The following is a 108,612-nucleotide window of genomic DNA, read 5'->3' on the forward strand; positions in this document are numbered from 1 at the left end:
CGTAACATCAACATTAGTTAGCGTCAACAAGCACGTATCGTTGTACTTTCTGCCTTCAAAATAAAAGCACTTCCTGTTTACATTCTCTTCACAGTAAGAGTAAATCATGTAATAAAACAAGTTACAACACTGTGGAAAGGCTTTCAGCCTGGGCAGTATTGTTCTGACCCCAAGGAGGAACAGGCTGTCGGATAAAGTGCACTTTCTGTTTATTTAGGCAATGATGAAGTGGATTTTCTGTTTATTTAATTGCATTTTTTGTTTCTATTTTTTTGGGTTAAGTGCATTTCTGTTTCTATTTTATGGGAAGAAGTGCCATTCATTTTTCTATTTTTCTTAAACCACTACAATGATTCCTATAACAAGCTGGTTTTGTTCTTAGGAGTCGGCCCCATTTGGTTTAGTGGGGTCTCATGTTTCCAAAAGCCTGTTTTCAATGTGTTATGCTGTTTGACCTGAATGTCCCCACCATACAGCCTCTTGTATCCTGTTGTTTGTGGATTTTAAAGTGAGGCATATTTCTTTGGTCAGACAGTGTGAACAGGGTTAATGTTCATTCAAGTTAGTGGCTGAGTTTTATATGCCATTTTGTTTTACATGTTTACAATACACTATGTGGAAAGGCTAAGAGATGCCCTTTATTGAAAATAAAGTGATGAAAGGGCCATGATGTTTGTCCAGGTATCTTTGCGGTTAATTTGTACATTTGCTTAAAAAAATGGAAAGTAAAGTAACTAGTAGTGAAGTTACTTTTCAAATGCAGTAACTAGTAAAGTAATCTAGTTACAATTTTCAGAAGTAACTAGTAACGTGTAACTAGTTATTTTTTCTGAGTAACTACCCCAACACTGGTTTAGATGAATGTTGTATCTCGGTTCCAAAGTGGCCAACGCAGCGCTAAAAGCTCCGATTCTCAATGACTGAGTGTCAATCTACTGTTACTCTATCAGCACTGTTGCCGTTGCTTGGACATTTTGTGCGTTTGGCACTGTTAGCTGCTAACCGCCGGCTCAGACATTGCCATGTTGAGAGCCGTGTGGAGACAATCCCTCAATCACAGCTATGAATTCCTAAGAGCTCCTCTGATTGACTTTTACGGTTTGGGAAAATGTAAATGTTTATCATCTTATCACCCAATTCTAAGAGATATGCTACAATATAAAGAATAGCATGCGTTTTGCAGTAGTCTTCCATTCAAACTCATTTTCAGTTACCTACTGTAACTACAAACCTCTAAAAAATGCATCATCGCAAATAAAGTTGCCTCAAACCACACTCCTCAACTTGTAAATTCATGCTGTATCAAATGGAAATGAATGATGATAAACACATAAAACCTTTTACATAATATATAGTCAATGGACGGCCTCTTCCTCATGCAAAAGCAGGTCCAGGAAAAAGAATTCTTCACACAGAGCTTCCCTGGATATAAAAAGAGCATCTTGTGTACTGTAAATGTGAAGGCTTGCCAGCCAGCATTATGCCAGCTGGCGTCCTCCTGAAGCATAGCTTAGCCATATGTCAATCCGCAGTAATGACTCCCATCAGGTGAGCAGAAGGGAGAAAGGTTACGCGCTCAGCCGCAGGCCTCAACTGCTACAGATCCCGCATTAGAATTCAGATTTGAGAGGCTGCTGAAACTGATACGAGGCACCTGGATGATTAAGTTTTTTCCACTATTTCATCTTTACGATCAAGCCCCGGAACACTAAAATGATGTCAAACTAAACCATTTCTATGAAGACTGACATTAAATATAGAAGTACATGATTAATATTAATGTGCGGGTTGTCAGATGAGGTGATGAATGACATTCAGTGGATGAGAAATGACGGCGTGCTTCCAATCTAATTGATTGTTTAAGTGTCTCACTCGTCATTTCTAGCGTCATCCCTCCTTCGTCCTATCTCCGTCTTTGCCGTCCGGTCCTCCAACAATTCTGCCGACACCCGTTTGGATTTGAAATGTCAGATGTGTACAGCGAGCGTGTGTTTGCATGGGAGGACGACTGAAAGGACTTCCATTCAGTAGCTCAGCGGAGAGATGAAAAGGCAGCACTTTCTATGGCTGAAGCTCTGCTGAAAGCTCCAAGGACGCATCTTTGTGCTGTGAGAGAAAATCTCGGCACCTTCATCTGAAGGTCTAACAACTCAAATTCAATATGTCACGGTCTCCATGGATGCAAAGATAAAGACTTTTTCTTCTTCTTCTATTAAAAAGGTGTACAGTAGCTTCACTTTGACTACAGCAACTTTCCATCCTGGCAGATTGTCAGCTTGAGTAGAAAAAAGGACTCAGAAACCTTGTATTTGTTGTTTTACTTCTGTACCGTGAATAACAATTTGATTTTTTATCTCTTTCAGTAAAAAACAATCATTTCGAGAGTGCGAGATAAAGTTTCAAGTAGAAAAAGTATGAAAGAATATAATCAAGAAACTGTAGATTTATAATCCAGAGCAGCGGTCCCCAACCTCTTTCGCGTCACGGACCGTTTTTGTGTTAAACAATAATTTCGTAATAAACAAAATTTCACAGACCGGCCTTCAAGGTGTGGAGGATGTGACGAAATAAAATGATACGATCGGCACACAATCAAATTATTATTACGCTGAACAATCGTCACATATTATGCAGAGAGGGTAAACGTGTATTTTAAGTCGGACTTCTAATATTGTCTTTTAAATGCAGCTTTATTTCTCTTAGAAGTCGTAGGCTCTTCTTCTTTTTCTTCTTCTTCTTCTTCTTCTTCTTCTTCTTCTTCTTCTTCTTCTTCTTCTTCTTCTTCTTCTTCTTCTGTCTCTTCATTGGGTGTTTTCCCCTTTCCAAAGAAGCTCGCCAAAGATGTGGGCTTAATTTTTGGGGTAACGTGACTGAGACGAGCGTGTGCCAAGAGGCACAGACGGATGTATTCAGTCATTTTTCAAAATATAACATCTTTCAGACCTTGATAATCAATCAAATATTGTTTTCATTCATTGTTTTCCCGTGGTTGGGCACCGGTGCTATAGTATAAAAGTAAGTAGTATAGTAGAGTAGGCTGTACTAAGTAGTCCCGCCCTAAGGCATACCCTGCTTTATGGTCTATTTCACCATAAGTAGACCATAATTTACTAAATGAACATCATGCTGTATAGGAGAAGACTTGAAACTAGAGATTGAGACATAAACTCATATTTACAATGTTTACTGAGGGAATAAATCAAGAGAGAAGTAGTGTAATTTTCCCATATCGTGTCCATGAGATATCGTGTTCACGAGAATGGGACAGGCGTGAGGTAACAGTGACTTTGACCTTTGACCTTCGAAGTCTAATCAGTTCATCAATACTTCCAAATGCAGACGGTTAGTCCCTTCATGTATGTTGCATTTTATTTATTATCACGAAATATGTTTTTTTTTTTAGTCAGCAATGACAGTATTCAAGTAGTTTTTCTTTTTATATTACAACATCAATAATGAATTACATTATTACTCTTTGGTTGAAATATTTAAGAAGACGGTACATTTGGTGAACACGAGTACATCATGACTTGTGTCGGATTTCAGGACTTTGACTTAACTCGGGACTTGACTGCCTACACCTGAGTTTTACCTGGGACCAGCGAAGCAACAGCTTCACTTCACCTCTTCATGAATGAATCATGTCTCAAAAACTTTGGCTCGGTTAATATATTCAAAACTCCCGAGCTGCTCTCATAAATACATGCAGGGCAGATGTGAAACAGCCTCCACCGAGAAGCGTCAGCCCAAATGCTTGTTCTCAGAGTCTGATTTAAAAACTAAAAGCTGAATCTCCTTCATTTATTCTTCATTTTGAGGCAATCTTTGCAGCAGCTTCTGTGTGTTCGTCTTTTTTTTCTTCTCTAAAATCCTTCTGAGAGAGTCATCATCGCGGACGGAGAGGTAGCTTTCTCTGCTTTTGAGATGCCACCATTTTAGCACTGCGATTCACCTCTGAGCCTGTTGCCAAGCAACTCCTGACACTTTGGGGATGCGGAGCGAAGGCAGGAGCCGCCGTGGTATTGCCATATTGTTTTTGCACCGTGCACCTTAGGTTTCCACGTGGTCCAGGACGCCATCCGGGTGTATTTTACAGAGAACAGACGACATGAATGGACGTGGAGACGACAAATTAACAGACTTTAAGTTGTTTTGGGTGCAACTACCAAACTTAGTAATGCAAACAAAGTCCATTCAATTCATTTTAAGAGTTGCATTCCTAACTTTGAAAAACAAAATGTAGCAAATAAATGTATCAATATAAAACTACTGAGTTGTTATCTAGTAAAATAATGGCATCTAATACCAGATCAGCTTATGGTCACCGATACCAGATCCAGCTATTTGGGTCAGTATCAGTATGTGAAACCTGACCTTATATATTAGTTTTCATCAGAGACTTTACGTTTTGTTTTCAAGGAATTGAGACGAAACAAGATATTCATATAATCGGTCAATCGTTTTGATAAATAAAGTTCTGTAGAAAGTGATGCTTGATGAAGTTGTATGATGTAGGAGAGAAACAATGCATTGTCAAGTGCCAATCCATTAACATTTTATAAAAAAAAAAAAATGAAATATATATTTCCAGGATGGCAGGAATCTCATTCCCCCCGTCTGGAATCTGGAATCTCTTCAGGTCTCTGTGTCTCTCCACCCCTCCACGGCGTTCCTTCCTCCGCTGTGGCCTCACTTGTAGACGCGCCACAGCTCCGCTCTGTAAAACCAGAGCTGCGTGCGTCGCTGCTGCATTCAGCCTCTCTGGCGGCTCGATGGATCCTCTGCCGCTTTAAATACTTCAACTGCGTCTGCTCGAGAATTCTGCCGGAAAGGATGGACATGCTCCCCGTGCAGCGGGCCTGAGGTGGATGCAAGGCTCTCAACACAAACACTTCTGTCTTTTCCTTCATTCTCTATCCCCTGATCAAATCCCCCAGTGCTGAACTGTGAACTCTACCTGAACCAAAAGGTCGTCTGCACGACAGATGAAAGGACAACATAAAAACGTGTAGAGCAAAACTCGGAACGGCTTTATTAGTTAGTTCAATTAGATTTTATTTTGCACTGACATATTGAGGAGTCTCTTCAGTGAACGTATTTGTATTTAACGTCCATCTTCGAATCTTCATTTTGATCTGAACTACCGTAAAAGTCGGGTAACAAGCCGCTCCTACCTCCGGTGGGTGTCCCCGCTGTCGCAAGCTAGCAGCAGTGCAAGCTAGCAGCAGTGCAAGCTAGCAACAGCGCAAGCTAGCAACAGCGCTAGCTTGCACTGCTGCTAGCTCGTGCTGCTGCTAGCTCGCGCTGCTGCTAGCTCCCTGCTGCTGCTAGCTCCCTGCTGCTGCTAGCTCCCTGCTGCTGCTAGCTCCCTGCTGCTGCTAGCTCCCTGCTGCTGCTGCCACTGCCCACGTCCTCTCTGCCTGAGTCGGGTGTCGAGCCGATTCGGTATGTCGGCTCGACAACCCTTCGGTGGTTGTCGGGGAGCTAGCGGAGCGCTAGCAGGAGCGCTAGCTGGCTACAGCGGGAGCTAACGGGAACACTGACCGAAGGTACACGCCTGTGAAGTCACTTCGACACTATCACTGTGACAACATCTGTCCACAGACAGAAATATTAACACCTGGCAACTCACACGCAGACTCAGTGGCACACCACTGTGCCGTGAGAGATTGTCAGGTGTGCCGTGGGAAAATATCCAATTTCACATCGGTCCAAAAAAATATTATTTAGTTGCCACAAATAATTTTCCATTGTCGAGCGTCTGAGCCTGCATTATAGTGGCTGGCCTAGTAATGAAATACTCGTCCATGCCAGTAGGTAGCGCAATACTTACCTACCATATGTGCATATTATGCTACAATGTGACATTTTGTAACTTTTTGGGTTGTTGGTGTGCCGCAGGATTTTTTTTATTGTAGAAAATCACTGCTCTAGCAGACAGAAATGGGTCTTGGCCCTGAGGAATGTCTTTGCGAGGAAGGTGGAGGACAATCCGACGGACTGAATTTAGGATTTCTCCGTACAAACAAGGTCAGTTTGACCCTGAAGGTAATTTGTCTGTGTCAGCGTGGCAGGCAAGCAAGCAGAGCAGAAATGATCAGCTCTATTACTAGATGATTTTGTTGAGAACATTCTTAATGAGGTCAAAGGGTCAAGGTCAACTAGGGATCCGTTCTGTCAGAGATGCTTTCTGTCAATAAACTCCAGCTCCTGACGCCTTAGACTGCCCAGTGGTTTGCGATGCCGTTTCCCTCACCCTTCTCTTCCACATGCTCTCATATGGGAAAAAAATGAATATTTACTGAGTTTATAGTGGCAGTTACATCAGAAATCTCCTAGCAACTACATGTAGTATAAGGCACGTCCATTAGACTGTGTGAAAGATAAGAAAACACTTTTTTAGGGTGGGGTCTCTGGCTGTTTTCCACTTCTGTCTCGCAAAGGGTGTGGATTTAGATTAGGTTTAGGTCTGGCTTAGCATGAGATGTGTAGTGGTGAGGGAAAGGTTTAAGGTTAGATGTAGGAAAAATCTCATCCAGAAATCATCAAATCCCTGCACTGTTGCAGTGCCAGCAAGCTCACTGGCTGTAGAGACTGAGAGAAGCCCTGCCGGAGGAAACAAAGGGCTGCGTTGGCGTTGCTTCAACTGTGAGAGATGAACGAGTTTGACGGCTTATCAGACACCAGACTGAAAATGGCAGCCTCGCCGTTGTGTGCCTCCATCAACCAGTCAAGTCGGTCGAGAAATTGAGGAAATTCAATTCCGTGTTAAGAAATTCCCTCCAGGCGTTTCTGAGATATTGCATTCACGAGAATGGCCTCCCCTGGCCTGGAGGCATAACGAATAAATACAAATGCACAGTGGTTTTGGTTTGTAATAACATGAGACAGCTCCGAAAATGTGTCAACTTTTATGTGTCAAGTTATGACTGGATGTCTTGAGCTGATCCTTTTTTATGTGTATCTGGACCATAACTTAATGAAATTAGAGTTAAAGGAGCTGTAACATTCGAAACATTAAGCAAACAACTACTATCAATGTCAAAAGATAGTAATGTCCACCTGAGCAGAGAAGGAAGTCACTCTCCCTCTGTGTGTCGTTATCTGAGCTTCTATGGAGCTTTTTTACGATGTTAATTGAAAAGCGTTGTCTTTGAATTTGAGAGCAAGACTTATTGATTTCAGATTTTGTAATGTTTTCCCTAAAACATCCTGTCCTTCGCATTTTCTCTGCCTGAATGCCTGCACGCAGATGTATTGTTGCTTGCACAGATTTCCTTCGCCCTTCTCTTCTTCTGGGTGCTCATAATAAATGTCTGCTTTCCTCAGATTTTGTGTGCAACAAACCTGTCAAAATTCCTGCTTTACAAGAGCGTCCCTGACAGGTTCATCCACTTCCGTCCTCCAAGGCTTTATTTTATTGCTGCACAAACCAAACTTTCTTCTTTTACTACAATAGCTACACCGTTGTCCTCACAGTGTGCTAGCAGAGATCAAACAGTGCTGCCGGTGTGTGGAGCAGGTTTCATTTAGTAGCATAGATAGCTGCTGCATATACCAGTGACAATCAGATTATGCCGTTGGGGAGTGGTGCCAGTTGTACGATACGAGCCGTTGTATTTCGTTTCTGACTGCAGATAATGATATCTACCATGGCACCTAGACCTTCACTCAATAACAGAGCGGTGCATGAAGCTAACACCAGCTGAGACTGAAAACAGAGCACATTCAACCTTATGTATGTTCAGTTTAATTGTGGAAGGAACTACGAGACTACATTATAGCTAGAGCGATGTAGATGTCTTAAAGTGGACTGACACTAGATGTATGAAAAGAAGGAGCAGACTGCAGACTCAGTTTTAGCTAGCTTAAGAAAGCTAATTGCTCGTTCTCCCGTGAACGAGCATTTTCTGAAGTTGAGTCACGGCATCCTTGCCAGTGTACGCAAAAAATAAAAAAGTTGGGTCCAGTAATAGTAGCTGCTTCTAGAAGAATAAGAACAGGCCCTGATATGCTGTCATTTTATTCCAAAAGTAATAAATAAAGTCCGGAAGGAGCGTAATAAAGGACCATGTAAGGACCAGGTTAAAGAGTACAGCGAACGCAGCCGTAACGAGGCAGCAATCATTTCATTAGTCAACACGACACCTGGCATTCTAATGACTGGGACATTTTTACAGGGTTGCTACACAGACAAAAGCTGATGAGAAATCTGAGAGCAGATGTAGCACGAGCCCACAGAAGCAGCCTGAATGTGAGGAGAAGCACTGAACTGGAGCGCAGGAAATCTGTGCAAGCAATAATAATATATCTGAGTGCAAAGATACCGTTTGAGCAGAAATTAAAGCGCAAGCAAGGGCTATTTGAATTCCAGGACAGGGGTTTGAGGGAGAGCATTAGAACATTTGAGGTGAAATCAACAAGATTGAAGTAACACGCTCTTGGATAAAGACAGGATAGCTCCATGACCTTCTAATGCTTTGTTGACCTAGCTGTTAGCCGACCACGCATGCTTTTACTGCATGTGATTGTCCCCATTGGTTACCTCACGGTCACCGCTCTCCACCGCTCTCACATGGCAGTTAGAGTGCAAAGCATTCAGGTAGCAGCTTTTCATTTTAGTCGGCGCTGATCGTCCCTTTCTTCAGGGAAAATGGCAAAACGTCTCAGGAGATGCTCACCTCATCTTGAGTGAGGCCAGACACCCTGAGAAGGGTGCCAGGAGCTTTTGGCTGCTGGTATCTGCAATCTCATCCTTTCCATCGGTACCTTTGGCTCCGGGCCATGGGTGGGGGTTGGAGCGTAGATCGACTGGTACATTGAGAGCTACGCCTTTGGGCTCAGCTACCTCTTCACCACGTCAGTCCAGTACAACAGCTCTGTTAATCCTGACACCACACCAGTTCGCCTGTTGATCTCGTGCTCCATTTTACCGAGACTCCAAGATACACGCTCTCGGGACAGCGACTCACACCCCACTTGGAGTGAGCAATCCAACATTTTCCAAAATACCATTAGACACAGCGGTGCTTGCTCTCTTTCAGAAACTCGTGACTCACAAATGATTGTGTATTTTTTGGTTTGTTGCTGCAGCACATTCACGCAGGCGTCGGATTTTAATATTCTCTACCACTTAATTATGTTACTGATGAGTCACATCCCTCTCGCTCCAATTTGGGTGATTGCCGTGTGTTCATTTAAAACTGAACCGCTCTCGCAGAGAATGACCCTCTCAACCCGCTCTGGATGAACTAGAAAACACACGTCGGTGTTTCCATTCGCGCGGCAGGCAGGACGTGATGCATGCTTGACATATTTCAGAGTTAGCATTGTCATCTCACCCAGATGGAGTGTAAGAGTGATGCCAGAGATACTCAGCACTCAGACGATAATCAAATGATGCGAATGAAAAAAATGTATTTGAATCTGCTTTTAACCTGTGATGCCAGTTCAGTTATGTTTTTGTTTTGTTTATTACTGTTATAACGTCATCTCTTTTGTTTATATTGCTTTTATCACTTCTGTTTTTACCATGTAAAGTGCCTTTGAGGACCTTTTAAAGAGCTATACAAAAACATTTATTATTATTAAATCATTTACTGGAGCACAGTGAAAGAAATAATCTGTCAGAAGTAAAAGTCCTTCCCATTCAAAATGTTAAGTAAAGCACTGGCATCAAATATGATCATTTGGGTACGCTTATATCATTGGTTTATAATTATTGATGCCGTAATGTGTTCATCACGTTCATTTTACAGCTGGCAAAGGTAATTTGAACTACTAAATATATTTAATAACTAGTCTATATTTTCTTTTGATAAGACATCATAGTTCTCGTCGATTCATATTTTCTATCAAATCTGAATCTGAAAAGTAGCCTAATTAGTAACGAATATTGTGAAATAAAAGCAGTGAAGTTAAAAGTACAATATTTCCCTCTAAGATGTAGAGGACTAGAAGTGTAAAGTTACATAAAAGGAAACACTGAAGTAAAGTAGATTGCAATACCTCACAACTCTACTCAAGTACAGTACTTCAGTAAATGTACTTATTTACATCCAAATACTGTTAAAACAAGAGCGCAACATTGTTTACAAAGTTCTTCATACCCTCTTAGTTTTGCCCTCAAAGTTTAACATATTGATGCATTTTACTTAAAAAAAGTAGTTAGCTAGTTAGTTCAATGTGCAGGAGCCACATCAGTCTCACATCAGCTTCTACTGTCGCAAAGAGTCGACCAATCCCAAAATATGTCCAACAACGAGGGATTTGACCACCATTCTCTTAAAGGAGGAGTTACACACTTTGGGACACATGTTTTTTGTTGAGAAGGTTGAACCCAGATGAAACAAACTAGACAGAAGGTGTTTATTAGTGATGGTCGCCGCTGGCAGCAGATTGTGTTTGCAGAGAGCCAGACTGTCTGCTTCTATGTTTACCTTCATGCTCTGCTGAGCTCAGCAAAGGACCTGCTGGCTGGAGCTGTGAGGGTAAAGATCTTATATAGTCAGAATGTTCGGTCTTATAGACGGCTACATCAGTACACAACTTTTTAAAGCCATTTTTAAGCCACTTTTGAAGGGGGCTCCAAAATGTATAAGCCTCTCCAGTCATAATGTTTTCTTAAACTTCTTAACTTTATCTTTAACACAGATTATTTTTGCACAAATGGAAATACACACACGCAGTACACTTTATACTTATAAAGTATGTAACTTTATTAAGTAAAAAATGTAAGTTGACTTAACCTAAAACATTATAAAATGAAGAATAAAGTAAAGAAACTAAATATAATTGTATCTCATTTCTGAGCGCTCGTTTGATTTCAGCTCACTGTGAGGAGTCTTCAGTGTCACGCTAGTTTCTCTCCCAGCTAAAATGCAATTTAACAACAGCAAAAGAAGATAACGGTCACAAAGTATGTTATGGTATTTACATAGAGTGCATTGTAGCTGCACTCTGACATTATTATTGTGATGCTATAATGGCTCTTGAGGCCAGAGAGCAGCCAACTAATGAAAAACCAGATATAAATAAAAAGGTAAAAGACAGTGTGAGTCACCCTGCCTGTTGATAGGTACGGACCAGAGGGTGCTGTCTGAGGCTCTCCTCCGATTACCATCGACCGAGCTGTGAGACGTGTACGACTGCAGGTGTTGGAACTGGCATCCGCTTTAGCCACACATGTGTTCACGTTCTGGTGAGGCTGAACACAGCGAGGTACTGATGCTTTGGAGGGTCTGGTGTTACAGTAACAAAGCCATTATGAACTCCTCTTCAAGAGCGGTAGAGCAGGAGTGGATAATGTACCATGGAGTGGGTGTAGGACAAACATGATTGCATACTTAGAAAAGCAGTTGCCCTTATGAGGACAAATCAGTCGACCAATCAGGACACAGTGAGATTAAGGTTGGCAGTTATGTTTAATTGGAGGCCGAAGAGGGGCGGGACCTGTCCCGGCCGACCAATCAGAGCAACGAGAGGTGGTGAAGGAGGAACGAGAGAAAAGATGAATGTCACTTGTAAACATTAAAAGGCACTGAAGCAGTATTCAGCTTTTAACCTTTAACTAAACAGACACCTCACTGACTGCATGTGCTTAAAAAGTCACACACACACACACACACACACACACACACACACAGACACACACAGACACACACACACGCACACACACACACTTTGAGCCTGAGGTCCTGAGGATCCCGAAAATTAACCGATTTTGTGCTTTGAAGACGCTTTGGGAAGTCACGCCCATGATTTAGTTCCCATTTAAATGGTCAAACTGGACGACTTGATGCTGTTACCTTTGCACAAGTTCTGCCTTCTAACGCAGAGCAGCATGGACAAAAGGGGAGTGACTGAATCACACCGCCTAACCAAGGGTTTCCCCGCAGGAACTAATGAGACGCTGGTGAGTGAATGTGTGCAAGTTATTTAACGTTCAATGCATCTAAGTATCAAATTTAAAGGTCTGCAAACCAACAAAAAAACTAGAAAGCCGGTATTGGTCAAAAAGGCAGAGGGCATGGACTGGTTCTCTTTGTGGTGGATGGCAGGCTGATGAATATCATTTTTTCTTTCTCTCATCCACTCATCAGCATGTTTCAATGGAGAGAAAAGAGTCACGCTAGTTGTATTTTCTCCTGCCTTTGTGGTTCTTATATCAAGCCGAACATAAAAACTAAAGTAAAACAGCAGGCTTGTACTTTTTTTCTTTTCTTTCTTAATTGCAAACTTTGGAGGTGCATCTTAATTAACTTTGGTTATGCTAAAGGACTTTTGTCCACCGTGAGGCTAATTCGGGTGTTTGACCTCGTCTGGCTGTTCTTTGAAGGAACAGAACATATCGGGTCACCGGCTGATAACGGGCCAAGTGATATTCCTCTTGTTTCAGCGGGACCCTGGAGGCCCTCGGTCCTCGTCTACAGGCGGATTAATAAACTGATAAGCTTAATGAATGCTGACTATCGGAGCAGGTGAAATAAAAGGGGCTAATGGAAGTAATTACCTCGGCTGATCTGTCCGGCGGAGGGCAAGCCGGTCCTAATACAGATGATTAACACGAGTGGGAATGGAAATGAAATGTGCCGTTTGTAAAAACATTATCCGCATGGACGCGTTGCCTCAACGTCTACGAGAGAGGGTTGAATTGGGGACGGCCAATTTGACTTTGACACACACACACACACACACACACACACACACACACACACACACACACACACACACACACACATGTATTTGACCTGTTTGCGTTCGTCTCAGATCAATGCCGAGCCTCTAAAGGGGATGCTTAATTGGACGGCATGGCTAATTAACTCAATGTGTCACTCACAATAAAAGACCGACCATGGGTGTGTGTGTGTGTGTGTGTGTGTGTGTGTGTGTGTGAGTGTGTGTGTGTGGGGGGGGGGACGCAGCTCAGCTCCGGGGTTCCAGGGATCGTGCGTTTACTTTTCACCGGTCGGCCCGCGGTTTGGAAGATGTGAGCCGGCAGACAGCTTCACAACTTTGACACGAACAGTGGCCGGTTGAAGTAAACGGCTGGAGAGGCGTTTCAGTCCCTGAACAGGACTGAAATCGGGAGAGTCTCCTGCATGAAGTCCTGCAATGATTCATCATGCATGAAAGAGAAACGCCTCCAGCCAGACGCTGTGAGGCCAACAGACATCATCATCTGTCTCATCCGACGTTTCAAGATAATCAACATCAGAGCTGCAAAAATCGGTATTTTCATAACTGCATCAATATATATATAATAATAATATTTGTATTTATAAAGCACATTTCCCAGACAAAAGAGTCTGTACAGTTTTAACAACACAGTAAAAACACAGTAAAAACCACATTGAAAGAAAATGATATATATATATATATATATATATATATATATATATATATATATATATATATATATATATATATATATATATATATATATATATAGAAGTTACCAGCCACTGGTTCACATTAAGAATACATGATGTGAATTATTCTGATAGGATGAAGGTCAAACAGATACAAATAAGACCAAAAATCTTTTTTTATTTATACTCAGATAAATGTAAAAGAAACAGCAAAGTTTTCTTTAAAGAAAGACCAATATTCAGCCAAACTAAATACTGTAGAATCCATCGTACATAATGAAGGTGTGGTGCCGTCTCATATTCACTGAGTGTTGTCAGCAGAGGACCAGATGAAGCCCACGTTATGGATGGAGGGGACAGATGTTGCCGCTGAGGGAAATGAGGCTGGGCGTGGAGGCTGATGAACCCACAGACGGATCCCTCCCTGAAAGCACTTGATTCTCATCCGTGTTAACGGTCCACGACGCCAGGGCGGAGCGGGAATTAAACTCAGATGGGTATTACAAGTGTGCAACTCGTAGTCACCAAGCGGGAAATCTCAGTGTAGGACATTACAGGGGTCATTAACATATAGCTGCCAGGGAGCATTAAGAAAGCTACATTTTAGTTAGGGCGGGAACAACATTCAGATTAGAGCTGGGAACGGCCTGCTGGTGTGTCTGGTTTGCGCAGCAAGGAGATGGATGAATACAGTTTTCTGGAGGCTGGAGGACAAATACTAGTGGCATGCTGGACCTTTTATTCACAATGTAGCTCTGCTTATCAGAGTGTGAACAAAAGACAAATGTCTCCACAATAGCCAGTGAGCTGCTCACTTATGCTGAAACCTGTAAATGTTTAGTCAGCAAAATGAAAAGTTTGACAATGAAGTTGACTAACTATTGGCCGCGATATACAGTATTTATATAATTACTGGAAAAGCGTCTTTATTTATTATTGATTATCAATAAAATAAGTACATTTCAATATGCGTTACTCTGGCTCGCATGCATCTCCAAAGTCTCGCTCAATGTTCTGCTCACAGCACTGTCTGACATCCTGTCCTGAAGACAAGAATGGCAGTTACTGGATGTAACTCCACTTCTATGAGGAGGACGAGAATCGTGAGACGCCGTCTGGACACGATATTGCGCAAAGGCCTGACCCTACTCTGTCTCTGATTGGCTCACCCAGATATTCGTACCCCAATAGATGTCACTCCACAAGCCTGAAGCTAACCTGAAAATATTCTCAAAATATTTGTTTTATCCCATTTTAATTCCACCATGAATTACACCCACACTGTTTGTCATTTTGCGAGTGAAGGAAGTTGCAGTTTGTCATAGGTTAGTTGTAGCATTATTTCATTTCGTGTCACCAATGCTACACTAACACGGCTGTCACCAACATGGCCGTCACTAACGCGACTGTCACCAATGCTACACCAACACGGCCGTCACCAACACGGCTGTCAACAACATGGCCGTCACCAACGCGACTGTCACCAATGCTACACCAACACGGCTGTCACCAACACAGCCGTTACCAACATGGCTGCCACCAACACGGCCGTTACCAACACGACTGTTACCAACACGACTGTTACCAACACGGCTGCCACCAACACAGCCGTTACCAACATGGCTGTCACCAACACGACTGTTACCAACACAGCCGTTAGCAAGATTAGATTTCCCAGACTTTTAAGGGCGCTGACACAACAAAAAATTACGACAGACAAGCCTCATTCAAAATCAATAATGGAAGCTTGGTTTGAATGTCAAATAATGACATTACATTGATGGTACACACTTCACATTAAGCAAAATAATACAATAAACCGCAACCACAATTTGATCCTTTGTTACCCGGGGAGGAAATCTCTGGACTCACAAGAGAATAATTTGTGCATGGTAAATTCAGCAATTGTACATCAAGTTATTTCTTTCTTTGTGTAAAAACATGAATCAGCTGTTCATATGAGTGCACACGCCTCTACTTCTCACTGCATATCAGCCATTTCCCTCCCGTATTGTTTCATTTACATTGAGGCTACTTCTGTCGAATAACGCATGTCTTGGAGCTAAAGGTACTGGTGTTGGTACTGGTATTGGTACTGGTGTTGGTACTGGTATTGGTATTGGTGTTGGTACTGGTATTGGTACTGGCAACAACACCCAGCCCAGTGTCCCTGTCTGTTACACCTCCACCGATAAACAGAGAGTTGTACAGTCACAACCAGCGTCATGAAAACTTGTATCACATCAAAGCTTTCTTCCCCCTTTACTTCCAGGCCGGCTACTCGGCCTCGGCTAACCCGTCTGCTTCCGGCTGGCGCCCTGAGCTGCGTGCACACTGAACTCATGGCGGGAAAACGGGATGCTGCAGAGAAACTTGGTCTTCCACAGGCGAACTTGTGTTGTCTACTGGGGGGAAAGGAAACAGCTGGACTGGATATTGAAACAGTCAATACAATTCAGTAAATAGTTAATTAAACAGTCGGTTAGATGGGAATCTGTATGAGAAATAAAGAAAAAGAGGAAATGCAGTAATCTATTTGACCTTGACAGATGTTTCCACTGGAGAATATTACTTATTCTCGTATTTACTGCCCCTTTAAACACACACACACACACACACACACACACACACACACACACACACACACACACACACACACACACACACACACACACACACTTCTAAAAGCACAATCACCGTCTTCATCTTCTCCATTTTTACTTCACAACAACCTCATCTCCCTTCTTTCTCTCGTTAGCCGTCTAAACACTAATTAGATGTAGCGCGCAAGCTGTTGTTGAAGTTTGCGTTGCGTAGCAACAACAGTGATGTACGGCTCCTCGCAGCCTTTGAGCTCAGCGCTCCTCACGTTAGGGCTTTGTACTCCAAGCAGAAAACAAACAAAAGCGGGGATCCAATCAGAACACGGGTTCATCCGTAAATGAGACCCTGCCTCCTAAGTGATGTCCATGAATTCATTTCCCATCACGGGAAAGAGACAGACTGACTCCCTCTGCTCTAATAGAGACTAACAAGCAGTGAAAGCAGTGGAATAGTTGCCGTGTGTATATTTATCACATCAGATAAGAAGCTCTCGCTGTGCTCCGCTCCCAAAGCAGCAACAATAGACGGCTAAAAGACTAAAAGACGGCTAAATTGCCCCGTGATTGCTTTCTCGCTCCCCGGTCCTTTTCCCACAAATGGGGTGAAAGTGTTCAGTGACACACGGCTCTCTCTACCTGACAGCTGTGGAGCTCCGGCTGCAGCTGACTGCTCTCTCTCTCTCTCTCTCTCTCTCTCTCTCTCTCTCTCTCTCTCTCTCTCTCTCTCTCCTTCCTGTTTTCCTGTTTGCTCAGACACAAGCTGACAGAGAGAGTAAATGAGTTGGGTTAATACGTCCTCTCTCTCTTTCTCTCTCTCTCTTAAACTTGTATGTCTTTGTTTGCTCGTGTTTTTCCTCCTCCGTCTTTGTTTTGGGGTTTCAATGCAACATGGCTGGGGCGGAAACTAGGGGAGTACAACATTACAAACTGGGGCTGAGAATTAAACCTCAAATGTATTTTTACATCGAGCATTTAAAACTGTGAAGTACAGAAAGTACTGCTCAGATTCATACTCTCCTTCATTTCTTCAGATGCTTCTGCATTTTAACTGTAATTTTGCCAATTTCTCGTATAGCTGCTTGTTATTAGACAACATACAACAATTAAGAGCTTTGACTTCTTAAAAAAAGAAGGAGACATCTTTCTAAATAATTTGTGTGGTCAACAAGATGAAGAAGAAAAAAAAATCACTATTTCCCAAGTCAGAGTTGATATATCTTAACGCTTGTTTGGTCCGAAAAACCCCAAACAGTCCCGTTTGAGCAGCTGGACTTTGTTCAAAGAAACAATGAATTGAATTGCATGGTTAGTTTCTGTCGATTGACTAATTGTTTTTAGTGTCAGTCCACCGTGACATCACTGCTGGGTGTGGTTACACAACAACAATTCACCCAGGTGTTCAGCTGCTCGTCAAAGATCTTCACCGCTGAATCCGTTGTGTTTTGCCAGGTGTGAAATCGACAAATCTTGACAATCTTACAAAGCACATGCCACATAGAGTCTTCCTCCCTCCAAATACACATTTATTACTGTACTCGCTTCCTCTGCACTGTATTTATCTCTTTGTTCCCCTTCTCCATCTCACACACACACACACACACACACACACACACACACACACACACACACACACACACACACACACACACACACACACACACAGCCTGACTCAGTGCCAACTGGAAAAGGCCCAGATCATCTGAAGGCTTTCTGTGAGGCGAAGTTGCCATTCTAAAAGTGATTATGTTTCATTACAGTGGAAATGGGAGAGCAGGGTTTCCTGGCGCCTAAAGATCAATAACTCCTCCCCCTCCCTCCCTCACACACACACACACACACACACACACACACACACACAGCTGGCTACTTGATAGTTTGTTGAGGAGAGGACGATGATCATTGTTTATTTTTGCTGTTTATTTATTTGTCGTCTTCTTTGTGTCTTCATCGTCTCCTTTCCTTTGCGTTACTCATGCGCTGACTTCATTTGTGCCTCCCGTGTATTCGTGAATGCGCTCGGCGTGTGGCAGAAGACGAGCTGTCGGGCCGAGGGCCACGGTGACTCAGGATCCCTCGATCTGTTTGCACTGATTGCAGGATGTGAGCCGCATGCGACACCAGCGTCAATTTACAATGTCAATCACACATGATGACAAACATGACAGCTGGTTTTGTCCCTTCGGCACAATAGGCACAAGTACGGCATGAGTCATCGGATCGTGAAACGATGTTCTGTGCTCATGCATCGTGTTTTTTCCACTCGTGTGATCTATGGAAACGATTTCTCATCAGGGTCCGATTTGTGGTTCCCCATAAGGTGGAGAAAGACAGCCGGGTTCATCTCTTTGAGGTCTTAAAAATTGCATTTCATGATAAAAGCGTATTATGTAAATAAGTACACCTTTATTACCCACAATGCAATTTGGCCACAGACAGTTTGGTAAGACATTCTGGTGCGTTTGGCTAGCAGCGGCTAATGTAGCCTCGAGCCGCTAGCCTCAAGCAGAGACAAGGAGCGGGCTATTGTCTAATGCTACCTGCGCTGACTCAAGTTACATCACTTGAGGACATTTCACACAGATCCCTCTGGAGACACAACAGGCTGAACACAACTATTTTTTTTTTTTACAGGAGCAGTAGTACTCCGGACTCAATAAAAAAACATACAGGGTAACACAAAATAATTGTTAATAAGCTGCATAAGATTAGGAGTCGGGGAATACTATACTTTTGGAACGCAGCAGCTGTGACGACAAACAACCAATCACAGCTGCAGATATCCTTTCTTTCTTTTAAATACCAAAATGTATATTTTAATAAATTATTTTACACAGACTTTTTTACTTGCTTACTGCTAAATTAAACCGCAAAAGTAAAGCGGAGTGTAATTTATGCAACTTAGCTTCACCCAACATGCACAGGAAGGACTTACGATGTAAGACGAGTCTGATTGAGTTAGTTGCTCAAAATGTTTCGAACATGTTCCTCCCGGGCTAATTTTGGACACACAGTGAGATGTATGTCTTCTTCACTCTTCACACTGAAGAACCTCCACACTGATAACTTTCTCAGTTTCGGTCGGCAGCTGATCGATGCGGTAGGTCTCTAAAAATAAGAGAACCCCAATGTGTGCGTGCGGTGGAGCAAAAGGAAAATCTATGAAGTGGCTCGAGGAGCTGGACACCGTCAGGAGAAGCCAGCCGGCCCGAGCAGCGTCATGCATCCTCCCTTTGGGTTTCAACCTGGATCCGATGGATCTGCAACCGCCCAATCAGTCACTGTGGGTCTCTTGCGTCTTCACTGTTGTTGGCAGCCATCTCAGATCCAGTCATGCAGAGAAAATACCTTGTTTTTAAAATGTTTTCTGAAAGAATGTCTGTCACGAACTACGGATTTCACCACAATTTCGCCACAATTACAGTTCTCTCTGTTCCGAGTTGGACTAGCACACGTGTGGGGTCCATTAGAGGCGTGACAGCTGAAACTGCAAGAAAGACCAAATACTCCAAATATGATTGAATTTATTCAGTATTATTAATACAAAAATTGCCTCAATTCTACTTATTTGCTAATTTTTAATGGAGCCAGCCGTCCGTAGCTGTGTGTCTGCCACTCTGCATACAGATGAAGACTGCAGCCGCCATTTGGCTCCTCGTTTACTTTGAGTGCGGTGGATTATAAATGTTTTCCTTTAATTACATGTCAGCTGAGAGTCAGTGAATGCAAGGAGATAAGCCGGGAAGAGACGCTATCGGGCCCATCCAGTGGTCTCCAAGTAATTTGGCGCCTGAACGCACCGCGGCACAAATAAACAACAAGAACCAGAGGCTCTCTTGGTGTTTAATGTTTTAGTCCAAATCCATTAAAGGGATGTCTGGCTACATTAGGACTTTACTTAAGCTGCAGCACAGCAGCATTGAAACACACAGAGGCTGTCATGTTTCACAACAACAACCTTTTACATTGTTTTAGTGAAAGTGCATCTTTTGCAGTTTGATAATACAAATAAAGATATGAATGTAAGTCTATACAACATCACAGGGCGTTATATTGCAAAAGAGGGTAAAATCCAATAATAGAACAGCTTGAACAGTCTGGTGGGTTCAGACAATTACTTCACTTTGCTGTAAAGCAGCATTTTTAAACAGGGAAAAGATAACACCTGACACAGAATAGTACTTTACCTTATAATAATACTATATCTTCCAGCCCTCAGTTGACCTGTCGGTCAGTTGTCATTTTAACTGCTGTGTGTAATTGTGAATGATTTAACGTTAAATACAAACACAAAGCTATCAACAAAGTCCTGCTATAAACCTTTTGTTCACAGCAGACATTTAAGCTTGTCACAGCAGGAAAAGAACAAGTGTAATCAATAAAATGCTCAACGCCATGACCGCTGAGTGGAACACAGCCACCATTGATGTTAATAAATACACCTGGGCACTTCCTGTTATGATGAGTCAGATGTTTGCCTTAAGGTAACTAATATGCACATCAAAAGGCAGGCCCTACACACGTTACACTTAATCGCCTGATTCGATTTTCTACGCGTTTACAAACTGTGTTTAATTTACATTTACGTCACTTTCCTGTCAGTTACTCGAAAGACTACCAACCATAGACTGTGTGCAAGTGGACGTCGTCATCGTGACGTCACCCAGTGGTTTTGACTCCTCGAGTTCGACAAGTTTGCCGTCGCTGTCTTAGACTACGTCCGTCCATGTTGTTTTTTTGGCAGGCATTTTCTCAGAGACTTCTATACCCTCATGGCCAGTAGAGATAATTCAAGTTTTGAGACACAAAAATCTGCCTTAAACAAGGATTTCCCCTTTTTAGTTGGCTCTCATGTAGGTCTATAGGCACATTTTTCCTCTTTGCGAGGAAGTTTTAAAATCCAGAGTCTAGAGAGAGCGATCTGTGATGTCATCTCCATGTAAAGTAAAAAAAAATGACTCCTAATCTTTTTACCTTCTCATCCATTAAAACAAAGCCTCGTACTTGCGGCCCCTTGTCACATGGTACAAACATCCACTCGAAGAGAAACAAACATACTGTTTTTCACACAGAACTAAGATTAGGGAAAAGTCATTATTAAGATGTATGTTTAAATCTTCTTACCCATGTATTAGTATCTTACAAGCCCGATTGTTTATCTTGTAAAACCCCTGGTCCATGGGAGGAGCACAAAGACGGGGGGAACAGACGCATTGGAACCAGTGGGCGCCGTGCTGAACCCGGTTCTTCTAGCAATAATACTGAAGACTCACGATGACCTGAAAGCGCTCTACAGGTCGACTGGCTCAACTTGCCCCGTACATTTGTTTTCTCCCACGTTCAAAATGAAAACGCAGGCAGCTATTCCAAACAATATGAAGACTAAAAAATAGACACAAAGCGTCAGAGAGTTCACAGGTCTTGCTGCTGTGCGGAGTGGGGGTGGAGGGGAGGACCCAGCAACCTCCACCAGGTCACGAATCCGCCGTTCTAAATTTAGTTTGTTGCTCGCAACTCCTGATGCAACGGTGTGCACGGGCTTACCTTTTGAGCAACTGGCTCATTAACACGCCGCTGGGTAAGATCTCTCACCGTGTAACGACACGGAGGCAGCTGAGCCGGATGAGAGGCGTCTGCTGATCAATGGGAATGTCTGACGTGAAATATTTAATCCTCCCCCTGCTTATGGCGGCTTCATGGCTCAGGTACTTGGGTACCTGGAGACGTTCGATAAGCTGTCAATCGTTTCCTGTTCGGTGATTTGAAAAGTGATCTTGACTGTGGTACAGTATGCAAACAGAAAGGGAGAGGAAAGACAGGGCATCATCTGACTGCAGACACAACCATCTTCACTGGTGCAAAAGCAAACCTTTTAACAAACCCACAAGTATAGAATACAGAGAACGAATATCTTAAAATCACTTTCATAGTGTTTGAAACTGATTGCAGTTGCTTTGGCTTCTGGGTGTTCACTATCGATTAATCTGCCGATTGATTTCGAGGTCAACAGATTAATTGTGTTGTCTATGAATAATGTGAAAAACGTCAATCCCAGTCCCTCAGAGTCCAAGGTCCAAAGCCCAGAGATATTCAGTTTAATATTTATACTCCCTTTTTTGTTTTTTATAAATGAGACGATATGGTCAGTGGAGCCAAGAACAAATCTCAGTTATACTGCAAGGAACTGTGTCGTCCAACCTACAGCGAAAAAAAGGAAAGGAAAGAAAAGTCCGATTTATGCTAATACTGTGGTATAAAGCAGAAAATCACAGAGCAACCACAGGCTGAGCCGAGGAATTCATTCACAGATTTTTGATGTTCACATCAAAAACTACGGCATCAATGCATCAAACACATGACTTACACGCCGCTCATCTATCTGATGTATTTATCATTCTGGGCCGATAGTATTTAAGTCACCAAAGCTTATTACTGACTAAAAACCTTCCACAGCAGCTACCAAACATACACACTGAACACGGTTTAACAACCACGAACATGGGGGTTATTATAAAGTCCTGGTGAGGCTTTATGTAGACAGCAGCAATAACAGAATACCTTGAGTGAACTGTATCCTCCATAACAACATTAACTGCGCAGTGAGGAGTTCCAGTAAATACACACAGCCATGATGCGACGTAAGAAAACAAATTAATAAACACACCAGCAAGCAAAGAGACAGACAGAAAAACAGAGAATTATTCTGACTCACGTTATTCGATGCCGAGGCCGCCCCTTTCACAATTACAAGTAAGAATGACTTGAATTAAATGGCAAAGGAAATGGTTAAATGATTATGTCTCACCGTACTTTAAATAGTTGCTAATTCGTTGGGTGTGTTTGTTGTAATCACAGGTCAAGGTAGTAAAGCTCCATCAGTGCTCCTCTGTGGTTGACCTCTGACCCCTCTGTGGGCTGATTAAAAGAGTCTTTTGGAGATCAATACTGCAAAAAAATATTATTTTTATAAATTTGGAGCTGCACCTCTTCTGTCTTTTTTAATCGTCATGGATCATTGGAGTCTTACAAGCCTTCATAAACTGGCCAAAACAGTATTATGACATATCTTTGATGTAGCTGAAGAGAACATTTGCATAGCAGTGCCTCCATCCATCCCTCTTCCTGCAGCTAAATAAAGGATGAAAACTCAAAGCTATGGAGGAGTGCGCATCAGTATCCCACATACTTACGGCAGTGAAGTGGTGGACGGGCGGCTGAAGGGCCGGTTTCCTGCGCAGCCGATGTGTGGACTCACTTCCTGCTGCAGCTGAAGTCCCTTCACAGCTCAATCCTGGTGTCATCTCTGCTGTTTTCGTTTTTTTTTATCAGAATTTTTCCCCGTTGTCTCCCTCCGCTGACGCTGGTATTTACGGCTCTCGTGTGTCCCGGCACTTACCGCCACGCGACCCTCCTGGTGGTCAATAAGGGGCTCGGTGTCGGCGTGAGTCATTGCAGGAGCTTTGGAGGACGCATGCAGAGCAAAGCCTGGACACGGAGCCTTCACTCTGCCGCTGACTCTCTGCCCTCGCCAACCACGCCAGGCTCATCACAAGGCCCGAATCAGGATTTAAATGTGCTTTTGGTACTGATGGTAAGGTATTTCTTAAAGGTTTTCAATACGATATTCAGAGCATTCATATAGCAGCAAAAAAAGCGCTGTTGCCGTTGTTTGCGCTGTTAGCACCTGACGTGAGAGGTTCATGGAGCCTCGTAGTTTGGGCCGCTGACAAAGCTGCTGTCTTTGATGGGTTGGGAGTGTGAACGGGTTGACTGACATTCATGGCCACCAGTGAGGGAATCTTACCCAGTGTACCAATTTCATACCAAATAATAATTGTATGTTGGTATTTTGTATTTTGGGCAGCTGGTACGGAACGCCCTGCCCTCCTCCCCAGGCAGGGAGGCGGAGGGGGAGTGAGAAGTGGGAGACAGAGTTGGGAGGGCGTCCTGTTCTGAACAACACACTCCCAGGTCTAGCTGTTTACATCTCTTCGGCACGTCCGTGGCTGTTTCCATGGCGACGGGAGTAAAGATAGTCGGGGATGTGTCAGGGATGCAGCGCGCCAAGTGGTGCCGATTGCCGGGCGCGAGTGGAAGAGTGAGCAGGGCACACGGGAAGTGGGAGGGGTCTCACCGTTATCTCAGCCGGCCGCCAGACGAATGGAGCGCGTTGTGAGACGCCGACCGCTTTGTTTGTGTCTCTTTTACTCTCTCTGGGAAACGACATCGACAGCTGCACGAGGCATGACGCCTCACCTGGGGAAGTGCAGCTGCTGCAAAGACAGTCGTCATCGCGTATAGTTGTGCACTCAGATACATTTAGTATTTACCCGTTAATGTATAACAGATCCAGCACCTGAATTGGCAAAAAGTGTTAGAAAAAACCCACTTATTTCTATGAATTGTTGGTTTTTACCTTTTTACTCATGTGGTTAATGTTTAGGTAATAAAGCCATTGAGATTAGGTTCAGGGAAATGTTTTTGGTTCTTACATTTGGTACGCAAGTTACGTTTTGTGTGTTAAGTAACACGTGGGACACGAACAGAAAACTCCAGGGTGAAAGTCCTGTTTTTGTTTGACCCAGACGGCCTTGAAGCTGCATTCTCTCTCCTGACCACCAGGGGGCGACTCCTCTGGTTGTATAGAAGTCTATATAAATGACTCTACTTCTCTCTTGATGTATTCCCTCAGTAAACATTGTAAACATGAGTTTATGTCTCAATCTCTAGTTTCAAGTCTTCTTCAATACAGCATGATGTTCATTTAGTAAATTATGGTCATTTAGAGTCAAACAGACCATAAAGCAGGGGACGCTTTGGGGAGGGCCTACAAGGTGATTGACAGGTAGCTACCACATGATCTGGGAGTTTTCATTTTAGAACTTTTACTCTTTCACAGTGTTTTCACTTCATGAAAGTTAATCGTAACATTTTGGTCGCCTTTGGTTTGCACTTGACTCCTCCCTCTTTGCCACTTCTGGTTGCAAGAAAACAAGATGGCCAAAACTCAAGGCTTCTAAACCGTAGTCCACAAACCAATGCATGACGTCATGTGACTCATAATACTGATAAAGTTTCCAAGAATGTGTGATTTGAAATATGTCTGTATGTAGCTCTGTATGCTAAAACACCAAACAGGTGGTTACATATGACCTAAACTAAAATAACTGTCTCAGAAGTTTGTTCCCATGTTTCCTAAAAGTTGCACCAATAATAGATATTTCCATGAAACCTTTTCGGAAATTGGACAAAAAAATTGACCATGGGACCAAAGTGTGTGCAGGCTAGAAATGTCTGAGTCATGGATTCCTATGAATCTCTGCAGAATTATCATTCCATCAAAAACAGGAGTGCGACAAAAACAAATCTTCGTCTGGACATGGCCTTCGTCGGAGAATGGAGCTGCTCAGTTGTCATGGAGATGGCCGGGTCGTCATCGAGCGTCCTAAATATGGAACTGCAGTCACATGATGACTCCTGAAGACTGAGACGGTGGAAGTGAACCTCGAGTGCAGATACTCGCCGTGAAGCTTTGACACGATGCGCTGCAATCTGGTATTTGTGTTTGTAAAACAGAAGTGTGACAGACAGCTTGTCAATAACAGGAAGACACGTTTGAATAAACATGAACCCAAACGAGGAAGAACAAAGTGTAGACCAAGCAAAGACAGAACACATGGGGTAAAAGATAAATAGTTTATGTGACTCTCACATGGCATTTACTTTCACTCTATACACATTGTTTTGAACGTGATGTACAGTATGTCATCTTTTTCTTTTTTTACAATTTGGCATAATGTTTTTTTTTTTTTTCGTTTTTTTTCAGCATGCACTTTAGAATGCCAACAAAAGGCTCCACAAATACAGACTTCAAACTAGAATCTTCCTCACAGTTAAAACATACAAAACAGGAACTCGGATCAAAAAAGCCTGACAGTTTTTGAGGACACGATGGAGAAGCACAGCATCAGACTACCGGGACTTTTACAGGTAAAAGCAATGCACCCGACAGTAAAGACACAAAAATACAGCTTCTGGAGTCCAAAAAATAAACACCTTTTTTTTTCTTCTTCTTTTTTTGCAAGTTACAACGTCAGCCTAAAAAGACACAAAGAACGGTTACCCATCTGTGGAGTCAAAGAGTAAAGCAGCGTGTACGACACAAGGAGGATTGTGGGTACTGGGTGACACTCGGCAGGTCGTCGCGCCGCCTGCCGTTCCTTCTCAACGTCAGTCGTCCAGGGCTGCATCTTCCTGGTCGCCATCTTTGTTTTTTTTAACGGGCTGCTGAAATCACAGTGTGGATCGGCGCTTTTTTTTCTTTCTTTTTTTTTCGGGTGCTTATTGCAAATCCGGTCTGATTGTTTGGGGTGTGAGAGATTGCTACCTATGCAGACGGAGCCTTTCTAGAAGTCCCGCTCGAGAACTCGGTGAAACTTCTGCTACACTTTCGCTCCGAAACCTTTGGAAGAATCAATTTTCTTGTCTTTTTCGTTTTGCCACCAGGAGTTACGAGGAATATTTCGGGTGAGGATAATTTTGGTGTGAGAGGAAACAAACGCATGGGTGGTTGCATGTTTAAATGCACAGCGACGGGTGGGGTGTGGGGGAACTTCTACAACGGCATCACAGGGGAACTCTGTCTCATTCATGTTTGTGCTAAAACTAACTGGAAGAGTGACGGCTTCAAGTCCACTCATTTGGTCTCTGGCCTTTCAAACTGCAGTTCTGGTGTGTTAGGACACACACACACACACACGCACACACACACGTACGCACACACACACACACACACACACACTGAAAATCACACCAAGGGAAACAAAAGCAGAGATGACCGTACTGTCACATTTATTCCACCGAGCACATGTGTCTCTCTATACTGTATATACCGAATGTAGAATCTCATATATGAACACACTCCATTTTTAGAACACAAAGTGCCTCGACTGATACATCTTGATACACTTATTGCGAGGGCGGGGTACAGGTAAACTGATGCGACGTCGAGTTACCTGACTCGCCACCGGCGGACAGATGTGTGGACGGAGCCGCTTGGCCCAGATGTGCTGTGTCTTATGTACAGGAGCATTTATCTATACAGTAGATAGTCTCTTTTAAGGACGTGTCCAGTTTGCTTTGCTCTCCTTTTTTATTTTTTTCTTCCCTCCACCGTTCCAAAACAGGAAAGCAAAAAGAGAAATCAGGTGAAATGTCCTTAAAGTCCTCCCAGCGTGTCCGTTTTGAGTTCCTCTCCTGAGCCGCTGCTGGGCGGCCGCCAGTTAATCCTTTTTTAGCGTGCCTCCCCCCGTCCGTATTGTCCTACAGGAGTGGCTCCAAATGGCGGGGGAGAGGGCGGGTCCTCCCACGGCAATAGGTCCTCACACAGGTGACTTATCCTCCCGTCATTCAAAGAGGAAATGAATGGTCTAAATCAAATGAATCATAAACACATCCCTAAATATCAGAAATGCATAATCTGTCTTTGTTGAGCATCATTTCAGAAGAACATGCCATGCACAGACTGGCTATGTATGCAATATAGACACACACACACACACACACACACACACACACACACGCACGTGCACGCACGCACATGCACACACACACACGGTATTGAATATTGTTGTGATGTAAATGGGGGTGATTCAATCATCCGGTGCTCGGGCAAAGAGGAGTGTTTGCTCTTCTTTTTTAATTGTTTGACTTTTTGCCGAGCCACGTGCGAGATGCATCTTGCTGCGTGAGCCAGTTGCTAGGCAACCGCCTGCTGCTGGTATGGACGCGCTGCGGGGACGGGCGAGGGGCGTCGCCGCCGCCGCGCTCATGTCTGCCGTCCCACACCTGTTGGTGCACGGAGGCAGACGTACAGCGGGCGGATACATGACCGAGCAGAGGCCGCTTCGGTTTAGTGAGAGGCTGAGAAATGCTCTGAGGGAAATCAGGTCAGTCCGTCTGGCTCGGGGGTTTGAGAGCAGCTAATAGCTCTTAGTGATGGCTGATAGAGAAGTGAGGCGGTGCACTTAAAGAGCAGAAATCTGAAAAGGTTATGTATCAAGTTTTTCTTCTCATTTTGGAACAAACATAATCTGCTTTTAGGGTGTAAATTTACAAACAAATCTCGTGGCACGTGACTCAAAATGCAGTTTGCTAATGATACCTATATCTTGGTAATTATCAGCTGATTGAAATGCTACAAGCAGCCCTTCTAACGGTGCCATCAAGAGTGCATGTTTCACAAACTACATACAGGGGTCTCTATGTAGGATAATCGATTAGACCCCTGTTAAGTAGGGCCACAATCATGAGTCATGGCCACAAAGGGTGGGAGGGTTCCACACTAACCGTTACCCCCGATCACCTGCCTCCCCCCCGATCACTAGCTTTACCTGCCTCACCCCCGATCACTAGGTCTACCTGCCTCACCCCCGATCACCAGGTCTACCTGCCTCACCCCCGATCACCAGGTCTACCTGCCTCACCCCCGATCACCAGGTCTACCTGCCTCACCCCCGATCACCAGGTCTACCTGCCTCACCCCCGATCACCAGGTCTACCTGCCTCACCCCCAAGCCACTCAGACAGAACGCTGCTCTCTGCTGGTGTGAAACCAGTAAAGACCTCTTTGCAGTTTTCTGTGAGCAAACAACCAGAGACACAAGAGGGTTTTGGTGGCGCTCCATCAAAGAAAAAACAAAACATTAAGGCGGTGGGGAGAAAGTTAATCGGAAATAGGAGCAGACGAGCAAGAAAAAAACCAAGCACAACAACAACCCACATGCGGAGAGCAACCAATGCCCAGGTGGGGTTTCTGTGTTTTCAGTCTCCTCGGTGGATTGGTGGTGAAGCCGATGGCAAAATGAGACACAATGCAAGTCCTAAACCCCAACATAATAACATTAAATAAAACAAACACTCCTTCAAATATCTGTGTATATGGATATACATAGATATATTTCCATAAGCTCTTCCCGCGGTCGGCCTCGTCCCTTCTCCCTCATTGCTTGCAGACGATGGTTACAGGATGGTCCATGCAAGAACATGAGCGGCCCCCGGCAGCAGGTGAGGAGCGAGCCGTCCTCCATCTCGACGCCCATCCCTCCCAGAAAATATCAGTAGACAAACCAAAAGGAAAAAGTCACAGTTGTGTGAGGATAAAACAAAAATGACATCTCTCTTTCTTATTTTGGAAGCACGTCTTTTTTTCTTCTTTTCTTCAAAAGGTATCTAAATATAGCAACATCTAATATCCCTGATTATTTCACGTGTCCTTTATTAAATGTTACGGCTGCTACTTCTGGAGCCACCAGTCGGAGTTCTTTTATTGCGAGTCTCAAAAGTAGGACGACGTCGAACTAAAGGGGACTCCGAGTGACACGGGAGGACCGACCAGCTCGCTAAGCACATCTATCTTCAAGCAGGGGTTCAGGCTTGCTCGAGCCACTAACATCAGTCTTAGCTACAAAGTTAAGTACTTATCCACTAGTCACGATACCTAGAAGTTCAGATGTAATACCGAATGGTTTGTTTGTGGGGTCGTTTCAGGCCAAGGCGGGCCTTGTGGTGGTGGTGGGGTGGGGGGGCTGGACTTCTCACAGGATGGAGGGGATGGGCGAGCGGGAGCGCCGCAGCGGGCACGGCGATCCGTAGGGTGAGGTCACAGGAGACAACCTCAGGGTGTTACCGGCCATGCCCGCTATGTTGTTTAAGCTCCGGGATTTCTCATAGCCTTCAGATGAAGGGGGTTAGGGAGCGGCGACAGAGAGGTGGTGGTGGTGGAGGTGGTGCAGGAACAGGATATGAACACAGGCAGAACACAGGCAGGCAGGCAGGCAACGATCCGAGTCCGAGCCAGCCGAGTGAACCGGGACAAGACAGGAGACAGGAGTGAGACAGAGCAGCGGTAACACACTGTATGGTGAGTGCATGCACAGCACATTTCCTGACAGTCAGGCAGATCGCAGTCTTAGATCGGCAAAATGTTTTAGAGCTGCTCTCGAGGGACAAATAACCTCATTGGTTGAGTTGATCCTCAGTGGCTAAAGAGCCAAAGAACCACAGGCTTCTGGCACAAGGCTCACCCCATCTACAGCTAAAAACCTTTCTGAATGGAAAGCATACATCGCACCCTCCCCTAGGTACTTGGGGATGAGTTAGACGTGATCTCGGACACAGCTAATACAGAGGAGAATGGTTTCATTTAAAGATAGATAAGCTGTGTCACTCTTCGCTGTCAAAGTAGGCGGCTTAATTTGACTGGAAATAACAAGCAGACGAGTAGGGGGGAAAAAGCAGTCTGCGTCAGCCTTCTAGTTGTAAGTCTGAGACAAGCTATGACTCACTTATGATTCAGAAAAAAATGTCAACAAACCAGTGGGAAAATGGCTGCAAAGCAAAACGTCGCTGGCAGTTACATTTCAATCCAGTCCAATGTTAGAACGTCAAAAGGATCTAGTGTCAGAAATGAAACTAAGAATCGTTGTGTTTTCGTTTAGTTTAGAATCAGTAGTTACTAGATGTCGCTAAATCCTACACACGGCTCCTTCAATTCAAGTCAATTCAATTAATCTACAAAAAGCAGCCAGGTAACATTTCCTTGGAACGGATCCGGCATTAATGTGATTCGTTACATCTGTGCTTCTCCTGCCGTGACAGCCCGTTATTGAGGTATTATTTTCGAATCCCTGCTGCAGTGACTGTGCACAGAGATTTCGCGACATTAGACCACAAACACAGCACGGCTACTGGCTTAACGCCGCGTTCACGCCATGCTGGCAGAAGAAGATTGAAAATTCTCCTGTTATTTCATCTTTGTTATCCAAAGACACCCCGTTGCTAGCATTGCAGTCACAGCAGATAAAAGGGGAATTAAGCTAATTAGCATAAATCTTATTGTGATACATGTAGCTGGAACTAGATACAAACAAAACCAGTGGAGCTACGTTTAGCTGATTTGATTGTGTTAATATTGGATTTGATTTCGGGGAAACTGTCAGTGACGGTGGTTTTGCGGCCATTTTACCTTCAGGCACTTCTGGAGGTATTTTTACCACGTGTGTTGGGGAAATCCCCGATATCGTAAAAAAGAACAGAATTACAACTGAGAGGCTTGCAATTAAAATTTGATTTGATTAGACATTAGCCTCACTAAAATATCTACGTGTGCCATATTGTTTAGCTGGATTAACTGACCTATAGCTAGCGAGGTAAGCTAGCTAGCTAACATGCTAGTGTTCCAACACACCGAATGTCATGATAATAAATTCTGCCTTTCAGAAAAGCCTGTGTGATTCTGCCAGACTTCAGTGTGGAAACCTGTTCGTCAAATAAGAGACGTTGTTACCCTTTAACTGTTGGGGTTGAATAAGAGAATCACATAAGCAGTCATTCATCTCATGGCTTCCTCATTAGTATTTTCTCTCAGGAAATCGTTTAAAGACTGTAAATAATGTGCTAAATGGTGGTCACTTTAAGAATAGAGTGCTGCAGAGATGACATCTTTTTGTAGATAACAGGAAGTAAGCATCGCACTAGATCCCTCCACAAAAAGACAATGGTATTTCTCCATTTTTAAGATATGAAAAAGCTTCAAAATGCAGGGGTATTTACTTACGTATTCTATGTTGTAAAACAAACCATTACAATGTCTTTATTCAAGGCATGAGGGAACGGGAAGTGCACAAATGCATTTCTAGGTTTTAGGATTCTTCTTCTTTTCTGCAGCACTTTATGCTTTTTCAATTCAATGCAGTTTATTTTATATAGCCCAACATCACAAATACAAGTTTGCCTCCACCAACTTACCATCAGGTATTTCTCACACTGTGTATAACAGTCATATATACCGGTAATAAGACTACCACCAGGCACATTATGTATCAAATATACTGTTTATGTGTGTTCTGATGAGGATAAGATTCATGTTTTATACTTGAATCATCTCTACCGAGTCACACAACAGCTCAAACTTCGCAAAGTAAATGGCAGCATAAACAAGCAAGCCCAAGCAGCCAGATCATTAATGGAGCATGCCGGTCGGCTGGCGTGAACACTGATGAGAAGCAGCTAATGGAAACGTGGCCTCATTACCATCCTGCACGCGGCACCGTTTGTTTCGCCGAGGCTGTCTCAAAGCCAGCATGAGCAGGCGGAACAAAGGGCGGCCTGGGTCTATGCCAACGGGTAGCGGGGGACTAGAAAGGGACCCCATGTTTTATGCATTAGCCGTCGGTGTGTGTCGCGGCAAAAGCGGCCGCCGACTGAAGCGGCGAACACGAAGGCACAGCTGCTCGGCCGCCGACGTCGAGCAAACGAGACTCGAGAGAGGCTCTGCTGCGAGAGAGACCACCATGACGTGGTCCCCTAGAGGATCTGGACCACATGCAATGGTCTAGTCTGCTGGTCTATCTAAGTACCCAGCGAGGAAACCATCAATACGTTGTTTTAATATCGTCCGTACACTTCGGGATAGAAAGTAAACCGAAATGACGTATTATCTTGTTTGAATTCTTACGAAATAGGAGGTGAAATTCAATTGAACGTAATCTTCGATCCGCAGAGTCTCACTCTAATGGTATGATAGCATTGATCTGCCCGCTGTGGATTGAGTGCAGTAGCACTGTGAGGCTACAAGCAATACCACTGAGAGCAGGAGGTTGAGATAACTTCTGATAGGAGGCAATTAGCCAAGGCTTACTTTTCCACATTACAGTCCAGATTAACACTCAAATGCCTTAAAATGCTTGAGATAAAATGGAGTCCTAACAAACATTGCTTTAGGCCTCACGTGGCATCTACATATTACTTTAGTTTGGTCGAATGGAGGCTGCAACCAAAAGTATTTCATGGAAGTACTGTCTTTTGTGATTTTCCACTGAATGAACTGCTCAGTTTATGCATTTTAGTTTATGACCTTTTCTGCCTTTTGAAACCGCACTGAACAGAGACGGGACTTTGTGGTAATTCGGCCGATGTGGACTTCACGATGACCTTTAGCTTGGGTCAAGCCCTTTGTGTGACATTTTCACTGATGCACCTCTACTTGATTGACACGCAAATCATCTGGGCCACTCTGACATCGTCCAGTGACATCTCAATTTGTAAATGACGTGTACGGTTTCAATCGAATCAAGCTTTAGGGTGAGCGTACTTTGCCTGCTGAGTTTCAACAATCAGAAACAAGAATCAGGGCTGGCAACTCATTATGTTTGACTTGGGCAAATCGACTTCTTCATTGATATATAAAATGTCAATCCTCAGTGACAGCATTAAATAAAGGACTTGGGATTGCATGACAAAGTCTTTATTGAGCGTTTAGGGTTCATACCATAAAAGAATATAAACAAGCCAGTCACCAAATGTTGGCTTAGTTTGAATGTCGACGTTTCTGAACCCAAAATACATATCATAAATACATTTTTTGGTGGACATTATTGTTTCTTATACTCATCATGACACCACCACTCTAAATAACGTCTGCTGGATCTATGACCTGGAAACTGAGCTGATATATTTAATAGATCTGATATGTCAGATGCACACTTACAAGGTCAGCAAGTATAGAAGAACATTATTTGATCTGAATGGAAATAATTCCACTGTATTAGCTGGTGATTAGCTCACACTGTTTTTTAGAAGCAGCTAAATGACCATTCCAGTGATACAAATGAAGAAGTCAATTCATCAGTCATTCACGAGTTGATAGGATTCAAATCTATTTTTGACCATTTTAATGCTTTCGATTGTGAGATACCGGAAACATCTTCTGGTGTACCATCACCTTAGGGGCGGATGATACATTTCTTTGGGAGCTGCAGACGGGCAATGAAACCTGGCAACAGCCAAATCAGTGAGACGCGGGGTCAGAAATTAATTCAAGTGTTTCCAGGCAACAGGAAAACATGAAGAAATTGTGATGAAAGCAACAGTTCTGAGTCAGCCGCATGGACGCTGTGGTGCGTGTCACTGCGGAGGGCAGCAGATCCACAGGTTACGTTACCTGAGCCGACCTCAACAAACAGCCTCCCCCCACTCCAGGGATGTCGGTGTCCCAGTCACTAAGGATACGGATCAGCTGATGAGGATGTTCACTGATTGTCTTAAAACACGTCGGGCTCTGACATTCCACACATACTGAAAATAGTGGTGACAGGAAAACCTAACCCAGACTACTACGTGATGACTAATGAGTGAAAGATGATTAAGTGTCAATGCACAATACCAGGCATGAATTTCATTGAAACTGACACAATAAATGCGTGACATATTCATTCAAGTTAAATGCAGGCTAGTAGAGTTCCACATGCAGTTACCTGTTTTGCGCATCCCTCCGTCTGCAGGGCAGGTGTAGTCACTCGCAGCGAGCAGGAAGCATGTCCCCCCGCTCCGCCGGTCCTGTTCCTGGGTGCTGGACCTCCGCATGGGGACCCTCTCCTCTGCAGACATGGTCAGGTCGCTGCCCCCGCTGCAGTCCGCCGACATGACTGCGAGAAGAGAAACGAGTTAGAGATCGGAAATGTTAGCTGGCTGGGCTTCATTTTTTAAGTTTTTTCTATTTTTGTACTTCCTTTCAGAAATACTTGCTTTCCTCAATTCATACAATTTACAATTCTACCGTTCTGACACAACAAGGGTTTAAGGCTTTATTTGAATCTTTAATAATAATAATAATAATAATTTGAACTTATAACAGTAGCTTCAGTAATAACAAAAGGATCAATAAAACAAAAGTACTTAAAGAAAAGGATTAGGGTTCGGGTCTCAGTCTGATATAACTTTTGCTTCTGCTCAAAAACTGTGAACATGAAAGGAGCCACACTCCCTCATTACAATGATGGGGACCAGTGTCACATTTTCTTCTCAGCTCCCGAAAGTGGATCTGCATCAATAGCATATTTCCGGACATGGAATCAGGCTCCACAGATGCAGTGGCACTTTAACATCTGGCTACAAGCATTGTAACGATGGAATATGTCATGAATTACATCAGTGAGGCTCTTCTATGTGTTTTTAATCGCTTCTGGATGAGAGGCGAGGAATAACGGCTCCACTGGCAATACTGATTAGTATCATTCATTTATTTTGTCATAGAATTGGAATCTTGAATCTCGTATAGAGTTTTATAGAGGCACCTGATGGTTACTAACTAAATGCTGTGTGAAACGTCTGATGCTAAAGCTAACGGGTCCAAAGCAAAACGTTGATGATCAATTTAGAAGACTATGGTTATAGCAACATATTTTAACAAAAGAGACAGCACTCACAAATCTTCGAGTATAAAGTACCATTCTAACTACAACCCCCCATGTACACCGCTTCAACATGGAGGAATCAAAGCTCCGCGGGCCTGTTGAGCCTAGTTACACTTGGTGAGCTCTGATTGGACGATCCCTCTCCGGCGAGCAATTTAGCGAATGGTCAATTACACTTAAGATATATTAAGGTAATACTGCTGAGTATAAAAATGACCAGCATAATACAGCAATAATCAACCTATATATGACATATAATAAACTTCCTATTATTGGCCAAAAAGTTAAGTTGGGTTACTGTAGATGTTTTTAAACCAAAGGTTTAACACGTTGAGAGGAGCGTAACCTCGCAGGCTGTGTATTTGAAATGACCTCAAAGGACCGGATTGATTCCGTCTGTGCATTCGGTTGAGCCATGAATTATTCTACGCTATAAGGTTCTGAGACTTAATAAACAAATAGACCTCAGAAGAGCCCGTGGGGTGCGTCCTCCCTCAGGAGTGTCTGCACTAGAATTCAAAGACAGCTGATGTACGGAGGTCGACACTAATTTCCATCAATATCAGATGTGTGAGAGTAAATTACTGATGTGGGCCTGGAGGGGAGAAACAGCCGATGAACAATCCCTGCTGCAAGAAAGACTTGGACACAAGGACTCTGACTTCTTCTCGGCATAAGCCGTTTCACACAGACGTTTCCTACTCGCACTACCTTATGCATCGCCTTCCTCGTCACTGTGGCAACCAGAGACGAAGGCTGCGAGGCAAGAGAGCTCAGCCGTCTCTGGTGAGAGCGAGTCTCAAGGGGGAGACTGTCAAATGGACACAGCTTTCTACCTGCGGTCCCTACATATATATACACATATATAACCCCACTGTGTGACCTGTACTTGGACACCGAGGTGTAGCTGCTCACCATTCTTTCCGATCTCTTACCTGAGCGGTTGCGTTCTAGCACCCGGCTGCCTTTGACGTGGCACGGGTCACCTTGAGTGCTGTTGCAGGTGGTGTTGAGTTCGGCTTTGCAGTAAATGGGGGACCCTCCCTGCACCGCCTGAGGGATGTGTTTCTTCCTCTTCTTGGGCAGCTTCTGCTTGGCCATGGCCAGGGAGTAGTACATCCCAAAGTTATTGACGATGACGGGCACGGGCATGGCTATCGTCAGCACACCGGACAGGGCGCACAGCGCGCCCACGACCATGCCCGACCAGGTCTCCGGATACATGTCGCCGTAGCCCAGTGTCGTCATGGTTACCACGGCCCACCAGAAGCCGATGGGGATGTTCTTGAACTTGGTGTGGACGCTACCGGTGGGGTCGTTGGGCGCGGCGCCGATTCGTTCGGCGTAGTAGATCATGGTGGCGAAGATTAGCACTCCCAACGCCAGGAAGATGATGAGCAGCAGGAATTCATTGGTGCTGGCCCGTAACGTGTGGCCCAGCACCCTCAAGCCCACGAAGTGGCGCGTGAGCTTGAAGATGCGCAGGATACGAACAAAGCGCACCACCCTGAGGAAACCCAACACGTCCTTGGCGGCCTTCGAGGAAAGGCCGCTCAGCCCCACCTCCAAGTAGAAAGGGAGGATAGCCACGAAGTCGATGATGTTGAGAACGCTCTTAACGAACTCCAACTTGACCGGGCAGAAGGTCACGCGCACCAGGAACTCGATGGTGAACCAGAAGACGCAAACGCCCTCCACGTAGGTGAGCGCGGGGTCGGTTTCTATCTCGTACTGCGGGCCTAAGTCCGGCATGCTGCTGTTCCGCATCGGGTCCGTCTTGTTGATGATGGTGTTGAAAGCCTCGTGAGTCTCCAAGCAGAAGGTGGTGATGGAGACCAGGATGAAGAACAAAGATGCAAAGGCTATAAACTATACAGGAGAGGAGAAGAGAAGAAAAAAAACATGTTAGCATTGATCCAGCCTTTACATTGAAAATGCTTTGAACCTTGGCGTTCTATACACCGGCTGAGGATTCATTTCCCGTGATGAATCAATTAATTTACTCTTGAGAAAGAGAGTCAACTCAGACAAGTCTAATTAACTTGCATCAATTTGAATGGACTCCAGAGAGAGGAGCAATCTATTAGCAAGAGCAACACATAAACACACACACTTCCCCCTTGCTCCTGGTGGGAATGTAACACAGGAATGCAGATGCAGTCAGATTTAATTTACTGCTGCTGGGATGTTGGGCTGTTGGCAGTAAAGCGAGGAGGAAAAGGTTAGATAACCAAGCAGACCTAAGACTTCAGAATCAGTGGGGAATTGGGAGAAGGAGCTCGTGTTTGCCTCCTATAGCCTTTTCAGTGATGCCACGTCTCCTTGCAGTTGCATTGCTTGTGATGTCGTTGTGTTGTGCTATACTTGGTTTGTTAATGTTTGTAAATCCTGCATTGAAGTTGCAGCGAGAGCATTGACAACACAAAGGGTTGTGCACTGTATTCACAACCTTTTAGGCATGTCACCCCGAAGTGATTTCTGCTTGAAACATCACAGGCTGCACATGAGTACTACAATGTTCTTATTCTTGTTTCAGAGTCTTGAATAATTAAAATCTAACTAACAGCGGAGGTAAAAGTAATCAAAGAGAAATTTGCTCAAGGCGCTCCGGAGATATCACAAGAATTGGACGGACGTGAGGTCACAGTGAACTTGACCTTTGACCTCCAAAATCTAATCAGTCCATCCCTGAGTCCAGGTGGATGCTTGTGTCTTTTGATCCGTGACAACGGAGCCATCTCCATCCATTGACGAAGGCCCTGAATAAAAATAAGTGGACTCTGAGTCCACGCTCCATAAATCAACTTCTTAGGTATTCAATCATTTGCAGGATTGCGTTTGACCAAAATTCTGAGCAGTGACAGTTTGTGATTGTTTTGCATTCGACAGCTTTCAAATATTCTGACTGGCACGGTGCCACCTTCAAGATGGCAGCCTTTGTGAGTGGTAGGAAAGTTGAGACAAAACCGTGAAACCTTTTTAACAAGTGTGCTGCTGCTCTTCTGCTCTCGCCATTAAGAGCAACATTCTGTCTCCTCCAAAGCTTTGATCTTTGTTGTGTCTCAATACAGAAGACGGCAAAGTCCGGTAGGGATGAGGACACTGAATAGTCCTCTTGGGTGCTATTTGATAACTCCGTCATTCCTATGTACTAACCTTAACCCCGCCAACATGAAGGAAGGCATCAGAACAATATAGTCGTCAGCTTTAGGTAGCAGGGAATATTGGATTTGTTCAAATGTTATGGGCAACAAGGGAAAGCTAAATGTGGCACTAAGAAAAACATGCCATAGCTATGACAATAATACTTATAATACAGCTTTCAATCCAGAATGCATCCTTATGAAGCACTGCCTGCTATTGATAGAAAGTTCCATAATAAACATACTTTACTTTTAGCAATGTCTAATTGTAGCTATAGGGACTTAAAATATTAACAATGCTTTATAACAATAATCACAATATGAAACATTTATAAATACTTCTTAATTGCTGGTCAATACAAATAAATTAACAAATCTATACAAGAAAATCACAAAATGTAAACTACATTTACACTTTACTTCAAACAAACAATGACCACTTAGTCACTTATAATCCCATCATGCCATTAGAACAAGGATTCAAATCATTGGAAATGCTTTATAATGTGATTATTGTTGTAAAGCATTATGAATATTTATGTTTGCTTAAAACTAAATTACACAGGGCTAAAAGCAGACAAAACACATGTTGAGTATGTTCATAGTCACGTTACCAAGACATACACAACAATAATAATGTAAGTCGTTGAAATAGACTTTCCATTCGGCAAAATGAGAGCGTGTTGATGCGCTTGCAGCTGAATCTGTACGGTAACAGTACGAGACGATGAGTCACATGCAGACTTTTTTTTCTTCTTCTCTTGTTTCGGTCTTCCTCTGCAAAGTGTTAATGGAACCACCTGTCAGATGCAGCGCTCGCATCCAGCTTTCCCAACGCCGCCCTGGGAGGAGCGTGCGAACATCCACATCTTTTCTCCGAGGAGCTAGACACACACACACACATGCACACACACACGCACACACACACACACACACACACACACACGCACACGCAGCCTGCTACGCTCCTTCTCCACCTCTTTCCTCCCACATCCACGGGTGCGCTCTGCCCACTGAGCCCTGAAGAAGCCGTTTCACACCCGGCCTTGCTTTGTTTGTTTTTTTCGGATCGCATGACTCACAACACTCTCAAAATACCGTTGCCACTATTTGGGTCACCGTGCTCCTGAACTGCTCGCGTGCGTTCACTCTGCTGCCCTCTTCACATATCTCACGTACGTCTTTTATTGTCTTCTTAAAGGCGTGTGTTCGCTGCAACATGACATCATCGTTCAGTTACTTAGCAGTGGTCACTTGGCATCATCCACTTCAGCCATGCAACACGGCATGCAGTGTATGATTACGCTGAACATGCTTTCAATCTCCATGCATCGCTAGAAGCATGTTCCTATTCACAAAATACAGACGTTTTCCCTCCTCTGTAGACTCAGACGGGTCGGAGACGGAAGTCAACGAGAATCCATTTCTGCTGCTGATCTGCTGGTCACACAATGTGAAATGATTTCCACTCTCAGAAACCATATTTTTTTGGTATTTCCTGACTCTTGAGATTCAAAAGAAATCTCGGATTGCAGATTCATAATCATAAGCGAGCAGCAACTTGAAAAGCAGGATCAGGGTTCATTTGATCACTTTCTAACACGTTCACACGTGTTTTTTTTATTCACTCTCCAGTGTCCCCGTCAACATCCAAGTCCACTTTACAACTGCAAGGCATGGATTTCTCTCCAAGTCAGGGCCTGAAACCACCTTTAATGGATATAGTGCTGTAATGTCAACGCATGTTTCAAACCTTCACACAATCAACGCTCACAAGTTGACATCTCTAGCGTCCGGCGCGCCTTCGGATTGAGACCAAACTTTGTCCAGCTGCTGACTGGAAGTAGAAAAAGACATCACGACTAAATAAGCTGGCGCCCTGCTGCCAGCTTTGATTAAAGTATTCGTGGTGTTTCAGGGCGGATTTCTCCTTTAAACATGCAAACTGTGTTAACAGCAATTCTCTCCCCTGCTGCTCTACTTTCTCCCTATCTCGCCCCTCTCTGCGTCTTTATCTCCGTCTGCTTCTTATCGGGGACGTTGGATGAAACAAGCAGCGGGAAAACCTGAGCCGCTGCTCGGGTGCTGCGCGTCTTTTTTTTTGCGTCTGCGGAGCGAGGATCTATCATCTAACCCCCCCCTCCAAGGGCCGGTGACAGCTGAGAACATGCACCACATCCAACTAACATGCAGGTACACACACCGACACCCCCTGTTAATACACACACCGACACCCCCTGTTAATACACACACCGACACCCCCTGTTAATACACACACCGACACCCCCTGTTAATACACACACCGACACCCCCTGTTAATACACACACCGACACCCCCTGTTAATACACACACCGGGGGGATTTATGACAGACATTACAAATGCAGAAGCACTGCTCTACCATGTGATTGCAACAGGCACATGCTTCTCGGCATCCTGTGTGCACACGTGCACACACACACACACACACACACACACACACACACACACACACACACACACACACACACACACACACAGCTTGCTAAACAAGTCCTGTACTCTTATATATGGCTCTTTGTAGGCGGCGCAGGGCGGATGGAACAATGCAATATATTTGATTTGGCCAAAAGAATCTCTTTATTTTCCATGCAGCGCTTCCAGGTTTTGAGTTCCTCGCTCATCGGCACGGCCCTCGCAGAGGTCAAGCCTGTGACCTTCACGTCTGACTGAACAGGATTCCATCGTGAGCGATCATCATAGAGGCGTGTTTCACTGATTATTCGTCCTGTAATTAAAACTTCAGCTACAGCAGTGGGGTTTTTGGGTGCATACTCCAATCACACTCCTTTGTTCGGCACACTGTGAGGAACATTCCAGTCTCCATGGGAAACTGGAAAGGCGTTATGCTTTGCTTTACGTGTGACTGACGTACCAAGAATCTTCGTTCTCCTCTCACGAGGCGCTCCTGCTCGTTTCTTATTCACTAAGAGCTGGCGAGATGATTCAGTCAGCATTAAAACCTTCCATTTGTTTTCTTTGTTTTAAGCATTATGTCACCGTGCCTGAGTTGAATGCGTTCATATCAGTGCTGCATCACATTAAACTCAGACTCCTATCCGTCACTCAACATCCGCAGGAAGAGCCGGACGGACGTCTCCTCCGGCAAAGAATCGATCTCCTTACACATGCTGTAATCACATTCTAGACCTCGTTAGTGAGGGGAAACGGGGAGGCATGATAGATGGCAGCCGTCTTTTTTAAAAGCTCGGCTCCGTGCATCTCTTCACATGCACTGTACAAACAGAGATGTATTAGGACTCAACAGATTCAGCCAGCAGCCCTTTCACCACCCAAAACCCTGATGGGATGCGATCGCCGGCCTCTCCTCATAATCACATCATTTTTCACCACTCCCTAGAAACTCTGCCTGTTGGCAGCCAATAAAAGAGACGTGAGGAAAATGCCAGATCAAACAGGCCTCGCCCCGTTAGCCGGCGGGCCGGGGCGCCGACACTGGAGCCCCGCAGCTTCGGGTGGTAAACAGTGAGTGATACATCGGCATGGACGTCGCGTTAGCACACTAATGGAAAGGGAAAACGTGGTGGTCTGCCGGTCAGACCTGTCAAGCATCAGGGATGAATCAAATGGGATTAAACGGCCGCCTCTGGCCTGTTCATGTGTGCCTACAGCACATTATACAATGTCTTCCATAAATTAAGAAGGAACAAACTAATAATCAAACTCATTTCATCCTATTGTCTGACCGGCAGTGGACCCGACTGTGACTGACGAAGTGCTTTGTGTCTACTTTCCCTTCCGCTTTTCTCATCACAGACATTACAATGTGCTGCTCTAAAGGATCACTGCAAAGCATCTGTACAATACGATCCAGTCATCAGTTTAGTTACAGGACCAAACAGTCCAACGAGGTAAAGTCTCTGAAGCTGTTAGGAACCGGTTTAAATAACACAAACATGGTTGACTCCAGCCCGGTCTCATCCACAGGTTGTTAAGTACCAACGCTTTGTCACAGCCCTCGGCATCTGGTACACAATGTAAGCCCAACCGCTGCAATGCTACGCTGAAAAGTGAATCGGAAGCGTCTTTAATGTGCATTCTCTCTACACACCAGCAGGGGGCGACTCCTCTGGTTGCAAAAAGAAGTTGATGATAAAATGACTCTACTTCTCTCAGTAAACATTGTAAACATGAGTTTATGTTTCAATCTAGTTTCAAGTCTTCTTCAATACAGCATGATGTTAATTTAGTAAATGATGGTAATTTAGAGTCAAACAGACCATAAAGCAGGGGATGCTTTAGGGGCGGGGCTACACGGTGATTGACAGGTCTCTACAGTGTCTCTACGTCACTCCTTCTCAGTCCAAATATGGTCACTTCCATTCACTGATTGCAAAAAGACAAGATGGCGCCGACCCAAATGCCAAGGTTATTTCGAAACCTAGCAAAGATTGAATTCACAATGTTAACCACGTGTATAAAACTGTGATCAAATTTGCCAGAAATAAGTGTAAGTTCACCCAGAACACAATTCTCCCTTAACCCCTAAAGGTATCCTAAGTAACCCCCCATGCAGTTTAGGGTAATGGCATTTTGATTGTAAGACATTTTGAACCAAGCCTTGATACAGTTAAACAGTATTTGGGATGAGAGATATTGAGTAACTCATATTAAAGGAAATGATCCGTCTTCCAGAAAGTGATTTGTCATCTGGTGACTGAGATCTGCCAAAACGAATCCTAAATTCAGCTCCAGCCATCAGAAAGCTAAAAACAGAAGCACCCTCACGGGGTCACACGTTTCTCCGTAGCCTGCTGCAGACAGCAACGCGTTGGAAGGGTAAGCCGTGGCGTCCCACCGCTCTGCTCAGGCTTCGTTTCAGAAACCGCCCTGCTGGCTCGGCCAATCCGAGCGCTTGCTGCTCCCGCTTCATCGGGGCTGCCGCCATCTGTTGGACCCCATGAGGGGAGGCTGTGCGCTCCGGTCCTGGACCTGGACCTGGTCCTGTACCTGGACCTGGACCTGGACCTGGTCCTGGACCTGGTCCTGGTCCTGGTCCTGCACCGAGACCTACGTCCAGCGCCTTGCTGCTTCGGTCCTCTGTAAACCGCCGTGGCATCATCAAACTGAGGAGACCCCGGAGGTGCTAACACAAGCGAGGAGGATCACACACACACACACACACACACACACACACACACACACACACACACACACACACACACACTCACGCACAGACATAATTAAACCTGTGGGGCTTGTGGGTTTGAGCTATATGTGGTTTGCCTTCTGTTTCTGCATGATTACCCGCTTATAATTTCAATCTGGATTTGGGGCTTTTCCTCACACACCGTCCTGCAGACGTGTTCAACATGAGCGCTGCCTCGCTGTTCAGTATGCAAAGACACGTGAGACTGTGTGTAAACCACCTTGAGCAACAAGAGCATGCTCAGACTTACAAACCGGTATCTCTGCTGAGATCTGAGACCAACCGGCCATTTGGAGTCCCTCAGGTCAAAGGTCACCTTCATTCTTTCCCATTAAACCAAAATCAGTGCTGCATACCCGGATCCAGACGATGTAATGGGATACGTTTAATCGTCATGACTGTTTGACTGTGTTTTCTAAATATTTTCAACCTGCGTACATTTCTTGAAAGGTTCTGCTTCAGGATGCAAAATGTATTTCATAACACACAGTGAAGTTGTCCGGTTCACAGTTCAGTCCTTTTCTCTCAATGTAGTGACTTTTAAAGCCAGTGATGCCAGCTACTTTTATTGGAAAAGAGTGAGCAATACCTGGCTTTATAGGTTGTATCATCTTGCTGGTTCCTCCAAGCTTTAATGCAGGTTTAAGCCATTAATTCCAACTTATAAACCTTTTATATTGGCAGGTGGAACCAATCTTATCCTAATAATGCATCACATATTCCTCATTTGCATCCGCAGACATGCAAATAACATTATCTTTTAAGGGGAATAAAACAACAACAAAATCATGAGTCATGTCAAGATGATTTGCTAATGTTGCGGTTAACCTCATTTTACAGTTAATGACCACAACATTAGTGTGTGTGTGTATATGTGTGTGTGTGTGTGCAGAGATAAGGACGCACACAGCAGGGCCGTCCACTCGCTCTCACACAGAAACAAGGCTCGGCTCCAGCTGGAAGCAGAGACCCCCGGCGAGAGAAATCCCTCCGTCTGCTGCTCGCTGTCTGTCACTCAGTGTGTTGAGTCTCTTCAAAGACCCCTCCCCTCCTCCCCCCCCTTTCCACACCGCCGCCAGCCCACGGAGCTGCCAACACACCAGGGAGCGACACTGATCACCTCCTTCGTGACGGGGGCATCTCTCTCTCTTCATGCTGTCTAGCAACCGGTGAACCGGGGCTCGTAAACAAAAGTCAAATAGACTCCACAGCTGATTGTTGATGAGTTTTGGCAACCTGTGATCCCGAGAGGTTCCCGGGTTTTTTGGCGGCTGGAAGGAGTCTGATTCTAAGCAGCGTTGCTAACTTTAGCCGGGCATTTTACCTGGACTGAGCACAGTCATGCTCAGCTCTCTGAGCATGAAGAACATGTGGTCCAAACCCGTCTCCATATCAGTGGAACCTCTATGCATCTAATCTCACACAGATCTGGTTAACTCTGTATGAGAAGTGTCACAGACTTTGATTAAACACTTTCAAACACGGCTTAGTGTCGAACGTACGCAAAAAAAAACACTCTGGTCACATGCTTGTCATGTTAGACTCTATGGAGAGGTGATGAAAGCCTCTCTCACACACACACACACACACACACACACACACACACACACACACACACACACACACACACACACACACACACACACACACACTAAGAACACTTGTTTTCAACCCCCGAGGCAGCGACCACATACAGTACAGTATCTGCTCACCACTGTGTAAATGTCAGGCTTTGATCCCACAGAAAAGTAACAATGTCTCCACCAACAGTGACATCAATATCCCACAATGCAATGCAGCATTCCAGACATGCTGGGCTGAAACTCTGAATCTAGAAATGAGGTTCTTTTGCTCTCTTTTTATCCTCTCACTAACTCACCCACTGAAATGTAGGAGACATCATTTTGAAGAATAAAAGTCAGTGTGAGCCAAGAAACTCTGATTCACTTGAAGCTTTTAAGTGTGAGTGAAGGTGAAAGTGTCTGACACTGTTATAGAAAGTTATTGTCTTATGCCGCGTTCACACCAAAAGAGCTGCAAAATATTCGCGCAAGTAGATTACATGTAAAGTCAATGCACAGAAAGTGAAAAGCATTGCAAAAATTTGCTTTTTCACTTTTACGCTTTTTTGCTTATTTGCTTTTTCTTTTGAAAATTCGCCCGACGATGAGTAGTATATATGTATATGTATATGTATATATATATATATATATATATATATATATATATATATATATATATATATATATATGTATATATATATATAGACTAGAAGCCCGTGTGCAGAGAGCTCGTGTGTGAAAAGATGGACCTCCTGACAGAACCTTTGGATGGCGGTCTTCTGCAGAAGCCTTTTGCCACATACACAATCCAGCCCATGTGCTTGGACATGCCGTGTGGAGAGCGGTGCATGCTGGGAGGAGAACAGAGTCTCACATCGAGCTCCCCATTCTAAAATGAAGAGGCGGTTAAATCAACATTATGCAGTGCAGTTAGCTGAATGGCTCATTTAAAAGACACATCGTAGCGCATACATAATTAAACCGAGTAATTGATTTCCATCTCAGCCTTATTCTATAGAGACAAGGCTGGATGATATTTCTTTTATTAAATAAAGCGGGATAAAAATAAAGCGGCTGCCTGGGAGGACAGCGATGAGATGGGGAATATCAGAGGCAGAACAGGAGGCTGTGCCCTAGATTACAGTCGAGGCCCCAAACTAAAGCATGTTGTCGTACACAGAGCTGCTCTTTTCCCTTGATCAGCCACCACCGCCATGGAAACGCCACCTTTCCCTTTTCTCTTTTTGACAACTGAAGATGGCATTGCATAGGGGAGAAACGGGGGAGAAAGAGGGGAGAAAGAGGGGAGAAACGGGGGGGAAACAGGGGAAGAAGAGGGGAGAAACGGGAGAAACGGGAGAGAAAAAGGGGAGAAACAGGGGAGCAATGGGAGAGGGGGGAGAAACGGGAGAGAAAGAGGGGAGAAACGGGGGATGAAGAGGGGAGAAAGTAAACGGGTGTGCTCTTTGGCAGGAAGCGGGTTCCCTCTCCATCTCCCTCGCTCCTTATCTCCCTTTCCCTGAACATGATAAAACATTGAGGGGTGTGTTAAGCTTTTGTAGTTTTTAGTACAGGCGGATGACAAAACAAGGGGTTTGCTGTCACTCACTCATCGAAAAAGACGGGTTTCAATAAATTGTTTTTTCCGCCACTAATTCAGAATCAACAAAAACAGAACCTCCGACTCCCAGCCAAAGAAAGAACCAAAACACAGCAGCGTTTCCACACGACAGGGGGATGAGCTGTTCTTCTTGTTCCCCACACACACACACACACACACACACACACACACACACACACGTACTTCCTCCCCGTCCTCATTATACGGCTCGCTGTGACATGACAGCCAGCTCACTCGGGGAACCCTTCTAAACCCATAGCTTTTGGCAACCAAGCCCCGATGCCGCGGCTAAAAATAGCCTATCGGAAATTTCCAGGCGTTCTAATTTGAATAATTTATTGTTGCTTTTAGTCGGTGGAGTCGGCGTTTGAGAGGAGGCAGACGGATTAATCCTCGCCAGACAGCGTGGCCTTCTTTGACACAGAGACTCAAACGGTGGAGAGAGGCAGATGTAGACACGAACAAGAGCCAATCAATACCGACTCATGCACACACATGTTTATGTCATATCCTTTGAAGAGAGAGAGTCCTTTCTTCCATAAAAGGCCATTAAGATATTTATGCTCAAGGGTCTTTTATTACAATTAGCAAGAGCGTTACTCATGGCTTTTTATTCAGTCATTAGCTGGTTGGAACTGAACTGTAGATATGGGCAACGTGTTGGTCCTCATATTGCTTTCTTTAAGAGTGGCATGTTTTTAAACAATTATAAATGTATGGCCTTCAATAGAACTAGATAGATTGAGGTGTCAGCTGCCTCCGCACAGTAGGTCATGGGTTCTGTTGCGTTGGTTTGTAGGTTTCATTGTGAGCTGGATTACGGATATTCTTTTTTTGAACTTTTATTAGAACAAGTTCCTTGACATTGAGTCTCACACAGCATGTCATACAATATTATATATGATTATAATAACCCTATAAAAATAACAATATGTAATACAAGTGTATACCAAATACAAATAGAACACAAAGGATTACGGATATTCTGATGAGATTTGATGGAAGAACAACCCATGACATTTTTGATCGAAATGGAATCCCAAAGCGGATACACAAATTATTTTCGTTGCCGTTGCGAGACAGGGCATGACCTTGGCCGAGGTCTCCGAGCCAATGTAACTTAGACATTGCTCCTTGATGGAAGAACATTGCTTATTGAGACTAAAACTGCTCCTAAAAGCTTTGACAGTTTCTGATCTGGTCCCCTTATGTGAGCAATGTTTAATGCGTAGCGGTCCCGTTAGGAGGTGGGTCTGAAATATCTGTTTGGTGACACCATCGCCGTCCCGCATCATTACATTCAAGTCAGTCGCCTGTCAAGACCAAAAAAAACATGCCAGCAAACAAAGAATTAAAGCCGGAGATCAAAGCGAGCCGCGGGGACGTGGACGGCATGTGAACGCCGATCGTAACGGCGCTCGAAATAAAACTAAGGCTGTGTTCAACCTCTCCAGTCAGACGGAAATACTCCAGCTTGAAGATCCCGGGGAGACTGTGATACTAAATATAACCAACGCCTCTGTCTCGCTGCCTCTCCCTTTCATCTCTTCATCTGCCCATCAGCGCGCTGCCTTCAGCGCAGACGTGCCGTTGACTCATGAAAGCTGATGTTTATCTGAGCACGTGCCAACATTGGGAACTTTGACATCAACAGACACACATCCGTCCCTTCTCCTTGTAAGAGTCGCCTCTATGCAAATCACGGCTAATCCTAATAGCCGAAAAGATGCCATTACATGCACCCGTTTCCCGCTGAGGACGCTGACACTGCCCATATCCCAGAGAAAAGACACAACCCTTTGATTCCGCGTTCACGTCCTTCTCCCAAATCCTCGGAGACTAAATGTGACATTAATCACATTTCAAGGCTGGGACACATCAGAGAGTCCGACATGATAATCTGAAACAGAGAGTAGCCTGATGTGACTCAACAGCCTTGATATTTCAGTGGCCTTTGATTCAGCGCGACACAAAGCGCTCCGGGCCCCCGGCTGGGTCTCGGGTTCAGGGTCAGGGGTCGAGGTGGAGGAAGGCGGACATGAAGGTGTTTGTGTGGCAAGCTGAATGTTTTTGGCATTTCATATCGGACCAATGAATTTTACTCTGGGTTGTTTCAACACCGGCTGCTTCCGTCCTCTGTCACCGGCTGACAGGTTTAACATCCAGGTGGCTCAGACACTCGCCGTGAAAATCTGACTGTTTTGGGCATTAAATCCCAACGTCTCACTACGGTGTCTCATGAAAGCAAAAACAAAACAGAAATAGCACAGACATATCATAGCAGGTGTCTCGAAAAGTAATGAAATATGTAATATGTCTTAAAGTGCAGACAAAAAGTTTCACTAAATGATGTATTTGAAGCCGACCTGTGCCACTTCACAGGCAACTGATCACGTGATTAATACATAGATTAATAACTGGTTCAGGCCCTTTTGTATTGAGCGCTCACGTTAGCTGAACACAAACTATACGCTACCTCTAATAGTTCATAATATAGTATAATAATAGGCTTCCGTCACAAGAAGATGCGGATGGTTTCATCAATCCCAGACATCCCGGGAAACTAAACGCCATTGTTTCTGGGTTCATGACATCATCGCTCAGTTAATTGGCTGCTTTACGACAGCCGTATGAACCCAAGATAAACTGTTTTTGCTTTCCACTGTGAGCTGCACAGAAGGCTCGGCTTCCTGGTGACTGAAACCAGATGCTGAAGATGATAAAGCTCCACACCTTCCGCTCCGTTAACCTCCGTTAATAACTCATTACAAGCAATAGTTTCGGATCACTGCCTTTCTCCGGAACACAGTACACAGATCTCTATTGTTGTAGACACTGTATTCTGATATTTGTATTTAGTCGGATGCTGTTTCAGTGCACTAGTTGTGTTTATGTTTGAAGGTATTGTATCTGTTGCTGCCCATTGGCTCCATAGATGTGGATTTGGTCAGTAACATCGGACAGCAGTCGCAGACTAAAACGTGCAGAAACACTGGTCAGGTCAATTCTGTGCCAATATTTGCACAAATAAGAAAGTGTATTGTTTTCTAGAGAGAATAACACACTGCATAGTACAGTATTCAGCTGGTAAAACACAGATCAGAGCGCTCCTTCCTCCTGTCATCCATTTGTAGATAAGTGGAGAGGAACATATGATTTGTGTTTGTGTGTGTGTGTGTGTGTGTGTGTGTGTGTGTGTGTGTGTGTGTGTGTGTGTGTGTGTGTGTGTGTGTGTGTGTGTGTGTGTGTATTGGCCTCCGTGTAAAAATTGATGTCAGTATCTGGGCGATTTTTCCATTGTGATTAAAAGGCTAGTTGGCAGGCGTTTGCTCAGCGCTCCCAAGATTCCCAGAATACATGAATACATTATTGTCGTTTAAAAGAAACTAGCATGCAATTATATGGAATGGAGGAATAAAAGAGACGAACAAGCCTAGTCAATTCCCTTTGTGTGAAGCCGAGTCCGAACGTGGACTCACCATCTCCTGACAACTATATAAATATGTATATTTATATTTTAATATCACACTATGAGCCCGTTATCGGTCACTTTGCGTTGCTATTATTTCTGTTCTGACGAGCTTCCTGCTCCAGATTTTGTGAGCTCGATTTAGCCATAAACTGCTGCGAAGTGGGTCGTGCACAAATAGCTGGGGTTGACACGGTCTGAAGCAGTGCAGTCTGGGTATTAAGTCCTCCTCCGTCATCGTGGTACAGGTAGTACCAGGCTTGTGAGATTCCATGTGATTCAAGGTCAATGATGGAACCCAGAATGAGGATTGGAGGTCAGGTGGAGGTCAGGTGGAGGTCAGGTGGTCACCAACGACTCTGACGATCTGAACCATGATTCATGGAGGGACTTTTTTCCATCAATGCCTTCATGGTATCGGCTTGTGTTCCGGTCACCTTCTCAGACTGAATTGCCATCTCATTATTCAGTCTGACATCATGTCTGCTGTTGGGGAGGAGTTGTTATTTTTGCCCTGACCAATCAGCAGCAGGTGGCGCATCCATCCCGACGTGGTAACAGTTGCTAGGAGCAGTTCACTTTAAAGTTGTTCAAGATAAGCGGAGAGGATTTATGCATGAACCTTTCTTCCTGTGCAGCATAGTCAGGTGCTTGTGAACTGAAGCGTAAATCAAATGTGTTCAAATGTTCACAACAAATCTCTTGCTATTGATCATAAAATTAATGGACTTGACGGTGGATCTCTTCACGACTCCCACGGCAGATCAGCTTTATTCAACATCCAAACGGCCGAGAGACGAGGTAGGGAAAAAAAGCCACTGTTGCTATGGCGATGAGGAACGTTGTAAGCGGCGACCGTGAGGAGAGCTGTGACAAAAGACGAGGCCGGACCCGACAACGCCCCGCGCGGGTCGGCCCTGAGCTGAATGCTGATGAGCTCTGACATCACGCCGTTGGACCTCGGACTCGCACACAGCAAGCGCCAGAATAAAAGTAACTTGTGCCTTCAAGCATGGAGAGTAAGGAACACTGACATAACACCTTGTGAAAATAGTGTTTGAATTGACTCGATATGCCTTTTTTGAATGGCTGTGTAGAAACGTTCAACAAGTGCTTAAAACCCAAAGTAGTGTCATTTGCCAAGTCTTCTCTATTGTGAAGCTTTGGTTAAAAAGGTGCAATGTGAATAATCTGACCAAATGAATCGGGGTCACCTCTACTACTGGGGTTCAGATATTTATAAGGCAATCCCTGGTCTGCTCCCAAACTACCGTAAAAGTCGGGTTACAAGCCGCTCCTACCTCCGGTCAGTGTCCTGCTGTAGCAAGCTAGAAACAGCGCTAGCTAGCGCTGCTGCTAGCTCCCCGCTGCTGCTGCTAGCTAGCGCTGCTGCTGGCTCCCCGCTGCTGTTGCTACTGCCCGCGTCCCCTCTGCCCAAGTCGGGTGTCGAGCCGGGGCTGGTCCCGCTACCTTCGGTGGTTGTCGGGGAGCTACCGGAGCACTAGCGGAAGTTAGCGGGGGAACTAGCATGAGCGCCAGCTGGCTACAGCGGGGAGCAAACGGGGACACTGACCGAAGTTAGTAGCGGCGTGTAACCCGACTTTTACGGTACCTGTGTGTCTTCATCATGCAGAGACAGACAATACTCTTTGCGTTCTCAGGACTTCTTTATTCTTTTGTGTACTCGGCCCCCTCATCTTGGAATATGTTGCAGAATGTTTTAAAGCTCAGAGATCTGATACCACTAACTGCTTTTAAATCTAGAACGAAAGAAATAGAGGCAGGTTCTCAAAAATGTAAATGTTTCTTAAAATAACTCTACGTCACTGTCTCTTAGCTTTTAGTTTCTTTTAACTTGTCTTGTTTCTGTCTGTAACTATGTGTTTTTTCTGTCTTGGCCAGGTCTCCTTCCAAAAAGAGATGTTTAATCTCAATGGGACTCTCCTGGTTAAATAAAGGTTTAAATAAAAATGTACAGTCATTAGTTAAAAAGAAAAAAAGCCAACTGACTAGAATACGCTCCTTACATTCCTTCTAAATAGTTCCCGTGGTCTCTATGAAGGCTGATCAGAAGAGTTAATGGAGCAGAATGGATTCTCACTAGCCTGCTCTATACATTTGCCCAGAGAGCGACGCAGCTGGACACACATGCACTCACACACTCTGCGGGTAACGCGTCAAAACCAATTGTTGGAATAACCTCATCATAACCTCATCGTGATGCTAAGAGTAACGGCGGCGTTGCGAGCGCGAACAACACAAAGCGGATTAGTCCTCACTGGCTATGAGACTGAGTAGCAATCTGTAGTTTTCACATATGGTCAAGTGAAATAAGCTAAATGGAAAATGCCCAAATAGTGTCCTTCACCAATCAGACTCCTGCCACTCACAGCAGGTCTTCTATTACCGCCTTGCTCCTCTGGTATCTGGGCCCAGCTGGACATCAGGGAGGCTGTGCTGAAGTCCCATTGCAGGGCAGAGCCGCCCTGTGTAATCCTCCCTCACTCCCTCAGGCAACTTCAAATTGCAAGCCTCACTTTGATATTATGCTTCACAAGATGGACGCCCACGGGCAAACTGTGAGTGAGTATAGCAGCGCGCCTTATAGAGTGGTCCGGCCAGTGATATAATCCCTCGTGGGATTTACTGTTGACCCACTGAAGGTCACGGAGAACGTAATGCAGGCAGGCTATGCAGCGGCATGATGGGCTGGAGTTTCAGTTTTCATGCCTGGGTGGAAATAGTGGACCACTTCCAACATTTGTGAACGTGCGTTGTTTGAGAGGCCTCTCTTCAAGACGCACTCAGTAACATGATGAAATAACAAACACACACATCCGGGGAGTAGGGCTGCGCTCTCTTGGTTGATTAGTCGATTAAAATTAATTTAGTAAATAAGTGCCTCTGCTTCGCCCCGTGTGTGGAGGCTAAGGGCAGAGGAAAAATAATGATGGTGTAAAATGTTAGCGCCGCGGTAGAATGAGTACAGGAGGAAGCCTGTTCAGTGGAGCCGAATCTTTATCTGCAACTGTGCTGTGGGTTTAAACAGAATGAATGGACCACAGACTGCATATAAGAAGTAGATGTAGTCCGCGTAGGTTTGTGGACTGACATTTTGAAGGCTCTAGAAACGCCGTATAACGCTCTGGTAGCTCTAGTAGCTCTAAGACATTCTCTGCCTTATGGTCTTTTAACTCTAAATGGGACAGTAATTTATTAAATTAACATTATGCTGGATTGAAGACAAAGTAGGGTCATTTTCTCATAGACTTCTATACAGTCAGACTTATTTTTGCAACCAGAGGAGTCCCCCCCTACTGGCCAGTAGAGAGAGGATAAGCTTAAGACACTTTTATTGGCTTCACTTTTCAGAACTGGAGGTTACCGCCTTGAATAGAAATGCATAACAAAACTCTTAACTCTGAACAAAACCAGCCCATTCCTGAATGTAGCAGGCCAGCTAACGTGACAAAACATGTACATTAAACATCTTTGGAGTCACTAAAAGTGTTTTACTCAGTCTCCCAGAAACAAATATTGACCTTCCACCAAACTTCTGGTAAGACAGCGAACAAGTCGACGAACCAAACGCTGGAATGAAAAGAAACTTCCCAACTGTAAACCCTTGGGCTACTTGTGGTTGAAAGAGGTCGTTACAATACTGTAAACCCAACTCAGTAGTGGTTTACTGCCCAGCACCGTTTGGGTTCTCTGCTATTCGGCGTTACTTCATCACACAGTGATTTGAAAGTGGGATAACCATTACAAGGATCCAATTTTTACCATGAATAATGTTCCTCTGAATGTGATGTCCCTGCCAAATGGAGCTGATTCTACAAGTCTCTCGGGTTCTGACAACCTTAACAATGAATTAATTCCTGTCTGATGAGGCTGTGTAGTCCACACTCCCCGTAGCAGCTCCAGGGACGAGCAGGGAGGCAGACAGGAAGTCTAGAAACATGAATGTTAATGCAAATGAAGGTCAAAAAAGTTTTTTTATTTTTTTAATCAGGCCTGTGCTGGTCTGATATCTGGGCCTTGTGACTGATGAGTGTCCCACAGCTGAACGCCACCTTTTCAATCCGACACACCTCGTTTCCTGTGTCACAGGGAAATGCAGCAATCAGTTTGTCTCCACCCAGAGCTATGAGCTAAATAATTGTCCAGGAGATGAATTATTTATCTGTTGTGGCGTCTTAAGGCCTCGTGCTGATTGTAATTATTTTACAAAGGTATGACGGGAATTACTAGTTTATCACCGTGCAACCAAATCTCTGATGGTAAAGATGGAAATCTTTCAGCCAGCAAGAATCACAATACATTACTGTGACAGTTTGATGGCAAAAAGTTGACAACACTTCACACAAATCAAAAATCAAACCAATTTATTCCAGTGACCTCAGTGCTGCTCATCTGTGATCATGTGGATGTCTGATGAACAGCCAGGAGGCTTTTGCAGCCGTTTATTCTTCAAAAAGGAACAAAGCCTTTGCATCTGTTGTCACTACTGTAAATCTATTTGTGGCTTGCCTGCTGAATTATTCATATCAGAAGTGTATTTCGGTCCTGGCTGATCACTCAGGTAACGGTGTCACGTTGAAGCTCTCTCTGAATCGTTGAGGTGGATTTCAGCCTGTTTTTTTCAAATCCACTCACTCAATGTCTTTTGAAACGTTTTATTCTTCCAGTGTAGGATAGTATATTTTCTTCTGATGGTGCAGGCAGTATCTCATTCTGGAATAAAGGGGTATTTTTTACACCCATTTACTGTATTTCCCATTACTGTTGAGGAGGCTTCAGACCAACCGTATCAACCGGTATCACCGCTTCCCTTCGGTTGTCTGTTAAGCAGGAAATCTGGGAACGTATTTCAGTGAGCGAGGGTCGGCCGCGTAAACCATGTACGATATACCATGCATACTATTAAAAAGGACATTGTATGTGTCATACTTACTCATTTTAGGTCTTTCGCATGTCGGTTTAGGTCACGGTACGGGGAAACGGCCACAGTTAGGTTCAGAAAACGAAACCCATTAGTTAAGTTTAGAAAAAAACTATCATGAGTGGGTTTAAAAATAGGTTCGTAAACCAAGTCAAATGGGAGCAAAGTACAGAAAACAAGTGGCAATCATCACTTCAGAAACCTGGTTGAAAGTACTGTTTGATTGACCCTTCCAGCCCACCGTAGTCCTTCTCACCGTTCACACTTCGTTAGCTCTGAGCATCGTACATGCGCTTGCAGGGTTTTAGCTGCGATAGTTGCGTGTGATATGATAAGAATGAGCCTCACCTTGTTTTTAGGTTGATTGTGTTATTTTTGCTGGCCGCACAAATGCCGTCACCGCTTCAATGTTCAGTTAGTGTCATTAACGGCGCTTTGTCACGTCAGATCCAACAAAAAGTTTTTTAAATAAAATGTTCGTCCTCAATAAATCGTCCTTCAGACTAATACTAATAATGACGATTGAGATTTGATTGTGATGCATGGTCGAAGGAAACTTGTGATGAATTATCTCTGGGACAGGAAACATGCGTCCAGCTCTACAATGATTTAAAGCATATTTATTTATATTTGTGAAGCGTAAGCGAGCGTACGTGCAGCTGTCTTTGTGAGAATAACACAATAAAGTACTTTATGCTGTGGCATCAACATAGAAACTGAAACTCCCGTCTGGTCTCTGGTCTGCATGTCAATTTGTCTTAAATGCAAAGTGAGCTGCGAGGGTTACCGTGACTTATACATTTCATCCCGAGAGTCCCGTTAGCAAGGGAAGTAGTCATATATATATATATATATATATATATATATATATATATATATATATATATATATATATATATATATATTTGCTCAGGAAGATGAACCCAGTCCTTTTTTGGTCCCTCAGTTAGCTTTCTAAAGCACCATCCTCAGGACAAAAGGTCCAATGTTCAGGATTTAGATTCATACGCAACGTGTTTATTAACAATGCTAAACCTTTATGGTATAAACCATACCGTGTACACAAGAACTACCACTTAACACGTGTCATTGGACAATTAAAATATGGCCGTTCTTTGCACGGTGGATCTAAATTTCGAAAAACACTCCTTGATAACAACTTATTTACGCCTAGGTGTCTAGGCAGTGAGCCAAAAAGCTCTCTGGAATCAAAGATACCATTAGTACAATAATTACATTTCTGTCAGAAGGCTGATGAGATGCAATCCCTCAGGGAGAAAGAGATAGACCGGGAGATAAAGAGGCAGCGGCTGCAGGAAGGAATAACACGTGATGCTAAAAGGGAGGCATGAAGAATGGAAGAGCGAAGGGGAAAACAAGATAAAAGAAATTATGAAAGAGGAGAGGCAGAGGCGGGGAGAGATGATAATGAATGTGGCGGCTCGCTGAGCCACGATCCTGACCATCCATCGTCCAACCATCGTTAAATAATACAGAGAAGATGGAAAGGCTCTCATCGGCCGCATCCATTTAGCCAAATCGCACTCTATTGTGGGGGGGGGGGGGACAACAATGTGCTTAATGATTCATGAAGCGGCTCCCATTACTATCACACGGCAACTTTCAGAGAAACTCTGAGCAATACGTAGAGGAGTTTCATCAGAAGAAGAAAACAAGGTACGTTCCAGGTCACGTGACCCTCAATCCTGCTCTGTGGTTCTGTCCAACAAAAACACGGCAGAGTCAACGCTCAGTGTGATTTAAGGTCAGAGTTCAAAATCTGGAGAGTGCTTTCCATGAAAATGCCGCTTTAGACGGTGGAGAAGAACAGTTTAACTGCTTTCCACCGTTACTCCTACACTTTTACATTGTTCTCTAGCATTATCAGTCAGAGTATACCGTCTCGTACCGGTTGCTGACTGCTAACAGAGACTGAAAGGCCAGCCGGGCTAAGTCAACAACGCAAGGAGAAGCTCCCAGGACGGCGGTTTGGATTCTACATGGTTAGGGACAACTTGTGGTGGAGAAGTCTGTTTGTGTATAGGAAAACACTCAATTCAGGCACCAGTTGACAATTTTAAATATAAAAATACAATGGAACATAACCAAATATGTATTCTTCTGTAGATAATTTCTCCTTATTTAATGTTATCTCTGATGAGTCAACACATCTTTTGTGTCTCTAACCTCTTTAATGTGCATGTGGCAGCTTTTCACCTCACTGACAGTTTAAATTAATTTGTATGAATTCCCATAACCTCTAAAATTGAAGAGCTCATCAAAACTTTCTTCACACTCAAAACATTTCTCATATCAGTGTGCTTCGGGACGTCCGGAAATAGTTTAAATATTGTGAGGAAAACGTTTTAATATTACGAGAATAAAGTCATATTATTTCAAGAATAAAAACAACTGAGACAAACCAAGTCAAATCCTGAAGTGTCTCAGCATCACGTCCCTGAGCTCAGAGGAGAGGAGCGTCTGGTCGGGTCACTCGTGGTCAGCTGAGGAAGTGATCATCATCTGTTGTAGAAACCCAACCTTCAGCCTTAAAGAAGTCAATAGTTTTAGATAAATATAGCCCCTCACCACCACAGCTAGTGGAGCAGGTTCACATTTCAGATGCTGAGACACGGTGGACCTTTTAGGAATTATTAACCGAGGTCGTGACCTTGTGACCTCACAGCAGACTACTGCCATGACGATCACACCGTGAGAGCCTTCCTCCTCCTCCTCCTCACCCTAAATCTCTCTCTCTTTGTGCCATGGAAGATGATAAACACGTTATATGAGAAGTTTGATCAAATATTGGTGGGGACAATTCTGTCCTCCCAAAATATTGCTCCATATTGTCCATATGCAAACACTAGAAACAAAGATTACAACGCACACACGCACGCACGCACACACACACACACACACACACACACACACACACAAACACACACACACACACACACACACACACACACATAAAAACCTACAAAAGGCAATTCTCGATTCCTCCCAGACTCACATTAACCTCGTCATGGCTCCCAGTCTTACAGCAATTACAATAATGGGATTCATTATTTCCAGTATTAAGTTTACATAATAAGGCTTGGAATTATGATAATCCGGATAAAGACTGAGCAAATGCGCATCAATTTCACCGCATTGTGGCTTCTCGTCAAATTAGCGCGTTCGCTCAACCTCGATATGCCGCCAGGCAACCTGCACAGCACAGACTGACACTTGGGAGCAGCCAGAGTTCGGTGTGTTAGCACTGTACCATGCAGACAGTCTGGCACGCACTTGTGGACACACACACACACATCCCACTGCTACCCCTCACTACCCAAACACACACTCTCTGTCTCCGTCTCACACACGCGGGCAGTGAGGCGTGTTCGCTGAAGAGCAGCCCCGAGCGGATGGATATCAACGCTAGGCATTATGGGTGAACCTATCTGGCGTTTCAGATCGAGTTAGGGCTAATTAGCCTGAAGGGAGCGAGAGGAGCCGTCGCATAAGAAGCTGTGATTACAGCAGTGATTAGAACAGAGATACCCGCCTCCAGTCCTGTTGTTCGATAAAAGAACATTGTGCAACACTCTAAAGAAAAACATTAATAAATGCTTTGACACAATATTTACTCAGCCTACATGTAGATCTGATCGATGTGTACATTTGCTGATTTACTGTGTGAGATGTTTCAGTCTATCACACCTTCTGCTGCAACATTCTCACTTCCAGCTCGTCAAACTCTGACGCTCGGTTAGTGGCCTCCGCTTCAGCGCTGACGCTCATGCTGCTCCTCTAGCGCCAGTTACGCACGTGTCAGTTTCCACCTGTTACTTGCACGGTCCTTTCAAAATAAACTTAAAAACGTAGGTTTACTAGGTTTTGGGGTTGCTGATACAAAACTTCTTTGTCAGTTTCAGGAAAAGATTGTGGTTTGGGTTACTGTATGTTTGATAAGTAACTGCCGTTCGTTAAATACTGGAATTATGTCACAAAAGTATAGAAAAAACAGTCACTCTTGTCTTGGTTTGACACAAGAAATGAGTCAAGTCCTGATGGGTTTACATTGCAGTTCGTTAAAGACTCTAAAGGGTGCTTCGATGCATTGGTATCAGTCGTCGAGGGTCACTGACCAAGCGGCAGTATTTGAAGATTTGGGGGTGAGGACGGGTTGTCAGCTGTCGTCAGACAGGGTGTGAGGCTCCGGGAAGAGTCTCCCATAAGGTGGCTGTGGTACCAATGTGGAGACCTGTGCACATGGCAGGTGGAACAGGTGTTCATATCAGAGCACTACAGCCAACACATTCAGGACTCTCAAAACGGAGATACGGGCGTATTCAGGTATCTGAAACCAGAATATGATGTTTAACTGACCAACTGCATGTAAGCACACTCACTGCACATCTGGACAGGATGGTAAAATGCAGAAAAGATGGCTGCTAACTAAAGTTCTCACTCTTATTACAGACGCTTTACACATTCAGAGTCTGGAACAGACGCACCGAGGCTCCGTTTAGCATCTGTATGAGACACACCTCAACTATCCCCTGTTCTAATCCACATCATTATAGAGCCAGAGCAACTGGTGTAGTATGGAGACAGCAGCTGACATGGAGCAAAAAGAGAGAGAGTGGAGGTTGGACGAGTCTAACAAACACGGGACTTTCACCCTGCACACTGTTGTTCGTGTCCCGTGTGAAACCAAGTCGACGTTTACTTAATTTTTCATAGTTTTATTAAGCAACTTCCATACTTACCTCACGGCCTCATCAAGTAGTTTTGTCACGCAAGTAAACATAAAACCTAGATGAACCTAAAAACTATGTAAACCTAAAAACTACATAAACCTAAAAACGACGTAAAACTAAAAACGGCGTGAACCTAAAAACTACATAAACCTAAAAACAACGTCAACCTAAAAACGACGTAAACCTAAAAACGACGTAAACCTAAAAACTACATGAACCTAAAAACGATGTAAACCTAAAAACAACGTAAACCTAAAAACGACGTAAACCTAAAACCGACGTAAACCTAAAAACTACATAAACCTAAAAACGATGTAAACCTAAAAACAACGTAAACCTAAAAACAACGTAAACCTAAAAACTACATGAACCTAAAAACGATGTAAACCTAAAAACAACGTAAACCTAAAACCGACGTAAACCTAAAAACTACATGAACCTAAAAACGACGTAAACCTAAAAACAACGTAAACCTTAAAACTACATGAAGCTAAAAACGATGTAAACCTGAACTAAAGTTCTCACTCTTATTACAGACGCTTTACACATTCAGAGTCTGGAACAGACGCACCGAGGCTCCGTTTAGCATCTGTATGAGACACACCTCAACTATCCCCTGTTCTAATCCACATCATTATAGAGCCAGAGCAACTGGTGTAGTATGGAGACAGCAGCTGACATGGAGCAAAAAGAGAGAGAGTGGAGGTTGGACGAGTCTAACAAACACGGGACTTTCACCCTGCACACTGTTGTTCGTGTCCCGTGTGAAACCAAGTCGACGTTTCCTTAATTTTTCATAGTTTTATTAAGCAACTTCCATACTTACCTCACGGCCTCATCAAGTAGTTTTGTCACGCAAGTAAACATAAAACCTAGATGAACCTAAAAACTATGTAAACCTAAAAACTACATAAACCTAAAAACGACGTAAAACTAAAAACGGCGTGAACCTAAAAACTACATAAACCTAAAAACAACGTCAACCTAAAAACGACGTAAACCTAAAAACGACGTAAACCTAAAAACTACATAAACCTAAAAACGATGTAAACCTAAAAACAACGTAAACCTAAAAACGACGTAAACCTAAAACCGACGTAAACCTAAAAACTACATAAACCTAAAAACGATGTAAACCTAAAAACAACGTAAACCTAAAAACAACGTAAACCTAAAAACTACATGAACCTAAAAACGATGTAAACCTAAAAACAACGTAAACCTAAAACCGACGTAAACCTAAAAACTACATGAACCTAAAAACGACGTAAACCTAAAAACAACGTAAACCTTAAAACTACATGAACCTAAAAACGATGTAAACCTGAAAACAACGTAAACCTAAAAACGACGTAAACCTAAAAACTACATGAACCTAAAAACGATGTAAACCTAAAAACGATGTAAACCTAAAAACAACGTAAACCTTAAAACTACATGAACCTAAAAACGATGTAAACCTGAAAACAACGTAAACCTAAAAACGACGTAAACCTAAAAACAACGTAAACCTAAAAACTACATGAACCTAAAAACGATGTAAACCTAAAAACGACGTAAACCTAAAAACAACGTAAACCTAAAAACTACATGAACCTAAAAACGATGTAAACCTAAAAACAACGTAAACCTAAAAACGACGTAAACCTAAAAACTACATGAACCTAAAAACGATGTAAACCTAAAAACAACGTAAACCTAAAAACTACATGAACCTAAAAACGATGTAAACCTAAAAACAACGTAAACCTAAAAACGACGTAAACCTAAAAACAACGTAAACCTAAAAACTACATGAACCTAAAAACGATGTAAACCTAAAAACAACGTAAACCTAAAACCGACGTAAACCTAAAAACTACATGAACCTAAAAACGATGTAAACCTAAAAACGATGTAAACCTAAAAACAACGTAAACCTAAAAACTACATGAACCTAAAAACGATGTAAACCTAAAAACAACGTAAACCTAAAAACGACGTAAACCTAAAAACAACGTAAACCTAAAAACTACATGAACCTAAAAACGATGTAAACCTAAAAACGATGTAAACCTAAAAACAACGTAAACCTTAAAACTACATGAACCTAAAAACGATGTAAACCTGAAAACAACGTAAACCTAAAAACGACGTGAACCTAAAAACAACGTAAACCTAAAAACTACATGAACCTAAAAACGATGTAAACCTAAAAACGACGTAAACCTAAAAACAACGTAAACCTAAAAACTACATGAACCTAAAAACGATGTAAACCTAAAAACAACGTAAACCTAAAAACGACGTAAACCTAAAAACAACGTAAACCTAAAAACTACATGAACCTAAAAACGATGTAAACCTAAAAACAACGTAAACCTAAAAACGACGTAAACCTAAAAACAACGTAAACCTAAAAACTACATGAACCTAAAAACGATGTAAACCTAAAAACAACGTAAACCTAAAAACGACGTAAACCTAAAAACAACGTAAACCTAAAAACTACATGAACCTAAAAACGACGTAAACCTAAAACCGACGTAAAACTAAAAACTACATAAACCAACGCTATATGTTTTGAAAAGAGAAAGTAATGAGCGGAAACTAGAGGGTTCCTGTGAGCACAGACTATTATTTCGAAAAGACACAGCATGTAAAGAGAAACAATAGTCTTGTTTGTAGTACAATGGCCTTAAAATATACGTGGTAACTATTCTTTGAAGTTACTTTAAACCGTTCGGCCCCTTGAGAGTTCAGGATGAGTGAACATTCAGATACACATACAGTGCAGCACTTGCCTACACATGATCCACACAAGCAGTGAGGTGGCGGTGATCTAAGCGGCTGGGCGGGATGCACATAAACATCATTTATTTTCCTCTGAAGGTGACTGAGATTAGCGGCGTAGCGGTGGATGGATGGATGCGTGGAGTGAGAGGGCAGCGGTGCCGATTGATGTTGTGAAATGAATCGCCTGAGGGACGGAAGCTGTATAGTGTTCTGGGATACGATAAGAGACCGAGCAGGGATGGAGGGCGAGGGTTCTGCGTGTGTCAGTGTTGCAGCGCGCCTGCGTGGGCGTGTGTGTTGTTTGTGAATGAGGCGGCTCGGAGAGTGAGTGGCACGTCGGCTGCATTGATGTGAACGTCACAAGAGAAAAGGTAGAGAGGAGGAAGTTGGAATAAAAAAGAAAAGGGTGAAAGAGATTCCAAAAGAGAACGGCAGAAGAAGCAGGAGCTCTTTCTCTTTCTCCAGTCTGGGTATCACCTTCTGTAATGAAAGCACACACTTCCCCCCCGCTCCCACTACCCAACTCCTAAATAAGGCCTGGGATCTGCCAAGAAACAAAAACATCGACATCTATCCCTCCCTCGACTCTCCAACGGGTCTGTTGCCACAAGGTCATTACCATCCATGGACAGACAGAGACGGGGAAGAGACAGAGGCCTGTCTGTGTGTGTGTGTGTGTGTGTGTGTGTGTGTGTGTGTGTGTGTGTGTGTGTGTAGTAGTGTTATAATGATCGAGGAGATGCAAGACTGAAGAAGGTATACAGGACTTAATTGGCTCGTACTCCTTTAAATCCTTTCCAGATCAGGGTAAAGCCTTTGACTCCAGTGGAAGTAACAAAAAGACAGAAAGCAGTAAATTCACATTTTACTGTACTGTAATTAATTCAGCCTTAGTGTTTACCACGTTCACCGTTTTGGTTTAGCATGTTAGCATGCTAGCATTTGCAAATTAGCACTAAAACGCAAAGTGTAACTAAGTTTTGCAGGTATGTGTTCATAAATCAGAGTATTGGACATTAAAGTTGTCGCTCCGACGCATCCTGAAGTGCTGGATTGTGTATCGGCGAGGATGCTGAGTATCTGATACCACTTCATCACATCGTTTATCAGCTACATGAGAACAACAACCACAACAGCCACAGTCCCTTGCTGACCGATCTGTACTCATTGGACCGCACATGTGCAAACTAGCACTACAAACCACTCGTATCAATACCTAGTATCAGTGAGTAAGTTCAGGGATGGGTAATGGGAATGAAAAAATGGTTTTGTTACATCTCGAATTATGATGCCATATAAAAAATGACGGGATAGAGAAAGTTGTTCTAGTTTATCCTGAAGGGGACATGGCAATCAATCCAGGAGTCAAGATCCACCTCACCGACCGTCATCCCAAGAGCCACAACAATTATATACTGCGTGCAGTGTTGGGTAGTTACTCAGAAAAAGTAACTAGTTACAAGTTACTAGTTACTTCTGAAAATTGTAACTAGATTACTTTACTAGTTACTGCATTTGAAAAGTAACTTCACTACTAGTTACTTTACTTTCCATTTTTTTAAGCAAATGTCCAAATTAACCGCAAAGATACCTGGACAAACATCATGGCCCTTTCATCACTTTATGTTCAATAAAGGGCATCTCTTAGCCTTTCCACATAGTGTATTGTATACATGTAAAAGAAAATGGCATATAAAACTCAGCCATTAACTTGAACGAACATTAACCCTGTTCACACTGTCTGACCAAAGAAATATGCCTCAACTGAAAATGCAATTAAATAAACAGAAAATCCACATCATCTTTGCCTAAATAAACAGAAAGTGCACTATATCCTATGAAGTTCATAATTTTTCTCTATTCCCTGACCCTTCAAAATAGCGATTGTATCGCATGAGTAAAAGTCTGTGCAATCTTTTATCCGACAGCCTGAAAAGCCTTTCGATAGTGTTGTAACTTGTTTTATTACATGATTTACTCTTATTGTGAAGAGCATGTAAACAGGAAGTGCTTTTACTTTGAAGGCAGAAAGTACAATGACACGTGCTTGTTGACGCTAACTAATGTTGATGTTACGTGTGGAAAATATATACAAGTCTGGTGCAAGAGCGCGTTCTCAATCGCTTTAACAGTTGTAATACTACAGTTCACCAGTAGAGGGATTCCATTCATACAGACGTGTCTTGTCCTCATTAGAAGCTCCACGTCATTACAGACAGGTGCACTTGATGGTATTGAGTGTTGTATTGCTTTGCAATATCCTTAATCCTAGGGAACCTGGAGAGAACCTCCCAGTTGGATCCGGGCTCTCCGTCTCCGTCTCCGTCTCATCCATTCCCCGCTTCCCTCCTTCTACGCACCAGTAGCTACGTCACTCAAATCACTCAGATCGAGTTCTGTGATAGGCTGTTCATCAGGAAGTGTCGTGTGACTCGCGCGCCGCTAAAAGAGAACTTTTCGGACTGGTACAAATGTCTTGAGTAACGTAGGAACGCGCGTTACTGAGGTCTAGTAAAGTAGTGTAGTTACCAATATTTGTAATGCGTTACTTTACTTCATTACCTATCAAAGTAATTACGTTACTGTAATCCATTACTTTGTAACTCGTTACCCCCAACACTGACTGCGTGTATATATATATTATAGACATAGATTCTTAATCATATCACCCTGCTAGTAGAAATAGCTGAAGTAGTTGTCGTAAAAACATATAAAGCTATAATAGAAATCATTGTAGCAGAACTCTTATTATAAGGATACTACAGTAAGGGTGGTAGTTGTAGTCATATTAAGAGTTTTTGTAGGAATAGTAATACAAGTGGTAGTACTAGCAGTAGGTGCAATAAGTGCAGTAGTGATAGTTTATGTACTAGCAGTAACAGCACCAAAGGAACAGTGCTTAGTGGTATTTGTATCAGTCCATGATAAACGACCAGTGACTAATGGTCTTCTTCACGTGTAAATGGTGACCAATGAGGCTGTCTAATGGTGCTGAGTGGACTCTACGCTCCGCTGCACCTGGAGTGAAAAACAGCTCACATATCATCCCCCCCTCACCTGCACCTCCCTTTGGTTTTCGTCCAATCACGGCCTTTAAAAGCGAGCCCTCGGGGAGACTGAGGGCTTGTTGTCACAGCGGTAACAGGAAACGAAAGAGAAAAGCCTTTCAATCGACTCCGAGACTCTTTTAGACGAGTATAATTATTGTGCTTCAATCGGACGTTCGACCCACTGGGAGGACTGAATCTCCTGAGGCGGGAAATTGGTCCGTGACTCCACAGCAACGAGGAGCTGCGACAGCACTGTGCCTCACAAACATTTCAATTTCAACATTTTCATTAATGATGCGCTCTCCTGTCTTAATGACAGAGAGCTACATTTCATCCCTGAGAGAAAATGTTTCCAGGACGTGTGTTTATCGGAACACACGTCCTGATGCGAAGCTCAATTATGACTTCTTAAGAACATCTCAAAGCGGCCTGTGTGTCTGCAAACCCACCGAACATTCATGCCTGAAACTCACATACATAGGAAGTTCTCATTTTAAATGACTGAAACACAAACGTTCAACATCAGTCGGTCAGATGTTTTGAACATTGTTTCTGAAGCTGCATACTTGTCTGTACTAGAGCCTGGTTCAAATAGGCTCAATGGGCAGTGAGTAGGCCTATTGGCACAAGTCAGGTACAGTGAGTTAAAACCAGTGGCGGGCCGTGGATTTTGTACCTACGCATGCTGTTTAAGAGCTGATCCCAATACCCAATAAGGGGCCTGCAGGGAGCAAAGCAGACGTCCTGTTCTGGCTGCTGCCTTTCAGCGCCAGTGATGCTCACTGCAATTACATTTTGATGTTGGCATTTTAAATCTGTAGTCTTCAGAATAACTGCGCTCTCGGCTGTGTCGAAGTAAGAAAATTCACCGACTAGCACCTCTGAAGCGCACTAATATGTTATATATTTTCATTCATAGTTTGTTTAATCTGCAGAAAAATGTAAACAAAAGGTGAAAAATAAAATCTTTACAAGGGTTTGTTTATGTGCTCGACTATATGTTAGACCGTGACTTTCTGGAGTCTTTATGCTAGGCTTATTCTTTGGCCCAAATTGTTGATTTCATTCATCAAAAGCATGGACCTAAAATGTTTGACGTTAAAGTCAACTGTCGCCAACTTGTCGAGTGGATTATACGACATATCGGAGACACTTACTTAACTGTAGTGGTGCAGACAGATTTTAAGCTTTTTGTAAGTTGGATGAATGGATTCTATTCCCTTCCTGAATAGAAGTGTAAGGATTTCAGTGGAATTGGAATAAATTATGACAGGAAAGGAAAAATTGAGCTGGTGGAATACCTGCAAATTGTGGGACATAAAGGAAAACATTTTTTGCCGGAGGCTCCGTCTTCACCACGGGGACCGAAGACACTTTATATACACTTTTGTGCAATGCTCACAGGCACCATTAGACATTTGGGAGAGACGTTTTCTTATGGTGGTGGATATTTATGTTTGTGTTCGGCCGACAATGCCTTAGGGCCGTGTGTGACAGGAAAAGATGAAGGAGACCCAGGAAGAGATGGAGAGCCCGGCCTGCAAAATAGCAGAGCCCTCTGGTTCCAGTAGATTGGCTTGAGATGACTTGGCACTCCAAACAAAGCTATTTACGTCTTTCAAGCTCGCTTACTTTATCCCGATGACAAATGACCACCGTCTGACCTCCTGTGGCGGCCATTTTACTCCTTAACTCAATTCATTAATGTTCTAAAAATACCTGCGTTCAAACACCAGCGTACCTCCACGGGTGTGAAGGTGGGAAAACAGAGAAGCCACGTGAGCGGGACGGCTTTGCTGCACAACAAACGCCTACGATAAAAAGATATACATCCAGAACTCATTCTGTGTAGCAGGAAAACAGGCTCTCTCTCAGGGCTCTTTGGAGTGTTGTGCGTCTGTGTGGCCGGGGAAGCAGAGTTAAAACGTGTGCGAAAGCTCTTCGCCTCAAAGGTGTCTGAAGAACCGCTCCGCCTGCAGGATCAATGCCAGGCAGGCTTGGAGAAACGCGGCCACACATCTCGTCTTACCCCGCCGTGTGAGGGGAATATGCAGCGTTTCGGTGGGGATTACATGAGAGACAAAGAACACGGGGAAAGAAGGAAGTACACAGGAGAGGGAGAGCAAACACAGGGAATTTGCTCGTCTGCCAAAAGAACAATTCAGTGTATGGGGTAAGGTGGGTTTTGAATAGTGCGCTACACACAAAGCTAATGTGCTTTTGGATACTTGCAGAAGAAAATAATTGTCTAAACTGCCCTTCATCTTCAAGGGCAGAGACATTAAAATGTATCATTACACAAAATGCCACTCATTAGCAGTGATTCACTGATTAACGGTCTTGAAGGGTCCAGCTTTCTGTCAGTCAAAGAACGTTTTCTCTTTGAACAAATGGCCCCCAAGACTATTCAGAAGAGTCCAGCGAAACCACAGCAAAGGATAATAATGATATCAGTGGGACAATTGGGTCCACTTTAGCCCAAAGAAGCACCACAGGCGCCTCCCAAAGAAGGGTGTTCTTGGTACAGTCCACGCCTACGATTATCTTGCTTCTGAAAACCTAAAAAGGTTGTGAATATAGGCCAAAGTCAGTGCAAAGAGAAGTGAATCGAGAGCACCAGACTCCCCAGTGTGTCTGTGTTCTTCCCGTTCCTGATCATCACCTCTGCTTCCTCTACAGGTGAGACTGCTTGCAGAGCAGGGAGTGTGGGGGGCTCTGAGAAATAGAGCTACGGCGACATGGATGGAGTGAGCTATTAGAGAGCAATTCTGCTCAGTCAAGACATGGAACTAGTGGAACTAAAGGAGATGGGACACTTCCAGCGACAGGCAGGTTCTTTCTCCAGTCAATTTCCTGCTGAACTTTAAAACCCCATCTTTTCCCATCACCCTGATAGTACTGATACATCCCTGTCCTACAGAGCTACTAATGTCTTGCTTGCTTACCATAATTTATTACCATCTTCCTTTAACTCCCTCCTTTAATGTTCAAACCAATCAAAGATGGTGCTGGTGGTTTTACAGGTTTCAGACCATTAACTTTCAATCAGGCAAATCATATTTCAAAGGCTTTCAGTGAGCTTCTGTACCAGGCAGGCCCTGGTCTCATTCAGGATATACCAACCGCAGAGAATGCGCCGTTATTCGTAGATGTCCCAACTAATCGCCTTGTATATTTCATCCATGTAGTCATGAACGGTGAAGTATAAAGACCACAACAGAACAGCAGAGGGTTGGAGGATGGGTCCAACAAACAGCAATCTTTCAGCCAGGAGACAGCATGTCAAATGAGACGTCGCCGTTGACACGAGTTGCTGTCTTTCGAAGGAAAACGCACTAAGAATTAGGAGTAACTTGTGAAAACGTTGTTTCATTTCATATTGGCTCACCGTGAAAAGCAAATTGCAGCGACAATTGTTTGAGATAGGTCATCAAAGACAAAGCATTTCTGGATAGCAAGCCACCTGCAGTAATAACCCAGCACATCATCAGATAGCTCCATTATTATTCTGGGTTTCAGGTCATCATGGAGGAGGCCATCAAATACATATGTGAGATCCTTTTACAGGTTTCTGTACAGTCAATTACATACAATCCCCCCCCCCCCCCCCCCCCCCCCCCCCCACACACACACACACAAACACACACACACACACACACACGGAGGACATCTCGAAAAGCTTGTAACGCTTCAGGCGTCCACAATCCCAGACAAATGCATCCGTCTTCAGACAGCAGCGTGCATTATTCTACCATTGCGTGGCGATGGGTGCCTGTCCCAAATGAAAATTGATCCCACTGAGTAATCATCTTAGGCCCGGTGCTTTCTCTTCGTGACCACTCAACCCCTCTCCTGATGTACTGAGGGCGACGCCTCCCCGGAAACTGTGTAGAGGTAATAATAGACATCGTCTTGCTTTTCTTCCTCCAGCTCCAGGCCTGGATTTGGCTACAGAGAAAGGTGCCGCCATTCGAGGTGGAATCCTTTGAGTCTGTTGCCATTCAAAGCACTTAAACATTGGACTTTCCACTAACGGGTATTGATTAAAGCTTCTTTACCTTATGTCTGTTGAAACTTTGCAGCACTTTAACGCAATTACCAAAAGGACTCCGATTTGTTCTTGGCAGCCATTAGAATTCTGTCAGGTGGGGTAATTAATAGATGCACCGATACCAATATTGGATACTGGGCCGATACTGACTCAAATAGATGAATAGGTATCTGTGACTGTAGGCCCGATCCATTCAATTCTATGTTCATGTACAGTACAATAAACATTATGTACTGGAATGTTAAGTCCTGTTTGTTTTGACGACTAAATTGCAAATTTGATGTAAAAAACAATTGCTATTGATTCTTTGTTCTATACCTTCTACACTGAAATCACTGTGGATGTTTTTTTATCACCTACGGGCAACCATGTATCTGGTTGTGTTGTTCCTTTCAGTTCCGGCTGACTGCCAACACAGGTCAATTACACATTGATTACCTTACTCCACTCTAATTTGCTTCCATTGTTTGACCAAGAGGAAAATATTTTCCGCAGCATTACCGCAGGCTAAATGCTGCCAATGTGGGATTAAACATAAAATGACCCTGAATTAAATGGAAAGGCCAGAGGGCGAGTTTAGAAGCTGCTGACAGATGAGGATTCTGGGAATGAGATCGGGGTGAAGAAAGAAGTGTGAGTTTGTAGTCGCACTTCGTACTTGGCACAAGTACACAGCGGCTCAGATGTGGTCCGGATTCGAAGCTCGTGGCTATCTGTCCCTGTCCCGGTGACAGGAACTCCTCGCACCCCGTCCCCTCTCAGGCTTAGCCTCCAGATTCATCCTTTCTATTGTACCCTCTTGAAATATCGAACAGAATATCAGCTATGTTCAATAGTACGAATGTGTTTGGCACCAAAAACCTCAAAATAATGTATTCTGATCCAATAATATGATACCAGTTATTGAAAAGCTATCTTTGAGTAAAGATCTGTTACATATATCAACTATAAACGTGGGTAAAGTAGAAGAAAACACTGGTTCAAATTTCCTGTAGAGATCTGAAACTTAATCTGTGCTTGCCGTCCAACATGCCAGATCGGCTAATTGCACCGATATCAATTCCTGCTTCCACTCATATCTGATAACAAAACCCAACAGATTGTCCAGAACAGGTGTGTCACTCATTAGTCTTGTCACCAGACATCTTTCCAGATGAAGGCCATGGTCGCTGCGTGACTAATGTTAAGGCATCAGGCTGAGAGCGGCAGCACAGTAGGTCACTGGGCCTTCGCCCTCCTCCATAATCACCTCTATTTGGAGGGGTTAAAAGAAGGGCCCATAAAACATGACCTTTTCCGATGCTCTAATCGCTCTCCTCGGGGGCGGGCGCCTTCCATCCCCAACATGACAGCTTTACAAGTCCCTTCTGACACCATCGCCTGGGTTCAGGGACAGTAAACACACATAAATACAGACTAGCGAAAGCCCACGGACAAAAGAAGGAAGGAGGATAAAGGGCGAGTAGAGAATGTCCTGGCACGTGGTCGGTATCCGGACAATCAATAAGGACGGTGAGAACAGGACACCCATTAGCATCAATAGTGCATGCTTTAATTAGCTTTGATCTCATCATTAAATATGGGTGGAGCAGATGTTTAAAAGAACAACATGCACCAACGCAAAAAACACACTTTATATTGTTATTTATGGCTGTTCCCGGCATCATCTTCTGAAACCAAGACCTATTAACGGTTGAGAGACCAAAGTCTAAAAAGAAACTTGAACAAGTATCATTCAATTGTTGTGACCAGCGCTAGCATCTTAGTAGCTTGCTAACTACAGTCATAGCTCTATTGAGTAGTCACCACGTCAAGAGGGTTGGAGAACCTAATACTTGCTAGTGCGACCTGGAACTTTAGCTTAGCTTTAGATGCTATATTATTATTTTAAAAATAAATTAGGGTTTTTAGATATCTGGGTTTACCGTCATTGGAATTGTTTTACTTTTTTTTGCCTGCCCATAGGTTTTTAACACATGGCCTTTATCTGTATATGAAGAAATAGTGTCAGTCTTAGGTATGTTGAGCTTGAAGGTTAATTCTTGACCATGAAAAAACACTATGGATGTACAGACAGCTATCATACTGATTATATGTTTCATACTCATGAAAACATCACTACATGAGCACTAGCAGTGATCATCACACATGATGATCACTTGGGAAGATTTACATTATAAAGGTCCTCTTTTTTTTACCATGATCGGATAATAGATCTGCAATGAAGGAAGTGTTGATTCTGATTCTGGAACTTTGGGTTTGATCAACTGATGTCCTTTAGGAGATGTACAGATTTAGCACAGAGGCCATAGGCCGACTCATCGATTGTAGACAGCGTTAAAAAGCCTGCCATTAGTCGCCTAGTTCAGCCATCTTGTTTCGACCCTTTCACTGTCTGCACTATCTATCTTGCAAGGCTACTTTCGCTGCATCCTGTGCTTAGCGATGCCCAAAAGGATTGGTTTAAAGAAATATAAACAAGCCATAGCAATTTTGTCCCCTATAGCAGAATGATGCAGAGCCAGAACTTTCTGTACTGCTGACACAGCACTCTGGAGTTAGGTCTGGTTATGCAAGACTACCTTGTCCATGACAGAAACAGAGTGACCCCCAAGCCAGAGACTACACTTTACTTAAGAAAGATCCTTGAGTCTAAGCTCTACTCAAGCTTTACTGGGTCTGTGGGTCCTCTTTGCTTACATGTGAGGAATGTTCTTCAGCGTTCTCCCTGTCCTCTTTGTACTACTTCACCAAAACCTTTTAGACCTTCTCCCAGAATAGGCTCTTCATAAATAGTTCCCCACCACACACCTGAAGCCAAACACACATTACCTTATCGTACTGTCTGAAGGACATTGTGCCCTGAGGAAGACAAACTTCAACTTTAATGGGAAACCAGAAGGCTTTACAAGGACATCAGTGTTTAGCAAAGCTTTACTCTGTCATTTTTCTAAATCTAGATTTGGACATTTTCTGCACTTTTATTTCTACAAGAGCCATTTTGTGAAATTGCACGGACATACTGTGTTTAATTGCATGACTAACAAAGCTCGATGAAGGACTACAGCGATATTACCATAATTTGCAATGACGCATTGAAACTGCCGTGGACAGGTGAAAGGGTTTGGTGAAAAGATGCAAACGTAAAAAATGTGATTCTGCTCTGTCCACACCAATTGATGCACATGAACAATACTCATAGCAAATGACAATGAGTTGCAGCGCTGAAGTCAGACTTAGTTGCTTGTTCAATGCTGTAAGGTTGACGTCTCTTCGTTGGACGTGTTGGGTTTGAAACACCCTCTCTGGTCCTCTGCCAGATGAGTGGGTGGTCTGCTGGGTGTTTGGGGCGCTCGGGGCACTTCCTGTTCCCACTTTCTCCTGAGTAACTTTTCATGTCACAACCTTTAAACAACTCTATAAACCAAACATTTCCAAAAGGGGCAAAGTGACTTACATAAGTAAATTAGCTACGAGGATGTTTAAAAAGATCTTTAAAAGGGCAACTGGGAAAGATACGATCATCCTTTATTAGCCCCACAGTGGGGACATTGCAGGATTACAGCAGCAGTGCACACAAGAGACACATAGCAAATAAAAGCAATATTAAATAGACAGACTGCATAAAAAGTATATACAAAGTATTTAAATGTATTATATATTGCACCAGATGAACATCATTAAAGTGTCCAAAAGGGATTAAAGTGCTATAAGTGTTTGTGGTCTACTGTGAGCTCAGCTTGTTGTGCAGCCAGACAGCAGCGGGAAGGAAGGACTTTCGGTGCGTCTCCCTCAGACATCAGGGATGAATCAGCTAGTGGCTGAAGGAGCTGTGCAGCGCTGCCAGAGTCCTGCATGGGGTGGGAGGCGTGGTTCATCAGGGATGAGAGCTTAGCATCACCCTCTTGTCTCCCACCACCCCCGCAGTATCCAGAGGACACAAGGGAAACAAGGGTTTGACTGGACTTCTGATGTGTCTCCTCCATGTGTTTGGTTTGGAGAACACGGTCAGCCAAACTCTTCATCTACCAGAGGATTGAAAATCCAAGTCACAGTCCTCTCCTCAAACTTACCCTTTGTTCGCAGTGCCAACAAAATATCTACAGACACGCCTCAAAAAGGCCAGGGCTCATGGGTTCAAGGAGAGAGATGTGAAAGCGGAGCATAACAGAATGAACGAAGGTCATCGATAATCACACCAAAGAGCACAGAGGGCAAGGAGACTATGAGTCATCACAGAACCGAAAGGTTGTCGGATATAACCAAGGTACTTGCAGGTGGATGCACACTTTTAGCGTCTGTTGGAAAACAAGACCAATGTATTTGTTTCTCTTATCTTGAAACGCGTGTGGAACATGGGACTTCAAATGGGTGATATTGATAGTTTCAGATGGTTGACATTGTCATTATCATGCTGAAGCATTTAGTGTTTCCTGCACAACTTTCCTCAAAACAGCATTGACTATTATGGGACACTAAATCTGAGTCATACTGTGAGAGTTGTTGAGGCACGCATGATGACTCACCCCACATACCCACTGGTACGGGAAACTCTGAGACAGAGCTCACCTTGCTACAGAAAGATTGGAGACATTCTCTGTGTGGTAAAAAAAATCGAAACTTACAAGAGCCTGAATGTATCGCTGCAGTGTTTGTGAGTCTCCAAAAGCAGACTTCAAAGAGTAGTCCACTGATTTAGCAATGCAATCCCAATTGCTAGACTTACAATGAAAAAAAGAAGAAAACTTGATGGAGCAGAACCAAAGATATTATCTTTTTTATTCCACTCAGTTTTCTTCTTTGACAAGAACTTAGCTGCTACATTACCCATAATGCAACTCAACCACCGACAGCTTGGGCCCAGGATTAAACTAGTAGCGGCTAATGTGTGTATGTATGATGTGCTTTTTGTCAAATTTCAAGCTGTTCTGCATTTATTTGCATGTATTCCATTTGTATTGTACTGTATTGTTCTTTAAAATGTTCCTGCCCAGGGACCGCAGATGCAAATCAGCTAGAGTGGTTGTGTTGTGGATGGCCCTTGTTAAATAAACTGATGAACTAAACTAAAAACTAGCCTCAAGCAGAGATAAGGAGCAGGCTACAGCAGGCTATTTCCAGATGGACTGTATGAATAATGTGTTTTCAAACATTAAAGCTTGTAAATATGTTCTAGTAGGAACCCAAATTACAGAGTATCATCACGACTGATCCAAAGTGAGCTCGAGCCGAGTGGACGCTAACGGAGAGAACGAGCAGCTGCTGGCTTAAAAACCAGCATCAGATCAGTGTTTCCTGCACTTTTTCACATCTCAGTTTCTGACTCTCACGTCCAAAAGCATATTAATTACGACGCACAGTGTTATCAGAGCTGATGGCCAGTCAGCGTTCACCATATCCAATATTTCAAAGACTTTCTTGCCTATACTAGAGTCTATGCTATTCTAATATACTCTCTTGTGTATCATTTCCTGTTGGGATCAGCGTCAGCTCAGTGCTTTGTTACGTCTTGAGGAAAGTATTTTTGATACAACCGGCAACTCCTTGTAAATATTACTACGAGCTCTGATCTACTTTTAAGTGGAAGTCTATGTGAGATAATGTTGTAGCACCCTGACACTTAATCAGAGGTGCACGGCCTCTTTGCTGAGTGTTGTTTGAATCATTCACTCGTCAGTCTGAAAGTTTGTTTGTATGAGAGCACAGTGGTGGATTGGCCATCGGGAGTACCGGGAGTTTTCCCGGTGGGCCGGTCAGTAATGGGCCGGCAGTGGCTGACCTTTTTTTTTTTTTGTTGTATGTAAAGACGCATAAGAGGCCCGGTGGCTGTATGATAGGCCCAGTAGTCCCGCCCACGCATTTTCCAGACCCCTCGTCCAATCACCTTTAATGATAAGCTAATGACACATCATTAGCAATCTGTGAGAGAGAAGAGAAAGCAAAAATGGAGAAAAAACGAAAAGGCGGTGCAGAAAAACTGAGGGGAAAGAAGAAAAAAAAGCTCTCGCAACTGATGCTGCTGAGAGCAGAAATATAATAAACATGTCTGCTGCTGCGGGGCCGGCGGCGGTGGCGTAGCCTCCGGCTCCGGGGCTTCGGCTGCGCCGGGCGCGGCGGGTCCCTCTCAGGTGTCGTCGGACAGTGAAAGTGAGGCTCCCGCTGCCATGGTGGCACAGTGACATGAAGGGGAACTTCTAATGAGGACAAGACACGTCTGTATGAACGGACTCCCTCTACTGGTGAACTGCAGTATTACAACTGTTAAAGCATCGAGAACGCGCTCTTGCACCCGACATGTATATATTTTCCACACGTAACATTCAACATTAGTTAGCGTCAACAAGCACGTATCATTGTATTTTCTGCCTTCAAAGTAAAAGCACTTCCTGTTTCCATGCTCTTCACAATAAGAGTAAATAATGTAATAAAACAAGTGACAACATACAGGAGGGGGAGGAGGAGACTGGTGGTGGTGATAGCAGGTGAGTGTGCTCGCTAACATGTTGATGCTGTGGATAAACACTCATTCACTAAATGTTCAGAAACGTTGTCTATGAACTTTACTTGACATAACAGACAGCGTGTGGTGTAAATCTAGTTCTAAAGTGTTGGAACATGATATACTATCCTGATTAATTAACCACTATTTTATGGTGCTGTGGTTTGAGCATGCAGATCTGCTTTTTCACAATTTTTATAATTACAAATCAGGTCACCAGAGTTAAAGTGTTTTAAGTATCAATATACTTTCTTTAAGCTCCAATTTGTTCAAATGTGCTTTACCTATTTTTTCTGTCAGTGTTTATGGTTTATTGTCCATGCTTTTCTTTTTTTTGGACACTTATTTATGAACATTTTCAGATTAAATTACATCAAATAAGAGACAAGGAGACAATGACCCATTCTAGTATAGTAGTGTTATTAAGGGCTTGTGTGAGTATATGTACAGTACATCAACGGACCGAGTTGTCTAGTCAGTCTAGACCAAAAGGTCCAGGGCCGAATTTTTGTCCCAGTCCAGGCCTGGGAGAGCATCTGCCAAGTCTTGTTCATGGAAATGCAGTTTATATCTAAATGTGTGTGTGTGTGTGTGTGTGTGTGTGTGTGTGTGTGTGTGTGTGTGTGTGTGTGTGTGTGTGTGTGTGTGTGTGTGTGCGTGTGTGTGTGTGTGTGTGTGTGTGTGTGTGTGTGTGTGTGTGTGTTTATTCCTTCCCCAATGTAATCAAGAAATGCTTATTATATTTGAAGATGAAAAAAAAACGTTGATCTTAGGATTCAGTATTTGATTCTTCAAAACAATGAGTTTATATTTTCTGTCCTGAATGAATGTGCAAAGATTTGAGGATCCTTAAATAAGAGCTTATTGCAACTGAAATCACTGAAATGCTGAAACGCTATCAAGGAGATGGTTCACCACTTGACCTAAGTGTGGAACTTTGGTCCATTTTAACGTGTATATCATGTGAGGTATACCAACGTCTTCTGAGCGACAACTTTGCACGTACAAAAAGTGGAACTTGAGTTAAGGTCATATTGTGACACAGATAAAATAGTTTAAACGATTAAATTAGAAACAAATCTTCTTGCATTAATGTCCATACTTGTCCATACTAGTGAAAAGTATTCGTATCATTATAGGCATCAACGATATACGGGCACTGTATTGGATTAAAGCAAACGTGTGTTAGAATACAAAATATTTGTATTTCATCGTTTTGAATCATTTTAAAATCGTCTTAAAAAATCTCATTAATGTCACAGTGTCTTTTGACATCAAATGGACTTCTTTATGTTAATCATCACCCAAAAGGAGGAAAAGAGCAGCGGGAGGAGGCAGACGGGTCTGAGGCGTGTTCTGTCTGAGCAGGTGCTGGGAGCCGAAGACAAGCCGCTTCTCTCACTCTGGCCAAGACTCCTCAGTGTTTGGAGAGCCACTTCAACGCACCACTACGAGAGGGAGTGTGATGAAGAGACCCTCTCCGCTGCCTCCCCCGGCCCGCTGCTTAAGTGACTTCCTAATGGAGGAGAGTCGCGGTTCGAGGCAGAGCTTGGCAGAGAGAGAATAGCGTAATTGCCCGTGTCGGAGGAGGGCGGGAGGACGAGGGTGCTCCAGAGGAGAGGGTTATATTTACATGCCGAGTTGTGAGCGTGAGCAGACACACCACGGCATTTAAATCCGATGCTGCACAACTCACGCGGCACTTGATTGTTTTTACTCCCATGGACGGCTTTTGGAGCTTAAACAGGGGCATGATATTGCACCGCATGTCACGGCAGCGCATTAGAACGGAGGAGAGCACGTGGAGCCTCGAACCAACAGCTCCTGTTGGTTCAGCTCTTAGCCAACGAGCGAGTGGGTAAAGGTTTAGCCTCCGTTTGTGGAAAACCATTACATTTAAATTACAGAGAGAAGCGGCGGCCTTTTCAAAATGAATACCTGACAAACTATGAAAACCAAGAAGATCATTCAACAAAGCGGTGAGCGGTGCGTCGAGTGATCTTCACGTGTTCTACGTGGGATGTATTGAGGTCAGTAACGGGGACGGAAGATACCAGCCTCCACTTCAACAACAAGTCAAACTAGCCCCCACATCCCTTTGTGGTAACTGTATATACAGGCATTACGGTAACAGTACGTAACAACTGATGAAGAACTGATGCTTGAATAAAAGTTTCACATTTCTTCATCTAGTTTGTCATTCATTACAAAAACATAAAATAAACATTTCAAAATAAATATGTGGAATGATAAAAAGTAAAATATATCGCCTGCAAACTGTATTTGAGAGAAAATTTAAATGTCAATTGTGTGAACGTTAAGTTAAAATGTATAAAACCAATCTGATGTCATAATGACACCACCTCCAGATGTTCAGATTAGTTTGCTAGAATTATCATGTTGGTATGATCATATGCATCAAATTGTTGAATTAAACAGTAATGATATTTCAGAGAAAATATGAAATATAATATTGTATACATTGCCTGAAAATATAGAGATATTATTTTAAGCCCTGATTTAACATAATTTTGTGCTGTTCTGAAAAAACTCAGAATCTAAACTTCTGGATGAATAAACATTCTGTCTGTTGTAAACTTTGGTTCACTGTCCTGAGCAAAGAGATGTCGTTTCTGCCAGCAAACGTTTGGAAAAGAGGCAGAACATGGCTCCTACAGGTTTTACATCTTTGCAGTCGAAAACCAAACTCACATGTGAGGCTACAGGAGTTTTCACAGTCTGGTTCTTTGGACCCATGAAGGAGACGCAGCTAACGTTTGCTTTCTAGCTAACGTTAGCTTTCTAGCTAACGATAGCTAGAAGACCAGAAGATGCTGACATGTAAACGCCCGCTAAGAGGCTCGTAGTTTAGGTTGTACAAGTATGTGGAAAAAGAAACTGGAGACACTTGAAAAGAACCATCATGACTAAATGGTAAAGTATTAAGTAATTAAACTTCATCAAACATAATGGATCATTGTATTGTTTGTTAATAGCCAAATAACTACGAACTAAAGTTTAATGAACTACCCATTTATTATTTATTTATGATGGTAATTATAAAGTGTTACCAAACGGCTTCATCCTCTTAAAAATGATGCACAGTAGCTGCAATATTGGTGCCGTTTATACTGAGACAAAAGTGAGAAGAAATTCACATTTCTCTGGTACTTTGGGGCCAGATCTTGGCATCATTTTCCAACGTGGATCAGTGATTTGCATCCAGCTCAGATGATGTGAACCCTGTGGACTGGAGCCGCCTGATGACTGCAGCGTGCCCTCGTCTGAACATCCCAGCGTCCTTGAGCGTCGGCGACTGACACTTGAGACACGTCTTCGTCCAGCAAGAGTTCGGACTTTTTTGCGACCGCAAGCTCTCAAAGTCAACTGGTTTGCCTCAGAATCAGACCCAGTTCAGCACCTGGGTGAAGGTGACACCTGAGGTCATTCAGGCAACAGACACGGTGACTTTACTCTTTTGCATCCGCTCGCTTTCTCACGGCGCCGCTTTTCGTCCTGCCTCCTTCTCATCAGTTCCTTTCTCCATCTCGGTGCTCATAAAATAAGCAGGAGTCGACTTTGCCCATGAAATATGATGCGAATGAAAAAGGCGGCACCTCTGGCTGATGGATCACCAAGGCAACAAGAGGGACTATGGACTGAGAGGAGACAGATTTCTGCATCAAAGTTGACTCTCAGTGTCCAGCATTTCTGAATGTTAAAACCACTGTTTCAACTTCTATGACGGTCAAATCAACTATGATTAAGATTTTGAATTTCGTCACAAAAAGAAGAGATAACCCCAAAAACATCACATTTAGTGACTTCCGTTTCAAAAGAAGAGAACTTCCCTAGAATCAATGGCTGAATCCAAAAGTGCAGACTTCGGTCATACAAACAGCGACGTCATTGGCTGTACGTGGATTAAATAAACTGCAAGACTTCTTCCCGTTGATATCAATGCAGGTTTTTGACCCCATTTCAGAGTATTCTTCAAAATAGACAATCTCTGGTGAAGATCAAACTCTAAGATGAGTAGCGGGGCCTTGAGGCACCTTCTGCTTTTTGATATGTCCACGAAGGTTCAGGTTCAGGTGAAGTTCTACTCAGTCTGCGAGTTAAAGTCAAATTCGAGAAAATCACTCATTGGACATCTGTATGTCGTAAGGTATCAGGTCTCGATCCCACCAAGACACGTCTTGGCAAGGAGCGTCGAGCTAAACAGATATTATTTTCTTATCAATTAATCTAATGACTAACGGTTGTTTGGGTTAATCTACCTAATGCAAGCAGCTGTCAAGCTCCTGTTGAGTTATCCAGTTCATCGTGTTTCAGTGGCGGGCCGTGGATTTTCTACCTGCGCATTCTGTGGATCAGCTGTTCGGCCCACTTTCGTGATTTGATTGGCTGCTCGGGTCACACATTGACTCTGATTGACACAATCAGTGTGTCCAAAACCTGCTGGAGACACGCAACGCCAGAGAGGAGCGCACGCCGTACCGTGGGGAAACCACGGCTTTGCTGTCGAACACGTGTCTACTGACGTGTCTACTGACGTGTCTACTGACGTGTCTACTGACGTGTCTACTGACGGGTCTACTGACACGCCTACTGACGTGTCTAATGACACGCTTACTGACGTGTCTACTGACGTGTCTACTGACGTGTCTACTGACGGGTCTACTGGCGGGTCTCGGAGCGACCGAGTCCTCGATTCAACCGGCTCCTATAAAGTCACGTACTCGACATTGTATTTCAACATTCTTGTGTTGATGCAAAGTGCCTTTTCCGTGTATCTCTACTTTCTCTAATTTGAAGTGTGCTTTCGCCGAGAGAAAGTCCTTTCCACAGCTGTGCCAGTCAAGCTGAACTGAACTGAACTGAGATGCTGGCCGGCTGATTTAACAGCCGTTTAGCCGAGACACGGCCCGACTTAAAACACTGCTCTCCCTCTCCGACAGCAAGCAGTGCTGGTAATTTAAGAAACATCATATGCCAGGAGGCTTAAGCGGCCGGTGCTGGTGAACGGTGGCATGCAACTGCTCAGATGAAGACTCTCCCACCCGGGAGAGAGCACCCTGCCTCTGCTCAGCGGGGCCTGAGAGGCACACGGGTGTCCTCGGATAGCAGCCGGCTGCGTTTCTCGCGCTCGAACAGCGCTGAAGTCAAGCTCTTAAAAATGTTAAAAAGCAGTCCTCGGCCCAGCGGGAGCAGATGCTTCGTTACCTTCTCCGCCGGGCAGATCGGAATCCCACAGAATTTAGGTTAACTGTCAACGAACAGCTCAGGCTGGAAGTGAGCAAAATCTAAAAGAAAGGTTCAGTTCCTGGCTCATGACTCGTGACAGTGGTCGTGTAGAAGCTGGCGGCTGAGAGACACTCTGCAGGATTCAGTGTTCATAATGCCGGGAAAAGGACGTCAGGAAAGTTGGAAGAAAATGATTTGGTCAATTAATATTTTGACGTTATTTTTTTTGTCACTACATTGAATAATATATGTAATGTAATAATATGTTATTTTACAGAGTCTGTCCTTGTGGTAAATGTTGTTCCTTTTTTTTGACTGTAAAGGTTAATTTTTCCAAGTAGAAAATATTCTCCCATGTTCAGTTTTGTTCCTCACCTGTGTGTGGAAGAGACAAACGTCGATCTTTCCTAGAACATCAATACCCAAGGTTTTTTTCTCTAGTTTCAAAGGTTCTTATTAGTCAGAAATAAACTTTTGTGTATTTTCGACGTCTTTAAAAAAGGGTATTTAAATTGGAAAAATATATTATCTAATATTTTTTTGATGGTAAACTATATATATTTTGGTTTTGGACAGTTGGATGGATAAAACAAGCTACATGAATCTCTCTCTTGCTCTGAGAAATATTAAAGGCATTTTGTTCTTCTATTGTTTGACTACTTGTTGTTGAATAAATCAGGAAAGTAATTGCCAGATCAATAATAATAGTATAATAATACTTTTTAACAATTAAGAATGTGTGAATAGTAATTTCACTAGTACAAGAACAAATAACACCGCTGCTTCACCCACGTCTCCAAAACGTTCGTACGCATGGGTCAGAGTTTCCGTACAAGGCTGCACATTCTCTCGTAAATTTGTTTTCCCATAGATTGCAATGTTTGCGTGGGAAACGGCGTGATCTGGCAAATGATTTTTCTGCCCGAGGTCCTGAGCCAATCAGTCGCTGGACACTGCTCTTCAAATAACAAGCAAAAAGATCGACAGTTCGATCCCCATTCCTCCGGTCCACGAGTCAAAGTATCCTTGGACAAGGTACTGATAACTCAAATTGCTCCTGAAGGGCGAGCCATTAGTGCGAATGTTGACAAGCAGTGTACAGCACTCAGTATATATATATATATATATATATATATATAGGGTAGATGGAAGGCTTTCATACCGTGAATGACTCTTCGAGTATTATCAGCAAACAAGTGAAATTAATTTCGGAGTCATTTATGGAAAGGGCCCGGGGTAATGTTCTCATCTCCAGCTAGATTCCTGCAACACTGAAGATGTGTGAGTCAATGACAAAATTGCTCGCGTGGGAGTGAATCAGCATTGTACTTTGACACACATGCAAAACAATTTAATTAAAATAAAAAAATAAAAACTTTCCTCTTTCAGTTCATCACTTTGAAAAAATATTTATACAAAGACAGTCAAAAGAGCAGTTTTTATGTTTTTAAGTGAATGTTTCCACGAGCAGAGTCAGGAGTCATATCCGCACATAAACAGGACGGTGTGAGAGATGATGAAGAACAGTTTGATGCTGATGCTAATCTAATAAGAGGGATCCATCCACTCAACCTCAACACTAATGCTAATCCACACAAAGATAATATTGACACATTTACGCCCGGCTTTCGTCAATACTGTGAGTAAATTCCTATTAGTGCCACTTTCTATTCACTTTGTCTGGGTGCTTCCCAGTAGCACTGTTCTAGGGGAAGAAGCAGCTCACTTTTTTATCGCACATTAACAGTCCGCCTGTCACTTTGGCCCAGACTGACTTCGCAAAAAGTTAATTAGTCAAAGCTTTGATTTATGACCAAATACCTGCAAAAATAATGGCATTCCCATCAGCGTCAGCTTTACTTCAGGATTCAATAATTAGCGAATATCCGCATGCTAAACTAAGATTGTGACCGTGGAATACCTTTGAATCCTAACATTGTTACTTAGTGATACACCTGTAACTGGAAGGGATTCTAATTGAGAAGTAATTTATGTGTAGCATTTGTTTTTTGCGACTGAACACATTTTCTTTTAGGCCCCAAACAAAGAAGGTCAATTGGTAGATTTAAAAGTGTTTGGCTCCACCCACCAAGGTTATACATGGGAACATTTATAAATAGGTGTATATGACGTTAGTGAATTCGGAATGCAGAAACATGTGGGCATTCTATTATCAAGTGTAACAAAATATATAATGGATCATATTTAATCTATAATAAACTCATAAAAGTGCACTTACTTATCCGAGGCTTTGAGATGTCGTTCAAAGCTTGTAAAGGCTATCAAATGGGATGTTACTCTGTAATGCTACTTTGATCTGAGGTTTTCTTTACCTGCAAACACAATTTCAGTATAAATTGTAAATAAGCATAGTCACGAAACCAATTTAAAGTTGTGCTTCATGAAACTCGAGGAATGACATTGGAAAGAACGCAGAGCGGTCTGGGAATCATTCAGCCGCTGCTTCCGACTCCTTCAAAAAGAAACTTAAGACCCTTTTATTTGTCCAGGCTTTTGTTTAATTGCCCTGGGGCTCTTTTGATCATCATTGAGTTGTCTTGGCCTTTTTTAAGTTAAATGTGTATGTACTTCTTAATCTGTGTATTGTTTTATTGTAATTATGAAGCACCTTGTGACCCTGGTCTGCGAAAGGCGCTGTACAAATACATTTTACTTACTTACTTACTTACTTTGGCTCCAAAGGTCAGCTGGTATCACACCCAGCGACACCAGTGTTAGAGAGCTGAATGTTTGTGACACTTGCTTTGACTTGATAAGTGCTGACTTCAAAATCATGAGTGAGACGATGTAGCTCTGGGGCAGCTCGTCATAATGAATATAAAGGTGTTAAAATGACTTGGATAGGTGCAAACTTGTAAATGAGCTTTGACAATGTTTCAGGTAAGAGTAGTAAAGTTACAATAATCCATGGACAATTGTTCGTCAACAATAATCAAATGTAAGTCCACAAGCTTTTGCGGTTGAAAACACTCCATTCTTGTTTAAATTCTCCGTCTAGGCCAATACAAACCTGTCCTTCGAAGGTACAATTAAAATGTAGCCTGAGAGAACAACGTCTAATTGGGAGCCAAACCTCCGTACATTCAGTCTCTCCTGAGGTAGTTTGTGAATGCCAACGCTATGGTGAGGAATTCATCAGTGTCGGGAAAAGTCCTGACATCCAAATCAAGGGCAGGTGAACAATGAATCACATGCTGCCAGCACAGACTCGTCCTGTGGGAACGTCAAGGTTTGGGCCAAACGATCACGAATACACGACACGTCTCCTTTGGAACCCTCAGAGGAGCTTTTTAAGAAATGATTTGCATCAATTGATGTGAATTTGTGCAGCAGGCTGTGGGGTTGTGTGCTAGACTGGAAAAACGTGAAATTCCTTGTCAGGTTCATACCTAGCTGCATTTTTAACAGACTCTCAGCTTACACTGAAGGCACCATAACGCCATTAAACGTTAAACACGCATTGAGTGTTATCGTCCATCTGCCTGTCAATTTCTTTAGCGAGTCTATTTGGTTATCACATGAAATTATCACATCAAATCTCAGTCTGGTGCATTATTTGTAAACTGCCGTCACAGAGAGGACAGAGTTATCATGAACTGTAAAATTGAGGATAACGTCCCAAACCGCTGGACGTTTTTTCCGAAGGCATTAGAAAATAGACAACATGCTTTAACCATTGTCATGTAATCCATTTTGTAAGGCAGTAAAAAATGATTGATATGGTTCATTAGTGGAGGCCGTGTGGAGGATCACACTAAAGAGACGTTGTGTGAAGCCAGAGTGGCTGTTTCCTCGGTTATTTCAAATTCGTAATCAAATGACTGCAACCGGATCTCCAAAGGTCTCGTTATCACGATTCTTTGATGCGATGTCCTCAAGACCTCGACCTTCTCTTCTCTACTCTACGCTTTCACATCTATTGACCCAGAGGCATCTCGTCTGTCTTTCCATCAGACATCAGCTCAGAGAACTGAGGCATAATATTTATACTTCTATCTATATTCCTGGCATAAATGTGTCCAGAAAAAACACACATCGGAGCTCCAGAGTGCAGTTGCACCACAGACTGTATTGAGGAAGACTTGAAACTAGAGATTGAGACCATGAACTCATGTTTACAATGTTTACTGAGGGAATAAATCAAGAGAGAAGTAAACTCATTTTCCCATGGACTTCTATACAATCTGACTTATTTTGTAAACCAGAGTCGCCCCCTGATGGCCAGTAGAGAGAATGCAACTTTAAGACAATTCTGCATTGGCTTCCCTCTTCAGAACCGGAGGTTGCCGCCTGGGTTGCAGATGCAGCCACAAATTGTGCTACTAAACATGTGTGTGTCTGCATGTGTGTAGGGCTGCTCCTCCTCAGGCCAAATCACAGCCTTATTGGCCCCTATTGGCTATTGTCATCAGTGGAGGTTACCGCTACATCACCTGTCCCTGTAGGATGCCTCATCCAATACAGGGGCACCAGAGTCATTGAGATCCGGAGTGTTCTTTGGCAATAGAAAAATGGGTAAAAGCCTCTTTGGCCAATTGGATTAGTTCCCGTGTGGCAAACTCGGGTCACATTTGCATAAAGTTCAGTGGATTAAACTTTTGCCCCCCACATTTTGCTACACTGTGTGCTGGATTTCACACTACAGGCTATCCCATGTATGATGAATCGAATGTCTCCCTCCTCGTATGAAAAGCATCCAGGAGGAATTGGTCACGCTGGGGCTTCACCATCTACCACCGTGGATAATGATAAAGGTCTGAAATGTCCATCTGCCTTAAACAGCTTTGAGAGTCGTTGCAAACGTATAGTGAGAAGAGAGAGATTTCCTCAGGCGTGAGCCCTTTAGCCTCGTCCTTCAGAGACAGCAAACCCCTCGTGGTTCTGACAGAAGAGCGAACGCACCCAGCCGTGAACAGCCGGCTGTCTGCGAAGCTCCCGGGAAGAGGAGGGGGGCTGAGAGAGGGGAGGGCTCATCTGGGTCCCCAGGAGCCCGGATCCAGCAGAGAATTACTAATAGGATTGGTTCTGCCGGGTCGGTATCAGTGAACCATGGAAGAAGACTCAGACAGACATGGACTCCGGCGCTGCACTGCGGGGTTGGAGTCAACGCGCTTTCACTTCAGTCGGTCCACGAAGCCAATTCAACAGAACAAGAAATGAATCGTTTCTCGACAAACCATTTAGAAATGTGAGTCATAGTCTTCTGGTTTGAATGCTGGAAGCCAAGTAAAAGGGTCCACCTTTATTCATATTAAAGTCATCTTTGAACTAATCAAACTTTTAGAGTAGATCTTTTAAGGTGGCTGAAGGTTAAAGTCATTGCTTCTTTTCAGAACGGGAGTCCGCCAGTAAAAAAAGCAGCCTAATTAGATAGGACCTTTATATGGTTGTCCATATCCCCGGTCATGATGTGCACCTATTTCACAATATATGCAACATTTTCAAAAGATTCATCAATAAAGGCAACTGAAAGCCTCCTGACCACTGTGAGTCCTCCAGATCGAAGTCTTAGCTCCACATCCGAGTCCTTACTGACACTTTTGCAATGGTGCTCCTCAAATGCCATCTTATCCTTAACATCAGCTCAAACAAATCTAATGTCCGTCTCGAGTAAATTTGCAAAGCTACGCAAACAAACATTTTCCAGAGCTCCACTTCCATGTGTGACTGGCTTTTAGTGCCAGAGGGTGGAGGCAGTGCACCGACCCCGTGCACCGTTTACTTTTCTTTCCAAGAGACAATGTCCTGGGAGGTTTCTGTTACTGACTGCAGTCGATATCAGGCTGGCAGAGCCTGCATTACCATATGTCATCACCATCAGCCAGAGACACCCCTGGCAGTTCTGAAATAAGCTACATTAACAGTATTTATAACAACCTCAATATAGTTACAGTTCCATAGAAAAGAGGCTGGAGTGCTTAAGCCTGGTCCCCAAGGTACCTTGAGGAGCTGTGAATGTTGTATGTCAAATAAATGCGACAGAATCTTTTTTTCCTAAGTGGAGAAAGTAGTGCATGTGCTGAGGACTATTTTCAGCCGCAGATTAATCCACAATTGGTGGTGTTGTGAGTATTTTCCGGCAGCAGGATGGTGCATGTGGTCAAAATGAACTGCAGTGTGAAAGTTAGTGTTGATGAAGTAACATGTCACCCGGGCGCAACAGAGAGGCCCACTGAAGTGCTTTTAATGGTTCTTGGACCACAATGGAGCTCTACGGCACAGAGGAAGGAGACATATCAGGTTTTATACACACACAATACTTGTTCGTTGGATACATGCACCGTTGGACTTTTCATTGAATTTATTGCCTGTAACTAAAATGTAAAACATCAGGAGACTTGCAGTATCCTTTTAAATGAAACAGCACCAGAAACATCCAAATCCAAACGGGACACTTACCAGTACACATGTGGAGTTTAACTTGTCACTTAAATACTTATATATACATTTTATTGTTCTTCCTGCCTCTTCAGTGTTTAACAACTTGCACTTCATTATTATACATGTCAGACTTTCTTTCCCACCTTATGTTGAACATGTTGATATTTTAGACTGTTAGCACTTTCAAAGCTAGAATTACCGCCTCAAGACTAAATGCCTCCGCCAACCAGTCGCAGTTTACATCCAAGTCTGTCCAAAATGTCATCACTTCTTCCTATTAGAAAATCCTTTTGCTTTCGTGAGGTCACATTGACCTTTGACCACCGCATTATAAACAGTTCATACATGAGTCCAAGTGGACGTTAGTGCTAAATTTGAAGACGTTCCCCCAAGGTGTTCCTAGAATATAGCTTTCACTAGAATAGGACGGACATGAGGTCACAGCGACATTTGACAAACAAATTCGTATCAGTTCACCCTGGAGTCCAGATCTGAGCCCCTGAAATATAATTTTCACACGAATAGGACGGAAAACCGGAAGACCACACAAAAAACATACTGCCTTCGACTACGGCCACTGTGAAGGCATGTTTTTTTCCTAGGCTGTGAAGCACTTTAATGGTGTGTAGAGCAGCACTAAATACAGTTCAAACCGTCCGCCTGTCTCTCGCTCTGTCCACCTCCGTTTCTTGGTGCGTTGATTCAACATCCCAGGTCTCCTAATTGAGCCCTGCTTGTTCAGATGTGGCTGCATTGGACGGTGAATCCCCTTGAACGCGTTGGTCTTTGAACCAGTGGAAGTGATCGGTGGACCGAGCTGAAAGCCGGGAGGGTTGATCCGGCAGGGTGACGCAATCAGCATCACACAAAGTTACCAAGAGAACAGTGACATGCACTTCATTGCCATGCCTCGCTTTGTAGTGACAAAAAAGAATGAAAGGAGAAGAAAAAAAGACACATTTTACGGCTTCAATCGCAAACCAAAGCTGTCAAAGACTGTCATCGTTATAACGAGATGAACACTCGCTCTGTTCACATCACGCCCCGGCCGTCTCCTTGCTGGTGTGATATTATTTCTGTTTGCAGCGTGTGCTGTCACCCAAGAGCCTCCCGTGCTATACATGTGACACGTAGCTAAGATGGTGTTGAGGATACAGTAAACTCCTCTCTGACCTTTGCCTGTGAAGTCTGCAGGGCTCTGTGGGTGCGTTCCTACCAAATGGGAGTTAATCTAGACAGTGAGAAAGAGCTTCCTCAATACTTACTGGGTGGCTTAAAGGGGGAAAACAAGGTTTGAAGGCTGTGAAACTTAGTAGGTTGGATCAGTCTTCAGTTGCTAAGTGATGGGACTTTAAACCCTAGACAGACGAGGCAGACAGACAGGAATATCTTCTATTATCTTCATCAGGCTTGTGCCGATTGGTGGTCGGATCGTATATTGGCGATTGAAGGGCTGATCGCCGATTGTTTTTTTTCTATGCCGGCGTTAAGGCGAGTTGAACAACTTGCTATCGGAACTAAGATGCTATGAAAATAATTCACAGAATTTGTGCATTTAGAGATGTTTCGAGGGAGCGGCATGTTTGACGCATCTCCCTTGTCCACAGGCCTGCTCACAGAAACTTTACTGAACATATTGACTATCATTGTTTTTTTTACTTTTGAAGCTTTGATTGAAAAAAAAGCTTTGAAAATGTGTTTTTATCAAATGCTTAACGCCAACAAATATGGCTCAAAGTTGAATATTTTGTTGGATACAAACCTGTTTTTGAATTTTTTTCAATTGTATATCCACCAAAAATGTCCGAGACAAATACACTATCTCTCCATTCTTCTATTAAGAAAATTGATTCCCCAATCATTTAAGTTGATTTATTAAAATTGAAGATTAAAACTGTGGTACTGCTGTGTATTGCAGATGAACTTTGATGCTGTCTAAAGCCTCTACTTCCTGTCTAACGCCTCTACTTCCTGTCTAACACATCTACTTCCTGTCCAACGCCTCTACTTCCTGTACAACGCCTCTACTTCCTGTCTAACACCTCTACTTCCTGTCCAACGCCTCTACTTCCTGTCTAACATCTCTACTTCCTGTCTAACACCTCTACTTCCTGTCTAACACATCTACTTCCTGTCCAACGCCTCTACTTCCTGTCTAACATCGCTACTTGCTGTCTAACGCCTCTACTTCCTGTCTAACACCTCTGCTTCCTGTCCAACGCCTCTACTTCCTGTCTAACACCTCTACTTCCTGTCCAACATCTCTACTTCCTGTCTAACACCTCTACTTCCTGTCTAACACCTCTACTTCCTGTCCAACGCCTCTACTTCCTGTCTAACACTTCTACTTGCTGTCTAACGCCTCTAAAATTGATTCCTCAATCATTTAAGTTGATTTATTCAAATTGAAGATTAAAACTGTGGTACTGCTGTGTATTGCAGATGAACTTTGATGCTGTCTAAAGCCTTTGCTTCCTGTCTATCCCCTCTACTTCCTGTCTAACACCTCTACTTCCTGTCTAACGCCTCTACTTCCTGAGGAGCGAGACCCTAAAGCGCTGCAGCAACGTTCTGTGGTTTTAATGATGATAGCCCTCAAGTGTTTTCCTTTCATTTACCAACATGTAATCATATGTGCTGCTGTGTTGACTGAATGTAAAAGATAAGGAAAAAAAAACGCCACACAGGAACCTTCAAAGGGGGCGAGCAAGAAAGTGTTAAGTTAAAGAACAAGTCTGTCAGAAAGAAGACCTTTTGAACTGCTTTATCCAATGAATTGAGAATGACATGTTGTCTACCAGCTAGGCTGCCCACCCTTTCAATACATGTGAGAGAGTGACAGAGAGGAAGAGGAAGAGGAGTTAGACTATTGCAAGCAATGTTTACCGTGTGATCACTTTCATTTCTGCCGTCATTGCGTTGAGTGGGAGTTGTGATCTCTAACGAGATGAACCTCAACACATCCCTGCACCGTCTAATCTGTAGCGTTTCATTTTCTCAGTCATTCAGCATCTGTCCACCATTTTCTCCTCCACTTAAAAAACGCGTAAGCCTCTTAAAAGTCCTCCTCACTGCTCAGCGTTTCACCTCAGGAGCTCTCTTAAGGCCGAACATGCTTTGTGAATAACTTGTATCTCTTGAAGGGGTAAATTCTGAGAACATGCCATAATTCTAAGAACTTTCTCAGAAGTCCGTCCTCTCTGCACTCGGAGGCTCCGTGAATACGGCCCCTGGTCTGGTTGATTCCCCGCTGCGCTCCACACGACAGTGACTCAGCCTCAGCCGGTCGACTGGGACATTGTAGAGAAACACAAACCAGCCTGACAGTCTGATTTATTTATTACCTCTTAATGTGCGAGCGCCGGGACCGTGCAGTTGGTGCCAGAGAAAAGAACTTTCAGTCAATCCATTGTCCTTGGGAAGAGCTCAATCTTTTGGAGTGAAGTGATGAGCATTAATTATTCAGCTTTAAGCCCAAACAAAGGGGCACGTCTGTAGTGGATCACGAAGCGACATCGGGGTCCCTCCTGGCGGGCGGTGGGTGGTAGACGGGGTGGGGAGCACCTTTAGCAAGCCATTACATCCATAAATGCTGAACTCTTATCTTAACCCATTCCTAAGTGCACTTGTGACCCGTCTATCTCACCCAGTCTCCGGCAGGGACATGAGATGGACATCAGAGAACGAGACCTCTCTCCGTCTCTTTGATCCGCTCCGGCTTTGACAGCACTCCTCGGCGTCTCCACTCCGGGTGACATCTATTTTCTGTTTGCAAATTGAGCAATAAAGCTCGTCCAATTTGAGCTGACATTGAGTCAAAACCACCCACCACTTCTTCCATTTTGAGGTGACTGTCACACCGAGAACTCTTTGCTCGCACATTTCCACGACAAACGCGAAACGTTTGAGCACTTAGCACGATCTGATGACTAACCCAGCCTGGAAATTGTAGGAAGAAGGTGGATGGGGGCAAGTTAACACATGCAGCGTTCATGTCATACGCACTGTTGAATGAACACCTGTAGAAACCGGAGACCACGAGGAGCGCCGTTGCCATGGAAAGTCACACATGCACTCATGCTTCAAAATGCTTCATTCATAAGCAAAAGCATATCATGCCGACTGATCACCGGATTGCAAAACTGACCTTTCTGAGAGCAGAGACAGACTTGCTAGCTATTCCATCAAGGACCAAGAGATTTCTAAAGCAATGGTTACCCACAATCCATTACTCTTTTATCCCTCCTGAGCCTCTCCTTTTTAAATGGAACACAATGATTTGAGTGTTTATAACCATCTTCACGTCTGCTGGTGGTGGACGCTCACTACATCGTCATGTCAGTCAGTACAATAGAATAAAGTGCAATAGTGATGACACTACATTGTGTACTGTTCACTAAAGTTGGCTTGGACTGCAATTTACAGCGGCGGCTCAACCGAGCAGCAGTGTTGCAGTCAGTTAATTCATGATTTATTACTACCTGGGTCATATTTTCACAGTTTTCTGCGTTATCGGAGTGGTGAGGATCAGACAAGCAAACTCTGGAGGGGAAACCAAAAGTGAGCACACAGAAAATGTCGTTAATAATAAACGCAATATCAAGAGAAAATACCACTATGGAGTTTGAATATTCTGTTTTTTTTAAAGACGCATTACATAATTTGCGTTCGAGGACACGTGACGTCGTGTCCGGACTTGTGCTGACTTTTTGTCGGACGGCCGCCGTCATTAAGGTTGCTCTTGAATTATTCATCGTTCGGCTTGAACGTTATATTTAATTCTCAACTAATCAAAGCGGTGCTGCGTTCATTTCACCAGAAGCAAACAGCTGCCAACTGATGCTCTTTTCTTCACATTTAAATATGGTTTCTTTTATATTTGTGCGTTTTTTTTACAATTCGAATTGTTGGACAGCCTGCAGTTTTGATGTGAATCTCTTATCAACGTGATCTGTGAGTACAGTATATTGGGAAGATACTCTTGTCATATAATCAATGCTTGGCAAGTGTTAATATGCAACTTGAAAAGATTAAACCTATGGTGTTTCTTCAAATAACCTTTTATAAAGTGATGATAAAATGTTAATTTTGACTCTGTACATGGGTGAGGCTGATAAAAAAAGGAGAAGTAACACAGGAAAAAGCGGGGTTTAAAAAAGCCCAGTGCTTCAGCTCCACAGAAACGAGGGGGGTCCGAGTTGAAATTTGGAACAGAATAATACGTTTTAGGTGAGTGGCATTTGAGCGAGTAAGGTGAATAGAATAAGTTGAATGAATTAGTTTGTCTCCGCACTTTCAGTAGAGCCTCCGTTCTCTTATCTTCTCGGTTTTCTTCTAAGTACTTTCGAGTTGCATTTGTAACTTGTACATCCTTTTCTATCTTTGGTGAAATAAATATGGATTGATATCGAAGTTTAAATCAAGTCCGCGCGTCCGTAGCCATTCTTTGATCTCCTTCAATTCTTGGCATCGAGCCACCAGAGAGCCAGAGGCAGAGCTTCACGTGGACCCGCCCCGGCAGCCCCCGAGGTGAGTCTGAGGTTAATCCATCACGGCTACACATACTGATAAAGATACAGGACACACTTACATAACAGACACACATTTGTTGTAATTAATTAGAGAGAGAGTTACGGTGACTGCTTGACCTCTGACTGTCCGCTGGACACCGCTGGGTGTCTACGGGTAGAGAGTGTGTTTAATAAGTATTAAATCCCCTTGCAAGAGTTTGTCATAAATGTATTAATTGTTGGTAGTTTGATAGCAGCCGAGCCAAAAGCATAAGATAACCCAGGTAGTCCCTCTCTGGAGAACCGGGCCGTGTGTGACGGTCGGATCTCGTGTTGCTTGGTGACTTATTTTACTGTTCAGTTGTTTCGTGTTTGTGAGGTTTTCGGGAAAACACTTCCTAGTTTAGCACCAGGTCATATTCCTCCGCGGAGGTTCTGCTCGGATTTGAGCTTTTTTCTCTCTCTCTCTTATCATTGTTGTATTGAGAGGCTACACGGATTAAACACAGTATGTTGGCGATCGTGTGCTTGATTGACAGGTGTTTCTGCCATGGTGGTTGCTGCTCTTCTTTGTACCACTCAAGTTCCTCACAGGCGTTCTCCCCTCTGACCACATTTGGATTTTGTAGCTAAAGAAACTTCCAAGAGCACCCACATGGAAAATTCAAAACTTCCCCTTCCCCATAAAATGTGTGGGCGATGTCTCAGATGTTACATCCTTCTGCAGTCAATGTGCTGGAGAAACTACCCAAAGAGCACTGTCGGTGAAGAACACGTTGCTGACGGCCGATAAACGTGCAAACTGCAGTGCATGAACACCACGGCGATGGACGCTTAGCAACCAATACACCACCAAATGCTGAAGAAGAAAAAAGCGGCAGACTCCTCACATCACACCTTCAACAAGCAAACGTGTGAATGTGAAAGTCTTCCTCGTACTCGCAGCACAGGAGGATGATTGGCGGGCAGATTAACGCGGCTGTCAGCAGCCACAAACATGCCCAGCGGCGCGCCGTCACCGCCCACGCTCCGGCAGCCATTTGCCCTTCTCTCATAGCCGGCGTCAGGTCTGCCGATGTTTACGCGTCAGCCTGTATTCACTCAGCGAGGCCGGCTGGCAGCAGCGGGTCGGCCTCGCTTCCTCCTACAGCATCACACTCTGATTCCACCGGGCCTCCTGGTGAGGCCCTTGTACACCTGTAGCTCGTTGGACAAGAACAAAAAGTACCACGTATCACCTCTGACAGCAGTAGAAAGAAAAAGATGCATTTAAAGAGGCATGCACACATCGGGTTGGTTGTGTGAGCGACGCTCCGACACCCACTCTTACTTTTTGCTTGCACGCAAGGGGTTACTGATAATAACAATAAGGGTTCACGATCGGGCAGGTTTCTGAAATCAATCAGTTTCGCAGACCCGGACGGATCTGAATGAAAAGCAGGCCGTGGTGATGAGCGATGATGTTGCCATGACAACAGGCAGGCTGAGCGTGCAGCCTGGCTGCGGTGTCTTCAGGCGTGCGGCAGGCGGCACCCAGACGGTTTGGGTTTTTAACCTCCTAAAGTGGAAGAAAGCAAGCTGCAGTCTCAGATGGGTTCATGGGAGGATGGGGGTGGGTGGGGGGGATGCGTGGGTGAGTGATGGTGAGGTGTGTGTGTTGGGGGGGGAAGTCAGGCATCGGCTAAACCTCTGCTTCAGAGCGCAGACATGGAATATGACAACGGTGGTGTTGTTTTGCATTTTTTTGTTACCATCCCAATCCAGCAATGGCCAACTACAGAGACGTGAAGAGGAACAAACACACAGATTAACACATTGGAGAACACATACATCGACACACACAGACATACACTAGGCCTGTAGTCTCAGGCCTAGTAAAAGAAAGAAAAAAAACACAATCATGGAAACAGGAAAATCAACCAGAAGCTCTTTCTATCTCACGCAGACTAGTGAACACACACCGACAGCCGCTGTTAAAAACACACTGCATGCAGATTAAAGAGGCAGCACCGAGAGCGGAGAGAGAACAGGAAGGCTACAACAATAGAAACAGCGTGGGGAGCCCAGTGGAAGAAGAAGAAGAAGAAGAAGAAGAAGAAGAAGAAGAAGAAGAAGAAGAAGAAGAAGAAGAAGAAGAAGAAGAAGAAGAAGAAGAAGAAGAAGAAGAAGAGCTGCTACCGCTGACTGCTGGCACATGAACACTGGAGAACCAGCTGGTGGAAAGAGGGACCGGTCAGACTTTTGGGGGTTTTCAGTTTACCTGGAGAAACAGACCCATGAAAGGCTGATCCGGCACAGAGGAAGTGGTCTGATGTCAGTTATTATGCTGTTAATGAAGTTAATGAATTGTTATGTTAGTTCAAACTTATTGTAATTACCATGATCAAGCGAGACTTTGATAGACAGCGGTGGTTTCGTATTTATATTACTGTATATAGTGGACAAGAAGACTGGATAGAGCTGGCCAACCGTATTTCAAGCTGGCACAAAAGATGTCTTGAGTGCATGTCGTGGTTTATAACGACTCAGAGCCTTTCTGCTAATGGCGATCGATTGTCTGCTGTTAAGGAGCACCATTACAGTTAATACGGTCCCATCTGTGGCGCCGGGGTCAAAGGTGAAGCGTGTCAGAGCGCTGAGTTGCAAGGCTGAAATCACACCTATCATTTTCATGTTAGGTTAATTCACTCTTTACGAAAGCCTTGGGTGGTCTTTAACCCTTTAAGCACCCTGGAACTAATTTGCTCCAGAGTTTTTTTTATTTTTCCCAGTGTTTGAGTCATTGTAGGAACTCCACATTAATTCCAATACTTGTGTTCATTGTATGTATTTGTACAGCAAAATCTTGGGAAAAAAATGTATATCTGCAAAAAAAATCACTTTAAAAAGATATTTTGATCATAACTATGAACATCCAGCACGATATGAGCAAGATTTCCCAAAAATGCCTCCTCGAGCGGTCACCGAGTTTTTCAAACTGTATTACTGTATTATTATTAATACAGCTTTCACACCACAATGTGTCTGGAAGTTGCATTAAAAAGGGTTAACCAAAAGCCAGCTGGCCTCCGGGACACCAAACTGAGGCCTGACGCGAGTTCAGGTGGACCGCCAACAGCCATCGGGGGAACGCGGCCCAGGCGCAGGCATCGGCGCTCTGGAGGCACTTCCAGAAAACAGATGCTGCCGTCTGCGCGGTGTTGGTGCCGTCATTCCTCTGTGTGCGTACTGGGTGGGTGGCGGCTGACAGATGTATGCGCGTTGTAAACACGAGCGCTCTGCTCCAACCGCTCCCTCAGGCCAGTGAGGCGTCGCTGAAACTAACTCAATATTTACATCCCCGCTAGCTCCTCCATCTGCAGGGCGATCGGCGGGAAAAACGTTGAACAAGAAATGACCAATGACATTTGGTGGAAGAGCACGAGGGACGACGGACTGAGAGAATGTTCGTGGTCATCTCCAGTTTCCAATATGTCAAGCTGTGGCTGCGAAGCAAACCCAATGTAATGTTAATGTAACCTCAAATCTGGCTTAATGGACGGTATCTCGGTGTAATATTACACTCTGAAGGTATCTCCTTGCTAATATACACGGATGGGTCTGAATCTAAAATTGATTGAAGGCTATTACGAAAGCTGCATTTTCTGTACGTGTTTTTTAAACAGCTGCCATAACTACGATCGACCGCCAGCCACTCGGCTGAGTCGCCCGTTGACACGATCAGACACTTTGCACATGTTCTGATTGTGATGCCGTTTACTTTGTGTGTAATATTTCACAACAACGCCGCAGTTGAGGTGAGTTCAGCCCACTAACATTAGCCACGCTATCTAAGCAGTGATAACTTAGCCGAGGTTACTTCACCATGTTTAACGTTAAGCAACCAAGAAGTGGAAGCCGTGGATAACGGCTAGCCTTGCTCTGTCCAAAAGGTCAATTAGCTCGATAATTAACAATGCACAACACATTTGCAATGTTGGCAACATCCAAGACCTCTTGTAGATCCGCCAGTTTCCAGTGTGTATGCTAAGCTAAGCTACGCTAACGGTATCTTTATGTAGCTACATAGTTATTGGACAGATATTAGAGTGGTAAGGATTTGTCGCCTAACTCTCAGCAAGAAAGAGAATACCTTTATACCCATTGCTCAAAACGTAGAACTATTCCTTTAAATGCTGTTCTGGAGGCTTCTGAAATGACAAATTATTAGAAATATTTGAAGCATGGCAAAGAAGAAATGCTTTGCTTTTTGCCATCAAATCAAATCAAATATGTAAAGAATATTTCTGCACAATATCAGTCACACAAAAAATAGAGACGAAAATACCCAGTTTGTAAAATTGACCCTCAAAGGGGTAAAACTACATTAGTGTACAGCAGGAAGCAGCTGCACTGCCCTCTAGGGGCTGATATTTTCAGACAATGTCGCCTCTGGCCTCACCCCAATCATGATGTCACAGCAAGTACTTTGACAGCAGATATAACACATTAGAGAGTTTTCTTTCTTTTAGTTACTTAGTGTTTGATTCTTTTTTTAAAGCAGTCAAACCTGCATTATCTAAAAGGTGCAAGATCTGAGATTGGGAGCATTTCTTTTGCCTCTAAACGGCTCTCAACGTCGACTGCGAGCTCAGAGCAATAAGCTAAATGCTGAAAGCGCTAACAGTGCAAACTACGACAAAAGTGCTGACATGCACTCGTGCACAAAACCCAATGTTAATAAAGCAAGGAGACGGTCTGATAACCGGACACAGGGAGGGAGGGTAGACATTACTCCACTGTATCTTTACAACAGGTGTTTGCTGCTACATCAATGCTCCCGTTCAACATTTCAGCTTCACCAGTAGACGTTAGCTACAATGGCCTGCTGCCTGTGACGTCATGAGGATGTGTGTTGCTGTTTTGCATTAATTTCTATTCACACAACATGACATCGCAGCCGGCAGTCGCTCCTGAAACACATCAGGGATCGATTTGCCATCCATTACCCAGAATTCAGCAGCAGCCTGAGGCGAGTCTAGCGGAGCCCCTGTCCTCCCCTTATAGTGGGGGGTCTCAAATGAAAAGGGGATTTGTCTTCAGGGACAACTGTTGCAGACGATCTTTGATACGCTGATATTAATCAACACGCTTGATTTCAAGTATTCGAAAACAACTGATGAACAACTGATGAATTATTTATAATATCAGAGAATAACTCATTGTTTTCAAACTCAGTTTGCGCTCCATCCAGATCAAACCTCAAAACTTCAACTTGTTGTTTTCAACACACTGGACCATTGAGCCCGAGGGTGAAAAAACAAATGATGATGAAAAAGGTGTGTCAGAAGATGCCACATGTGGTTTATAAGCGACCATCCCTCTTATTCCCAGCGTGAGACTCTGCTCTCTTTTTGGTCCCACACATCATTCACGCTGATCAGACATCGAACATCTCTGAATGAGACACGAGGAAAAGTAACACCGACTGAGACTGTTGAAGTGACATTTCTAGAGCTGGAGCCCAATAAACCAAACCACAGCAGAGTAACACGGATATAGGATGCAGGACTAAAATAAACAGCATCATAGTGCAACACATGTGGGCTATAGACTCTGTTTGGCACAGCCTCCACACCTAAAATACACTGCAGCTATCAATATGCATCCTGACTGTTAACACCTTGTTTGCTTTTATGACAAGCCGGAATAAAATCTGCTTTATTATTATTTATTTTTTAATTAATGATAATTGCACCTGTTCCCAATCAGGCTGTAGTGTGATCTTGAAATGAGTCTAAATAAAGCTGATTACTTCAGTAGACTCCTTTAAATCCAGATTGAAGACTTTTCTGTTTGCTGTTGCCTTTAATTGAACCAGATTCAATTTCTGCATCTCACTACTGCATTTTATTTCTTAAACTGCACTGCAACTTTCATTCAATTTGTATTTTTTTATTTAGCTTTTTGACTGTTTAAATGTTTTCTTAACTGTTTTTAAATTATGTTTCCTCTGCGTTATGTTTTAATGCTTTTATGTGAATCGCCTATTTGTTGAAATGTGCTCTACAAATAAACTTGCCTTGTATCAGCATCATTCATACACCATGAATGGCTGCAAAGAGATACCCCTTGCAAAAACACATTTTTTTTCTTTATTTATGAGGAAAATAAGTTTTTGACACTTTATACCAAATTAAAAACGAGTTTCTTCCCCATGTCTGGGAGATGTGTGGCTAAACTAACTAAAAAGAGCTCTGCTGAATGAAGAGCTGTACGCGGGTCCCGGTGCGCGCGCGGACCCCAGACGCCGCGCCGCGCTGCGCCCTTACCCGCGCCGCCCTGGAGGAGTACGGGTCCTCGAATAGATTCCAGATCACCGGCTGCCACTTCCTCCACAGGCCGGCGTTGCCGTCGGCGGCCACGTCCTCGATGCCGAGCCTCTTGGCCACCTCGTCGTCGTCCTCCCCGTTGTCCACGTTGAGCTCGAACACGTCCAGCGCCTCCTCCGCGTCCCGGTGCTGCCGGTAAGTCATCCAGCAGCACGGCTCCACGTCCGTCTCGTCGATGCCCCAGAAGGAGAGCTCCTCCTCGAACAGCGGCCCGCACACATCCGCCGGGCAGTGCAGCTTCCCGGTGCGGTAGTAGTTGAGCACGTAGGCGAAGACGCCCGGGTGGCGGTCGAAGAAGTACTCGTTGGTCCGCGCGTTGTACTCGATGAAGCCGGGCACCTGTTGCAGCTGATCCAGCACGGAGTCGATGTCCGAGTCGGAGGCGAGCAGTGCCAGGCGCGTCCCCGGCAGGGTCTTCAGGGTGCTTTTGTAGGTTTCGTGCCTGGTGCCCCCGACGTTGAGGATTATCCTCTCGTTGTCGTCAAACTTGCCCATCGCTCTGTATCAGACATGGCTTGATGGAAAGCGGGGGAAGTTGGCAGAGTGCAGTCCGGAGGCGCGCACACACCCACAGTCCTGTTCGGAGAGGCTCCGGGATCCCGCGATCTCACTCCTCCGACGCTTTTGTGTGTGTGTGTGTGTGTGTGTGTGTGTGTGTGTGTGTGTGTGTGTGTGTGTGTGTGTGTGTGTGTGTGGCTATTTGGGGGGGCCGAGGAGGACGTCCATCGTCTGCGGAGGGGAAAGGGTGGAGGTATAGGCGGAGGTCGTCGCGTTGTGGAGCCTCTACGGAGTGGTGAGGGGTTTCAACCGGTGGCTCCGACCATGACTGCGCCGCTCCGCCGTTAGCGCGTCCCTCTCCAAAAGACGCACAGCCGCTCACAGCGTCGAGCTCGTTACTCGACGAGCAGAGTAACGCGACGCCAGAGGACCAGGCGCTTCCGTTACACGTATTGTTCTGCTTTCAGTTGTTTCGGGTGTCTCTCTTGCCGTAAGGGGAGGAGAAGCTGGCTTCGGGGAAAACGAATCAGAGCTCATCTCCTTGTCTCAGAGAGGCAGCATCAGCATCCCGGGGAAGGAGGAAGACTCTTCTCGTGTTGAGATGATCAGCAAACTCACTTTGGGTGCTGAGAGATTATCACATTTTAAACTGAACACATCATTGTTATAGAATGACATACTGAGGGTTCACAGATGAACTATTTGTTTTACTTTTTTTGATTTATCATCCTTCAACAGGTCGCTTTAAGACAGCATTGCCTTTTATTGTTTTCATCCTCTGACTGTTCCGGTGGGTTATGATGACCTTTACTGGTAATCTATTACCTCTTCATTCATTCTCATGGAGGCTTGTGGGGTTTAACACACACACACACACACACACACACACACACACACACACACACACACACACACACACACACACACACACACACACGTGTGTTTAAGAGGAGAGGAAGTCAGTGTTCCCCCTCGAAGACAGAATGAGGGAACAGCACTGCCTTGTGTTTGAGCGTTAACATCCTCAACATGTGTCTTTCATCCTGCAGCATCATGGTGCATGTGACCTGTGCTCCTCTGACTATCCATCCATAGAGGTGGAGTAGAGCTGAGGCGGTTTATTGATCAGGCAGTAGAGTAAAAGGATCCCGGCTATTGTTTTGATAATAAATAAATATAGGTTGTCTCTCAACAACAACATACACACACACACACACACACACACACACACACACACACACACACACACACACACACACACACACAAACACTGTAGCAGCAAATATGGATCAAATGTCCTGAAAAAAAAGTAATGAAAGCCATGACAAGCAATGTCAGAACTTGACCAACAGTAATATACATAGATAGATAGATAGATAGACAGATAGATAGATAGATAGATAGATAGATAGATAGATAGATAGATAGATAGATAGATAGATAGATAGATTTGTACTTTATTCATCCCCATGGGGACATTTGTTTGTGGCAGCAGCAAGCTAAGTTGCATAGAAGACACAAACATATTAGGTATGCAAAATACACAATATATATACAAAATAGCAGAGCGTATTATATTTAAGAGAATAAAGAAAGTGCAAAAATGCAAAGTATATGCAGTGTATAAAAGTGTATATAAGTATATACAGTGAAATAGAAGTAGTGACTTATTATAACGTCTTATAGCAGAGGGCAGGATATAATGGAATGTCACAGGAATAAGTGAAAGTCAAAACAAAAATGAAAGTCAACTTATTTTCTTCATTTCATATTTAATTTGAACCCCCTTTCTTGAATGCAGAAATGTCGTAGATCATGCGAGACAAAGGGGGCGCTCCATTCGACAAGAAGAGACGCGATGGCCGCTTGGCCTGCGCCGCTCGCTGGTGAACGGTTACGTTAATTTCCCACTGGTGGGGATTTTAGTTCAATGCATCTATCTGTGCCTCATAACACGTCAACATGCATCATTGGGTTTCATTACACTTCCAGGAATAACAAAACCAAAACCTGGTCCACACAAAAGGAGGCGGTGGAGGGAGCTGCTGCGCCTCAGTGCGCCGCCACGGAGGCTCCAGCGGAGCAGGAGGAAACGTGTCGGGTTATAAAAGGCCACGCCGTGCACCTGCACACATCTGCTCTCTGATACCAGGCAGCTGGCAGCCAGCGCTCTGAACCAACACAATGTCCCATTAATACCAATGCTTATAGAAATAATGGTAAGGGAGCCCACAGTAATACTGCTATAGAGGCTGGCAGTTCCTTAGCTGGAGCAATAGCGTATAGTAGAGGTTGTAGTGGAAGGAGAGGTATGCCATCATTCTAAACAGCTTCATTAACTTCATCATTTTAGTTGCTAACTGATGAAGTTACACACGGGGTTCTCACGTTAGGTTACGTTATCTCTCTCTCTTTATCCTCCCAACACAGATATGAGACTTGATGCCAGTTCACAAATGTGACAGAGAGAGAGAAATGCTAAAAAAGCGACTACATCTGTCTCTCAGCAGTGCACGAGGAGGAAAGAGTGACATCTCACGAGGAGACGCAGCAGGCAGCCCGTCTGTAATTACATGCATCGTTATTCCCTGATGTCAGGCCGCTTTGTAAAACCACGACCTCAATTACTCGTCTCCATCCAATCTGCCGGGAATCTTTTATTTCTGGCTTTAAAGATGAATCTCAATGAATAATAAAAAAAAAAAAACAGTTGGTTGGACTCGGGATGGGCGACGCTGACATAGCTTGGTCCAAATTATAATGGCTCCCCAGCATTTTAAACTGGATTAATTGGGCCTTAACTAGCCACGGAATTTGGTCAAAATGCCTGTAGGGATAAAGTAAATTAAAATGAATTGGTCAGAAAAGTCATTAGCCGATATATGGAACCTCGTCTGAGAGATTGTTTCAACATGTTGAGCCGCTTCTCTTGTTATAGTGTTTATACTGTAAGTCTAGCTTTGAGACAGAGAGCCCTGAGGGCAGCAAGAGTGACCAGTTAACAGACAGAGGTGTGTTTACTGGTTTCTATCGGCGACAGTGAAACATAATGGAGACCAGCAGCAGCTGACACGTCTTTGATCAGTTCAACGTGAAACAGTGGCAGCGTGCAGAGCTGCTTAAATGCTGCACCACCTTGTGCTGGTTGTGAAGCATGTATTACTTTACTAAAGAAAAAAGAATAATAATAAAGAATAGCAGGGGTACACCACCAGTATTTATAAAAACTGGCAAATTACTCGTTCATTAATGAATGTGCAAAATCAATACCAATGAATACCAGTGTGAAATATCAACACGTCATATTTCTTATATGTGCAATAATGTGAACACAACCCTTCAGACCAATTATATCCTATTTTAGTTGTATAATTGTATTTATTATACCTGTACTGTTTGATTACTTTTTCTTTTACTTTACTGATGTCTCCTGTTGTTGCACTATCCACTTTGCTAGTGAGACTAATAAAATATATGATTGTCTTATCTAATATACAGTGCTGGAGTTGCTGCACTGTGTGTATATTTTTGACCCATTAGATGTAGTCATACTTGCAGACTCTATACTTACATTGTCCAATCAATCAACAATATGTCCAGTACTTAGTAAACTGCAGTTATCTTTGAGTGGATTGGCTTAGAGTCTGTGGTCTATAAGGAGTAGAGTAGTACGGTCAGCAATGCAGCCGACCTGATGAGTCCCTGACATCACTGATGCTTTCAATGTTTCCGAACAGGGTCGAGCTTACAGGAAATATCACGGACCACCGGTCCATTTGGGTCAAACACTATGAAAAAGCTGCTGAACTTTGAAATTGGGAATATTTGAATGTTCTACTAACGAGCCGTCCATCACAGGTGGTGAAGCTTTGGGGACTACGGTGGGTGCAGACGGCCCTGCCTATAAACAGCCATCCTTGACCAACACAGGAAGTGAATAGCATTCATTCCTCCCTGTAATATCTTCACTAAAAATAGAGACTGCTGATCTTTATCGGGAACTGGAGAGTGAAAAAAAGAAAAGTCATGGTCCTTGGCCGGTACATTTTCCCATAGAGCCACAGGATCCGCCCCAGAGGGAGACGGCTGGTTGGCTGGTTCAAATTCAGGTTCAAATTCAGGTTCACAAGTGCATCAATCCGAAATGCAAGAACGGAGCATGATGTGATTATGTTCAATGTTTCGCAAGTTTAGGGTTTCGTGAAAAGAAAAAGCACGTTGCAGTGACTTGTTCTATTGAACAGGAACAAAATGGTGCTCAAAATGAATAGATAATCTAGGCCAGAGTAAGGGCAAGAAGCTGGAACTGATTAAAAATGCATTTTGGTCAATAGAATTACTAGTTAATGATTGTATCCTAGTTTGAAAATCTGCGGAATTAATGAGAAGATGATTAACACGGTTGAAATGTGTTTCCTTGGCCGTGTCAGAGGGAGGCAGGCAGAGTGCTGTGCCCTTTCAGTCTGAACTTTCTGCACAGACTGTCTGCTGGGTTTATATCTGATGAAGCACAATACCTCCGCCTCCCTCCCAGAGGCCTGACAGCACAATCCTGCGGACATGGAACACATCCGGGGAGCAAAAGGACAGCTCACTGTCTGAAACTTAAAATATATTTTAAACGCCCCTTAAAATAATGACAAAATCATTAGAAACGCTCACATGCTGAGATCTTATTTCTGTAACGTATAGAAGGCAACGTGGCCCTGTGTGCTGTCTTAAATACCTTTGAGGGAATACTGACATGTGTCCTACAAATGAGTACAGAAAGATGGACGTTGCACTTCCAGTTATGATGCATTTCACATAATTAAATGTTTGTTTAAAAGGGCTTTCCAGTGTTTTAGTCTTGTAATTCCATACATCAGGGAGACTCATATGGGTAACATCAAAGAAAGGTCGAGGCAGCAGAGGTCCAGATGTCCTGACTTTTAGTCCTTGGTATGGGGCAGGCCCACCAAAAAACACTCAATCCTACATTTACCACAATGCAATGGAATCTTTTCTCTAGACTCTCCGTGCCAGGTAAAGCCCACCAGAAGAGTGCCGGGCTTTGAAGCAAATTTTACAGTGATCAAACGGTGGAGTTACAATTCTCGGATCGGTCACGGCTCCCCAAAACAATTCCCCCCATAGACTTACAGCACATTGAGAAAGAGACGTCTCATATGTCAACGGATATTTTTTCATTTTTTTTGGAGGTGAAGCAACTTCCAAGTATGAACAGTAGAATAGCACTTATTGATATATATCACTGGGTCTTAAAAGTTGTAAAATGCAGAATGGAAACAAAGAAATCTGCTCTCATGATACAAGTCGTCAAAGACTGAGATGAGTTTGAGTTCCTCAAAGAACCAGCGTAGTTAGATCCATGTAGTCTGACACATTTTTCATACGTGTCTTATGGACCCTGTTTTCTACCAAAACTCTTCTCTAATTGACCCTGCTTTATTCCCCAACATTTAAATCTAAATTGCCCTGATTGAACATAACCATGACCGTTTGGGGGATAAAATTGGGTATGAGTCCATAAGCAATTACTGCAGTTAATATTACAGTCATCAGACTGATCAAAGAGCACGTAATCTGCGTCAATTGGCGTGTATAGCGCTACTGAGCTCCCTTTAAACATGTCTGTCATTACACATAAAAACACTTTGTAAACGCTTTACACCCTTGAGAATGTTTTTTTATGGTGTGATTAGAAGTCCACTTTTGCCCCGGAGGGAGTGGTGGAGAGAATTAGGGTGTTTTTGCAGCTCATGCAGGCTCTGCTGCAAACACATTTAGCTCCGGTCCCAAGCACGGTGTACGATTTTAAAAAACACATTACCCTGCTAACCACAAGCCCTTGGATGGAATTAGGTAGAAGTCCCAGTGGAAGACAATTGAACTGATTAAATGTTGCTTTTCTAATTGAGAGAGCCAAGCTAATTTGCGATGAATCCCAGATCGTTTCCACAGCTGCACGAGGGAAAGTAATTAATAAACTCTGTATGTCTAATTATAAGTTATGATTAGAGTGGGGGGTTATACTTTGAAGAAGCTCTAGAAAATATTTACATTTTGTTGGAATTAATAGGGAGGGGAACTTTGCTTTGGTTTGATATTGATTGCACGCCATCTCATTGTTTTCTAGTCAATCCTAAATAAATCTATTTTCGTATGTCTGCACGATAAATGACAAGTGAGAATGTATAAGTCGGTGTCATATAAATGATGTGCCTTAGCCACCCAGTGTTGGACCTCTCCTACCGTATTGCCTGTGCCTCAACTGTGTACCTGTGGCACCACCTGCAGGATACAAAGGGGCCTCAACACCCTTCAGCCTGAAACCAGTGAGGGATCACATGCTGGAGCCGATGGGGAATCAAGATGCAAACAAGAGGTATCAGTATCCAGATGGTAAATGGTGACAGTAATTCTTAGGAATATTGAAAAATGTAATGAAAGAACACACACCTTAGTGCAGTGTTTTTCAACCTTTTTTGAGCCGCGGCACATTTTCTACAATAAAAAAATCCTGCGGCACACCAACAACCCAAAAGGTTACAGAATGTCACATTGTAGCATAATACAGCATATGGTAAGTAATTAGTGCGCTACCTACTGGCATAGAAGAGTATTCAGTGTTCAGTGTTCAGTCCCCTGGTTTACAGCTTCAGGGGGAGCGACTGACAGACAGACGGACATCGTGGTACCTCACAGTACTACACCGTGGTACCTCACAGTACTACACCGTGGTACCTCACAGTACTACATCGTGGTACCTCACAGTACTACACCGTGGTACCTCACAGTACTACACCGTGGTACCTCACATTACTACATCGTGGTACCTCACAGTACTACATCGTGGTACCTCACAGTACTACATCAGCCGACCTCACGGATGGAGATCTCATAAAGATCGGCTTTTAGCGAAATGACAAGAATCGGTGAGTCGTGGCTGCACAAGCGTAACCTGTAATACGCCCCAGTTTAATAAATAGTGACTTAAATGAAACATGGTGTTCATTTATTTTAATGACGACCACAAAGTGTGCAGGCTTTGTCACTGCAGTGTGTTTTTCGGGCTTTTGGAAGAATATTCCCAGAGCCTCGATATGTGAAGTCAGAAACGTCATTGATGGAGCTCCAGGATGTTTGTCTTGACCTGCAAATACATGAACTGTTAGGCTTTAACAGAGAGAGTTCATAGCTTAAAATAGTGATAGCTTAAAGCAGCAAATCCCATTGTGAAAAGCACGCAACATATTTTCGCCGCTCTCCGTCTCTCTGTCCGCTGTGTCTCTCCTGTGTGCATCGGGGCGGAACGCCGCCGTGCGCGACACAGAGCAGAGAAGAGTTGTAACGCGACCCAGAAATGACAAGCTGTCGTGTACGATCAATAACATGCGGCCGTTTAGTTTGTTTAATAGCAGAACAAGGTGCAGACCTGCTCTATAGAAAATTACTAGGCCAGCCACTATATTGTAGGCTCAGACGCTCAACAATGGAAAATTATTTGCGCCAGCTAAATAATATTTTGTTGGACCAATTAAGTGAAATTGGATCTCTCACGGCATACTTGTGTGGTTGACAATCACTGCCTTAGTGACCGTGACCACTGTGCTGGATTGGCAGGTCCCCTCATTGTCTCGGTGCAGCCCGCAAAGACTTTTACCACAGGTCTTTTTGCAAATAATGTGAGAAACATTGACCCGTCAGAGCGGGAACAATGGCTCAGTTCTGGTAGCTTGACTGTCCCAGTAAGCTATTCCAGTGAGCAGGCGCTCAACACCAGTCCTCTTGGTTGAATTGATTCACCACCATTAATGTTGTTACACCTGTGCTTTCTGCCGTGAAAAAGGGTCTGTATCGCGAAAGTGATCCTGTTAAATGGGATTCAGCTGTCAATAATTAGAATCATCGTTTTTGGTCGCAACAGGTCACCTAGCTAGCTGTCCAACAGACAGAAAAGGGAAGTTAGCAGCTAGCTTAGCTTGTGAACATATTGGAGACTTGCGTGAGCTAGCTAAACCCCGGGGAGCTAATATATATACTCTAATGGACTTACATGTGTCAGGTGTCCAGGGACAGAACTCAGAATGAATGCTAATGCTGCTGAGTATCTGCTGGGTGTATAAGTAAGCAACTGTGTGCTACCATGTAGCATGCCGTGTCAATTAGACGATGATAATGTATAGTTTATTTCTGCTGCCCCCTAACAACAACTTCTTCTTTTTCTTCTTCTTGCCAGAAATTGGTTAATGCTACATTGGGTATGAATAGGAAATAACATTCCCAA

The 108,612-nt window shown here is 43.7% G+C and overlaps 1 protein-coding gene across 3 annotated transcripts; it reads right to left on the reverse strand.

Moving 5' to 3' along the window:
- Positions 1-29,565: 29,565 nt before the first annotated feature.
- Positions 29,566-100,319, reverse strand: kcnc2 (potassium voltage-gated channel, Shaw-related subfamily, member 2; the record flags this gene model as incomplete). Of its 3 annotated transcripts, none has more annotated exons than XM_079236405.1 (4): positions 29,566-29,702; positions 34,285-34,407; positions 36,159-37,092; positions 99,765-100,319. In XM_079236405.1, 4 exons carry the CDS (start codon positions 100,317-100,319, stop codon positions 29,566-29,568), a joined length of 1,749 nt encoding a protein of 582 aa, XP_079092531.1. The 3 variants fall into 3 exon arrangements, with proteins under 3 accessions (XP_079092531.1, XP_079092530.1, XP_079092532.1); XM_079236404.1 differs by having other exon boundaries at positions 34,285-34,455; XM_079236406.1 differs by lacking the exon at positions 34,285-34,407.
- Positions 100,320-108,612: the final 8,293 nt, after the last annotated feature.

The sequence above is a fragment of the Taurulus bubalis genome, assembly GCF_910589615.1.
Source record: "Taurulus bubalis genome assembly, chromosome: 20".
In the NCBI taxonomy this organism is placed as follows: domain Eukaryota; kingdom Metazoa; phylum Chordata; class Actinopteri; order Perciformes; family Cottidae; genus Taurulus; species Taurulus bubalis.